The 121,896-nt window shown below is 37.5% G+C and overlaps 10 protein-coding genes across 25 annotated transcripts in view; 8 read left to right on the top strand and 2 right to left on the bottom strand.

Annotated features, from left to right (window-relative positions):
- Nucleotides 1-5,507: 5,507 nt before the first annotated feature.
- LOC108272331 (transmembrane serine protease 6) lies at nucleotides 5,508-18,653 on the bottom strand. Of its 2 annotated transcripts, XR_006983411.2 has the most exons (19): nucleotides 18,418-18,653; nucleotides 15,922-16,051; nucleotides 15,578-15,720; nucleotides 14,613-14,680; nucleotides 14,338-14,525; nucleotides 14,166-14,207; nucleotides 13,563-13,767; nucleotides 12,204-12,340; nucleotides 11,922-12,034; nucleotides 11,344-11,453; nucleotides 10,317-10,459; nucleotides 10,107-10,205; nucleotides 9,349-9,462; nucleotides 9,096-9,212; nucleotides 8,623-8,791; nucleotides 8,197-8,468; nucleotides 7,154-7,290; nucleotides 6,642-6,893; nucleotides 5,508-6,048 (listed from the first exon to the last, which is right to left on the bottom strand). XR_006983411.2 is itself a non-coding variant. In XM_017480676.3 (18 exons), exons 1-18 carry the CDS (start codon nucleotides 18,514-18,516, stop codon nucleotides 6,732-6,734), a joined length of 2,448 nt encoding a protein of 815 aa, XP_017336165.1. In that variant the 5' UTR covers nucleotides 18,517-18,653; the 3' UTR covers nucleotides 5,508-6,731. The 2 variants fall into 2 exon arrangements, 1 of the variants encoding a protein (XP_017336165.1); XM_017480676.3 differs by having other exon boundaries at nucleotides 5,508-6,893.
- Nucleotides 18,654-20,276: 1,623 nt separating this feature from the next.
- On the top strand, nucleotides 20,277-46,948 carry LOC108273212 (interleukin-2 receptor subunit beta). 4 transcript variants are annotated; one of them, XM_017482326.3, is made up of 11 exons: nucleotides 20,277-20,359; nucleotides 20,835-20,920; nucleotides 37,945-38,042; nucleotides 38,969-39,089; nucleotides 39,889-39,982; nucleotides 40,604-40,703; nucleotides 41,328-41,461; nucleotides 41,603-41,780; nucleotides 42,657-42,765; nucleotides 42,993-43,071; nucleotides 44,754-46,948. In XM_017482326.3, the coding sequence occupies exons 3-11, from the start codon at nucleotides 37,964-37,966 to the stop codon at nucleotides 45,477-45,479; spliced, it is 1,620 nt and encodes a 539-aa protein (XP_017337815.2). In that variant the 5' UTR covers nucleotides 20,277-20,359; nucleotides 20,835-20,920; nucleotides 37,945-37,963; the 3' UTR covers nucleotides 45,480-46,948. The 4 variants fall into 4 exon arrangements, with proteins under 4 accessions (XP_017337815.2, XP_017337814.2, XP_017337817.2 ...); XM_017482325.3 differs by lacking the exons at nucleotides 20,277-20,359; nucleotides 20,835-20,920 and adding an exon at nucleotides 24,012-24,320; XM_017482328.3 differs by lacking the exons at nucleotides 20,277-20,359; nucleotides 20,835-20,920 and adding an exon at nucleotides 27,854-27,962.
- Nucleotides 46,949-53,037: 6,089 nt separating this feature from the next.
- Nucleotides 53,038-58,516, top strand: rps19bp1 (ribosomal protein S19 binding protein 1). The gene is made up of 4 exons (XM_017480731.2): nucleotides 53,038-53,217; nucleotides 55,449-55,616; nucleotides 55,730-55,827; nucleotides 58,202-58,516. The coding sequence occupies exons 1-4, from the start codon at nucleotides 53,163-53,165 to the stop codon at nucleotides 58,331-58,333; spliced, it is 453 nt and encodes a 150-aa protein (XP_017336220.1). The 5' UTR covers nucleotides 53,038-53,162; the 3' UTR covers nucleotides 58,334-58,516.
- Nucleotides 58,517-59,611: 1,095 nt separating this feature from the next.
- Nucleotides 59,612-69,201, top strand: LOC108273338 (uncharacterized). The gene is made up of 12 exons (XM_017482506.3): nucleotides 59,612-59,860; nucleotides 60,019-60,204; nucleotides 60,279-60,353; nucleotides 60,434-60,562; nucleotides 62,354-62,539; nucleotides 62,614-62,688; nucleotides 62,769-62,897; nucleotides 64,397-64,549; nucleotides 64,698-64,808; nucleotides 65,483-65,522; nucleotides 67,217-67,265; nucleotides 67,358-69,201. Exons 1-12 carry the CDS (start codon nucleotides 59,852-59,854, stop codon nucleotides 68,079-68,081), a joined length of 1,866 nt encoding a protein of 621 aa, XP_017337995.1. The 5' UTR covers nucleotides 59,612-59,851; the 3' UTR covers nucleotides 68,082-69,201.
- Nucleotides 69,202-70,657: 1,456 nt separating this feature from the next.
- Nucleotides 70,658-76,252, top strand: LOC108273339 (uncharacterized). The gene is made up of 5 exons (XM_017482507.2): nucleotides 70,658-70,814; nucleotides 72,116-72,265; nucleotides 73,173-73,215; nucleotides 73,603-73,648; nucleotides 75,285-76,252. The coding sequence occupies exons 1-5, from the start codon at nucleotides 70,806-70,808 to the stop codon at nucleotides 75,979-75,981; spliced, it is 945 nt and encodes a 314-aa protein (XP_017337996.1). The 5' UTR covers nucleotides 70,658-70,805; the 3' UTR covers nucleotides 75,982-76,252.
- Nucleotides 76,253-79,618: 3,366 nt separating this feature from the next.
- LOC108273331 (apolipoprotein L1) lies at nucleotides 79,619-91,158 on the top strand. Of its 2 annotated transcripts, XM_017482499.3 has the most exons (10): nucleotides 79,620-79,728; nucleotides 80,284-80,346; nucleotides 81,020-81,055; nucleotides 81,142-81,201; nucleotides 82,165-82,302; nucleotides 84,621-84,731; nucleotides 88,101-88,223; nucleotides 88,477-88,516; nucleotides 89,864-89,909; nucleotides 90,144-91,158. In XM_017482499.3, the coding sequence occupies exons 1-10, from the start codon at nucleotides 79,720-79,722 to the stop codon at nucleotides 90,874-90,876; spliced, it is 1,359 nt and encodes a 452-aa protein (XP_017337988.1). In that variant the 5' UTR covers nucleotides 79,620-79,719; the 3' UTR covers nucleotides 90,877-91,158. The 2 variants fall into 2 exon arrangements, with proteins under 2 accessions (XP_017337989.1, XP_017337988.1); XM_017482500.3 differs by lacking the exon at nucleotides 81,020-81,055 and having other exon boundaries at nucleotides 79,619-79,728.
- A 5,209-nt stretch (nucleotides 91,159-96,367) lies between these two features.
- Nucleotides 96,368-99,529, top strand: atf4a (activating transcription factor 4a). The gene is made up of 3 exons (XM_017482287.3): nucleotides 96,368-96,530; nucleotides 97,543-97,950; nucleotides 98,152-99,529. Exons 2-3 carry the CDS (start codon nucleotides 97,653-97,655, stop codon nucleotides 99,117-99,119), a joined length of 1,266 nt encoding a protein of 421 aa, XP_017337776.1. The 5' UTR covers nucleotides 96,368-96,530; nucleotides 97,543-97,652; the 3' UTR covers nucleotides 99,120-99,529.
- A 6,049-nt stretch (nucleotides 99,530-105,578) lies between these two features.
- On the top strand, nucleotides 105,579-108,050 carry LOC108272936 (uncharacterized). Of its 3 annotated transcripts, none has more exons than XM_017481816.3 (2): nucleotides 105,579-105,833; nucleotides 106,313-108,050. In XM_017481816.3, exon 2 carries the CDS (start codon nucleotides 106,351-106,353, stop codon nucleotides 107,278-107,280), a length of 930 nt encoding a protein of 309 aa, XP_017337305.1. In that variant the 5' UTR covers nucleotides 105,579-105,833; nucleotides 106,313-106,350; the 3' UTR covers nucleotides 107,281-108,050. The 3 variants fall into 3 exon arrangements, with proteins under 3 accessions (XP_017337305.1, XP_017337302.1, XP_017337303.1); XM_017481813.3 differs by having other exon boundaries at nucleotides 105,605-105,833; nucleotides 106,335-108,050; XM_017481814.3 differs by having other exon boundaries at nucleotides 105,607-105,833; nucleotides 106,338-108,050.
- A 3,592-nt stretch (nucleotides 108,051-111,642) lies between these two features.
- Nucleotides 111,643-112,578, bottom strand: LOC108272444 (hydroxycarboxylic acid receptor 2-like). The gene has a single exon (XM_017480862.3). The coding sequence runs from the start codon at nucleotides 112,531-112,533 to the stop codon at nucleotides 111,643-111,645; it is 891 nt and encodes a 296-aa protein (XP_017336351.3). The 5' UTR covers nucleotides 112,534-112,578.
- A 4,976-nt stretch (nucleotides 112,579-117,554) lies between these two features.
- Nucleotides 117,555-121,896, top strand: part of rbfox2 (RNA binding fox-1 homolog 2) — a 72,872-nt gene continuing 68,530 nt past the window's right edge. For 4 of the 9 annotated variants that reach the window (XR_006983409.2, XR_006983410.2, XM_017481811.3 and 1 more), the window contains exon 1: nucleotides 117,556-118,736. Coding sequence is in view for 6 of the 9 variants with exons in the window: in XM_017481811.3 (XP_017337300.1) it covers nucleotides 118,476-118,736 (261 nt within the window). In the remaining 3 variants the exon portion in view is untranslated. Of the gene's footprint in view, nucleotides 118,737-121,896 lie in introns of all 9 variants that reach the window. The other 5 variants (XR_001814196.2, XM_017481804.3, XM_017481807.3 and 2 more) reach the window with 5 other exon arrangements.

The raw sequence follows: 121,896 nt of genomic DNA, 5'->3' as shown, positions 1-121,896 counted from the left end.
TTCAGAACTCTATAAATAAAATGATAACAATTCTGAAAATTCATAACCTTATAATACAAACACGGATGTCTTGCACAGTTTAAATTATGTGGAAAACTTTTATGAAAAGTCATATTTTATTTTTTTGCCAAAGCATTCCTTTTTGATTAAATGAGGTTAAAAGTCATAGCTTATCTCCAGACTTTTTCTTTTGTATTAAATCTAATTTGCTATATGGTTGAGAAAGAATTGGACATGAAATGCCCTATTCCACTGCTGCTTTCTGGCTGGTCTTTAGAGAAAGGTTGATTTGCGAGAAGATTCGAGGCCAGATAGAGTGCGGTTACTTCTGAGTGCTGTTTCGGCGCATAAAAAATAAAGTACATGTAAACAAAAGACAGCGTATAATTCTACAACTGCTGAAGTGAAGGGTGCAAACTCCTCTGCCCCTGTTTCTCAGCTCATAACTCTTTTCTGTTATAAAGTCCAATCCATCCAAGTGTAGCCGTTTCCCCGGAATCACACTCTACCTCTTTCTGTGCAGATCTGTACTTGTCCTGATCTAATCCAAACCAAAAGAACACATGGAGGACAGATAAAGGTTATGGGTGTACTATAACTCTGCTGTGGTTTATATCAAACTCAAATCCCAAAGTCAGAAGTGTTTTATAAGATAAACACTGGCAGCAAGTCAGATCACGAAGCATTATAATGCAGAGAGAGACATGGAGAATTCTAGGGCATGGAACATGAGGACACTGCTCCAAAGCTCATAGATAATGGTATCATCCTACAATGCAAAGAAAGACATTAAATACACATGAGCATGTTTAAGAGCATGGAGTCAGGACCATTTTAAATACACTGCATGTATGTTCCAATCTCCAGTTTTGAAAAGCGCCAAACTAAGCCAGCTGTAATCAATAATCAATAATCAAGCAACTGGCAGATGTTTGATTTTCATTTGCGCAAACATTGTTCATGTCTTCTTGTAATTAAAGTGTTGCTCAAAGTATTACTGATAGAAGGTGTCAAGAAGCTAGCACTCTGAAACATCCAAAGAACCCTTCCTTTTTTCTCCCTAAATGTGTAGCACATAACTTACAAGAAGTGGGAGTATGCAGTTTGCATGTCACTCAAGTAGACAGTGCATTAAAATGTATGAATGGGATTCTTTTGACATGCATGTATTGCATGTGTGTTCAGAAGGCTAGTTTCTAAAAGCTCTATATTAAAGCAGCTGTAAACAATGTTAGCAGCTGTTGTACATTCCATTTTAATTTCAAACATATGCCAAGACATTGTTCATGCCTTCATGTAATTAAAGTTTTGGACTTTAAGTATTACCCATAGAAAGTGGCTAGAACTCTGAACCATCCAACGATTTTGATGAAGTTTCACACAGATAAATTTCACACAGTTCTCCTGTATTTTAGCACTTTTGCCACAGAATGGCGGTAGGGAGCTGGATTTGTAGAATAACAGACCCCTATATGTGGCTCTATTTCAGTTCCTGTTTCAGAAAAAAACTAAACTCACTTACATTTCTTCTCACCACTTTCACCGTGTGTATGTAGAGATTGTTCACTGTAGAGACTTTCACTGTGTGTATGTAGAAACTCTTTAAATCTTTTTGTATGCTCCCATACAGGAAGTGAGTGGTATTTAGCTGTAAAAGTGTCAGTATGATCCAAAGCAAATAATTAAACCCCAAGTATAGTGGACTTTAAAGGTGGAATGCTCACCTTAAAATGGAAGCCATGTTGAAGTAGGAATCATTTTAACAGTCATTAGTGAGGTCACTATACAATGACCTTGCACAGCATTAAATGTAGATGCATACAAATGATTAAAAATATATATATATATATATGTCATTGTTTAATACATAAAAATTACTGGTGTTGGGAAATTGCTGTGGTATAAGAAGAATAAAACACTGGTTCTACTTTTAAAAAAATCATCTTGAAGTACAATGATCACTTCAAACTAAGCAAATTGCTTAAATGAATATCTGTCTCTGTCTGATATCTCTGAACGCACACACTAAAAAGAATAGACTAGATAAAGTAGGTAAGCATGTTTTTTTGCGTGTGTGTGTGTGGGTTTGTTTGTCCACCAGCGACAGTCAGTCGGGCTGCTGTGCTATTGATCTGCTCTCAGCGGTGTCACACACTCACACACACACACACACACACACATACACATATAACCCTCTCCTAGAAATCTGCTCCAGAACATATAGCGCAAAAAAAAAATTCTAGTCTTAATGCAATAAATTAGTGTTCTTCAGCTCTTATTCCCACCTAATATATTCCTGTAAATATAAACTGCTGCCTAACAAGTGGCTTCATTTTTTTTCAAGATAAAAAAAAGTTGCTCAGGGTTTCCAGTTTGTATTTTGTCATTAAATGCAACACTTCCTTTTCTGTCTAACCATAGCCATAAATTACCATAAATATCTGCCTGTCTTTCAGGATTACACATGGACAAGGAATGTATGCAGACCACGTAAAGTTTCCAAATTAATGCAGAAATGGAAGAAAATCCCAAACAATGCCAGTCTACCTTATTACTGACATTCAGGGCTGTAAGCAGGATGAAAAAGTTTAATGGTTAAGATATACCACAGTGACGAATGTGTACTACACCAGTTCCTGTATTCTAGTTTCTTTTTATCATAAACTGCTCTGGCTCACGTTAGGTTTAATAGACGTACAGTATACATGGACGTCACTTTCCTGGCAGAACACGCCCCCTCAGCCAGACTGATTGGCAAAACATCCAGCAAAATGGCTGGTTTTAATAGGGAAAGCTGCTCAAACGCTAGTATAACTAACGATTATCGGCTTAAATTAAAGGCAGTTGGACTCAGCATAGACTCTTACAACTTGCCCAAGAACCTGTGGTCCATGGACATTGGCATGTGGCCAGAAATCGGTTTTCCCGACATTTTTATGCACCTGATTTCGAAGCTGGAGAAATACACTAAGCAAAGCCTGAAGGCCTACAAAAGCCTTGATGCTTGGTCCTACTTCAAGGCGGGATTTGTTGGAGAAATAAAGTGACAAGAACACCAATAAACATTCTGGTTGTATGTGGACAAGTATATACACAAATATTTTTATTTTATTAAATAAATTGATCTGGTAAAACGTAAGCTAGCTAGTCCTAGTTAGTTTGTAGCCAACACTGCTTCCACTTACTAAGGTTATATATTTGTGAAGGTAAAACACAGTCAGAGAAGGAATGAGCCCCCGTTATTCATCAGTGGAAATAGACAGCGTTTTAAAAAGAAATATGTAGCGATTTATTCATCATTGTAAAACATGAATACCACATGCCAAAAGAGCTTACACTGCTCGACTTAGTGAAAAAGGACTGAATGGTAGTCTGTAAAAAGATAGCTCAGAATTCTTGTTGAATCTGTTAGAACAGTCGATTGATCTCGCAACATATTTTTCCCCATTTTATTAGTTTTTTCTGTTTTCGTGGAATTCACTCTGTACACTAATGCCGCCGCTCAGTCTTTTTGCCACTGAGTGAGCGTGACCGTGGCGAGTTCCGGTTACCATGATGTCACATGCATACCCTCCATTGTATTGAGTTAAATATTTTGGTTTATGTTTATCACTCTTTCTTTATATTTGTGCATGTGCTTGTCATTACTGAAAAAGCATGCATTAAAAAATGCAGCTGTGTTGTATCTAATAATAAAATGATTGGCTAACATTACTGCAAACTAATTTGTCTAGCAAAGTTACAAGTAGTTTGAATTTTATAAAGTGTCTATTTCCCTCATAAACATACGGTATATGTACATTATAGGGTCAAAATGTTTATGGAGACCTGACCATAACACCCATGCAGTATGTGCTTGTTGAACATCTCATGCCAGATTTATTCCCCCTTTGCTGTTATAATAACCCACTCTTCTGGGAAGGATTTCCATTAGATTTTGGAGCATGGCTGTTGGGATTTGCCCATTCAACCACAAGAAGATTAGTGATGTCAGGCACTAGCTGTTTGGTGAGAAGGTCTGGGGGGATGTTGACATTCCAGTTCATCCATAAGGTGTTCCATGGGGTTGAGGTCAGGTCACTCGAGTTTTTCAACTGTCATGCTGGAACAGGTTTAGGCCTTTTAGTTCCAGTGGAGGGAAATTGCAATGCTACAGCATACCAAGACATTCTATACAACTGTGCACTTCAATTTTGTGGCAACAGTTTGGGGAAAGAACCACATATGGTCAGGTGTCCACATACTTTTGCCCATATAGTGTATGTATTTCTTAAGTTCATTAATTATATGGGACCAACTATCACTGCTGACTTGGTCTTGGAATACATGTATTTCTGTATAGTAGGCTACAGGCACATCACTATTTCTATATTTGTGTGGGAGGTATTAAAAAAAAAACCCTGAAAGAACTGTCCAGAGCTAGTTATAGCCAAGCTGACATGTACTGTATGGACAGGCACTGTGGCTCCACAAAGAATTTCTTCTAGCATGCTGGTAGACAAGATGTGAAGAAATGTGAAGGAAAAACACTGAAAAACAATGTATGACTTTATTAGGAAAACAATGCAAATAAAAAAAAAAACCTGTTGGAATATCCTACAGAATCTGAATGGATAATAAATAAAAGGTGAGATCTGCATTATTCCAGGCATCTCACAGCACATAGTTAAGTAAATACACAGATATAAAATGCAACAAGAAGAAAATATGATTTCAGTAATTTTACAGACTTTAGTGGCTGATGATTATGGGAACAAAACAATGCTTCACTCAGGCCAGACTTCAAATGTTCCATTCAGTGAGTCATAAAAGCGATTAAAACGCCTCTCAGCAACGCACAGTGAGAGGTGATGCAGAACTGAATTAAAAGATAAGCTATGAAAAGTAAATAAAGGTGAAATCATATCTACAAAAACAACACCAAAATGTCATTGCAACTTTAGACGTCCTTTTTGTCGAGCACATTTGCACATATAAAAGTCAAATGGATTTAACCGCCAATCACATGACAAATATTAACTTAGCTTTTCCAAAAGCATTTTTAGCTCCATCTGTTTCTTAAAAGCCTCGAAATTGGTAATTTCAAATCAAAGGTGGAAAGATGGGATATAACAGTTATCCATCTAATATTTCTAAAAAGTCTGAGTGGTGGCTCAGTGGTTAAATGCTCTGGGTTACTGATCAGAAGGTGAGGAGTTCATGCCCCAGCACTCCCAAGCTACCGCTCTTGGGCAAATCCCTTAACCCTCAATTGCTCAGTTGTATAAATGAGATAAATGTAAGTTGCTCTGGATAAAGGTATCTGCCAAAAATGCCGTAAATGTAACTATTCTGAAAAAAACTTTATTTTCTGATTTGTTCTTCGTGTTAGACCTGACATGCATCTTTTTTATTCTGCAAACTGAGAACAAGCTTGTTTTTGCTGTTTGTTGTTTGTTTAAATTGTTTATATATATATATATATATATATATATATATATATATATATATATATATATATATATATATATATATATAGTGTTTTACAGGTCTACAAATTGTTAACCTATGATGAATGATACTCATGCCAAATGCCCATGCCAAAATACCCCGATTAGCCATAACAGTACAACCACTGACAAGTGAAGTGAATTGATTATCTCGTTGCAGTGGAACCTGTCATGAGGTGGGATATATTAGGCAGCAAGTGAACACAGAGTTCTTGAAGTTGATGTGCTGGAAACAGGAAAAATGGGCAAGTGTGGAGGCAGTGTGATGCTCTGGGCAAACTATGGGTCCTGGCATTCATGTGGATGTTACTTTGACAAGTACCACCTACTTAAACATTGTTGCGGACCATGTACACCCCTTCATGGCAGCTGTATTCCCTGATGGCAGTGGCCTCTTTCAGCAGGATAATGCATCCCGCCACACTGCAAAAAATAGTTCAGGAATGATTTGACGAACATGACAAAGAGTTCAAGGTGTTGACTTGGCCTCCAAATGCACACCTTCTTGTGGAGTCCATGCCTCGTCGGGTTAGAGCTGTTTTGGCGGCACAAGTGGGACCTACACAATATTAGGCAGGTGGTTTTAATGTTATGGCTGATTGTTGTATATCATTAATATACACTTATCAGCAAACATGATGGACAGTCACTTAAAAAATGAAAGTTCTGTGCAACAGTTAGACATTTTCTTTCTGACTATGTATGTGGTTTTGTTACATTGTGAACAAAACCAAAACCAAAACCATTATAAAAGTTCCTCTTAACCAGAATTGCCAGCCTTCCACATTTCCACCAGTGAGTCCAATGACAATGAGTTGTCCAACGCTCAAAATACTCCTCTATTGTTCCCATTTTATAGTGTTTCTTTCTTTTTTTTATTACAATCTATGACACACACTTTAGATCTGATCTACACTGCCAAAAACATCATAGCAAGGGAAAATATCTTGAATATGAGCAAATGTATCTAATATTTATCTAATTTATCTAAAATCATTATTATTGCCAGATGTTTTTGCTTCTTTCTAGAAATATTCAGGATATTTTCACTTTTTTCAGTGTGGTAATATAAAAAATAATGAAGCCTAATATTAAAATTAGATTTCATTATCCATAGCAGTCCATCAACTCTTCTAGAGTTCATGCGAATACCTTATTTGAACTTAAACCTATGTTTAAATAGGTTTAAAGAATAGCTGACAGCAGCTCCTGGCTGAGAATAGGATCAGTGTGTCCTGCTTGTCAGGATGTGATGAGTTGTTTGATCCAGGGAGAGAGTTTGGTGATACGCGTATAAACGCCATAATAATCAGGTCGGCCACAGCCACGGCCCCAACTCACGACTCCGGCCAAAAACCAGCGACCTGACTGCTCCTGACAAACCAGCGGCCCCCCAGAGTCCCCCTGAGGAGAGAGATGGACAGAGAAGGGGCAAATATAAACATAAAGCTCATCATACATGTGTATTATTTCCCCCTAAATAACTATCAATATTACTTGGAATTCTTGGATTTGGAAATGTTTAACAGTCAATAAACTGAAAACTAATGCAAGTGGAGGATAAACTTGAATGAGTGACAGTAAAAGGAGACGATAGTGGATGAGAGATAAAGAGAAACTGCTCGTTAGTGATAACTCTACATGAGTCTCAGCAGGCGTCCTACCTGACATGCGTCTTTTCCCCCACGCCGATAACCAGCACACAGCATTCTGGGAGTGATAATGTATCCGTAGGAACGGACGCAAGCCTCCTCGCTGACCAACCGGACATCAACCTTCTGCAGGGTGTTGCTTACAGCACCTGGCGTAATATATATTAATAACTCATTAATGAATAATAAGTATAAAATAAATTACATAATTTTTTTAAAGTGTAAATGATATAAAATTTAAAAAAATATAAAGAACCTATAAAGGAAAAAAATCTCACAAAATTCTCAATTAGTATAAAAGTCCACAGTAATATTTAACATTAATAATATTGAATGGTTATAAAAGTAGAAGACATCATGATAAAATAAAAACAAATTAATCTTTTTCATACTGTAGTTTTTCTTTTCTTTTCTTCCTCTTTTTTGATGAAAAAAAAAAAGATGAAATGAATCTTAGGTCAAATGAATCTCAGATGAAATGAATCTCAGATGAAATGAATCTCAGATGAAATGAATCTCAGGTCAAATGAATCTCAGGTCAAATGAATCTCAGATGAAATGAATCCCAGGTCAAATGAATCTCAGGTCAAATGAATCTCAGGTCAAATGAATCTCAGATTGAAATGAAATCTCAGGTCAAATGAATCTCACATGAAATGACTCTCACATTCAAATGAAACTCATATCAAATGAATCTCAGATTAAATGAATCTCAGGTCAAATGAATCTCAGGTTAAATGAATCTCAGGTCAAATGAATCTCAGATGAAATGAATTTCAGATTGAAATGAATCTCAGGTCAAATGAATCTTACATGAAACGACTCTCACATTCAAATGAAACTCATATCAAATGAATCTCAGATGAAATGAATCTCAGATGAAATGTATCTCAGATTCAAATGAATCTTGGAGTTCCTTTTACACTATAAAAATGGAGGTTACCAAAATAAATTAACTTTCCTTAACTCTATATCTGTTGTCAGAGTGCTAAACTTAATGATTAATTTGTTCCACCAGTTTCTCTTCATGTCAGTGTGTGTATGCGTGTCATCACCTCCTTCTCTGAGTGCCCCCCAGCCTGTGACCCAGCATAGCAGACCAGGCTCCAGCTGGTGTGTGGGCTTGGGCAGGCAGGCGGGCAGTGCCAGTGTGCTTGCTGAGACGGGTCTCTCAAGCCTAAGCAGTGCCAGATCATAGTCGTGGATCTCGTCGTCATAGTACTGGTGCAGGTGGATGTGGGTCACACGCAGAGCTTCCTCAGACTGAGCAGAGGTCCGCAGATGCAGCTTACCTAGATACACTGTCCATATGGAAGGCAAGTACAGTCTGAGAAAGAAATTAAAAGAAAGAGAGACAGAAGGAGGAAGAAGGCAACAGTACATTTTAATGTGTTGATCCTAGTTGATTCTGTTTTCTCTTTCACGATTATTTATGCCAATATTTTAGCATTAGTGTTTATTACACACCGTGTTTTACTCACCGATCATCGTTGAAGCAGTGTGCTGCAGACACCACCCACTGGGCGGAGATTAATGCTCCACCACAGATATGCTGTCCACTGATCTGCAGGCTGGCCTGCCATGGCCACTCCCCCTCCATCGCATTGACTCCGCCCACCACTCGCGTACTGAACTGGCGCAGGCCACAATCTGTAGGAATGTTGTAGATTATAGTAACTGAAGCGAAGTGACTCGATTGAAATGGGTCAAGTTTATGTTTACAGTCTACAGTCTGGTGAAAACTATTTGGAAAAGCCGGAAGACGTGGAAGCATTTATAAATGATACATTTGTGCATATTCATATTCATTTGGCATTCTTCAGTGGAATGAATGGAAAGGTGTAGACATAGGTGTAGTTTATTGGGCACTACAAACATTTTAAGCAATTGATTACTGTATACAGACTATTATTTATTTATTTGTTTATTTATTTTAATTAAAAAGGAGTCACACCGCAATTTTTCTCATCCGAAGCATCAGGACAGTCGGTGATAAAATCACAAGCAGGGTTCTGCTTCTTCAAACAAGTGCCATCATTGCACATGTAGGTCCTGTCAGTACAAGGAACTCCTACGCATACACACGAGCACATAGCAAGGTCAAATATTCATCAGCAAGGTTTCTTCTTTATGTATTGCAAATTATGTTTTTCTTTTAAATATTCATTTCACTTGATGTAGCCATAATGTGTATTTGTTCATCGTACCTACTGTGCAGTTCTGTTCATCACTCCCATCAGTGCAGTCCTGATGCTGGTCACAAAGCTTGTAGTAGTCTATACACTGACTGTCCCTGAGACAGCGGTATTGGGCAATACACACTGTGACCCAAAGGTATACATCATATTACTTCATGAAAATGAGCAACAATATTTTGAACTTAAAATGGATCAAGATATAGTTCTCCTGTTCTTTCTGCAAAATTGTTTTATTATTATTATTATTATTATTATTATTATTATTATTATTATTATTATTAGCACTTGTACAACTGATTTATTTGGAAGTATTGAAAAATGGGGGATTTTCCATGTATAAAAACCCATTTTTTTTCATCAAAATGTTGATGCTGTTTATGGCAAAACATTTATTTCGGTCTCATCTAACAATTTTAACTTCAGGCATTGCATTTTGAGATATTCTCTCAGGAAGAAAATATCTCAAATTGGTGCTTGGTAGCCCCAGAATTTGAAACTATTTATTATGACCCTGATTGTGCTTTTGTGCTGTTTTTTAAATATCCTTAAAAAAAAAACTGTGGCCGAAATTTAGTCGTTAGCTATTCTGCGTGTTTGTTTGGATTTTTTTTTCAAAATATTTTGAAAAACCTCATTCTAATTTAAAAAGTTTCCCTAAGTGTGACTTCATTAGACACATCACCACGGCTAAAGTACACACACAAACTGATTCCTTGCCATAGGGAACTTTGTAATAAAACCAGTTACCGCAGTCATTGATCTCTTACCACAGTTTCTCTCATCCAGACCATTAGGACAGTCTGAGATCCCGTCACATGCTGACACACACAGGCCATTGACACTGCACAGGAACTGACCAGGACAGGCTGAACACACACACACACACCAACAGCACCATCACACACATATATATCCACAACACCACATCTCTATTTCTAGGGTCCAAATATGTGTGTATGATTGCAAAGAGAACTAACGATCTGATTGGTTGAAGATGCTGTAGCGGACTTGGAGACCGGGCCCTGTGAGTGACACCTCTGACGTCATGGAAACGGTGGTGGTGGAGGAATGAAGATAGAGCCGCTCAGAATATGGCTGCAGAGCCCTCGTACCACACATTCTGTACACACCAGTAATTTATGACCATGACCAAATTTCAGTATATTTCTAAATCAGAAAAGATTTAGTACAGTAGGCAAAAGTGAAAAACAGGAATAAAGAGCATTAGAATTCAGACACACAGCAAGAGCAAAAGATGAACTGAGATAAACAGACAAGCAAGGCAAGGGAAACAAGCAACCGATGACACGAAATAACGATTAGAAAAATGTCCACCTTGATTCTGCTGCATTATACTCTATACACATAACCATTTTACTGTTCACATTTCAGCTTAAATTTCTAGTGTTGTAATTTTCTAGTGTTTGCCACAGATTGACTTTCCTGAAAGTGCATAATTCTTTCACTCATTCAGAGCTAATACCCAGCTAACAATTTAACATTAGGATTTTTCTGAATGTTATGGTTCTCGGGATATTTTTTTTAGTTTGGTTTGGTTTTTAGAATGTTCAAACTGTTAAGTTTCCTAAGAAATCTGATGGCATTTTTGCGTAATGTTTATAAATGACTCTACAACGTTGCTGCACCCTTTGTAGTTATAAGAATGGTACTCACATTTACATAGTATTTTTTCTAACTGGGAACACTGGCCCTTATTTATCTAAATTATGGCAGCAAAGAAATTATGGCAGATTTTAATGGAAGAAATGATGTATATTTATTGGTATAATTGCTATAATTTATTGGTATAATTATTCAAGAATTGAATAAGTGATTATTTAAAAGCACCTTTCAGGTTCTTGAAATTAACAATCACATTGACCAGTTGTGAGTTAGAACATACAAAATGAGATATACCAATAATGAATTTGATGTACTGCAGGAAGTGTATTTTTTGTACTTCTTTTTTTGCACATTCCTGAAATATTAAAGCTTAAAGCTCACCTGCGGTTCTGAATGAGCCACTGGCCTTGTGTGCAGTTCTGGGTATAACTGGCTCGACCCAGCTCGTAGCCCTCAAACTCCAGGGTCAGTCCATACTCTGATGACGGCAACTACACCCCAGCAAAAAAGAATCCATTAAAATTAAAAATGACAGCTTGATATTAAAGGAACTAATCCATCTATCTGTTTTATTAATCAATCACCAGTGATGGCTGGCTATGATATTAGATATTAGCAACAATGAAATTAAGCAATGTATTATATCACGAGATCTCAGTAATAAGAATGATGTGGGGCAAAGTATTACACACACACAAGGAAAGGCAAATAGACTTGAGATTTCTAATTTCTTTAAGTACTCCAAGTCCACAATACATAATGGGATCATGCTGTGTTTATTTTAAAAGCATTTTGTGGCTGAAAAAAGACTGATAGTATAAAATAATCCAAACTGTTCGCATTCATCACACCTGTGACTGTATTTCACATTAATTTCCAGTTTCCAATGTCCATTCAGTCATTCATCTATCCATCCAAGGGTCCTGACAACTAGGCTAATACATCTCTATGTGACTCACAGTGAACTGCCAGGTACAGTTGGTATTAGGTGGATAGTAGCTGGGGTAGAACGGGGTCCGTAAGCTCCCCTGAACACCTTCCTTTCTCTCCAAGTTGATGCTGTAGGAGCAGTCTACAAGAGGAAGACATCATCACTACCACAGAAACTGTTGTTCAGTGCATTTCAGTCAGTAATCTTAAGTATAAAATTGTATACAGGTCCATCCAAAGATGGTCTGTTCAGTATCTGAACAATGAAATGAGGTTTTCTCAGTTTACATGAAAGTATGTAAATGACGTACTCTTGTTGGGCCAGGCCTGCGCAGAGAGAGAGAACGGGTCTTTATAGTTGTACTGGCCCTGTTTCCACACCACCGTCATCCAGTCAGCAGAGGATAAAACCTGCACCACCTGCTCATGCCTGCTACAGCCATACAGACTGAGAGAGAGGAGGTGGAGAGAGGAGAATCGTGGGAGAATTGAAGGAAGGAAAAGGAAAAGAATGGGAAAGGAAGAATAGAATGAAGGATAATTTTTTTTCAAATAAGAAAATAATTGTTTTGTCTGTAGTATTAACACAATGTTAACTTAATCACAAATGAATAGATCAGTCTATGTATTAGATTAGATAGATTAGTCGAATAGATTAGTCTATATTAGTTTATGTCTCTAATTACTGTGCCTCAAACCACACTGAGCCATTAAATAAACTCTAACAGACTTGCTAATTTGGTTTCTGACACTATAAGGGGGATTGCACAATTGATGAGCCATTCGTGTCCTGCTGATGGACTATATGAAGGTTTCATCTTATCATTTTTGCATTAATGTGTGAATCCATTAAACATCTCATGCTTGAAACGTCCTGATCATTCCTGTTGAGTCGTCCATTACAGGTTGTAAAACGTGGACATTTTATTCCAACAACATTAGCTCAACCCTGAACATTCCACAAGTCACATATTTAACAGGAAGTTGCATCATCCAAAATGTCTGTAGAACATGAGAAGAAGAGGTTCTTCATTCTTTTTCCTTTATTTTCAATGATATTGTGATATTGACTGATGAGTTTACTTAGATTGCTCAGATTGAAAGTAAATTATTAATTAAAAAACAATATTTTAGGTGTGTATATGTCCTATCCATTAGCATAGACACCAGTTAAGTACATTTTGTCTATAAGCTAATTCTATGCTACTAATAACTACTGCAATGCTACTATAATAACTATTCAACCCTGCTACCCATTTAACAGCAAAACCTGCAGCAAAACCATATAAAACGTAGATGTTGATGTTTTTTGAATGGTTATATGAATGTTTTCATAGATTCCATGTTGAAAAATGAATTAAAAAAATAGTTACAAGGGCTAAATGGCACAACAATTGTGGAATCACCAATATGACACACTGTTAGCTATAGCACTGGATAAAAGAGCAGAGTTAAAATGAGCAGTAATGACCATCTTGAAGCTATAATAATTTAATTGCTTATTTTGATATCACTCCACTCAAGCACCAAGAAGTATGGCTCAAAATTGTAAAGCATATCTATACCTTAGAAGTGATTCGGATGATTATATAGTTCCCATTTAATTTGTATATTTGTGTTGTTGGGTTTTTTTAAATACAGAACCTTTCAGAAATGGATGAAAGACTCACGAGGTGATGAGTGTGGAGTCAGCAGGGGCGAGCGAGTCATAGATGGCCAGCCGGTCTCGGCACTCAGGTAGAAGCCACTCCACCCTCAGCTCCAACTGGGAGTCCTCAGGGGATTTCAGGTGCCATAGACATGATGAGCGCTGGGTGTTTGGCCCCTTTAGAACTACAGGAATGCTGTAGGACACCGACTGGTACCGATAACAATCTGAGACACAGAGGAGACAGACTGTAAAATGTCCAAGTATATCTTTTATCCATTCCATACCATTGTATCTTGCTGAACTGAACTGAATGAGATTGAGTCAAATCAATTTGAATTGAATTTGAACAGACAGCTGGACTGGTTAATAATTACAGACGCTAAGAGGAGTGGAGACATACAGAACAAGGATGGAAGCTGGAGAGGATATAGACAGATGAAAGAATTGCTCATGGAAACTAACACTGTAGCAGCATTACAGGCAGGTACACATAAACCCCCATGCAGGCTTAAGTAGGAAAAAAAACACAGATTGTATAGATGTTGAGGCACTGCTCTTTGTTCATATTAGATCAGACATGCGTGAAACAGAATGGCAGAAAACAGAACTGAAAATGTCGTACCAAATGAGGCTTGCAAAAAATCTATAACTTTGGGCTGGGTTTCTGCAAAAAGCAAAACAAATGAAAATGAACAAAATACAACTTAAAAAAAGACAGGCTTTGACCTATGAGTTGCAGTAAAAGTCTAACTTTAGGTTACTGCGACGGAGCTACAGCATTTTTATGCTGTTACCTGATATGGAGAATGAGGACAGGAGAAGCAGGTATCCCTCCAAGCTAACCGTATCTTTCACACCTGCCTCTCTAAAGCTCTGCAAGGTTCCCAGTAAGCTCTCGTTGACCTTCTGCATGGTGACCTTGCCAGCATGACTCTCAGGGAGGGATAAGATGAGCCAGAAGTGCGCCACTACACTTCCCTCGCTGTGGAAACAGCATTCGCCAATGATGAAGATGTGTTCACCAACGATCATGTGTTGAAAATGTAGGAAATGTGTAAGCCATTCTTACCTAAAACCAAACACGGTGGTGGATTTGAAATAGCGAGACACATCAGAGGACTTCACAAGCTTCCCTAGCTGAAAGAATGAATGATATACAACACCATGCCATTTATACCAGTGACATATTGGACTACTGCGTGGGAATAACAAGGTAAATCACAGGTTTATATGAATGCACACATTCTAATATGTTTATTGTTTCTATAGTAACAGCTCATTTATAGGGATTTGTTTGATGGACTTGTTTTGGTTTATTTAACATTGTTGGAAGGCATTGCCAGTCTCTAGAGGAACTAGCTTATTGGTTCCACAACATTAAATGTAACTATAAATGGATAAAACAAGTGATGTTTTGCTTGTTATTAATACATTTCAATCACCAAATTGCTGTGGTGTAAGGGAAATAAACCACTTCAAGACATTTTATTGGGAAAATAATCAACGTCAACCCACATCACACCACCTCATATTAGATTATTTTCATATAAGAGCATGACCTGCTATGTTTTATCCCTTACTTAATTGGGAAGGTCCCTGGATTTCCAATTTCAAACCAATCCTAGCCTTAGACACTCCAACAATGGGATATGGAGCATCCGATAACTTTTGTACATTTTCTGGCCACAGTCTTCAGAATGTTGGATGTTGCAATCTGTTGCAATCTAGTGGAGAGTAAATGAACTACGTCAGATACCTGGTAACCCTAAACTTCCGTTTAGAAACACATCCATATACTTGCAGACCCAAAGGCAATTGATCAAAAAATGTTTGATCAGGTCTAGGACTGAATTGGAATTGTTGCTACGAAAGCTGTCACCAACCCTGTTTCTGGAGATCTATCTTGTTTTTAGTATACAGGGTCATCTTGATCAGTTCTCATGGAAAAGGGTTGGAACTGAATCCTGTAGTAATGTAGATTTCCAGGAACAGGTTTGATTCTGCTACAGTATGAAAGTAGAAATAGGTTCTGACCATGGCCTCCGTAGTGCGAGCCTCCTCCCGGAACACTCGACTGGTGTGTGAAGAAAGTGCGCTGGAGAAGTTCCTGTTCAGGATAGAGATCTGGCCTATATACTGCTGCTCCACCCGTTCCTCTAACGTCCACACTCTGTACTCTAAACAGAGACAGCGAGGAGAGGAAAGGAGAGGAGAGGAGTGAACGTCTATAAAGCTAAATTAATGAATTTAATTAAACTCACTGTTAAAAATATGTTAGTGTGTAAAACCTGCTGGATTCCTTTTATTAGTTCATTGATATAATAACTTAATTTAATGCTATTTTCCATCCATTCCATTCTCATTATTCTTTTTTTTACCTAGAAAGTACCAGGCCAGGGTTGAACCTCCAGCCAGGATTAGAAGGATGAAGATGACGATCAGGGCAATTGTCCTCTGTGAAACCACCTTATATGTGAACGTTGGCATCAGGATATTATCAGAACCTACCTGTAAATAGATGAGTATCATATTACAATACAGATCTGGGCAGAGATTTTCATAAAGTGATATAAACCAAAAGAAAAGATTATCAGCCTTTTGCGTAGCTTCAAGTCAACAGCTATGTCTGACACCACATAGATGCAACACAATTTTTTTTCTTTGAGACTCCTGCTTTGGACATTTGCCTCCATCCACTTGGCTCTGTCCATTAACATGTTACAATACTAAAAAAAATCAGTCAAAAGTTGTATTTGTACACTTTGGCAACAAAATTTGTTTTACAGTATTTATAAATACAGGGTGTCCCAAAAGTCTCAATACATAGGAGAAATAAAAATTTTTAGCAAAATGTCTTATATACTATATATACTCTACTATATATTATGCTTATTTTAAATATAACTTCTTTTGTCAAAGGCATTCTTAAAAGCTATTTGAAAATTTATATATATATAAATATATACTTTTGTGAGATACTGTATCTACTGTATTCTACTGTAAAGTAGAAGGGTGTGTATCAAACGACTAACATGCTCCTTAACAAGTCTGAAACATATCTCTAGTGCAAAATTTTCTCCCCGAGCTGCCACAATTCTTTTTTTTTAGATCCTCAGAGAGTTCTTTGCCATGAGGTGCCATGTTGAACTTCCAGTGAGCAGTATGAGGGAGTGTGAGAGCGATGACACCAAATTTAATGCACCTGCTCCCCATTCACACCTGAGACCTTGTAACACTAACAAGTCACATGACACTGGGGAGGGAAAATGGCTAATTGGGCCCAATTTCGACATTTTCACTTAGGGGTGTACTCACTTTTGTTGCCAGCGGTTTAGACATTAATGGCTGTGTGTTATTTTGAGGGGAGAGCAAATTTACACTGTTACTCAAGCTGTACACTCACTACTTTACATTGTAGCAACGTGTCATTTCTTCAGTGTCGTCACATGAAAAGATATAATCTAATATTTACAAAAATGTGAGGGGTGTACTCACTTTTTGAGATACCATGTATATATATATATATAAATTCAAATAGCCTTTAAGAATGCCTTTGTCAAAAGAAGAATGTATTGAAAGGCTGGATCACGAAACTGCCACAAGGTTGCAATTGTTTTGGCCTACTGAAACATTTACACACAACATTACTAAAAGATAAATGAGGCCCTTTGAAAAGATGTGAAGAGAAGTGGGGAGAACCAATCAGAATGCAATTTTCAACATTCGGAAGATGCAGGTCAGAATAGTGTACAAAAGACATCAGATACTCTGTGGACAGTGTATCTATCTATCAGTTCATAAACAATTTAATAACAACATGAGTAATAAGAGATTTGTTCTTGTGAAACTTACACTGTATTACCATTATTTTACTAGTTTCAACCCTTTGACATTTTGACTCAGTTTTGACATTTTCACCAAAATGATTAGTGTTAGCTGCATAACATGAATATCATGATTCATCATATGGATCACATGGAAACAAATGGATCATCTCAGACTGATCTGCACAACCACAGGACACATGAGTTTTTGAGATTTTTTGATTATTCATGTGAATTAATTATCTGAAACACTTTATTTCAAGGGTACCTACATATGGGTTTCATACATTAATCATTTATAAAACATTGTTAGATTGTGACATTATATTTACGAATATGTTATTATTACATATTGCATAAAACCTATAATGCCACCTGGTAATTTTTGACATAAGCCTTTCATAAAACATCTAACATTGTTTTATGAAAGCTTACTGTAATGGTTATGAATGTGTTATGAAGCCCATATGTTGGTACCCTTCAAATAAAGTATTACAGCAATATCAAAAATGAACATATTGCACAGTGTAATTTTTGCAACTAATCAATCAGGTGTCTGTGCTAAACATTGACTGTACATATTAACCCATAGTCAATGGTGGAATGTAACTAAGTACATTTACTCAAGTACTGTACTTAAATTCAAATTTGAGATACTTGTACTTTACTTGAGTATTTCCATCTTATGCAACTTTATAGTTCTATTTCACTATATCACAGAAACAAATAATGTACTTTTTACTCCACTGACAGCTTTAGTTACTAGTTACTTTGCAGATTACAATTTTTTCATACACTTCCTGTCCAGTGAAAACTGCGTATCTCCAAATGTGTTGATTTTGAAAGTTTGTGATAAACTGAAAGGTTACGTTTTTCTTATAATACTTAGATACTTTTACTTAAGTAAGTTTTTGAATGCAGGACTTTTACTTGTAGTGGAGTATTTTCATAGTGTGGTATTAGTACTTTTACATAAGTAAAGGATCTGAAAACTTCTTCTACCATTACCCGTAGTATGCATATAGCTTAAGGTTGGTATAAAGCACTTACTTGCGAGACGGGACTTGCAACCTTTCCATTTCCATTCTCCACACAGTACACCGAGCTCTTTGTATTCTTGTGCTCCATAATGCTACAGGACTGATGCATCTAACTGACACATTTCCAAAAAATAAAAATAAAAAGTAGTCACTCAATCCTCTCCTGTTGCTGTGAAAAATAAAAAGATATCACTCAAAATAATTCCCCATGCCTCAGTGCCACCTGCGTCCAAACACGTAAGCAGGCCTAATGACCTCCGAGCGCCAGAAGAGCAGCTCCTGTTTCCCTTTTATTTACAAATCCAAAGTTTGCCATGAATCAATATCATCTTGTCGCTCTTAAACTGTGTCCTGACTGGCGATTTGGCCCTGTCCCTGTTTTGTGTTTGATTTTAATACTGGAAAAAAACACACTAACAGCTTGACTGTAGCTAATGCAAAGAGTGGTACTACGTAGCCAAGAAACAGGTAGACTTGGAAGCCTATAGGGATCTTCATTTATTCTCTAGGCCTCTAGTGTCTACGCAGTCATAGTGATATGGCATGTCTCTTGGTTGTAAACAGGGAATAAGCAGGTCATGTGGCTTAAAATGAGAAAACACCTCAAGAGTCACACAATTAGTTAACATTTAGCTTATACAGATTCATAAATTGTGGTTGTTATCCTGCACTTTAGCTTCCTGTTTGCTAGCATGGTTGTTAGTCTGTCTTTTTTTCTTCTTCTTCTTCTCTCTTTCTTTCTTATTGGAAATTGTGATTGCTTTTAACAAGAATGTCTTATCAGTAGTCTCCACGTTCCAGTTTTTTCATTCCTTCTAGTTAGAAAAACATATTTTTAATCATGGATAGAAAAGGCATATCACTGCAAGTGTATTTCACTGACATTTAAACAAATTTCAAATAATACATATAGTATGTTAACTTACTTTGTTATTTCTGTTAACATTGTATGAAATTCATGGTTATCTGTTACATATCTTGTTTTCTTTTTCATATCTTTTGTTTGTATATGAATAATATTTCATTAGTACACTACTTTTAGGAATTTTAGGCATATAACAGATTTTAGGCAATTTTTGTCCTGTGGATAATGAATCTTTAGTAAAATGGCTTGCATCTTTAGATACATCTGGCTAATTTGTTATATGTGCATGTATATAATTTGTTAAATGTACATGTATAGAAATTGTTGTATGTACACATATATAATTTGTTGTATGCACATTTATATAATTTGTTGTATGTACTGTATGAACATGTATATAATTTGTTGTATGTACTGTATGTACATGTATATAATTTGTTGTATGTACTGTATGAACATGTATATCATTTGTTGTATGTACTGTATGTACATGTATATAATTTGTTATATGTACATGTATATAATTTGTTGTATGTACTGTATGAACATGTATATAATTTGTTGTATGTACTGTATGAACATGTATATCATTTGTTGTATGTACTGTATGTACATGTATATAATTTGTTATATGTACATGTATATAATTTGTTGTATGTACTGTATGAACATGTATATAATTTGTTGTATGTACTGTATGTACATGTATATAATTTGTTGTATGTATTGTATGTACATGTATATAATTTGTTATATGTACATGTATATAATTTGTTATATGCACATTTATATAATCTGTTATATGTACATGTATATAATTTGTCTCAAAATGTAAATGTGCCCCTCTCTGGTAATAGTAAATTATTATTATTATTATTATTATTATTATTATTATTATTATTATTATTATTATTATAAATAACAGTACGCTTCTATATTATTGCCACTAACAATAACAATAAAAATAAATATTCTCTAAAGACTGTTTTGGCGGAAGTATTATGCGGAGTTGGGCGGAAGGCGGAGTTTCCTGTGCAGCTACGCAGCAGTTCCTCAGCCACAAATCTTCAAAATACACGGGTAGCAGGTAATACTGAACATGTCCACTTATCCCACCATGCTACTGTAAACATAGCGAATGCGGCAGCATGCGAGTTCTGCTTAATTATAACAAAAGTATAACTCGATTTCAGCCGCATTTCTGACATTGACATTCAAGTTGTTTTTATCCAAGGCCATATAACGCCATTAGCACAGTCTAGCACGTCCTCATGTCAATAGCTGGGGAAAAAACATCTAATGAAATGAAATCTAAGTCCACGTCCAACTCTCTAAATTGTACGGAATTTTACATCTTTGATTTCATGATAGCTAACACTTTCATCCACAAGCTATAATACAAACATAAAGTTTACACCATCAACAAACCTGGTCATGAATAACTCATAGTTCCCTTCTTGATTCTAACTGTTTATATTTAGTAATATGATCATCATGTCCTTATTTTCGTTTGATGTGCATTGTATTGTGTTTGTCTCATCGTCTTTTCGTGGAATATCAAGGAAAGCAACGATGAAAAGAAGACCAAGAAACATAAGGAGCACTCTCTGATGCTGCCAAAGGCTGAAAAGAGAGAATAAAGATGCAGGTACTGTTTCACTACTTTTTGTTTAAACTAATAAGCTATTAAACTTTTATATTACAGTCCTAAAAATAGTTAACACTTAAGGACAATGGCAAGTGTTTATTAAAGGAATAATTCGCCCACATTGATAATTTACTCACCCATATGCATTTCCAAACCTGTATGACTTTCTTTTGTGGAATATATTTAAGAATGGTTTTTATCCGTATATTAAAAGCCAGAGGGGAACAAAATGGAGTCCCCTTTTCTGTTCATTATTATGAAAAAAATTAGTATTATATAATCTTAATTCCACAGAAGAAACAATCTTCACTTTCAAACTATCCCTTTAATATATATATATATATATATATATATATATATATATATATATATATATGTGTGTGTGTGTGTGTGTGTGTGTATATATATATATATATATATATATATATATATATATATATATATATATATATAATGTAATGACATTAGTTTTTCATAGAGAGTTGCAGTTCAGGTAAGGAGAGTGTTGAAGAGATTCAAAGGAAAGCAGTTGAGACAAGAGGGAAGGATGAAGGAGAGGTTAGAGCCAATGAGGAAGAAAGTGAGATGAGTGAGGAAATACAAGGAGACATTAGGCCCAGTGAGGAAGAGATGAAAACGGAGGTACAAGGAGAGATGATGCAAGAAAAGGATAGAGAGACAACAGAGGAAGGAGCTGCAGAAGCGTATACTGAATACCAGGTTCAGGGTCCAAATGCATCAGACGTCGACCCATACTTAATGGCCTTACAGTTTCCAACAGACCCTGCTCATGTTGATCAGCATAAAATAAAGGTCAATAGCAGCTGTATACAGTTCTGCTGCTGACAGATGACTACTGCTTTAAATACAGGTGATTTATTTAATAAATAATTACATTTAAAATCTGTATATATAAAAAAAAATCTGGTTATGTTAACTGAAGTAATATATATATATATATATATATATATATATATATATATATATATATATATATATATATATATATATATATATGTGTGTGTGAAATACATTTGAAATAACCTAAGCCTGCTTTTCTGTGAGAAACCTGTCCTACAGGTGTCTCTGATGGTTATCATGAACTCAGTGGTTTAACGCTGATTCAATACACCCAAGAGGGGTTTGTTTTGTGTGAAAAGCACTGATATATAGCATTCAAGGTTATCTATAGATATACAAATGCTCCATTAAGTAAAAACAAAATGTCTTTAATAATACTCAAAATACATCCTGAAAGCATGGACTATTGAAAACAAAACCCTTAAACACATGGTATATAGTGTATACCAGGGGTTCCCAAACTTTTCCAGGGCAAGGCCCGCCAAATGGCATTAACAATTGACTGAGGCCCCCCTTTTGCAAGATGTCTTTAAAACAATACAGACTTCTGAATATATCCCCCTTTTTTATTAATAATTACATCTTACATCTTTACATTACATTAGGAATTGATTGTGTGTGTTTGTGGTTGTCTGAGAGTGAGGAAGAGAAAACATACTGGTGGGAGGGATGGGCACATCAAATTGTTGAGGCCATCTGGCGGCCCCCTCTTTGAAAACCACTGGTGTATACTACACACTATTCTTTGTAGTATGCAGTTAGTTAGTTCCATTTATATAGCACAATACACAGTATGGGTGGGGGAATCTCCTCAAACACCACTAGTGTGTAGCATCCACCTGGAGGATGCGACGGCAGCCATAGGTATAGAGAGGAGAGATTGAAGTACCCAATTCAGGCATGGAGGTTATTAGGGGGCATTTAACCTGGATACTGGGGTTATACTCCTGCTCTTTATGAGAAGTGTCCTCGGTTAACATCTCATCCAAAAGACTTTGCTGTTTTTACAGTATAGTGTCCCCGTCACTATACTGGGGCATTAGGCCCCACACAGACCACAGGGTGAGCACCCCCTCCTGGCCTCACTAATACCACTTCCAGCAGCAAAATTTTCCCTGGAGGTCTCCCGTCCAGGTAGTGACCTAGCTCAATCCTGCTTAGCTTCAGTGCAAAACCAGGCTAGAACTGCAGGGAGATATGGCTCTGGTGTAATATGCAGTATGTGAAAAGTATCGTTTGGTAGACCACATTGTCATGTGACTCCCAGGCTGCTAAATTCACTTGTTGATTTCTCTGAATTAGGGCAACCACAAACTGTTTCATTTTTGTGCTGTTGCATTAAGGGAGACCATTTTGGCTGTTAATATCCATGCTGTTCTATACTGCTCTTGGAAAGGGTTTAGTAGGAATAGTATAGCTACATAGCATGCCCAATTTCAATACAGCCATTGTTGTTTGTCCCCATGATCAAATGATGAATAACTTTTGATCCAGTCCATATGATCTGACAGAAGATTAAAATGATTTGCTTTGTATGATTTATGCCAGAAGCTTATAGAGGGTTAACATAACGTTTCATGTGTGCCATCTTGTGGTTTGTGAAAATAATGACATGTCTTTAAGGAGTCTCTTTATGCCTCTGCCTTATAGTTTTTTTTTTGTTTGTGTTTTTTCCATTTCAATTCAACTCAGCATCAATAAATATTAAGCCAGTTGTGATCGATCTGTAGAGTTTGTGATAAATGTGAAAGCCTAGTAAGGAATTTATGTGCTTGATTTACATTGTTAATGCAGTGTGTGTGTGTGTGTGTGTGTGTGTGTGTGTGTGTGTGTGTGTGAGAGAGAGAGAGAGAGAGAGAGAGAGAGAATGGCATACCTTAGTTCCAGCACTTCTTGTGTTTTTCAAAATGTGTAATGTTTTGAAATATTTCTATTCTAAAATTCAGGGAAAAAATGGTTTCTCAGGGGTTCTTTGCATGGTAGAGGGTTGTAGCTTTTTCAGTTGGGTTCTGCTTAGAACATTTTTTGAAAATGAAACCATCTGTTCTACACAGAACACATGATGGTTTTCTTTAGATGTATGTGTTTTTAGGAAGTGTACACATCCTCTTTCTGTCAGTCTTTCAGTTGCTTTCCTTTCCACCCTATATTTACTTTCCCTCCCTCTCTCTCTCTCTCTCTCTCTCTCTCTCTCTCTCTCTCTCTCTCTGTGTGTGTCCACAGTTTAAATATCATGACCATTTCTCATATTTCAGTTCACCCTCTTCCCTTTTCAAAATTATTCCAATGTAAAAAGCCACAAACACAAGAGTCACAAGCAAGTCACTATATGTAGATTTGTGGCTTGTGGAAATTCAACATATTTTCTAAATGGCTTTTCCATGTTCCCCATGGCAGAATGCCCAGGATTTAGTTATTTCATACAGTTCTCAGTAGAATGGACTTTACCACTATAAGAGTTACTTGAACACTGGCTCTGTTAATGTATCAGTGTGGACTTGGCTGTGCCAGATGGATTGAGGACAGTTCAAAACTACAGGTAAGTAAGTTAGTGAGATTTAAACTAATCTAAAAATTGTTTTTCATTGTCTACAATACTTTTTTGATGACATTTTGATTTTGTTTCAAATGAAACAGTTTCCCTAAAAACGTAGGTTTCATTTAGAAAGTATGAGGGAAAAACAAAAAGCCTCATGGGTTCTTAGGGCTTCCTCATGAATACCACGTTATTTCATAGTGTTAATATCTTTATTGTGAATCTAAATATTCGTTCAGTAATAGTAGAAATTATGAAACCTTTCTAGAAACATGTGGCCATGTATGTATACCGTGGTCAAATAGAGTCAAATGAGCTTTAATGCTTTACAGTTGAATGTGTCTGGATTGTGGAACAATCGTAGAACAAACATCTTGTCTTCTCTTTCTCTTTATATATATATATATATATATATATATATATATATATATATATATATGTATATGTATATATGTATATGTGTGTGTGTTTCTTTTTGACAATGATAGAAATGACTGATAAAGTTTTGGCTAGTGGATAATACAATGTCACTGTGTAAGAAGAAAAATGTATTTGATTGCAGTGCCAACAACTGAGTTATTTAAAAAATGAGCAAGAAATTAAATCATTGATCAGGCTTGGGGAGTAACGGTGTTATGTGACCAGGATACAAAAAACTGTAATCTGCTACAGTTATGTCAAAAAACAAAGTAATCAGATTACATGTACCTTTTGTAAAAAAAAAAAAAAATGGGAGAAAAAAATTGTTTTTTCATTAAAAAAAAAAATAGGGCTAAAAGGACACTAAACTACACTACCCATCAGCCCCAGCACGCCACATGGCACTAATCACTCACTTCTGTTTCCCGTTTCACCCTGATTTGCACCACTATTTATGTTCTGGTTTCTGTGCACCTCATTGCTTCTGTTGACCTCATGTCTATTTGTCGCATTGCTTGCTCACAATCTTGCTCATAGTCTTGCCCATAGTCTTGCCCATAGTCTTGCCCATAGTCTTGCCCATAGTCTTGCCCATTGTCTTGCTCATAGTCTTGCTCATGGTCTTGATCTTTTACTATTTTATGTATACTCACCATTTTATTTGTTATTTTTGCACCCTGCACAATAAAAATTTGCACTTGCATCCGTCTCCTCAGAGAATTTGTGACACTCTTTGACAGTGATAGAAATAACTGATAAAGCTTTGGCTTGTGCATATTTGCTTTAGAAATATAATGTCAGTATTTAAGAAGAAAACTGTATTTGATTGCAACACCAACAAGTGAGTTCTTTAAAAATGAGCAAGTAATGAAATCATTGTAGCTTTCATGGAGCTGTGGTCCCAAACATTATTGGTGCTTGTGTCGAGAGGAAGTCAGGGGCAGGGAGGTGTGAAAAAGGGAAGGGGGGTACTGTGTTATTACCAAGAAAAACAGGTATAGATTCAGATAGAGATGAAGATGATAACAACACATCTAAATGTAGAGCTGCGGTTTCTAAGATCCTCCATCAGTCTCATGTTACTTCCAATAGCTAAAAACATTTCCAATATCTTAAGTGTAGTTCCTGAAAGCAAGTGTCTAATTGCTGATCTTTATCCAAGAACTCCGTTTTATTCTGCAAAACACCAAGTCCAGTTTTTGTACAGACTTCAGTGCATTCAGAAAATATTTCTTCCTTGTTTTGTTAGGTTAAACTCTTTATATATAAAGCCTCTTACCTTGCAATGGATGTCCAAGCAAAAAACTAACCTTGAGTCAAAGGTATTGTTTATAGACTTCTGAGACAGGATTGTGTTGAGACACATATATGAGGAAGAGGACTGAAATATTTCTGCAGCTTTAAGATGGCATCCCTCAGTTCTAAATGGAAGAGCCAGCCACCCTTCCAAACTGAAGGCAAATAATGTCAAGGCAACTCTAATGGAACTTAAGGTTCTTTATGGAGAAGGTAGAACCTACCAGAAGGCCAAGAATCTCTGCAGAACTCCATCAAACAGGCCTGGACAAATCTCTGCAAAACTCATCACCTGGACATTTCTGTCCCCATGGGGATGTTTTTCAGCGGCAGGGACTGGGGGGCTTTTGTAGATAGAAGCAAAGATGAACAGATCAATGTACAGAGGAAAACCTGGTCAAGTTCTCCAAGCAAAGGTTCACTGTGAACATCTCTGGTACAACCTGATGATACTGACACAGTGATGTTTTCCGTCCAACCTGATGGAGCATGAGGTTTTGACAATATACCTTTGAGCAGCATTTTAGTGGGAAACATTCCATCTATATATCTATATATATTCTGTGGCATGTAAGTGTCATCTCAGCCCCTGGGTCTCCTCCCACCTCTCTGGGTTTTCTCCCACCTCCCAGTAACTCTGGTAGCTGGATTGGCTCAGATTATGTATTTATTTATTTATTCCAAAACCAGTGTATAATTATAGACTCTACTTCCGCATTACAAATCCTGGATCTAGTGCCAGTGCGGTATTAAGTTATTTGGTCAGGAAAACTAATGAACGCATTTTTTTTTTTACAAAGATTTAAGAGTTTCACTTTTAACTTTTACTAGTTTATTGAATAAAAAAATGTGTAAGAAAAAAATGCTATTTTCTCTATTTAGCCTTTGAGTACCAAGTGACTATGATTTAAAAAGCATGCATTATATTTCAAGGGCCGTTCTGAAGCAGATACAGAGTGCTTCGGGAACTGTCGAGGATTCATGACCTGAAAGACTAGGGACTGGTTTGTGCAAGTGCTAGAGTGCTTTAATCATTGTCTAAAAAGCACAATATAAACACAAGATCCTGAGTAAGTACAAAAATAATATTTTGCAGTGAATTCAAGTACAAAGCCGTATTATCTCCGATGATACATGAAGAGGTAGGTCTTTAGCTCTTTCATGAAAGGTTGGAGATATATGGTTGCTCTGAGAAATAGGAAACTGTTACCACCACTACTGAGAAGCCGGGGCATGCTTTATATGAATGCTTAGATCTCAGAGAGGGATATGCCAATCTTAATGAGGTTAAATACCTGATCTAATGTGTGGGTATGAGGTTCTGGATTAAGATGGGTAGATAATGTTCTGATGCGTTTCCAATTGCCATTTATGTGACCTGAGTCACATTACAGACTTTTAGAGAAGTTATAAACCAGGTGAGCAGTAGTATTCTGAATGCTTCATAGAAGATATATCATCTCCTAAGGTTCTGTACTCAGGAAAGGTCATCATGTTAGTTGACATGACAAATATGATTATAAATCATATTACCTATTGACCTTTATAATCAGAAGTCACTCATGAATTGCAATTTTTTAAAAAAGCTATTATATCCATTTCACGTCCCTTAATATTTTAAAATAATCTTCCTATTATAAATATGGAAACCGCAATCCTATTTTTGAAATATGGAAAAGGACAGTTTTGTAATGGAAAATCAAATTGCTTATGTGGGGATTTTGTCTGCCTTCATCATTGAATCGGGAAGTGACTCCAGCAGGTAGGTCAACCAACAGTCATCCGGTTTCCACAGAACAAGAAGTGAAGCATGGTTTCAAGAACAAAAAAAAAAAAAACCCTTGTTCAAAGAAACCAGAGCTTTTTTATCTCATGAAGTAAGCGACAGGCGTTTGTTGTGGTTCTTCATTCTTGGTTTAGTCCCGTCAGGTAAGAGATAAGAGAAAATGTCACCTAATTGATTAACCTGGAATATTTCATTAAAACTGTTTTTGAAATGATTTTATAGTTAGTTGTAGACTTCTTATTAGCTGATATCTTGGGTGCTATCTACAGCACAGGTTTGTAGATAGCTGACTTCTTTATCAGAAGTGTAGCGGAAAAGGCAATGCAGTAAGGCGAAAGCTCCGTGTGTGTGCGCGCGCGTTTGTGTGTGTGTGTTTGTGGTTTGTGTAGTTTGGTCTTAATAGATGTGTAGTCCTGCAGAACTGGGGCATTTTGTATTTAGTGGTGTGCATGAGTGTCAGGCACAGACAGGGTTTGGATGCAAGTGCAAGATTTTATAAACCAAGCAGACAAGGCCAGATATGTAATATTGGATCATTTTCCTCAATAAATAAATGACCATGTATAATATTTTTGTCTTATTTATTTAATTGGGTTTTTTTTATCTTTATCTACTTTTAGGACTTGTGTGAAAATCTGATGATGCTTTAGGTCATATTTATGCAGAAATCTAGAAAATTCTAAAGGGTTTCTAAAAACTTTCAAGCATCGCTTTATATAAAATCATAAAATCCTCTGTCCTGAAGACTTTCCTATGGAGGAAAACTTTATAGATTTATCCAACTGTACTACAAAGTGCTAACACAGAAGACTCCTTCCTTAAATGTTAACAAACATCTAGGTCTCTCATATATGTATGTTTTTATTTGTTAACTAACAACTTATATTTAATATTTTAAACCTCTGGTTTAAATTAGAGTCAGAACTACCGTTGGAGCTTATGACCATTTTTAAGAATTCAATAATGCAGTGGCATACTGTAAGCAACAGTAATTCGGTGGCAGGTCATGTGTTTAATTTCCTCCTTCCAAAGAGTGTTTAAAACTGGCTAAATACTTTTAAATCAAGTTTTGAAACTGTCTAAACTGGTGCTTTCCACAAGATTGTTTCACTTCCCAGTTTAGAAAAAAAAAATGGTCATGCTTTTGTCATCATGATCTACGTTTGAAAACTGAAAAACAAACATGCATGACAATGTTCATGTACTTTCTGGAAATTTCTTTTAAGTATTTTGATCTCTCATTGATTTCTATTTCCCATCTGGTCTGAGCAATATGTATTGTTAATATTTTTTTAAATTGTTGTTGTTGTTGTTGTTGTTGTTATTATTATTATTAGTATTATTAGTATTATTATTAGTATTATTAACAATGGATGTACTGTAAATCCTTCTTTTTTATCCTATTCACTTAAACTGAGAACAAATACCTTTTGTTTTGAGGCAACATTAGATCATTTAATCATTCAAGAGAACAATAAGTTTAATTTCATTGAGATTTGTTAAAAGCCCAAACAAAAAAAGTGGAGACATGCTATTAAAAAAACCCTCTCAGTTCAGGATTTAACATTATTGAAATATTTAAGAATTTTATATATATCTGCATAAATATGACCTAAACCAACATCAGATTTTTACACAAGTCCTAAAAGAAAACCCAGTTAAACAAATGATACAAAAATATTATATTTGGTCATTTATTTATTAGGGAAAATGATCCAATAATCTGTGAGTGGGAAAAGTATGTGAACCTCTAGGATTAGCAGTTAATTTGAAGGTGAAATTAGTGTCAGGAGTTTTCAATCAATGGGGTGACAATCAGGTGTGAGTGAGAGCCCTGTTTTATTTAAAGAACAGGGATCTATAAAAGTCTGATCTTTACAAAACATGTGGAAATGTATCATTGCATGAACAAAGGAGATTTCTGAGGACCTCAGAAAAAGAGTTGTTGATGCTCATCAGGCTAGAAAAGGTTACAAAACCATCTCTAAAGAGTTAGGACTCGACCAATCCACAATCAGACATACTGTGTTCAAATGGAAGAAATTCAAGACTATTGTTACCTTTCCCATGAGTGGTTGACCAACTAAGATCACTGCAAGAGCATGATGTGCAATAGTCTGTGAAGTCACAAAGGATCCCTGGGTAACTTCTAAGCAACTAAAGGCCACTCTCACATTTGCTAATGTTTATGAGTCCACCATCAGGAGAACACTGCACAACAATAGTGTGCATGGCAGGGTTGCAAGGAGAAAGCCACTGCTCTCCAAAAAGAACATTGATGCCCCTCTGCAATTTGCTAAAGATCACATGGACAAGCAGGAAGGGTAATGGAAAAATGTTTTGTGGATGGATGAGACCAAAATAGAACTTTTTGGTTTAAATTAAAAGTGTTGAGTTTGGAGAAAGGAAAACATGGCATTCCAGCATAAGAACCTTATCCCACGTGTGAAACATGGTGGTGGTAGTATCATGGTTTGGGTCTGTTTTTCTACATCTGGGCTAGGATGGCTTGCCATCATGGATGGAACAATGAATTCTGAATTATACCGGCGAATTCTAAAGGAAAATGTCAGGACATCTGTCAGCAAGGCAACGACCCTAATGGTTAAAGAAGAATAAAGTTAATGTTTTGAAATGGCCAAGTCAAAGTCCTGACCTTAATTCAGTTGAAACATTGTGGACGGTCCTGACACAAGCAGTTCATGTGAGGAAACCCATCAATATCCCAGAGTTGAAGCTGTTCTGTACTGAGGAATGGGCTAAAATTCCTCCAAGTCGATGTGCAGGACTGATCAACAGTTAACGGACATGTTTAGTTGCAGTTATTGCTGCACAAGGGGGTCACACCAGATAGTGAATGCAAAAGTTCACATACTTTTGCCACTCACAGATATGTAATATTGGATCATTTTCCTCAATATATAAATGACCAAGTATAACATTCTTGTCTCATGTGTTTAATTGGGTTCTCTTCTAGGACTTGTGTGAAAATCTGATGTTGTTTTTGGTCATATAAATATATAGACATATAGACAACTCCTAAATGGTTCACAAACTTTCAAGCATATGAAAGCAATCAATACAGAAAAATAATAACATCTAATCACTATTTTATCACATTTTATTATATTTTATTAAGAAGTAGATCTATAAAAGCACTGACACCTGATGATACCAAATCTGACAAAATCTACAGTTTAGATAAAGAATTTGTGATTTTTGAAAAGAAAAAAAAAAAAAACTTCCCCACAGAAAAGCCAATTCACTGAAGTGGAAAGAATGTGGGATGTGGAAAAAATGCACATTTGTGATAACAGATAGCAGCAGTTATTTTCAGTTTCTGGTAACTTTTTCAAGATGAACTATAAAAATTTTGTGGCCCAATCCTCTCTGCCTGAGTGGATTTTTGTGTTTGTAATGTTGGCACCTCTGTAATAGTCACAAACACAATATTCAGAAAAGTGTATCATAATATGAATATATTAACATTGTCAATATTGTATCAGTGTAATAATGATATCATATCATTACATCACTCAGCTCTAGTTATACACTTAAACATCCGCTTACCAATTCCTCAACAGACATACGAGTGACCTCATGTACTTGGAAAGACATTGCATCTGTTCACTACTATATGTGTAATGAGGTAGAATGGAAATTATGTTGCAATATTATAGAATATTTCTAAGAAATAAGCACCAAAAATTCGATGTAGGTCTTAAGGTTTTGTAATAGGATATGACATCATGCAGAGTGCTGCAGTAACATTTATGGTAAATGCTACTGTGGTTCAGGTTCAGTTTTTATTATTATTATTATTATTATTATTATTATTATTATTATTATCTTAGATATCTGAAGTTAACTGAGTTCCTGAATGTGCAAGAACTTCCAAGAAAACTTGGAACTGAGTTAATGGACAGTATGTCTTTAAAGGATTATGAAACAATGTTGTGCATTCAGTATGCATCGGGAGATTCAACCAGAATCTGCAATACTGGATCTGGATTAGTGTTCACTACAGAGGAAAGTCAGTTAAAAGGTAGTCATTCTTCTAATCTGCTAACTCATATTTCTCCTCACTCTAAGATAATAATCAGCCTTTTAAACGTTATCTCTGAAAGATGTGAGATGAGTTCTGAGAGCTGAGTTTAAGGTGTAAAAGTTGTAAAGATTCCTGGAAACATGAAAAGTTGTGCTGTATTGAGGAGATAACAGCCTTACATGTTGGAAAGCACCAACATAGAGCTTTAAATGTGCTTTTATCCCATTCAAAGTGCCCTAAAATATAACAAATAACAAATTGCAGCCCAACTTTGATTAAAAAGTTGAAAGGAATTTATCTTTATTAATTGCTTTATCCTGTTCAGGCGTTGTGGTGAATCTGGGGCCTATCCCAGGAAAACTGGGCACAAGACATATTCCACACAACCACAGGGCATCATAATCATTCACACCTCTGGGTATTTGAGAGTAGCCAATCCACCTTCTACTATGGTCTTTGGAGGTGAATGAAACCAGATCTATTTGCTCTCTACCACCATGGTTCATCTGAAACCAGCCTTTTGAACTGCTTACACTGCTTACCTGGTCACAACACACTATGAGAACAGAGCAATCTGCCATCACCTGACAATAGGGTGAACATTTTCCTATTGTCCCCTCCAAATTCATTTGTTCATCCTGGTCAAAGTCATTGTGGATAGGGAGTCTATCCTGGGAACACCTGTCACGAGGCAAGAATACACCCTGGATTGAATGCCAGTCCATTGCCAGACACCATGAACACACTTAGCAGGAAATCCACCTGGCATGTTGTTGAGAGGTGGGAGGAAACTGGAGAGCCTGGAGGAACCCAATAAACACTTGTAGAAAATATAAAACTCCAGACAGTAACCCAAGTTCAGGGTCAAACTGGGAACCCTGGAGCTGTGAAGGGCAATGCTACCTGCTGGACCACTATGGCACCCATGAGTCTTTTACTGTGTTCATAAATTGCAGAAGTTTGAAAGTAAGGGCACTCTCTACTCCCAACAGATGCTAATTTGGATAGTTAAATGTTCTAGTTTTCTATAGCACATCTATTGGAGCCTTTTCCTAATGGAAAGCCCATTGTGGTAGGATTGTACATAGAAACTTCAGTGGTCTACCCGATCTGTAGAACAATTTATGGTGTGATATGGAACCTTGCGTTTTGTAATTGAATAATTGATTCGATTAATGAGGGGGGCAAGTAATGAGACTCACAACTCTGGTCTTGGGGATTTGAATCCCACCTCTGCCCTGTATGTGCGGACTTTGCATGTTCTCTCCGTGTTTTGGGGGTTTCCTCTGGGTACTCCAGTTTCCTCCCCCAGTCCAAAGAAAGCTGATCTGCATGTACAAATTGTCTGTAGTGTGTGAATGTGTATGTGAGTGTGCCCTGCGATGGATTGGCACCCCGTCCAGGGTGTCCCCCACCTTGTGCCCCAAGTCTCCTGGAATAGGTTCCAGGCTCCCTGGATAATTGATGGATGGATGAATTTGATTAATGAATACATTGTAGAAAATGATTATTGTTGGATCTAACAGGTCAATCCTGTGTTTTGTCAGACTCCGGTGTACTAAGTAGTAAGAGTATACTAAAGTAATATGCTTGTGCACAAGTACAGAAAGCTGTTTAGTATATGGCTGAAAGGTGCAGATTGATACTGTTTTTCAGTTAGGCTAACAGTCATTTCAGTCTGATGATTCATTAACACTCATTCATAACATCAAATTACACAAGGAGCAGTTTGCTTGGTAGCTAGTGACTGTACTAATGTACATACTACTTGCTATAGTATTTGTTTTGACATTACAGATATAAAAAGAAACACCTTAAGTGGTGTTTAGGTGAAGTAATGTAGTTTTTATTATTTGTATTATTTTCATTTTTCATGTAGATGGCATCCCTCTGGATCTCCGTCAAATCCAACCTTGCTTTCCGTGACTTTATAGGTGATGTTCAGTCTCTGAGCTGTGAATCTATGCACATTACTTTAAGAGTTAATGTGAAGGCATTGCATAGAACCAAATTTTCAACAAAAAAAACAAAGAACAAAACCAAAATGTTTTACTAATAATTCAGAAGTTGTAACGATGCACAAGATTGACATGAAACACCCAAAGTGCATAGTTACACAACCTCTCAAGCCAAATTTTTATTTAACAAAACTACATGTTGAAATCTTCCGAAAAAGATATTGGTTTCGTCGCTGAGTTTGATATGTCAATAGTCCCTGTTCAAGTTTTGTTTTTGTGAAAGAGCACATAGTTCCACCATCGCACCTGAAACCACAAGAGGCCGATTTCCCCCGCTGTGGCTTGCTGACCTTTTTAGCAGCAGAAAAACAGGTGGGACCAGTGTGAAAAACAGCGCCCAAACACATCCCTTATCAGCTGCGTATTTAGTTTTGCGCTGGAGCAACAGGGCTAATGTAGCTAGCGTACGATGGAGACTTTTGACCACAAATTAACATCATGCAAACTGCATGCTGAGACGAGTCAAAGTAATCATCTTAACCTAATTTCATACATTTTCTGCATTACTATTATCTAAAAAAGGATACATATAGCTTATGCACATTGATTTTTCCTACTATTTTACCTAATTATATTACCTATACCTATATTACCTATACATATAGCTATATTACCTAAGTTTGCATTATAGCCAGTCCATAGTTTAGTAGTAAATGGAAAATTCTGTGCAAATTTTAAACTTCAGCAATTTCCCCAAAACTTATAAGACTTAACTTACTAAGATTAAATGTATGCATGCATAGTAAATTCCCAGAGAATTTTGAACATTTAACTTTCTAAACTCCATGGAAATGTAATTATTTTGCAGTGTTTTTTATATAATTAATATATATCTCATTATCAAGCTGCTTAACTTTTCAAGATTTCTATTCCAGTTTAGGTCACGAAGGCATGCTTACCAAACAGCTTGTGCTGATGATTACAGGTTCTTGCCATCAGACTCGGAGCTCTATCTGCAAATTTCTGTAGCAATACGTTCTCCTAGCCATGCTTTTGCTGTGACTTTAGTTGTATAAAATATTTAGCTGAGAACCTGGAGACTCAGTAGTATACAGAGTTTGAACCTAGCTGCAAAGCCCTCAATCCATCTTACTAGCTAATTAGCAAGACAAATAATAATTGGTCAATTAGATCAGGTGTGTTGGGAGTTAGGATAATGTAAAACTATAAAGGTATGTAATGAGACCCCAGGAAATGATTTTAGAGCCCTGTTCTAAATAGCACACAGGATGTGACGGAGGATAGGGATTGGGTCGCAGGCTTGTGCTTGTGTAGTGCCAAAAAACTCTGATTTGTTTCAGAATTGATTCATCTGATTCACTTAGATCTGGAGCCACAATGGAATAACAGTATCTCTCAATGAGTCATCCATAAATTCAATCATGCAAGACAGAGAAAACACTAAAGTGTTGGTGGTTCTCCAGAAATGGAGCTTAAAAAGCAAACTGAAAGCGTCTTGAGAAACAGGTTTGTGCTTAGAAGATGAACTGGTGTAGTTTAAATTGTTGGGCGAGTCACATTTGGTTCATCAGATTCACTTAGCTGTAGAGCCTCACTGGAAATTACAGTGTCTATGAATGAGCCATTCATAATGAATTAATTGTTTATAATTCACACATCACTAGAAACTACAGACAGAGAGAACATTAAACTGTTGATGGTTCTTCAGAAGTGGATTGCTGGGAGCACCCAAACATCAAGACAGAAAAGTCACAACAAACTTTGTCAAATTAAACCTTGTTTGTGAAGCAATTCCAACTGACTTATTAGTGAACAAATCATTAGTGCTAACTGTGTCTTGAATGCACTCTGTGACCTTCTGTATCAGGAGCTTATTCTTGGAATAAGCTACTTAGAAAGCTTAACCACTTCATATGCCTTTTAGCACATATTAGGTTCTAAGTATGGCGTTTTGCTGTCCTTTTTTATGTATGTGTGAAAGAGAGAAAAAGAGTGAGAAGCAGATCAGTACAGTAAAAATTAGGATGTGGTAATGTTAAAATTTTAACACTAACCTGACTGAAACATGACACTAATGCTCAAAAATGCGTACAAGCAACACCTCAGCTACACACCACAAAGAGAAACATATCTAGATAACCATGTTGGAGAGATATCTAGTAAGGAAATGAGAGAAGAGATATATAGAGATAAAGAGAATGAAAAATTTACTAAGAGAAGAGAGAGATAGAGAGTGAGAGAAATGTCTAGATTGCAGTAAAGAGAGATGAACTAAGAGATGTTAGTGAAATGTATTGGAAGACGTTGAATCTGGGGATAGAGAGATTAAAAGCAAAAAATTAAGGATGAAAGAAAGTCATGACAAATGAGATAGGAGTAAGGAAGCCCCCTGTCATTTCCTCTCCAGGTAGGTTCACTTTCTGTAAGCTACACTTACTGAAAATGGTGTTTGTGGTTAACTGGGACACCACCGTGTCTGCGTGTGCGTGCGCGTGTGTAAAACAGAGAGAGCGGTTGCTTCAACGTGACACCATGTGCGATGAAGCCATCAGTATAAAAACTTTTAATGCATAAAAAATCGGAAAATCATCCATTAAAATAATCACAGAGATATGAGTATAAACAAAACATTCAACTATTCCTGAAAGGTGAGTTGCGATATTTATTCAAATACTGTTTATGTCAGTGTGTCAGTATGTATATAATTAGGGACCCACTGATCGTTCTCTTAGCATTGGACTTGGACTGGTCTGAAATGTTGGGTTGGTACCAGAACTGGACTCAATTTGTCATGTGTGAGGTATTTTAGACACATTTTTTAGTCATGTTTTCTTTCTTTAAAAATGTCTTCACGTTATCTTGCCTCAAGTATGAAAGCATGTCAGTATCAGATCAAGATTTGGCATCAGGTGATATTCAGAGCTTCAATATCAGTACAGAATCCAGAATGTTGAATTGAATGAGCGCATCAGTAATGTACAGCCATTTGTGTTCTTTATTTATTCATTATTGATCTATTTATTCATTCCTCCGTTTATTTATTTATTTATTTATTTATTTATTTATTTATACGATGATTATTGCAAAATCCCATAAAATGCAGTATCCTCATCACAACCCATTTTAAACCGTTTTTACTTGGTGTACATGGGGTCAGTGCGGTCTTAACGTAATCTGTGTCTCAAGTTCCAATAGTTTAAAGTTAAACATGGATATTTGAATGTTATGATACAGAAACTGGTTATAAAAACTTGTAAAACATGTTCAGGCTACCATTGTGTGGAAACACAAACTTAATCAAAAGCAAAGTGTACTTGGCTGTGAGAAAGTGACACAGACAGAGAAAGATATGGCATGACATTTAAACCTCACTCCTACTTAGTTGGTGGGCGGATAAATTATTTTTTTTTTTTTGCTCTTTGTGGTTTATTTTTGCTCCTTGTGGTTCAGACACTTTTCCACTCAAATAATAATAATACAAGCGTTGCTAATAGAAGCAAAAACTAATTGTTTGACATGGAAGGCATCCGTATTACAAGGATGGCACAAAATGTAAAAAGGCAGCGTTACAGACAATAAGTGTGTATGTAAGTAATTACTAACTTATTAAGTAATAATATGTGAAAAGTGATTGGACAAAAGACTGTCAATAAAGCATTGGTCTAAATAATATTGGTTGTCCATTATCGTAAAAGCTTATAGACATTATAGAATGTACCATCATGAAGGGGCTGGTTTAAACTCCATGACAGACTCCATGATAAACAACAGTTTATCCAGCATCACCTCCTGAACCACCAGTCCCAGAGAGTCCAGATTTGTCCCAATTTTCTTAAAACCCATCTCAATTTCTTTTGTCTTGGTCACACTGAGCTGTAATTTGTTCCTTCTGTACCAATTACCAAAGCTGTTGATCACAACTCGATACCTCAGGTATATACTTATACCTGAACAAGGTAAGGACTATATGCCAGGTAGTCAGTAATCTAGGAGATTAAGCATCCAACTGTATTTTCCTAAACTTCTGTCTAATACATATTCATGACATAAAAAAAGCATAAAATGCTCATTCTGGCTCCTTTCTCTTTTCTGGCTTAGGTGACTTCCTGAATACAGAATGAAGACAAAGATGTTGATTGGCCAGATTCTGATACTGTTGATAATGTCACTCGTCTCTTCAAGCGAGGACAATAACAGTAAGAAGTGCTGAATTAATCATCACAGCAGTCATTATTATCATTATTATTATTTGAGGGACATTTTGGCAAAAAGTTGTGACAGTACAGTGTGTTTCTCAGCCTGTGCTCTTGTGTTGTGATGTGTTTTTGCTTCGTTTCCTGGTCCTCCATCCACCCCCATTCTGTCATTTCCCTATGGTGTTCGTCTGTTCTCTGTTTAGATATTGATGTACACGTTTCATGTTTTCATTTTTATATTATGGATTTCTGATATCATTTGCATGTATATTGAGCCCAGTATCAAACCATGCTGAGGAGTTTTGGAAAGCCCTCAACAAACAACACGCTGAGCTTATGCTCCTGTATCATACCTGAACTTAAAGCACATTACCACAGATAAGAAAAAGGGCTTTTGGCCCTTATTGACACCCCAGCATTAAGAAACATTTAAGCATGTGAAAATGCTTCTATTTTCTTTATAATCTTGCATTTGGTAAAAACAATCAGGCTGTTTAAAGATGTCTAAAACCGTGCTAGCTCACACAGTGAATATCACAACGAATGAATTCCTCACACAATGTGTGTCATTGTTAAAGTTCCTGGATAGCCACAGTGAACTGGACAGTTCACTAATCAGTTCATTTTGTAATCAGATGTCGGTTTGTAAGATGTCTATGATACTCCTGTACCTGTACAAAATCTGAATGGATTTTTTAAACACAGTTGTATCCCTTTTCATACATGCAAAAGATGAACATATTTCAGTTCAGGAAAATCTGTAGTTTGTAGAACTATATACAGTGTAATAGAATATTTCTTAAAATTTCTGTATATGAATGGTTTTTTCCATGTCACATCACATACTAGTTTATCTATCAGGAGCAGTATTGTATGATATCACAATAAGGCATATTGTGTGTTTTTCTCTCTGTGTGTGTGTGTAGATCTGGAGTGCTACACTGACTACATAGATGTCATTATGTGTGTTTGGAACACTTCGTCAGTGGAAGACAGATTTCACATAACACCAACCACCAACTGCATACTTAAAGGCGAATACAATGAGTAATGTATTAATTTCATCACTCTATGACGGGACTCATAACTATGGTTTTATGTCACTGGTCTTTAGAACCAGTCTTTACTTTAGCAGGATGTCTTTTGAATCGGAAATGATTCATGTCCATGCATAAATGACAGATTTTCAACTGCAATCAACTCTCTTGAGTTTTTCAGCTACAAAGTTAATCTAACACCTATTTCTACTCAAGGCTTAGGTTAGATTGATCACTTGAATTAGATTCAGGCTGGAAATCTTAATGCTAAAAATCTTTTCCTAAGATACCTTGTAAGAACAAACAAAGACGTGAGAACGTAAAATGCTTCTGTAAGAGACTGAGATGTGCTACCTACTAGCAATAAGAACTTCCTGCTGTACTTCGATTTCTTTGGTCTGCGGCAGTAATAGTGATTAAGTATACACCAGGCAAATGTTTTTGGACACCCTATATTTTAGCCTTTTGTTGAAATGAGAAATAGTTCTTAAATGTTTAGTGAATTGAAAAAGGTTAGAAATTAAATAAAGCCAAAAATCTGTGTCACTCTAATGATGCACACCACGTATTTATGTTTTACAGTTAATACTGGTTAATACTCACTAGCCTGTGAGTCTTTTATCTATAAGATTTACAGCTTTACCATTCAATAATAAATGACAGGGGAGTGTGATGCAGCCAAGCATGAAATGTTTTCAATTATCTTCCAAGAACAATGCATCGTAACATGTTTTACTCCTTTAACACCACAGTAATTTGGCAGAGCATACTATTGTAATTTATTAATTAAACCTTTGTATGCGTTTCAGGGGCGACATTATTCAAAATCCCCAAAGTAACCTGGAGCCTCTTGGCAGCTCACAGACAAAATTACGTAATGGAACTCTTCAATTTTCACATGAGGTAAGAAATTAATTTGGTGTTTGTATGAGAATCATTTGCTTTAGGCACAAGAAATATACTCATTTATTTATGTAGTTGATCATTTTTTAAAATGGTGTAATACATTGCTTGGAGATTTGTGAGTTTGAATCCCGATGAGGCCACAGACATCCAGAGAGCAAAAAATTGCCCATGCTGTCTGGGTGGGAGGGATGGCATACACTCTGTGCCCCGTCAATCACAGTGACATTAGCCAATCATGGGCATCTGTGAGCTCATGTATGCAGAAGAAGGCAAAAAGCGTTTTCCTCAAAGTGTTGCAGTTAACCTTGCTTTATAGAAAATGACTCAACAATTTCGTAGATCAGAATTGAGCATTCAACAGGGCTTTCAATCTGTTTATATACATATATATATATATATATATATATATATATATATATATATATATATATATATATATATATATATATATATATATATGTGAGACGATGATGAAGAAATAAACAGTCCTTGCTAGTAGTGCTCTCTGACTTTTTGGAGTGTACACTGCATATCTGAAATTCAGGAAATTACATGTATCATTGTATTATTGAGTTCTACACTAATTATTTTCTAATCTGTCCCAACTGTTGATTGCAGTCTTTGAGTCTGGGTGACCTATACGCCCTGCTGTATGTGTCGTGTGAAAACATAGCTGAACCAGTGGAAACTATTTCTGAATTTGATATAACAGATCATGGTAAATCTTTTTTTTTTCATTGTGATTTAAATAGACTTGAATGTGTGCCTCTTGATATGGAATTGAGAAAATAAATAAAAAAGTGATTTAAAAATAAATGTAAAAAAAATTATTTAATAATCAGAACATCTGATTGAGGCTAAAACTTTCTTAGAATCATTCAATACATGTTTTAGGTTTTATGTTACATTATTTAATATAATTATAAGTAATCATATTTGAGTAATAACATTATTTATTTATTTATTTACCCCAAATTGCAGTTTGTGTAATGTGCATGAAACAAGTTAGTTGTCTCTTACATTTTAATAGCCATAAGCGGTCATGTAGAGCTTTTTTTTTCTTTCTTTTTTTTTAAACATCATGAAATATCGAACTGAAATCATATCAGTTCATATCGTGTGGAAGCATGAGGTTTACACACTTACTGGAAATAATAAATAGGCTTCGTACAAACTAATCAATGTAGTAACCCTTCCTAGTCTGTATGTGATGATCTCTGTGTGTTTCTCTGGGAAGGAGTAATTAAACTGAGCTCTCTGTGTGTGTGTGTGTGTGTGTGTGTGTGTGTGTGTGTGTGTGTGTGTGTGTGTGTGTGTGTGTGTGTGTGTGTGTGTGTTATAGTTAAGTTGTGGCCTCCTGAGAGGCCACTTGTGGAAGGATTGAATGTCACCTGGAAGTGTTGCTCTCCTCAATCTATGTATGTTCAAAGAATGAAGCATGAGGTGCAGTGGCGTTTGCTCGAGGACAGCTGGAAGGTGAGACTATGTCCACATCAGTGTCTCTCTTTTTCTGTCTGTATACATCTGTATTGTCTCTGACCTGTATTTTAAATGTATGACAGGTGCTATTTACATGAAGCTGCATTTATCAAACCATATTTTTCTCTGCCTGTGCAGAATAACCAGGTGGCGTCTGCAGAAAAAGAGCACTATGAGTTGCTAGAAGAAGATCTGATCTTGGGGAGGCAGTATGTGGTCAGGGTTCGGTCCAGTGCTGTTCGTCAACGAGAAATATGGAGCGAGTGGAGTCCAGTCACTCAATGGACATCCACTGTGGGCTTACAACCTCCGTCTGGTAAGAACTGAATGTTGGAGACCTCACTGCTTACGTGCTTTTCATTATCATTTATTTGAGTATGCTTTGTATTAACTCGGACAACAGAGAATATCAAGAGAGTACCATAAATAATGAATAAAACACAACTGAGCATGCTGTTCTAAGCAAATAATCCAAAATGGGGTGGGGTCAGGCCATTATCATCTCAGCGTTGGTTGTTTTCCAAAAACAGGATGTCCCAAATTGTTTTATTCCTCCAATACCACTACACTGTTGCCATCAATTACTATTAAAGAATTAAACTTTCTACTTTTATCCAATTACGATGAAATTTAATAATGTAAAATGTCTACAAAACAAGTTAGTTCTTGTTAGAAGCTTTAAACAGTTGTTCCTTCACCAGCCTCTTTCTTTCTCTCTATGGAAAGAAATCATCAGCTTTTCATGTTACTGAGAATCCACAAAGCATAACGTCCTCGGTCCTGAGGAATTTCCCGTACCGCAAAACATAGATACAGCTTTACTGCAAAATTGTTACATAAACATCTCTAAGCTTCACCATATCAATGATTGATGATATATTTTAATTGGTTTATTATTAGGTTTCGATTATGTGGAGCGTCTGAAACTCAAGTCCCTCAAACTTAGCTGTTACCATAGAAACATTCATTTTTTTATTTAAAACTTTGAATGTGCTGTTATAGAAAATTAATTAATACCTTCAAGAATTCAACAGGACTATAGTATAACATGTCATAATAACGGTGTGTAATATAATACATTGTCAAAAAATGTACACTGTAAATGCACCCTCAAAAGTAATACAGTAGTCTTTATTGTCCAGCTGCGTACTGTACAGTAATGATGTCTTCTCTTCTCTCCTCTCTTTTACAGAAGATCCCAATTATATTATACTGGGTATATTCAATAATTTAACCAGCTTTATACTTGCAACAGTTGCAGTCATTTTATTGGCTTTCTTCGGCATCCTACGATACAGGAGGTAAGTGGCGGCCTCCATATTCACAATCATTCCAGTATAACAATATCAACATAAACTGCAGCACTTAATTAAAGGGAAAAGACTAATTATCCATACAGAAAGAAATGTATATGTTATGGTCATTCTTCTGTAATGCATTTATGTGTTTTGAGATGCCTGATTGCATTGCATACACAAGCTTTCTGCTAAAGACAACTGAGTAATACAAACAGTTGGTAATTTTTCAGGATTTTGAAGTGCCCATATGTACCCACACCTGGGAAATATTTTGGCGATCTTTTCTCTGACCATGGCGGTGACTTTAAGGTAAAGTCCAGCTATAAAAAAAAACACTCTTATAATCATTCTTACTAACTAAGATCATAAGGCACATGTAAAAAAAATAAATATCCAATGCATTTTATCTTCACCACCATTATTAGTGATATGTACAGACGTGATTATTTTTAAATAGTAGGAGTAGATTTTTTTTTTTTTAATGAGCACCTTGCAACTGCAATAAAACCATTGATAAGCCTTCCCCTTTTCCTCCATCTTAACTGAAATGATGAATGCCTTTTGAGATGCCTGAGCAGCTCTGTTCTGGCTGGGGGTAGAGATTTCAGGACCAGAAATCTCTAAAGAGATACCTTAAATAATGAAAATAGCAAGTCCATTGTGTGGCACTATTTACAGTTTTCCAATTTTTCTAAGGTGTCCGAATCACTAAGGTTATTATACACTATATAGACAAAGGTTTGTGTAGACCTGATGATTACCCCCATATGTGCTTTTTAGCATCCCATTTCAGATTTAGTCCCTCTTTGCTGTTATAATAACCTCCACTCTTCTGGGAAGGCTTTCCACTAGATTTTGGAGTGTGGCTGTCGGGATTTCTTCATTCAGCCCCAGGAGCATTAGTGAGTTCAGGCACGGATGTTGAGTGAGAAGGTCTGGGGTGCAGTTGCAGTTCTAGTTCATCCCAAAGGTGTTCAGTTGGGCTGAGGTCAAGGTTCAGTGCAGGCCACTGGAGTTCTTCCACTCCAACCATGGAAACCATGTCTTCATGGAGGTTGCATTGTGCACAGGGGGATTGTCATGCTGGAACATGTTTGGGCCATTTAGTTCAAGTAAAGGGACATCGTAATGCTACCGCATACAAAGACATCCTATACAATTGTGTGCTTCCAAATATGTGGCAACAATTTGGAGAAGAGCCATATATGGGTGTGATGGTCAGGTGTCGACATACTTTTAGCCATATAATGTATGTCTAGGAACACCTTTTTCTTTTTTTTAATTATTAAAAGCATCTTTAAGAAATGACTTTTCATCATCCAAGAAAGTGAGCCAAGCACTTGGAAAAAGCATTACTTTGTCAAACCATTGTTTAATATATCGTAGAATAAATAGACTTTTAATTTTCTACCTGACCTGTTAAAGGAAACCTCCAACTGAAACACATTAAATATGTTTCTATTGAAATATTTCAATAATTCTGGTGATAATTTGCTGGTTGGTGTCACATTTCTGCGTTTTTTGTTCAGTTGTGTAACACGCTGATGTCACAAAAGGACATTGCTAGTGCAGATATAACACAATTGCTAGCACAGTTTCAAGGTCAATATTAATAAGAATTCTGATGTAGTAGTAGAGTGGAGTGAAGTAGTGGAGATAGCAAATGATGGACTCAAAGTTCCAGAATGCAATATAGTAGTTGTTATGGCAGGAACTCAACTTTCCTAGTTAGCTATCTAGGGCTAAATCCCACTGTCACCACTATCAGCAGGTAGTCAAATGGCATTGTGGGTAATCTAGGAAACTGTTAACAAAGATGAAAATAGACCATGTTGATGAACGGTGTATAAAGTTAAACTTTAATGCCTAGATCATGTTAATTATATAGATCAGTAACCAAATAGGTCAGGATGGATTTTTCCTTTAAGTAGTGTGAAGGAAGACTCGCCAAACTCCAGAGTTAATCTTTTTTTCTTCTTCTTCTTTCTCAGTCATGGCTGGGTCCTATTGTGAATTCTGAGATGTATATCAAGGCTGATTCAGAGTGCATCTCACGTGTGACAATCTATAACGCCTGCAAGTCTGATATGTTCTCCAATAAGATGGAAAAAGATTTCAACATAAGGGATGGCAGCACCTCCAGTTTCTCCAACTCCACTTATTTCCTGTCCCAGAGCTCCAAATGTGCCTTAGGAGATCAGCTGGAACCTTGTTCAGCGGACGGTCCCTACGGACCAGCAGGAGGAGGTAGTGAGCAAGAGAAAATACTGCCAGCCACTCACGATAATGGCCATGACAATGAACTGAGCGAAGTCACCATGAGCACCCCTTTGGAAACATCCTCCTCCTACAAGCAGCTGCAGAAACTGCGGCTGGACATCCAGAGCCCTGACTCAGGGTTCGCCGGGAGCTGCGAGGAACAAGAAAGCCAGGAGGAGTCCGGAAGCGAAGGACTTCCCAGCCCGCCTGTAGTGCACAACACTCTGCCCATCAGCTGCATCCTACCATGCCCAGCACCCCAGCTGATAGGATTCCCTCATCTCATAGGAATCCCACCTGGCCTGACATGGAGCCCATGGAATAACCAAAACTCCACAAACCTGCCTCCTGACATCTCCAGAAACATTTTGCCGGGAAATTCTGGCATCATGGCTTGCTCTGGGATGCTAGAGCCATCTAGTGATGACTATATGCCTGTTAAGAAGGTTCAAGGATGATCATGTGGTGCAAGTAATCATAAATCCAACAAAGATGACAGGAACAAAGGGAAGTGTGATGAAGGAACGTTTATTATAATGTGTTATATGTGTTAATTATAGCGAGTTCTCAGATTTCTGTAATGCTGCAGGAAACTTAAGCGGCCTACAGAGATCTACAAAAAAAGTTGGGTTTTTTTGAATTATCAATTTTCCCAAATATAGTTTTTGGATGGCTTTTTAATATCGGTGTGGTGAACTGGGAAAACTCGTTGAAATCTCTACTTTAAGAATTTATAAATATATATTTACCAAAGCAACATGGAGATGTTTTTGTTTTTGTTTAGTCTAGTTCTAACCTTGTTTTGGCCTGGAAAAATAGTCTGGGGGTAAGGAGCCAGTTTAACCAATGCTGTGGTAAATGCAATCAGTCTGCATAAAAATGTCTAAAGCCTCGCTAGCCAAGTGTGTTTTTCTCATGCAATGAGTGTCATGATTTTATCAAGTTGATGGATAGCTATGCGCTGTAACAAAATGGACAAAAGGCTCAGGAGAATTTGTGACCAGATAACGACTATCAAAATGCCTGCTATGATCCTGCACCATCACATCATCGTTCATGGGCTTTGAAGGAAACAACATATTGTAGAAAGTGTAAAAATTTGACCATGTGAATGGTTTAAAAAAAAAAGATTACAGTAAGTCAAACTGTGCCCTAAAACACATTGGTAAGTTTTTACTGACATTACTGAACATTACTGAACAACTAGTTTGACACGTTTATATCGGGTGAGAAAGACATCCATTATGTGTTAGCTATATTAGCTTGGTCACTCGTGTAAAACTAAAGCTGCAAATACTAGACTGTCTTGATTTGTTGCCTCTCGTTTAAGTTCTTATTTATTGACAATATTACAATTTATTAATTTTTTAAACTACTTACAGTGGTAGAAATCACCACCCACCATTTCTGGTGCTGTTATTTAATATAATAAATGATAGATATTCTCCTGTTTGAGAGCAAATTAGAATTTAGCAGTATTTCACAGTATTTTATTTTTGTTATCTATGTAAAATGATATTACTGCTATAGCTGATTGTTTTTGCTTATGTAAATCTTACAAGTGCAAAATCTGTTTAATATCATGTAATTGTGGGAAGCTAAACACCGACAGTCTTAATGTTTAATGGAAAGTCAGTCACACTTTCCATCACCTAAGCATCATTGCCTCTGCAAAGTATTTCGTTCAGTCTGTGTGTCCTTTAAATGAGTGTGAGTATGAAGGGACTTTAAAGACAATAATTCAACATATATGTGGCACGGACATTTGTGATATGGTGTGATGTGTGTGTATTTGTATTTGTGCTGTGCTGCTATGAAAAATATCAAAACAATACAACCATGGCAGCATGACAGTTGAGTTGTTTATGAAGATTATTAATTTGAATTCCTCTTCAGGGAAAGACAAAATAAAGACGTTTATATCGGATATTTTTTTACAAATTGGGTGTTTTTGTTGGTTTTTGGCATATTTTATGTATTCATCAATCCATGCATCCCCATCCATGCATCAGTTAAGGAGCAATACCTACCATCTATACATCCATCCAACCATACATTCATCAGTTTGGGACCAATATAATCTACCATCAATCCATACATACATACATACATGCATAGAAAAATATGTATGTACGAATGGCAATCTCCATTCAATCATGAATTGGGGGACAATACCTACATACCATCCATGCATCCAACCTTCCATCCATTCATGCAAGAATTTCTAATTTACTTTGGTGAGAAACTTCAATGCAGTTCCTCAGTTTTATGCAATCATCCATTCATCCATCCATCTGTCCATGCATCCATCTAAGCATCAATCCATCCATGGATCCATCCGTCCATGCATGCAATATTTCTCATTTCCTGTGGCAAAGAGCTTTAACGTCAATGAACACACTAATGCCCCCACCACATTGTTTCTCATTTTCACGTAATATTAATGGACATCCTGACTAAAGACATCACTGTTAGCATTTAAGGTTGTTATTTTGACATCAATGGCGTCTTATCTAAGATCTAATCGTAGATCTTATCTACACCCACAGAGCCCACGGTTTAACCCACTTTCTATAGACAGCTGATAAAAAGTTCTCTTTCCTCAGAAACCTTGTCTACTTCTCTGTATAGTGTGAGCTCAAGATGACTATTCAGTAGTCGGAAATTACAGTAGAAGGTTTGGTTTCTCTCCACTCAGTCTTCACACCACTCTGGGTTTTCCTGAATGAAGCAATATTGTGAGAAATGCTTTCGTTGAAGTGCAGAGTTGTTTGTTTCACTATGAAAAAAACATGTTATTCTGAGACTTGTAAAGAAGGAAAAAAAAGATCTTGTTAGTAGAAAAATTTCTAGATAGAGCTAGTGTGTTTGTTAACATAGTAAAGGTTAGCAAAGGTTACTCTTGTAATCTAGACTAAACTCTTACTGCAGCGTGTGTCGGAACTACATCCTGTGATATAGACGCTCTACTAATACTGCGTCACTCTCACCACAGGTTGCTGATTTCTTGTGACGGCTTGGAAAAACTCCCCTCAGCTCATTTAGTCTTGCTATTTTCAGCTACATATCAAGTGGAAGAAGATGAAAAAGTTACAGTTTCATAAATGTACAATCAAGAATCCTAGGTTTCATTAGCTCAGGGTACCAGCACCTTACAAATTCACATTTTCAACATACAGCCATGTAATACTACAGGGGCAGTGCAAGGGTTTAATTGTTAGAATTTATGAACATGGACTACTTAAACAGATTGTTCTTATTATGCAATAATTATTGTTTTGTCTTAAGTGGTTAAGCCTCTGAGGTGACATGGTGGTTATTTTTTTAATAGAGGCGTGGCCAAAGTTTAATATAGTAAGGCCAGAAGTTAATATTTCGAGGCCACAAATTATGATGTGACATTATTATTATTATGTATTTATTTATTTATTTATTTATTTAATCATAGACCAGTTATTATGTTGTGGCTAGGGGATGCCATGTCATGGTCATGGCCATGAATTGTGTACATTGACATAATATGTTGTGGAACATGTCTATTTCCTTTGAGAATTCACTTAAAGGTGACGTGAGCTGAGGTGACTCCAATGTGTTATTCCAGGACTGAAGTAAAGTGTAATATTATCAATCATTTTTATGCTTAGGTTCCTGTTGCCAAATTGGTCTAATTCAATTAACTTCTTTGTGTCTTGTTGCCACAAGTTAAGTATTTCTTGGGCACAAGTGTCATATCACAGCAAACCAGTGTCTCCATTTCTCTGTCACGTAAGGAGGTTGAGGACGGATGCAAATGCAGATAAGAGTTTTACTATAGGAGATATAGGCAGACAAATCCAAATCATGAAACAATAGTGAGGTCAAAACAGGCAAATGGTCAGGCGATCAGCAAACAGGATAAACTAGACTAAGACAAGACTCAAATAACGAGAATGAGAACCAGATCAAAATCATGAAATTTTAAGCTAGGAATAAAGGCTTGGTATACGACACAGACAATGGCAACTGAGCGTAATACTTTGCAAAGTCATTGTATTGAAACTGTGTCATGTGCTGTATTACAGGGTGACTACAGAACCTGCACGCTAAGCTTCCTAGCTAGCTCACTTAGCTAGTGGTTAGCAAAATAATTCAGATTTACGATTATGTTATGTTATATTTGGACAGGTTTTGCCACTGTTATATAAATGGCTGAGAATATGACAAGGCAAACTGACTCTCTAATACTGAAACCCCGCTTGTGTCATCCTGTGAAAAAATGAAAGCTATGAAATGAAATGAAATCATTAGGGTGTTTCCAGTTTGCATATTTATAGATCTTTTAAGCCATTTTAGTAGGTTTTTAGGCTTAATATAGTCCCCTCTAAAACTACTGGAACGGTAAGGCTCATTAATTTGTTGTTTGTGCTATACACCACAGACATTTGGGTTTGAGATTAAAAGATGGATATGAGACAAGAGTTTAGGAGAGTTTTAATTTCCTGGTATTTACATCTAAACAACATAAAGCACAGAAACTTTTGTATCAGACCACACAATCTTTAGGCAAGCAAAAGTATAGGAACTGAGTCTTAAGTAAATTAAAGTAAATAACACTAAATATGTGGTTACATATCCCTTTGCTTGCAATAACTGCATCAAGCCTGTGAATCAATGACATCACACAATTGTTGGTTTCTTCTTTTGTGATGCCTTTTCAGGCTTTTACCGCAGTCTCTTTAAGTTGTTTTGGGGTGTTTCTCCCTTCAGTCTCTTCTTTATGAGGTGACATTCTGCTCAAATGGTTAAGGTCTGATGATTGACTTGGCCAATCTAAAACCTTCTACTTTTTCCCCCTGATGAAGTCATTTGTTGAGTTGGCAGTATGTTTTGGATCATTGTCTGTCTGCTATAATGAAGTTCCTCCCAATTAATTTGGATGTATTTCTCTGTAAATTGGCAGACAAAATGTTCCTGTAAACTTCTGAATTCATTCTGCTGCTACCATCATGAGTTACATCATCAATAAAGATTGATGTGTCTGTTCCCGAAGCAGCCATAAAAGCCCAAACCATGACACTACTGGCACCACGTTTCACAAATGAACTTGTATGTTTTGGATCATGAGCAGATCCTTTCTTTCTCCACACTTTGGCTTTTCCATCACTTTGGTAGAGGTTAATCTTAAGGTTCCAGAACTTGAACAGTGGATTGTGATACCTTCACCCCTGCCCTATGGAGGATGTTGGTGATGTTTCTGACTGTAGTTTTGGGGTTTTTCTTCACAGCTCTAACAATGACTTTCTCATCAGCTGTTGTTTTTCTTGGCTGACCTATTCGGTGTCTGTTGTTCAGCACGTCAATGTTTCTTTCTTTTCAGGACATTTCAAATTGTTGTATTGGCTGTGCTCAATGTTTGTGTAATGCCTCTGATTTTATATATATATATATATATATATATATATATATATATATATATATATAGTTGCTTGCTATTTTCTCACCTTGTTTTTCTCCCATAGACAGCCCTCTAGTCTTCATGTTGGTTTATTTCAACAATAAATACATGTCTACATGTCGACAAATTGAGTTGTCTGATACATAATGTGCTTTGTTCTATGTTATTTAAAACATCTACATATAAATACCAGAATTTAAAAGCTGAAATTCTAAATCATCTTCTCATATTCATCTTTTGATCTCAAACCCTAACATCTTCAGTCTACAGAAAAAAAAGAAAAAAAAAAATTGGCCTTATCGTTCCAATAGTTTCAGAGGGGACTGTATATGAAACAATGTTAAAATGCTACCCCTTAGTGGAGCAGTTGGTTACTGCATCTTTGGTGGAGAGGCCAGTCATATCCATTAGGATTGTACAATCTATTGTTTGTCAATCATTAACACACTATGATTGAATTGTGTAATACGATGCAGAAGATTACAACATGTAAATGATCTATTTAATCACTAAATCATTAAGTATGGTATTGTGAGCTGTGCGCATCTTGAACCAACATTGCAAACCAATACTTAATTATGTAATTGGGGATTTAAATGTTTTAATTTTCATTTTTTAAATTATTTATTTACAGTAATTGCAATGTAATAAATATTTAAGGTATACTGCAGTCCTATTTTTTTAGTATATAAGGTTCATATTGAGCAACACTCATTAGGGTCCTTGGTTCATTGATAAGACCTTTGACACTATTAAAATGAACTACTATTAAGTATTACCAGTTTTTAATATTGCTGGTGCGTTGTTGCAAACCTCCTGTTTTAGTTTGAATCACATTGTGGATTTGTGGGATTTAGCTTGTATTTGCCAGGGGTATAACTAGCAACATTATACTTTTGCTTAATAAAACCAGAATTATACTGGGTGTTTGAGATTTTACATGAACAAATTAAGGCATTTTCTTTGAAAGAGATAAGATATTTTTTAAATATAGATTTAATGGTTTAATAACACAAAAAGAAACATGCAATATTTAAAGGTATGTGAACAATTTCATTGTGTATGTATACGAGGTTGAACCCATTTCTGTAGCTAGTATCTCTTAAAGCCAGTCAGTGAAAGTTTAATGGTTCAGAGCTCTAAGAAATACGTTTACAGAGAGTTATTTAACCTCTCATAATGTTAATGAGTTGTAAAGGTTTAATGAGTCTCAGTGGCTCCATAAAATATTTAATATTTATTCGTTGTGTTAACCATTTGTTGTTTTGTTTTAAATTAAATTCTAAGTAAGCTACTATGAGTTATAACAAAGCCAGTATGTTGCACTGCAGTAGTTTCTATGTGGAATCTTCTGCCACGGTTGTGGTTTCTAGACGACTTCTTAAAGTGCAACACAAATGAGCCACATGCTGCATGCTCAGAGTTTTATAGGACTAACTTTAATACCTTTGGATGGTTAGGAAATGTAAAGGCACAAAATGCAGGTCTCAGTCAGCTACAAGTAAGCCCCATTGTGGCGATACCAACTGTACCACCCTGGAGATTCATAAAACCATCTGTAGCTACAAGATTACAACAAATATTAAAAGGGAATTCGAAAATAGCACCACAAGGGATAATAATTCAAAACTATTTGGACCAATATCAGGATAAATTACTCATATATACAGATGGGTCAAAACAGCCTGAGACTGGCCGCACTGGTGCAGCTTTTTTCATTCTTCGGTATGAAGTAGCAGTCAAAAAAAGAGCGACCGATTATTTATCAGTGTACACTGTAGAATTATTAGGGGTCCTATTGGCACTGCAGTGGTTGGAAAAAAATCATCAGAGCCAAGATGTCGCTATAGCTTCTGACAGTCTATCAGCACTATCAAGCATACAGTCTGGGAAAACATCATGCAGACAAGACATTGTCTACCAGATACTTTATCTGCTTCTCATACTTCATGCTAAGGGGCTGAGTATTTCCTTCTTCTGGGTTCCTGCACATGTAGGGATAGAAGGGAATGAAATTGTGGATGTACTGGCAAAAAGATCTATAAAACATGAAACAGTTGATATACAAGTACCATTAAGCAGAGCAGAGATCAAAACCATTATAAAGGGACACACGCATAAAATATGGCAGGAATACTGGGACACAGCTGACACCGGACGACACCTATATACCATACAAAAACAAGTAGGCATGACCATGAGGCAGGGCAGAAACCCAAAGGAAGAGATGATAATTACGCCTTGCTGGGGAAAACATCTGGGGAAATGCACCGCCCCCTAATAAACTATTTTAAAAGTACCGGTATAAGTGAGAGAATTTAGTAATCTATAGTACGAATAACTAGTATATAGCTATTTATCTCTTTATTTTCTTTTATGTATGCAGTATTTTTCGGTATTATTATTATTAGTGGGTTTTTTCTATTTAATTTTAGTATTATTATTATTATTATTACAATTATTATTATTTTATTTATTTATTTTATTATTATTATTACTATTATTTTCCCTGCCAATCTACTGCCCGCACTCCAGTCCAGTAGGTGGCGGTAATGTACCTTTAGTGGTTTGCCAACCGCCATTAAAAACAAAACGAAGAAGACGACGATGACGACGTAGCCACATGCTGCGGAAGTATAGTGTTAACTACAAGGTTTTTTCTGAATTTACATTTCATAGCGTTTAATAGCCATTTAAAGATTGCACCATGTCGATTTCACTGTTAAGAAGGGGACTCGAACTGCTTAATGAAGATCTGAAAGGTAAACAGTGCATATTTTTAGTCAGGAACTTTAGTCGCTAGCTTACTGATTATAGCCTATAGAAGGTCCGAACACAGTCACAGCAGCGTTTATGTAATATGCCGTCAGTAATTGCAGAATAAGATAGTGAAAATGTTCCCCTTTATTTTTATGGTTTGCTAACAGCAGAAATAAAAGCTCTGGGTTTGATCCACAGTGGTGTAGATAGACAAACAAGGTTGTAAAGCAAAAAACAAGGTTGTAAAGAAAAACAAGGTTGTAGGTACCGATAACATGTGTTTGATGTAACCATGCTTCTATTGTTTATTTAGTAATTTCTTGAATTGTATCTGAACGTTTCATTCCTCCTGCACAAATGGTTGGAACATATATCACCTCACATCTAGATTAAAAGATCTCAATTTTTTTTCATGTTACCATGTATTTCTTTTAGCAAGCCAATTGTGAGTTCTACTTTCTCATCAGAAGGCATTTTAAAACAATCGATTAGACATATTTAATTCAGCTTTAATTCACTATATCAGAATTTCTCAACGTGTGTCAACCATTTACATACACCAAGTCGACTGTCTCTTTAAACAGTATGGAAAATTCCAGAAATTGATGAAATTGCTTTTAGAAGCTTCTGATTGGCCACTTGCCGTAATTAGGAGTTAACTGGGAGTGCACCTCTGGCTGCAAATGGGCCTGCCTTTAGACACGTGCTGCTTCCCAGTTCACCTAGTATCGGAGGTTAGAATTGGTGTGTTCCAAATCGTAGTATGTTGAAATGAGTATCCTAATGGTACCTTGCGTGAGGGAGGAGGCGATTTGTGACGGTTTGCTTTGCCGAATTCAACCTGCAAACATGGCGGACGAGTGTAACGCATTTAGAGAGGTGGAAAAATAAAACAAGGGATTTGTAAATTTATATATATACATACATACATACATACATACATACATACAATGTGCGTAACTAGGCGACAACGTTCTCCTCGGTTGAGGAAGAAGTCTAAGAACTCTTAAGACCAGCATTAAAGCCAGCCTGAAGGTTGCAGGTGATAACCAGCCTTTTGGTGGAGTGCTCTCAGGTCAGATGAAACAAAAATTTAACTTTGTCCACAATGATCAGTGCTATGTATAGTAGGGGGGGGGGCATATAAACTGTGAAGCATGGGGGTGGCAGTATCATGCTGTAGAAATGTTTTGCTGGAAAAGGTACTTGTGCACCTCAGAAAATAGATACATGAGGAAGTTGAATTATCTAGAAATACTGGAGCAAAACATTAAGACATCAGCCAGGACAGTCATTCTAAGCATACCTCCAAAATGGCTTAAAAACAACAAAGTGAAAGTATTTTGCAGTGGCAATCATAAAGCCACAGCCTGAATCGCATAGAAAATTTTATGAACTGAACAAGTGAGTCTGAACATTGAGGCTCACAGACTCAACAGGCTCCTGTTGTCAGGAGGAACAGGCAAAAATTCCTGCAAAGTATTGTGAGAATACTTTACCCCAAGTGTATGAGTCAAGTTCAAGCAGTTAAAAGGCAGTGCACCTAAATGATAGTGTACATTTGTGAACATTTGACCCACTGACAATCAGATTTATTTATATATACATATATTTATATCTGTGAAAGGGTTTTGCTTTTTATTTATTTAATATATTATTTCCATTTATTGTGCATTGCCTATAAAGCCTGCATATAAGCATTCTGCCAAGCCTCCAGGAAATTTACTGACGAGTTTTGCATTAATGAAAGTGTAATTAGGCTATTAATCCAGTGCGGTTGCAAATTTAGCATGTTTCCTCCTCAGCTGAATCAGTCTAGCTGCATTTACTTATTTTAAAAAGAAAACACAGATGAGGAAGCAACTCTTGCTGAAGGTGTGACCAGATTAATTTTTAAATTATTATTATTTTCAAAGTTGGCTTTGTTGTCAGATTGTTCTCATGTTGCTTCCAATCATTGCATCCTTCTGAACTTTGGTCATGTTCTACTTGTTTTTTTGAGGGTCTCGTAATATAATAATAATAAATTGAGGTTTATTTGAGAATGTACCAGTCAATTAGAGATCATTATGGGTTATCACGTTAATGCTTTTAGCAGGTAAGTTATTTTAAGACGAGCCTCTATTCACGACAGTGGTGAAAGCAGTTGAAGTAAACACAAAGCTGCGTGCAGTCATTGTGAACATTTTCAAAATGTAACTATTAACCTCATGCTCTTTCTCGCACTTTGAAGGTGTGGCCAAGGGTCCGAAGAAAAAGTGCACCAAGAAAGCATCAGTGATGGATCAGATTAGCACCAATAAGCAGGGTGTTAGGAAGCAGCTCCGCCGACTGCAGCCCCACAACACAACCCGAAAAAACAAAGCCACAGTCAAAGACAAGCAGATCAGAAATGCCTTAGGTGAGAAATTTAATTCATTTAACCGTTAACTATGGACAGAAATACATGTATATAGCCATAGAGAGGCACATGCTTTGGGCTGAAACTGCTGTATGTCTGTTGTTTCATTGTAGAGGAATACAGAAAGAAACAGAAGAAAAGTCAGCTCAATTCCAACCTGCAGTATTTCCTGGGAAACAGCTATAAAATGCAGACAAGCTGCACACAGAAGGTACTTAAACATAATATAGAGTGTGTTGGATTTTATACATTTTATATCTAATTGGAGGTATTGTAGTATATATAAACTGGATATACTGTCTATCTGCCATGAACATGTTTAAAGCAGCCATTTTTTTACTGTTTAACAAATATATATATATATATATATATATATATATATATATATATATATATATATATATATATATATATATATATATATATATACATACATACATACATATACATAGTATATATATACAAGTATTTGCCTGATTTCTTTTGTTTTTGTGTATATCATACTAAATAGTTTTAGATTTTCAAACAAAATACAATGTAAAACAATGGCAACCTGAATAAACACGCTACAGTTTTTATTCACTTCTTTTTTTTCTTTCTTTTTTTTAATTGAAGCAAAAAAAAAAGTTATCCAACACCTATCACCCATGTGAAAAACTAATTGCCCCCTTAAACGTAAAATCTGGTTTTCCCTCCTTTATAAATCCATAACTGCAACCAAACACTTCCGATAACTGGAGATCAGTCTTTCACTTACTACTAGGACTTACTCCTATGATTTGGATCATTGTCTTGCTGCATAATCCATTTGCGCTTGAGTTTCAACTTACAGAATGAAGACCAGACGTCCCCCTTTAGGATTTTCTGGTAGAGAGCAGAATTCATGTTTCCCTCAATTATTACTAAGTTGCCCAGACCCTGAAGCAACAAAGCATCCCCACACCATTACACTTCCACCACCATAATTGACCATAGGTATGATGTTTTTGTGGAATTCGGTGTTTGGTTTATGCCAGATTTAACAGGACCCCTGTCTTCCAAACAAATCACAGAACATTCTTCCAAAATATTTGAGGATCATCAAGATGTGTTTTGGCTAAATTCATACGAGCCTTAATGTTCTTCTGGGTTAGCAGCAGTTTTCACCTCGCCACGCTTCCATGGATGTGGACTCATGAACAGTGACCTTTATTGATGCAGGGGAGGTCTATAGGTCCTTTGATGTTGTCCTTTTGACTTCCTGGATGAGTAGTTGCTGTGCTCTTGGAGGAATTCTGGAAGGGCGGTCACTTCAGGGAAGGGTCACTACCATGCCGAGTTTTTTTCCATTTGGAGATAATTGTTCTCACTCTGGTTCTTTGGAGTTCCAGAGCCTTTGAATTAACTTTGTAACCCTTCCCAGACTGATGTATTTCAATCACCTTCTTCCTCATCATTTCTGGAATTTCTTTCAATTTTGGCATTGTGTGTTACTGGGTAAGACCTTTTAACAACTTCATGCTGCTGAAAAAGTTCTATTTGTGTGTTGATTTGATCGAACAGGCTTTGCAGTAATCAGACCTGGTTGCGTCTAGTCCAGCTGAACCACATTATGAATGCAGTTTCATAGATTTGGGGAACTATGGGGGCAAATACATTTTCACACAGGCCCAGTTGGTATTGGATAGTTTTTTTGCTTCATTAAATAACTACAATTTAAAAACTGTATTTTGTGTTTACTCTAGCTGCCTTTGTTTTGTCTTGGATTTTGTTTTAATTTTTGAAACAATTTACTATGAGATGTACAAAAAAGACACCAGAAGAAATCAGGCAAATACTTTTTCATAGCACTGTATCTTTTTTAAGGGAGCACTGCACTATGCCAAAGTCTTGGGAAACCATTGTTTGCTTGTTTTTTGGGGATTTCATTGTGGTTTTGTTTGTTTGGTTGTTTTGTTTTGTTTTTTTTGCCTGCTGCATTATTATATAAGTAGAAACGTAAATTAATAATGATAATTAATTAATAAATAACAGTTTTTATTTGTTTGAAATATTTAATGTTCTAGAAAAGTATCATGTTTTATTGTCTGATTTGACAATATTAAGAGTGTTTGAGTTGAAAATCAACATTTCAGCTGCAGAGACAGAAAAGCAGGTTCCTCAAGATGCCTGGAATACCCTGCTTGCTGGTTTCCTTATAAAACTGCACAACAGTGTACCGAAGGGAATTTATGCAGCTTTAAACACAAACTCAAATCACGTTTTGATGATTTTTTCAGTATTCTTCTGCTTAATATGAGCATTATTTTGATACCTCGAAACTTTCCAATTCATTATATTTGCAGGCATTTCTGTTGTACATAATTACCAAGTTCTTAAGACATTTTGCATGGTATGTACTGTATGTAGCCACACAGTTTCACGGATTGCTATTTTGTTTTCATTTTTAGGCTTCGTGAAACTACTTGTTAACTTAGAATTTAGGACAGAGTGCAAGCATTATGCTTTAAAGCCAGACTTGATGTTTTTACAGTATACAAATCATCAAACAGAATGAATGCATTTGTTGTTATTGAAGCTCATGGTTTGCTCTCTGTGTGTTTTAGATCGTGCATCAGAACGTAGGCCGTCAATCCCGGCACCAGCCAGAGAAACCCGTCAAGAAACAAGAAAAACAATCCATATTCACCGAGGCGGAATTCCAAAAGTTCCAGGAGGAATACTTTTCTAATCGTTGATATCAATATTGACTACTGTGGACACTTGTATGATTATGTGGGAGAGGAATCCTGCATTCCAGGAACATGTTTGGAGAAATCACATGAACAGACATACAGAAATCCAATTTCCATTTTTGACAAACATGAATAGTTTTCAAGTTGTGTTTTTCAAATAAATATTTGTTTGATGGTTTGCCAAAAGCTGTGTTTCATGTTGTATCATCTATGTCAGGGCATCGATGTCAGGGCATCTTTCTATATCAGCAGCTCTGACAGTACTCACAGCTGCCGGTAAAATCGCAGGTTTATAATAATGATCTAGCTCTAATACATCGTGGTTTCTACAGTAACTGCTGATTTTAGAGGTACTTGTATGGTGGATGTGCAGCATAATCTAAGACATAAATATACAGATTATGAATGTTATTTAACAAAGAAAAGTGTAATTGTTGATAGGGTGATGTTTTTTTGTTAGCAGATGTTTATTTAAAACCCATGGGAGGTGTCTCCAAAAGAAAGGATTCAGAAGAGAGGATGCAGTTTCTCTAACAAGCTGCATTAAAAGAAAATCTTGTATAAGAAAAACATTATGTTACTGTAAATAGATAAAAGGTACAAACTTGCTTTGAGCTTATAAAATACTATGGGTATTTGTGATTTCAGGAAAGTAATTAACAACTATTAATTATGATTATTTGATTAGAATAATGCACTCTTCTGGGAAGGCTTTCCACAAAATTTTGGAATGTGGTTTTGTGGATTTGCCCATTCAGCCACAAGAACAGCCTGAGGCGCAGTTGGTGTTCCAGTTCATCCCAAAGGTGTTCAGTGGGGTTGTGGTCAAGGCTCTGTGCGGGACACTCGAGTTCATAGACCTCACTTTGTGAAATGCTTGATTGGCCTCATCCCTTTTTCATGGAACCTAGTTCCAGTTAGTGTTCTCAATATGAAGGGCTCAGTGAAGAATCCTACGTAAAGCTGGTTTTATTGTGCCCTTGTTGATTTCCTGTCACTTTTCATTATTTAAAAGGGTAACTGCATCAGAGAGTAATAATCTCTGGTTAAGTTCTGCTTCTGCAGCAGAATCTGTCATCTTGACTTGCTCCTTTAAGCTTACAAGGGGTCATCAAGGTTCACTTGAGCTATTAAAGTACCGAAAGAACCCTTATGATGACAATAGTGGTAAATCCCCCCAAGGAGAAATAACAACAGGAAGTTATTAATTTGAAAGAAAAGTAGGAAAGTCAAAAGGGTGTGTATAAAGCAGTATGTGAATACATCTGGTTTGCATGGTTACATGTTTTGTCAGCCTAAGCATGATTATCATTCACAATGTGTGTTATGCAGGCTGACCAACAGGTTATACAACATCACGTGTAAAGCTATGTATGCGTTTATGGGGAAGCCTGGCAGTGAGCAATAGACTTAGATAAAGAGAGGTGTGAAATCCAAAACTGCACTTTTCTCTCTGATATATGATAACGTAACATTAAGAAAGGTATTAGTGGGGGGTGAAGTGACATTCGGAGGGAAGGAATGTCGCAAGTGAGTATTTTTATTTTCATTATTGTGTCTGTGTATTGAGTAAATGACTCACATTTACATTGTTTACATTGTATAATTTGCATTTCAGGAACTATTTGTTGTACCACAGCTATATAGAATATTATATAATAATAATCTGCTTAAATGTGTATTTTTAGGTAGCAAATCCCAAGCCTAAATGTCCAACTCGGCCACCAGCTCCTGACCCCTCAAGGCTACGAAGATTACGGCTTGCCAGGCTCGCCCACGCAGAAGCAGTACCAGCTGAAACATGTAATCAATCACTGGAGACTCAAAACATCCCTACATACATAGACGTGATATCTGACAAGTCCCCTGTTAAGGTACTGAGTTTCACAGTGTGGTACAATTTTCAATTTTGTACAAAGTTGTTATAACTTGAATGCACTTTTGTCAGGAGGATGTAGCTCCTGCCAGGCAGCCACCTCCAGTACCGAAAAGATCTTTCCTCTCTCAGACCACAGAGACACAGGTGGGTGTCTCCCTAACAGTGTTCCCATGTGCGTCCTTTATGCCATATTTTACATTTACTAATCTTTTATCCTTTTGTAGGATTTAAATGGTCATGCTGAGACGTTAGACATCAGAAATACAGATACCTCTTGGCATAACGGGAACGATGAGGAAACAGCGGACGGTCAAACATCCATCGATGTTCTTCCCAATGAGAGACGTCTCACGGTAAGTTTGAGATGATGGTTGATGATTAGATGAGGGCTAACTGTGCGGTGTCTTGTCCAACAACTTCCTTGAGGAATCGTATCAAGGTACATGAATCGTAATCCAACTTGCCATACTTAGTGTGTATATATCTATTTACACCGATCAGTCATAACATTAAAAGCACCTGCCCAATACTATGCAGGTCCTCCTTGTGCCGCCAAAACAGCTCTGAGCCGTCGAGGCATGGACTCTGCAAGACCTCTGAAGGTGTGCTGTGGTATCTGGCACCAAGACGTTAGCAGCAGATCCTTTAAGTCCTGTAAGTTGTGAGGTGGGACCTCCATGGAACGGACTTCTTCGTCCAGCACATCCCACAGATGCTCGATCGTATTGAGATCTGGGGAATTTGGAGGCCGAGTCAACACCTTGAACTCTTTGTCATGTTTCTCAAACCATTCCTGAACAATTTTTTTATCCTGCTGAAAGAGAACACTGCCATTAGGGAATACAGTTGCCATGAAGGGGTGTACTTGGTCTGCAGCAATGTTTAGGTAGGTGGTACGTGTCAAAGTAACATTCGCATGAATGCCTGGGCGCAAGGTTTCCCAGCAGAACATTGCCCAGAGCATCACACTTCCTCTGTCAGCTTGCCTTCTTCCCATAGAGCATTGTGGTGCCATCTCTTCCCCAGGTAAGTGACACGCACCCGGACATCCACATGATGTAAAAGAAAACATGATTCATCAGACCAGGCCACCTTCTTCCATTGCTCCATGGTCCAGTTCTGATTCTCACGTGCCCGCTGTAGACGCTTTCAGCAGTGTATAGGAGTCAGCATGAGCACTCAGACCGTTCTGCAGCTGCACAGCTCCATACACAGCAAACTGTGATGCACTGTGTTTTCTGACACCTTTCTATCATAGCCAGCGTGAACTTTTTCAGTAATCTGTGCTACCGTAGCTCTTTTGTGGGATCGGACCAGACGGGCTAGCCTTCTCTCCCCATGCGCATCAGTGAGCCTTGGGCACATATGACCCTGTCGCTGGTTGTCCTTCCTTGGACCACTTTGCAAGGTACTAACCACTGCATACCAGGAACATCCCACAAGACCTGCTGTTTTGGAGATGTTCTGATCCAGTCGTTTAAGTATCACAATTTCACCCTTGTCAAAGTCGCTCAGATCCTTACGCTTGCCCATTTTTCCTGCTTCTAACACATCAACTTTGAGAACTGACTGTTCATTTGGTGCCTAATATATCCCACCCCTTGACAGGTCCCACTGTAACGAGATAATCAATGTTATTCACTTCACCTGTCAGTGGGTTATTTTATGGTGTAATGAAAATAGTTGATGGGTGGCGCAGTGAGTAGCATTGTTTGTATTGTGACCTTGTTGATTTCCAGCCACGACTTCAATCGTCTGCCATTTTTCATTATTTTGAAAGGGTAACCGCATCAGATAGTAATAATCTCTGGGTAAGTTCTGCTTCTGAAGCAGAATATGTCTTGTTGACTTGCTCCTTTAGGCTTACAAGGGGGTCACCATTGTTCACTGCAATAGACTTCAGTGAGCAATAGACTTAGATAAGGAGAGGTGTGGAATCCAAAACCTGGAGGGGGTAAAATGACATTCGGAAGGAAGGAAAGTATTTTCGTTTGTTTTCATTATTGTGTCTGAGTATTGAGTAAATGACTCACAGCTCAATGTTTACATTGTATAATTTGCACTTCAGGAACTATTTGTTATACCACAGCTATATAGAATATTATATAATAATAATAATAATCTGCTTAAATGTGTATTTTTAGGTAGCAAATCCCAAACCTAAATGTCCAACTCGGCCACCAGCTCCTGACCCCTCAAGGCTACGAAGATTACGGCTTGCCAGGCTCGCCCACGCAGAAGCAGTACCAGCTGAAACATGTAATCAATCACTGGAGACTCAAAACATCCCTACATACATAGACGTGATATCTGACAAGTCCCCTGTTAAGGTACTGAGTTTCACAGTGTGGTACAATTTTCAATTTTGTACAAAGTTGTTATAACTTGAATGCACTTTTGTCAGGAGGATGTAGCTCCTGCCAGGCAGCCACCTCCAGTACCGAAAAGATCTTTCCTCTCTCAGACCACAGAGACACAGGTGGGTGTCTCCCTAACAGTGTTCCCATGTGTGTCCTTTATGCCATATTTTACATTTACTAATCTTTTATCCTTTTGTAGGATTTAAATGGTCATGCTGAGACGTTAGACATCAGGAATACAGATACCTCTTGGCATAACGGGAACGATGAGGAAACAGTGGACGGTGAAACATCCATCGATGTTCTTCCCAAAGAGAGACGTCTCACGGTAAGCTGGAGATGATGGTTGATGATTTGATGAGGGCTAACTGTGCTGTGTAATGTCTAACTGTTTGATTCCCATGAGGAATGGTGTCTCATTATCTACCTTGTGTTTTGGTGTAATGTAAATAGTTGATGGGTGGTGCTATGGGTAGCATAGCTCAGATTACTGTCTGCATGGAATTTCTCAAGGTAGATAGATGGATTGTTGACTCATTTGCCGCTAGGTGTGAAAGAGTATGTGCACGGTTCCCTGCGATGGAATGGTGTCCCGTCCAGGCTGCGTTCCCACCTTGTGCTTAGTGTTTCTGAGATTTGGATCTACCGTGACCCTGACCAAGATAAAGCCGTTACTATATGAATATGAATTAATGAAAAAATAGTTCCACAAGATGGTAAGGAAGTAGCAACGATAAATGCTTTACTGTTTTAATTTTTAATACCGCCACGCTTTTGAATTCTCAATACTGATTGTTCAGGAGGTGTTGATTTATTTTCTGTAATTGTTGATTGTTCAGGAGGTGTTGATATATTTTCTCTAAGAGTAGTTCCAGCTGCAAGGCAAATCACAGGTTTATATTGATGTGCTCATTCTACTACATTATTATGTCTACTTACACAGAGACTTGTACAGAGGAACTCCACATAAAAGGATTTTTATATTTAAAAAAAAAAAACGTGTTTAGTTGTTGATACGGTGAAGTTTTCTGTGCGGAGATGATTATTTAACATTTTTGGGAGGAGTTTCTAGTGTTAGCACTAGACCAATGACCAATCAAACCTATTCCAGATTTAGTTCCCCCTTTACTGTTAGAATAATAACCTCCACTCTTCTGGGAAGGCTTTCCTCTAGATTTTGGAGCGTAGTTGTGAGGATTTGTGCTGATTCAGCCTCAAGAGCATCAGTAAAGTCGTAATAAGCGTCCCAGTTTATCCCAAAGGTGTTCAGTGGGGTTGAGGTCAGGTCAGGACCACTCAGGATCTTCCATTCCAACCTTGGCAAAACTTGTCTTCCATTTCCCTGTGCACAGGGGCATTGTCATGCTGGAACTAGTTAGTTCCTGTGAAGGGAAATCTTAATTCCACAGCATACAAAGATATTCTATAGAATGTGCTTCCAACGTGGTGGCTTTATGAGGAAGACCAAGTATGGCTGTGTCCACATACAGTATTTTTGACTATATAGTGTCGCTTCTGTAACATGCGATAATCAGGACTAATTTGATTTGAGGACATTCCACAACATTACATGTATATAACAATATACTGTAATAATAATAAATAATACATTTATTTATTTACATTTCCACTGTTGGCCAATCACTGTAGCATAAGAGAAATAAAACACTTAAGAATAGCATCAAACTATAACACCATGCCCTTGTGTGTTTTCTTCAATACAGTCTGTATTAGTCATTTACGATATTTACTATTTGTATTAGAGGTTAGGTGTAGTGTAAACATATTGTTAACCATTATATTTTGTCTGCTCTTACCCATTCCTAGAATCATGCCACACCTGTAAATGCCGCTCCTCCTCGTCCTGTTGTTCCACCTCGCCTTTCACTGATACGATCAAGAAAACCCTTGCTCTGCCAGTCCCGCTCCTCTGAGCCTTTTCAACATGTGTACGAAAGCATTGATGAAGTTCTGTCACAGGTAATTCAAATGAATCACAGAACAAACAAAAAAAGGAATGCAGAGCTACTTGATTTGTATGTCTCTGAATCTTTCAAATCAGCACTGAAATTATTTACATGCTAAGTTCAGAATTCTGTATGGAATGAGATTTGCATTAAACCCACAGGATGACGACAGCGTGAGAGGTTTACCCGCAGGCCTAGCAAGAAAAGGGTGTTTTACTACTTACCGCACATGGAGTGAACGGTCTAGTGTGTATGGAGACAGCAATGCAAGGGTAAAACAGATCATCATCTAGACTTGATCTCAGACAATACAAAAAGATGTTCTAAAGATGCATTTGGTATTTCAAGAACGAGCCACATGCAGTGCATTCCACTAATGTACAGACACTAAAGATAACGAAGATATTTTTTTTTTATAAACCTGTGTTGTGTTTGCAAGTGTATGATATCCATGAGAGCAGAGTATTTTTGTGAATTTTTTAAACAAAAGTTCAAAAGCTTAAACAATAAAGGCAATTTTTCACAGCCTTCTTTGCTCATATTTACCAAGGGTGCCAATACCAGTGGAGGGCACTGTAATCGCTACATGATATTCCTATGAAAGGTACAGATAAGCAGCTGACATGGCTGAATGGCAACAACAGTTTTAAGTGAATAATTTGTGGCTATACATAAGACATGAATTCCGAGTGGCTATGTTTTGTTTCACACTGGTGCTTCATTTACAACTTTGGACCAGCACCATGGGAAATAATAGATAGGATTTGAGCTTGAATTGCCTTTAAAAATGTAAATATCTATGAAAATTTATTCCTTGTATCCTCATATTTGACCTTTTCAGTTTTGTTTTGTATCGTGTTTGCTGCAGGAAGAATTAAACTAGTTGAAATCTGATCAAGTCTTGATTTTTATAAATGGAATAAAGCATCATCTTTCTTTTCTTCAGGAGCTGGACATCTTGTTAGAGTGGTGGAGAAGCATAGGAGGTGAGTGAGTCATTTGACACTAACAGCTCATTCTTAGCAATAATAACTGCATTTAATATTGCTTTATTTTTTATTTATACTCTGGTTAAGCAGCTGAACAGTGCATTATATGCAAATCCGCTCATAAGATTTAAAAAGTGGTAACATTATGTTGTGATGATGGTTTGTTGGAAAAGGGACTAATGCACTTCAGAAAGTGTCCAAGCAAGGAGGCCCACAAACCTAACTGATTTACACCAAGTCTATCAAGAGTAATGGGCAAAAATTCCACCAGAACTTGTAGAAGACTACAACAAGAGTTTTTTCAGAATAGTGCAATAATAAAAAAACATCCAGTGAGTGTTAGTTTTGTGGACAGAAACGCCTTGTTGGAGGTCAGTGGAGAAGGGGCAGACTGATTTGAGATTTCAGAAAGGCTACAGCAACTCAGATAACAACTCTGTACAATTGTGGTGAGCAGAAAAGCATTTCAGAATGCACAACATGTTGAATCTTGAGCAGAAGACCACGTTGAGATCCACTTCTGTCAGCCAAGAACAGAAATCTGAGGCTGCTGTGGGCACAGGCTCACCAAAATTGGACAGTTGAAGACTGGAAAAACGCAGCCTGGTCTGATGAATCTCAATTTGTGCTGAGGCACACAGATGGTAGGGTCAGAATTTGGTGCCAACAGCATGTATCCATGGACCTTTGTGTCAACAGTCCAGGCTGGTGGAGGTGGTGTAATGGAGTGGGGAATGTTCTCTTGACACACTTTGGCCCCGTTAATACCAAACAATCACCACAGCTTATTCATTAAACAATCACCACAGCTTATTTGAGTATAGTTACTGACTATGTGCATCCCTACATGGCCACAAATTGCACATTTTTTAATGGCTACTTCCAGCATGATAATGCACCATGTCACAAAGCAAAAGTCATCTCAAACTAGTTTCATGAACATGGCAATGAGTTCAGTGTTTTCAGTGGTCTTTCAAGTCACCGGATATGAATCCAATAGAACACCTTTGGTGTTCACCTTTAGTGTTCAGTGAGTGTATGTTAACATGAAATGAGTTATGAAAAATTGAGTTTGAATGTCTTTAGCTTAGATTATGTAAAAGTTTGGCCTCAACCATAGCCAGCCTGCCAAAGTAAGAGCTTAATCATTGTAACATTGGGAATGAATATTCTTACCTCAATAATATTATACAATATCAATATATAATATAAATATTAACACCTAAAAAGCACTGGATATTTGCCTGTTATTATTGGTCCAAGCACCAAAAGTGATTGATGATGATGATGATGATGATTAGAAATGCCATGGGACTCTATAGCAGCCCATAGAACCAGTTGCATGCTGTTCTGGTTGTGCAGTCCAGACTCACAAACAAACCCATCCATCCCAATAAACACCATTCCAAATTCCTCCAACAAATGTGGTCAAATTATCAAATTATCCTAATATAAAGGGATAGAAGGAAGCAAGACTCAGCAAGGGTGGTCTTAGTACTAACTCATTCCACCACGAGGTGGTGCTATAATTAAAGGATAAACAAAAATTAGATTCTATCAACAAAAAGGGTCAAGTCATGCATTCCACATCCCTTGCATAGTGGTTGGACCCTTTAATGGCTGCTTGCCTTTGATTTTGAATAGCGCAGGTGTAAATGGTGAAAAAGTCAGTCCAGTTTGTTCTCTTTTAGGGTTGAAGAATCTATCAATGGACTATGACGAAGAGGAAACAATAACAAAGTATGTATGATTTGTTTAATTTAAAAAATTTAGTCCATTATAGAAGAGTATAGAATAGTAACGTGATGCTGTTCGTCTTCTCTCCCCTACAGACCACTGATCTCAGTGGCACAAAGGGTAAAAACGGCAATGCGTCTGTATGAGCTGCTTTTAGTTCAGCGTTGCACAGCCCTGCTGAACCATATCACTGAGCTCCACTGCACCGCAGACAATCTTGTCAAATCGGATAAAAAGGCTCGTCTTGCCAAGCTCACAGGAGGCACGACGGGTGCGGTTGGTGGTGTTACTATTGCAGCAGGCATTGCTCTCGCCCCACTGACCTTAGGAGCCTCGTTGGTGGCAACTGGTGTCGGCATCGGAATTGTTGCTGCTGGAGGGGTGGCAGGAGCATCAGCGACCTTTGGCAAAAAAGTGAAAGGGTCTCAGTTAAAGGACAAGGTGGAGAAAATCATAAACAAGTACAAAGTCCAGATCGAAGATATTCTAGCATGCCTGAGGTTTATCGATATAGGGATGAAGCACCTCAGAAAGCAGCATGACTCAAAGTTGAAGGAAATGGGTGCTCATTTGGAGAAAATAGCCAGACTTGCTCAGGAAATGGAAAACATAAACTCCATAGATGCCATTAATGAGCATTTTCACATCCTGCAGGATTTAGATTCCTATTTCAGTGAGGAGGACAATCCAAGAACTAAGAAGGACTCTACTAGCCAGCTTATACAGAAAGTCCATGAGGTGGCTGACAAATTCAAAGAGTGCGTGGATCAACTGATACGGATTAAAAACCTGTTTCTCTCAATAGATGATAATGCATGAGTAAAGAGATCAGTTTTGTAAGTTTCTACAATATATATATATATATATATATATATATATATATATATATATTTAAATAATCTATTAAATAATAGACCCTTTCATGTGAACTTTCCTCACATACCCAGAATAATGACACTGATGTTAAGTGATGACACATCACATTTTATACGACAAGACTATTGAATGCCTGATTCAGATTGGTTGGAAGATGTTAAACAGGGATGTGTTATCTTATGTGTCAGACGTGCCACGTAAATGTACAGTGCTGTGAAAAAGTATTTGCCTGATTTCTTCTTTTTTTGTGTACATCTCATACTAAATTGTCAGAAATTAAAACAAAATCTAAGTTAAAACAAAGGCAACCAGAGTAAACACAAAATACAGTTTTTAAATTGTAGTTATTTATTGAAGCAAAAAAAAGTGGCAAGGTGAAAACCACTGCTAATGCAGAAGAACTGATGAGTCAAAAGTGGAACTTCTTGGAAAACAGGGGTCCTGTTACATCTGGCATAAACCAAGCACAGAATTCCACAAAAAGAACATCATATCTATGGTCAAGCATGGTGGTGGAGGTGTGATAGTGTGGGGATGCTTTGCTGTTTAAGGGGCCTGGACAACTTGCAAGTTGAAACTCAAGCACAACTTGATTATGCAGCAAGGCAATGATCCAAAGCATAGGAGTCCTAGAAGTAAGTGATCCTAGTCCTAGAAGTAAGTGAAAGACTGATCTCCAGTTATCGGAAGTGTTTGGTTGCAGTTATTGCTGCTAAAGGTGGCACAACCAGATTTTAAGTTTAAGGGGCAATTAGTTTTTCACATGGGTGATAGGTGTTGGATAACTTTTTTTGCTTCATTAAAAATAAATAAATAAATAAATAAATAAATAAATACTGTATTGTGTGTTTACTCAGGTTGCCTTTGTTTGATATTTTATTTTGTCTGAAGATCTGAAACTATTTAGTATGAGATGTACACAAAAGCAAAAGAAATCAGGACGTGCGCAAATACTTTACACAGTATTAAAGAGCGTCCCATGTCAGTACTTTGTAACAATCATGTCTGTAAAGCTATATTATTATCTAAAATAATTCTAATAAAAATGTTATTTATTTATTTATTTCATTAACTGTTTATAGTTTATATAATGGACTTTGATGTCATGGGTGGACAGTCTGATTATTTGTCTCCATTGGAGTTGTGGATTCAATCTATGCAACAGATCTATGCAAAACTTATATCTGTGAATGGCTCATTGAAGACATGCAGCACTTCCCAGGTTTGTTCACGTTTCTTAATCCATTCACCTACTTAAAGCACTTCAGAGGGTTCTCCATACAATGGAAATAGGGGAGGGTGGTAATCTAATACACACTGGAAGGGTTTGAGTCTGGTTGATAAGTGTGTTAGTGAATTTTGTGCATAGTCAGCCCAGGGAAAGTACTGGCTCCAATCATGATGATTTCTTGAACAATAGGATCTGAGGAATCTCCCAGCCTCTGCAGAAGCCTCTCTACTATTTTGCAATGGGGCGTTTCACTAGGGATATAAAAAAGCATGTTTTAGAAAACCTGTCCATGATCATCATAACTGTGGCATTCCCTTTTGAAGCAGGCAGACTTGTAATGAAGTTGAGGGTGATTTAAGACTAAGGACAGTGTGGAAGTGGTTCCAGGAGACCACTGAGCAGTTAACATGGGCTTATAAACTGGATGCAGACTTGACAAACTTGAATAAAGTATGTAACATCGTTATTAAATGAAGGCCATGAAAATCTTTTCTTGACAAGACTAATGATTCTCAGGATGACCAGAATTGAGGGAAATGTGTACCCACTGCATAAGCTGTTCTCTCATAGTTTGTGGAAAACATATGCTGGGAACTCTGGTCGTGAAAGCTCTTCTTGTTTGGCTCATGAGAACTCAATAAATTCCCATCGAATAGGGGCCACAATGCAGCTGGAAGGCGCAAAGGCTTGAATGGGAGGGGGTTCCACTTCACCCTAATAGAGTCTGGAGACTGCATTGGCTTTGACTTTCTTGGTTCCTGGTCTATAGGTGAGGGTAAACTTGTGGCAGCTGAAGAATAAGGTCATCTTGCTTCGCAAGAGTTAAGCTTCTTGCCTGACTTGACAAATTCAAAATTTCAGTGATCATCGAGGACTAGGAAAGGGTGTCCTCTACCATCCAAACATTGTCTCTAGTAGGCTAATCAAGGAATCGACCCAGAAGTGATAGGCAACAGGGTGGTACTAGAATTCAGGGTAGTGTGACCTCTGCTGGTGGGGAGGAGAAACGTCATGAATCCCAATTGCACCTACATATAAATGGTAAAAATGTACAATATGATGTTCTTTTAGAAAAAAAAAAGTTAGTATTGGCAAATTTCTGTGGTTTAAGAGGAATAGAAACACACATCACCATGCCATTAATTATTTTCCATAAAATAAAACTCTTGTCGTGTTTTAGTCCTTACTAATCGGATCCACCTAAAATAGGTTAACTTGTTTGATGAATGCATACTTTCATTTTACTAATGACTAACCATTAAAAAGAGAGCTGACAAGCAATTCCACATTCCATCAGGTGTAAAGAACTGTTTCCATTTTGAGGCTAGCAATATATGGCTCTTTATAATTTATCACAACACTCTCAGTTTGTTCCTGGCATTCAGATTTGATGACGTCTAGCGTTGGTCATTCGATCCAGCAACAACATTATTAAAATGTCAAAGGTAAGAACTAAAATCGTGCTTAATAATACACACATTCAAGTTTTTGTCTGAAGTACTAACAACATAAGCAATGTTTATACTGAATGGCAGACCTGTTTTAACTTCTTTCTTTTTTTTTCATTTTGTTTTTATTTATAGTCTAGTTTATCCTCTAATTTTACTGACCATTTTTGTAGTGTCAGGTCAGTATTGGTTGTGATTTGATATGCAGGGTAGAGTTTGACGATAAAATTGTTTAGTTGCATATAAAACTAAAACTGCATAGAGAGGTAAACCAGCAAGGAAGTCAAATCGGTTGAGCAATTTATGGTGAAATTTTACTACAAATAAACATGTACATATATGCAGTATGTACTAACACTTTGAGAATGATGAGTTAAAACAATCAGATATTATCAGTGGAAATACTGAAATGAAACAACGTGTCTCTTTTTAACTTCTGTGTGTTCCCTCCTTGGTTGTGAAGCATTGTGTATAGTTTGGATTGTTGCTGTTATGTTATGTTGTGTTTGTACTCGTTTGTAGTCGTTTTTGTTTTGTAGTTCTAGGTTCTTTCCCAGTCTGTTGGGGTTTTTTTGTTGTTGTTGTTTTTAATTATTAAAATCACTTCTGCACTTGCATCCAACTCCAAGGATTTCATGACAGAAGAATACACATTAATAGTCAAAATAGTCAAATGAAAATAATTAACATCTTGTTACCTCATTCTTTACAATTGGGATTGTTGGGAAACAAAACTGGGTCTCAAATTGCCTGAAGTAACATTAGAGCCTATAATTTGGGCTAATCTACATTGTTCCAAACACACTGTTCATTGTGTAAATAATCTTTTTAACTAATTTGTGCTAGTCACCCTCTACCCGTCACTGGTGTAAAACTTTCTTGGCCACAGCCCTGCTCTTGGCTGGAAATTTTTGGTTCGTGGACTATTTCTGAACCCTGCCATGTTTTAAAAAGCTCAGTAAAACTTCTGCACCTGATATAGTTGTACCAAGGCTACACACACTACTATGCCAGTGCTCACTCAAGTCATAGCTACACCCAGATAAGTGGAGTTCACTGTGTAGGTACTGGTTACATTGGCTTGCATGATTTTCTTGCATATGTATGCACATAAATGTATTAATCTGACACACTTTCAGTACGTTTCTACCAAGGAATAAGTACAGAAACAAGTGCTAAATATAATAACAAAAAAAGAATTTGAACTACAAGTTAAAGGTAGTTAAATGACAACAGTATTTACTCTGTGTTCCCTACAACTGTGTGCCATGCCCTTTCTATGCTCATCACTGTGATAGCCCATGGATCTTAATAATGAGCGACCAGCAGACAAATCCATAATCAACAGGATTATCAAATCAGGTGGTCGACTCCTACCTGGCATGGTGCCATTCAACTCTGTTCCTGATTCTGACCAACAGAGTGGAGGAGAAGAGCTCACTGTGCAGGTAAGATATATATACAGATATATACATTTGCATTTATTAATTTGACACACATTCTCACCAAAGTAATTTATAGGTGAAGTCATTTCTCTCTTGAAGACTCTTGGACAACTGGAGCTTGTCATGTTACTGCAAGAAGCCAAAAAATCATATGTAATTAAGTCTTTCCTATGTCTGACACTGGAGACTCCTTCCAAAAATGCACAAAAAAAAAGTAGCATTTCTTCACTTTTCTGTCTCCGCACAAAAAACTTCACTATATCAGTAATCACACACGTATCAGGAACTTCCGAGTCCCTGTGTTAGATCTAACTACAGAAACAATAACATATTAAAACAATTGTATTTATACAAATCTATTTATATAATTTACCTTGCAGCTTGACCGGAGCTGCTGTTTTAGAACCAAACAGAAGTGAGAGTTCAACAGTGCTCTGGTTTAGTTATTAAAAATAACATAAGCAGCTACAACAATACACAAAATTCATAAGCAGTATCTCCAATTAACATGCTTAAGATCCTCCCATGTCCTCTGTGCAGGAAAAAAAAATTTTCATGGACCTTAAGTTGATAATATTACAAGTTAATTAATATATAACAATTAGTATCACAGGTATAGGACACAGGGATTTGGAAATATCATAAGAGTCACAATAAGATGTACTGACTCTGTAAAGACAAATCTCTAAACTTTTAAGCTGTCTCTAATAATTATTATATGTAGTATATGGTCATATTACTCAACTTACTTGGCTAAGATCAATGAAGTCTCTTTTTTTTTTAATTGTCAATACCGTATGCCTCCATGATAATGCACAAATTTTCCATAGGAAATGCACAATTCATGTACATAAATGTCAACTGTAACACATCTACAGTGTTTAAGGATTGTTTTTCTTCCTTCTATTAGGATGATTATGTAGACGACATGGAATGGTGGATCTCAGAGGAACGTAAGTTTAAGAACATTATAACAATATACCACATATAATATACCATATTACATCTTTATTATTTACTCATTTTATTTATTCAAAGCTTATTAAAAGTGAAGCAGTATTTAGTCCAATTTAAGCTGCATATAATAACTGCATATCACAGTTGAGGCCTTATTCAAAGGCACAACAATAGGCACAATAGGACATCCTAAGATTTAAATTTACAAGCACAGAACATTCATCACTGGCCAACATTTCCTTGATGTTAGATCGGGCATTTTGAATCATGTTATTCCCACATCTACATAAAATACTCCAAAGCTGCTGTTATGTATTTGTAACACTATATTATGTCACTGAAACATCTGTTTGACACTGGATATGAACCCTCTTCAATTTCAGCCTGGAAGGAACTTGAACGTCCTAATGCAGAGAAAAATGATGCAAAGTAAGTGTCAAAAAGTGAATTTTGTGTATCTGAGTGAAGACATTTAGGGCTCTATTTTCATGCAAGCTCAACCTGGGTATAACTAAGGCAATAGAGAATTTAGATTTTGGTTGAATGCTATTAACCACAAAAAAAAATCCATATTCCTAATTGCCGTGGAATTAAAGTTTGTGTAGCAATCAAAACAAAGATGTCCAAAGAAATAGCATACTGATTTTCAACAAATGGCAAAATCTTCAGTGTTGAATTAACACCTAGAGTGTGGATTAAACTCTTTCAGAGTTCATTTGTCTAATTGGACATGCTGCACATGTATAAACACTGTAGGCATCAATTGAACACTGGGGATTTTGCTATGTAGGCACTTTGTCTGCTTACTACTTCAACTTGACTTTTCATCCGTCTTAAGCACAATGTACGATTTTTAATAATCCTTTGGGACTGTTGCTTGTCAGACTGTATGTCACTGTATATCAAACTAGCGATCAAGGACTACAGATTTTGGCCTAGGGTTATAGGAATCTTCTAGGATTCTGAAAATTTGTCTCAGATGACCAAATCGTGGCCAAAATCGTACAGTGTGAACCCGGCCTTAGAATGTGCTCACACCAGTGACATTAAAAGAATACTAACAGCCAGTCTTTCATGTTCTTTCATATAAAACCTGCATAAACAAGGCATTTTTCTTGTTTTTCTTAGTGTTCGCCTAGTAAAGAACTTTACATTTCTGCAAGCATTTCTGATTTTTTGCAATACACCTTTTTATCATTGCTTGGTCTGATTATTATCTGATCCATAATTCCCTTTCCCCATATCTGAAAACAGAAATAGTTGTGTACATTGTAGCTGTGTTACACTGTCTGCAAATACACTTTCCATTCACTTGTCATAGCCTACTGTATGTTTGTGCAAATTACTAGAACTCATTCTGATTATCTGCTTTAAAACAAGATCTTCGTGGCTGCAGACCATTAAAATTAGCCTAAAAACCACCATGCTCAGACTTGCTTTTATCCAAAACTAGCAGAATTTGGCATTTTAAAAAAATGCAACTCTGAATACATAACCAAATCATTTTGAGGAGGGGAGAGGGGGGTGAAAGGGAGAAGGGGTAATTTAAATAATTATTTCATAATTTGTAGTTATGAAGTTTTAATATCTTATCTAGAGCCAGAATGGCTGGTCATAATATTGAATGGGAGAACTAAAATTTTTGCTACCCAGCCGAAACTCAAAGGAGTTCCAGATAGCTGCTATTCTGTGTATTTTAACTTACAGCCACTGGTGCTGTTGTTCTTAGTTCCACAATAGTAAAATTATCTAATTTGTAAGAAGCAAATAAAGCAATGTGGACACCAAAAATTTAACCTAATTTTTAATGTTTTTTTTTTTTCTATTAAAGACAGTGAGGGCTTAGTCCTGTTAGCCAATCTATTCCAGCACATGTTGTCTATAGCGTACACAATTAATTCATAAATCTTCCTGGGATTTGTGGGCTCCTCACCAGCTGTAGGTACATCCTTATGGTGCAGAGAATGCAATGATTTGAAATAGATATGTATCACTGCAATAAATCTGACCATACATCTTGATAATGTTGGTTATCTTGGTAATGTTTTTCTCTCGGTCTCTCCAGAACCTTCACACAGAAAGCTGAAAATCTAAAAAGAGCTCTTTATGTGTTTGATCGCCTAATGTATGAGCGAGGAGCAAATCTGCAGGATCACATTGTAGAACTACAGGAAGTGGCTAATAATATTGACAAGGAGGTGAAGGCAGCAGGTGTTACCTGGGCAAATGTAGGGGCACTAGGACTGGCAGCTTCTGTCGGAAGTGTCCTATTTGCCTCACTGACCAGCAGGGCTTCTTTAGCAGTGGCTGCAGTTGGGGTTGGAGTTGTAGCAGTTGGAGTCTCAATTACCATTATCAACAAAATCCACACCAATGTGGACAGGAAGAAGGTGGAAACAATCCTCAAAGAACACTCTACTTATCTAGAGGAATTTGAGAGATGTTTGAAGTTTATAGGTAAAAATGTAGAGTGCCTGAAGAAATACGACTTGTCCACATTAAAGGGGGAGAGGATGACTAGAGTGGTACAGAGGGCTGGAGAAAATGTAGGAGCAATCGGCCCACTCAGTAAATCCTCCGCTCTGATCCAAGGCTTCGTGCTGGGCTTGGACATCTACTACTGCAAAGGCGACTCTGAGCAGCTGAAGAACGGAACAGAAACCAAATTTGCCAAACAAATTCGTGTGCTGGCGAAACAGATGCAGGCCAGCCTTGAAGAACTAATGAAGTTCAAAACAGTGGTGGGATCTGTGGACATGTAGAGCATGATTTGTGTATATACTGAAGATTTTGCTATTATGTAGTGTATATTTTAGAGAAGTTTAACCCATTAATGCTATAATCCCTATAATAAACATTTTATGTTATCCAATGATATATTCATTTACAGACGCATATACTGGCAAGTGGTCACAGAAACCCTGTAATACATATCATGAAGTAAATTTTCAATGCTTTGTGTTTCTTTATATGATAGAGAAAGGATACTAACAGAATAACCAATCAAATTAAAAAATGCTACTTAAATTTTCAGATGTCAGTGTGGTGTAGTCTCGGTGTTATTATAAGAACATCATTTCTACCAGAGTACAGTAGCTAGTCTGATATGAAAGTGCCTTTCGTAGTTAGTTATTCTACAAAGTCATATCTGTTAGCATCATGATAGGCATTGCTGTAATTAGCCACGTCACTGCACCTTAAATGATCAGTAATGGTTCTGAGGTCCAAGACACATTTGTAGGAGGTTTCAATTACACTTCTGTAAAAGTTAGATTGATGCTCCTGAGTGGCACAACAGAAAAGTCTGTCTTTGGGAGATTGCATGCAGTGACGTCACAGTCATCCAGGGCCGGGAGCCAAAAAAGGTAAACTTGGTTGCAAATCACAATGACACTAGCGAATCGTTAGCATCTGCGAGTTCATTAATGCGAAACAGGGCAGAGAGCACTTTCCTGCAAGTGTGTTACACTATCCTGTGACACAGCAGTTTGAAAATACGCGAAGTTTCACGTCTCGTGACGTAAGGAAGATAGGACGGATGCAAATGCAGTAGAACAGTTTTATTGAGAGACACAGGCAGGTTAATCCAAAACGTAATCCACAAACATGCGAAAGGTCAGGCGATCGGCAAACAGGCATAAATGGGGCACGGCTGGAAACTATGTCGTGGTAACGGAAAACAGGGTCGATATACAAAACATGAAACATAAGCTATGACTATGAACTGGGAGCGGAGAAACCAGCGTGAACTAAACAAACGCGCCATGGAAAGGACTCTAAACTAATCTACTCTAATATATTTTATCTAATATTCCGCGCCGTGTGCTGGGAGGCGCGCGGTATAAATACTTTCATAATCAGCCTCGTAATGGCTGACGGCTGAGGGCAATTCAGACACACGTGACACTATAACCCATGACGGAACAGGGAGGAGACATAAAACATAACAGATGCACATGTCGAAATGTCACGATTGTCAACAAGGGAAAATCGGGTGCTCGCGCACTTGCACGTGCGCTCACATGCTCCACAGCGCGCTGCTTAAAGGGGAACTCGTGACACAAAGATAAGATAATCCTTTATGGCTCCGGTAAAACAGTTACAGTTACAGTGGTAAAAGCATTTATATGTTGACAATAACAACAACAACAACAACAAGCCATGATTGGATGACAAGCTATTAAATCATTATAGTCTATTGATACACTCACTGTTTGGAGATGAGTCAGGAAACAGAAGACAGATGATTTAGCTCGTTCTATAATCCTGACAGTCTGATCTGTCCCGTCACAGTCCTCCGGCTTGAAGTGCTCACTGCACAGCATGGAGGACTCACTTGCGGAAGCACCTTCCCTTCTTACAGCTACTTCCCTCTGCCTCAAAAGTTTATCTTTGGGAGTGTGAGAAAAGTTAGCTAGCCAACTAACTACAGTAAGATTCACAATATGTCAGTTGTTCAGCCAAAATTAAGAGCTTGTCATAAAATTTGGTGTGGAGAAACCAGCAGTATAGATGAAAATCTCGATTATGGCCAATTTAGTTTATACTATACACTATAATATCAGCTGAGACTTATAACTGTTGCCCAGATCAATATGGCAGCGAAGGTGACGTAGGATCCAGTGGCTAACGTGGTGTCTATTTATATGTCTGTGGGTGTCATCATCAGGCTCAAGTTCAGATAACATTTGATGAAATTATACAACTAGTTGTAAGAAAATAAAGTTTCCATGACACAGTTAACCTAGCTTCCTAGCTCTGAAGGCACATGCACTCCACAGGATTTGTACTGCCACTGACGCTCCCTCGCCATACTCGCCCTGGATGACACAATCCATGTGATAAAAATAAAATCTTGGTAGAATCTACTGGTAGAATGAATGCACATTTTCCCCCTTCCAACTAAATGTGATGTTGCCAGCTTGGAAAAGTAGCACTGCTGGGTAATACTTGTATGAGAAGTAGGGTTGCAGTGACCATTCTTTTTACTGTCACTGATTGAGGTCTATTCCAAAAAAACACAACTGTTTATAAGTGTGATTTCTGACACTTAAATTTCATGTAGGTATTGCATAATTGCAAAAATGGTTGATATGCAGGAGGTGGAAAGTAACAAACAGTCATTACAGGTTATACAACTATACTTTTGGGTATACTTAAGTATAATTAAATTGTAATTACTTTTGCCACTCACAGATATAAATAAATGACCACGTATAATATTTTTGTCTCATTTGTTTAATTGGGTTCTCTTTACCTACTTTTAGGACTTAGGTGTGAAAATCTGATGATGTTTTAGGTCATATTTACGCAGATATATAGGAAATTCTAAAGGGTTCACAAACTTTCAAGCACCACTGTGTGTGTGTGTATATATGTGCATGTAAATGGTGCACTTACCAAAAAAATCCAGAGATTTACTGTTTATATGGTAATACGAGTTCTTCCTCATTAGTATTAGGTTGTATACAAAGTTTATTCCTTATAACTACAATAAAGCAACTATTTTTGCATAAAGCAAATATTTTGCAGTAGATTTATTAAATGTAATTAAAAACTAGCAAAAGTTCATCAAGATCCGAAAAATACTTATCAGCTTATGTAGATGTTACTTTGAAGGGGGGGGGGGGGGGGGGAAACATCCAAACAAAATTACTAAAAAAAAATTAACAAGTCAGCTGATTAAACACTTGTCATGAGGTGTTACTCCTGTTGGTTTGGAATGAAAATCTGCACACATTGGATTGTGGACACACACACACCTTTGCACTTACTTTTAAAAAATAATCAAATAATGCAAAAGACATGATGAAATAATATTAATTTTGTTGTTTACAAAGCAATTAATTTTATTGTGGGCGGCAAAAAATGAAGGGTCAGTCATCAGCTTTCAACTGTAATATATTATATAACTAATGAATCTCTTTTTGGACAAATTATAAGTAGGTATTTGTTCATGAAAAGCACATCAATTTAAACAAAAAGGCCGTATATATTAAAGGTAACCGTTGGTATTTCTCAGTTACTTTTGAAGGTAGATAAATCATTACAGTAAAAATAACCAGATTGGTTTATATTAGCGGGGCACGGTGACTTTGTGGTTAACACTGTTGCCTCGTATCTCTGCCTGTTCGTGCAGAGTTCGCATGTTCTCCCATAATTCAGGGGTTTCCTCCAGGTACCACAGTTTCCTCCCTCAAAGACATACACTGTAGGCTGATTAGCATTTCAAATTTATCTGTAAAAAATAAATTGTCTAGGGTGACAAATTGAAACTAGTGATGTTTTTAATGCTTTAATGCCTGTAGCAGTGCAGTGCCATGTTTAATGCAGACCCAAAAAAAAAAAAGTGAGCTGACCAGTGGTTCCACATTCCATCAGGTACGTTTCATTTTGAAACAGACATTTTTTTTTACCTTAGCATAAGCACCTCAGTTCATTGCAGGTATTCAGACTAGACGGCATCTAGTGTAGTCAGTGGATCTGACAACATTATTAAAATGGCAACGGTAAGCATGAAATTTTTACATAACTCGATTTTTACATTTGAATGTAAAATTAATATTTTATTTAAAAATTTCAAATTCAATTAAAAATTCAAGCATCTCTCTGAAGTACTAAATGACCTGTTACGCATCTTGTAAGCAAATAATGTTAATACTAAATTACATAATTGTTTTAATTCTGCGGATTTTATTTAAAACCCTTTTTTATCGGTGGTGTCTAGTTTAAGCACTGCTTTAAAAAAAAAAAAATTTAATTGCACTTATTAACAAGAAAGAAAGTGAAAGAAAAAGTGTACATACACTTCAGAAACAACAGGTCACTAATGTTTGTGATTTGTGAAGTTTAGGGTGAAATTTTTCATAGAACAAATATGCATTATAATTAAAACAGACAATATTAATTGTGGAAAATCTGAAATTACCATGTACTTTTCTCTCCTCTAAAACATACCCAGTTTAAAGTTTTATAAACCAGAATCAAATACAGCCATTTTATCATCATGTGACTCACTGTCTCTGGATTGATTGATTTTGTTTTATTTCTGAACCTCTCCATAGCGCCCTGCTCCCGCACCCAGGGCTGGCCTCACAAAACAGAAGGCAATATGGTTTGAGAATATGGTATGATTGCATATATTACACAATCTGCTCAATTTATTTATTTTTTAAACACACCTGCCTTACTTACAGTTAGGCCTTATAGCTCATCCTTTTGTGGATAAGTTTTGAGCCATTCTTTTGTGCATATTTATGAGCATTACTGTTGGCTGGATATTTTTGGTTTCTCAATGCAGCAGTGACACTACAGTGTAAATCAGTGTAATAGTGTAAATCAGTAATTATGCTACTGCACATAGTACCATCATACCAAGACCGCACACACAAACACAATAAATTTCACAATAAATTAGACACGGAAGCGAGGGCTGATCAAGGCTGTCAGTCCATACCTCAAGCATGGGCAAAAAATGTAGTCTTTCAGATGACTTAACTCCCTTTCCTCTATTGCCTGCATGGCACAGCATACATAAGTATTTTTTCCCATGCCAACAGGTTTTGTACTTTGTAGATATCATGCCACCAAAAAAACGTCAAGACATCAGGAGCTTTTTCCCCACCCAAAGCACAAGTAATAGGTTGTAAACTAACTGTCCAGTAGCCACATTTAAAAGGAAAACCTGTTAGCAATCAAACGTCACCAGCCTTGCACTGCAGAAAGTAATGTCAACTGATGTTAGGTAACTGTGTTCGCTAGCGTTAACTAGCTGCTAACCCTGGCTTCTGTCATCTGCAGGCTAGCAGTCAGGTTTCTAGCTGGAACATAAAACAGGTGCATATATGAAATTATGTTGAGTTGAATTTTAGTCTAGAAATCCCATGAAAATGTCATCATTTAATGAATGAGTTTGTATGCAGGAAACGCAGCAGCAGGCTGAAGTAGAGCAGGATGGAACAGCTGCGCCTTCACGGCTTCAGGTGAGGTCTTAATTATGAATTATATTTTGGAATTGCAGGGAGGCATCAGCATTAAAGTTAGTCTTTAGGATGTTCAGAAAATATACAGTATAAGTGTTTGAAAGTCAACATATTGGTCATGAGTTTGTTTTGATCATCAGAAGATCAGAAGATCCTATTCACTCAATATTAACATTTCCCTCAAAAATAAATGGGATCCAAAGTTAACAAGCAATTTCATAGTTTACTTTCTTTTAGTCTTTGATCTGTTGCTTTGTATAATTTGTATTTAAATGTAAATACAGATCTTAGTGTAAATATAGATGTTATATTTTAATAAAACATTTGGTTGTCAACATTAAACAGCGGTGGGTGGGTGTTCCTACCAATATTGAGATCAAACCTACACCCTTGCTTAATGGTATATGGTTATATACACCGATGCCTCCATTATTGAAACTGGGGATGTATTCCTGTATCAGTGCCATGTCTATATTATTAATATACACATAAAATAAATTCAAAAAAAGACAGCCGACAAGTGATTTCACATTTTTAAGGCCGATAACTTTCGAATCCAAATCTTTAAGTTACTTTCACTCAAAGCTGTTGCCTATTGTGTAAATAAATTGATTATTTTAACTGAATAAGGCTATTTTCCATTTTATCATGTAAGTTGCTTTAACTGATTTCGGATCCTAGCCATTGCTATAAGTTATTTATAATATTTTATCCCCTGGGAATGAACTTGTTTTGGAAAAATTATATACTTACAAAGTGCACATTTATGGTAGACTGGAATTAGATCATGTAATACTTTTGATTATTAATATTTCTTTGGATGCAAAATGCGAACTACCAAAATTATATAATGGTTTATATATTTCTGATAAATTTAAAGGTATTTCAAAAGCAATTATTCATCTTATTGCCCTTGTGATTAAGAGTCTAAAACTGTGCGTCATTGGCATTTCTATTAATCAGGATAAGAAGCCACCATCAGTCCTACCTAAAACCTACAAGAAAATCAAATTAGTTGGGCAACCCCTACCTGGCATGGCGCATTCCAACTCTCTGCCCGAGTCTTTTGGACAGAATGGAAAAGAAGCAGTCACTGTGCAGGTAATGGGATTACATGATTTTCTTGCATAGATATACTGTACTTTTACATTTACACATTCATACAGAAAGTGCCACAAACATTGGTGCAAGTAGTACAAGCACCAATGATAGAACATTACAATTATGGCATTTCCAAACGGAAGGGAACGTTAATCAAAATTTAGTAAATCCAACTACACCACCCTGGGGGAGAAGCAGGGAAATACTCCCAAATAAAAAGGCACACAGAAGAAGTTTGACTAATCGAAGGCAAAGAACATGAGAGTGGGACATGAGTATCAATACAAGTTACATTTTATTATAACACTTAAGCATCATTAAAACTTAGCATATAAATATAAGGTCACTCTCCCATGAAGCCCAATAAGAACGCTAAAACTAGCACTTCTCCAGGCCCAGGCTTGGCAGGAACAAGACAGGCCAGCTGCAGCTCGGGAGGTCATCCAAACCCACCTTAATTCACACCAAATTATTAAACACTACCTACACCATAAGCAAGTTGTAGTGTAGGCACACTGAGCACGCTGTAAAGCTCACCACCCAATGAAGTCAGCTAGCCTCCCCTGTCCCACAACAACAAGACTCACTGTCTCCTGGAGAGGAAGAAAACGCATGTTAACCCAGAATTACACAAACACTAAACAATAAGCAAAGAAAGAAAAAGAAAAGAAAAAGAAAAAGAAAAAAACCCAAGGATTACAGACAACGTGGTGTGGTGGCTATAACACTCACTCCCACTGACACCACTACATGCAATAGAGGCAGTTAAACAGCACCTAAGCAGAACCTGAATTACAGTTAACAATAAAGAAACAAAGTATAAAGTGTTAAAAAAAAAAAAAAAAAGAAGTAGAACTACTATAGTATGGAGACAATAGGACATAGCAACAACATACACCCAATCAATAGTAAGGTGATAATGTAGGAAAATGAACCTGAAAGAACAGGTTCAAGGCCCAAATGATATAAACCAAAAATACAGCCAAAAACAAAAATAGCAACAAACAAATTGACAGTGTAGCAATGAAAAACAGAATAAAAGAAGAGAAGACAGAGCAAAGTGCAAACAAGGAAAAACAAGAACTTACACAAGCAACAAAGTAATGCTGATATGCAACATAGGAGGCAAGGCACGTAAACAAACAGCCCAAGCATGCAGTCATGCAACACATCAAAAGCAAAGCCCGTATGCGAACCAGCCCAAAAGAATGCCCATAAGCAAACCTGCCCAGAAAAATATCCCTAAGCAAAGTAGCCAAGAAAAACAGCAGCGGCGTCACATGTAGCGTAGTCAGCTAGGGATTGGTCATACAGAAGATTTAGACGCTCAACTCCCCAAACTTACCTTAACACAAAGACCAGAGTGTCAAACTAAATCTCCCAAGACCCAATGTGAAAAAGAGAGAGACGTACTTACCATTAGGTTAAACAAACACCAGATGCGAAGTTGTAAGATTACTCACAGGTACCGCGGCTCAGTATACTACCTTCATTCAACCACCGGCTAATGTCGTCATCACTGAACGCAACTCATGCGCCACCAGCTCTGCTCTAAAACTATATATAAACATATTACCCTTGAGATGTTCACCTCATTACACCGTGAGCAAAGCCTCAGCATACCTGAATGGAACCGGAACTCACCAAGACACATATGCGCCTGCCAGAATAAGGATCCTTAAATAATTTGGTAGCTCCCACCTGCCGAGGACATACCCCGAACAGGGCCAATAGAAAAGTTAAATCACTTATCCTACCATATAAGTAAGGAATAGGCTAAAACATAATGGGGGCATGCTGTTATTGGAAAATAATTAATGACAAGGTGGTGTGAAATTGACAATTTTCAAATAACTGCATGTCACAAGCTGCCAACACTAATCATTTTAAACAACAACAAAGAAATGCAGCTTATTATATTGCCAAGAAACCACAAATCAGTCATTGTTGAAGACTTTGCCATGTTGGAAAAAGTTACAGGTTTACCTCAGACTGTTAAAAAGCGCTGATAATGGAGACTCATTCAAAAAAAAAATTCACCATTTCAATAATTACACTTTATTTGTGAAGAGTCTGCCATACAGATCCCTCTGTTAGTTGTTAACCATGGAAATATTCAGTAGAACTAGTGGACTGATATAAACCTTGCAGCCTAGTACTACTGTTCGAGCTGATGTTAAATATTAATCTACACCTTCTAACTAATCAGATATGAGCATTTAACAGCACTGTGGTATAATTACAATTAATGTGCACAAAGAAATAAACTAAGCAGATAAACCAATATCATGACCTGTGTTTTATATGTGATACCCAAGAGGAATAGAGGCATAGAGGATGACATCCAGTCCTTGACGGTGCAGTGTACAAATCAAAATTTGGTGGAATCCAAATTTGGTGCTCAGGAGAAACCACATACTACAAGTCAAGTGAGTAGAATGACTTATCTAATGGATGTTTCTGGGGTTTCTTCAATTCTACATGGTCTAATACAGTGGTTCCCAAGTACTACAGTCCTGAAGTACAGTCTTAAAAATATACCAATGAGTCAAAACATTATGACCAATTGCCTAATATGCTGATGGTCCTCTTTGTGCCACCAAAACAGCTCAGAAGTGCCGAGGCATGGACTCTACAAAACCTCTGAAGGTGCCTTGTGGTATCTGTCACCAAGACGTTAGCAGCAGATCCTTTAAATCCTGTAATTTGTGAAGCTGATAGACCATGGATTGGATTTGTTTGTTTTTTTACAGCACATTCCATAGATGTTTGATTGGATTGATATCTGAGGAATTTGGAGACCAGGGCAACACCTTAAACTTTTCATCTTGTTCCTTAAACTATTTCTGAAAAATGTGTACAGTATGTTAGGGCACATTATCCTTTATCAGTGAATAGAATTGCCATGAAGGGGTGTGCAACGATGTTTATGTAGGTGGGGACCTAAAATTGCCCAGAGCATTACACTCCAACCACTGGCTTGTCTTCTTCCCATAGTGAATTGTGGTGCCATCCACCTATGTAAAAGGAAATGGGACTCATTGGACCAGGCAATTGCTCCAAGGTCTTGTTCCAAAGCTTGCATGCCCATTGTAAGTGCTTGTGATGATTGACAGGGGTTAGCATAGATACTCTGACTGGTCTGAACCTACACAGACCTATATGCAGCAGGGTGTGATGCACTGTGTGTTGTGACACATTCCTCGCATAACCATCCTTCACATTTTCTGTGACTTGTGCCACAGTAGCCCTTCTGTTGGTTTGGACCAGATGGGAAAATCTTTGTTGCCTTTACACATTGATGAGTGTTAGGTGACCAACACCCTGTTGGTGGTTTATGGTTTCTTCCTCTTCGGACCACCATTGGTAGGTACTCACCACTGCTGACCAGGAGCATTCACAAGCCTTTCAGAAATGTACCGCCCAGATGTCTAGCTGTAACGTTTTGGCCATTGTTGCACCGATCTACATGCCTGCCAATTTCTTTCATAACCATCACACTGACTGTGAGAACAGACTGTTCGCTTACTGTCTAATATATTCCAGACGTTGACATGCGCAATTGTTATCAGATAATCATCATTATTCGCTTCATGTGAGTGGTCATAATGTATTGGCTCATTGTTGTAAAAGTTAAATCCAAAGCTACCTGAACGGTACACTTCTTTAGTGTATCCATCTGGATAAACCCCATGAAAGAGGGTTTTTGAATTAGAGACAATTAAGAACCATTTTTCGTATAGTGTACTTGTACATTATTTCTTGTAGTGCATTGTACATTTTAATCATTTTCTTTGCTGTAATGAGGAAGTGCCTGTTTAATGGCTAGTTAATTGCATTATGTGTATAAAGGTAAAATTTGTAGTGGATGAATTTTTATTTCAATTCAATTGTATTTAAATTAAACGGTACATCATTGTAATTATATAGAGTAATGTGAAAACATAAGTACACCAAATGGGAATTGTTGGCTTTTTTGACATTTCTGGACAAGCAAACATTTGATTCTCTTTGAAACAGTGCCTATTAATAAAGTTGATACACTCTATCAAATGACACCTAAAATTGACATTTGGTAGTAATTTATCACATTTTCAAATCCATAAAATTAGAATCAGGTGTTTAAGATTGGGTGCCAGTGATTAGAACCTGCTTAGGGAGTGCAGGTGAAACCTGTCTCATTTATACCCCTCTCACATCTAGTATCTGGTGTTCCCTTTGCTACTGAGGTGTGTGGTGTCATCATGCCAAGATCTAAAGAGTTCTGTAAGGCTTTCAGAAAAAGGTTGTGGGTGCCTATGAGTCTGGAAAGGGATTTAAAAAGATCTCCAAATCATTTGAAATGCATAATTCCATTGTCAGAAAATCATCCACAAGTGGTACAGATTTCAAACAACTGCTAATATGTCCAGGACTGGCTGTAAAGCAAATGCAGCCCAAGATCAGACTGTCTGAAGTCAGACTGTCTGACTTCAAATGTCCAAAATGTCATTGCAGTATCTGCTAGTAAGGCTTGCAACAGTTGATGTCAAACCACATGCTTCTATAATCATAAAAGATTGCACACATTTGATCTGCATGGGAAAAGTACCAGGAAAAAGCCTTTGCAAGACCTTTTGGAATAATGTGCTCTGGACAGACAAATCTAAGATAGAGTTGTTTGGCCACAGTAACAGCAGACATGTTTGCTTCTCCTGAAAAGACAACTTTTCAGGAGAAGCACCTCAGACCAACTGTGAAGCACTGTGGTGGAAATGTTATGGTTTAGGGTTGCTTCGCTGCCTCAGGGACTGGACAGTTTGCATTCATTGATTCACCTATGAATTTTGCATCATATCAAAGAGTGCTTGAACATAATGTGAGGCCATCTGTCTGAAAGTTAAAGTTGAACGAAAAGTGGACCTTTCAACAAGATAATGATCCTAAGCCCATTAGCAAATCCATCAAGGAACGGCTCCAAAATAAGAAATGGAGGGTTATGGAATGGACTAGTCAAAGCCTGGATTTGAATCCCATTGAAATGTTGTGGGGAGATTTAAAACAAGCAGTGCATGCAAGAAAACTTTCAAACATCTTGCAACTGAAAAAATATTGCATGGAAGATGGTCAAACATTCCAGCAAGCCTAGTGGACAATTATGCAAAACGCCTACAAGAAGTTATTTCTGCTAAAGGGAGCAATACTAGCTTCCGAGGGTGTACTTACTTTTTCCACAGAAGAATAACATGCCCATTGATATTTCTGTTGAATAAATGATTGAAAAAGTTAATTTTCCTTGTGGTTTTGTTCAAGTAAGAGGCACTGTTTCAAAGATGATCAAACATTTGCTTGTTCAAATATGTGAAAAAAGCCAACATTTTCCATGGGGTGTACTTATTTTTTTCACACAACTGTATTTTGTGGTAAATTAAGGTGTGGCGTGCTGTGCCACGTCTGTACATATCTGATGAGTGCATGAATGCTTTCAGTCCACATTCTGGCATATTTGCTGTAGAATGTGTTTTTGAGGCCAGCCCTACTTGCCATTCAAAAGCATTTTATTATGCTATTTCAGGTATGTGGAGCCAGAGAATGTACTACTGAAAGATTTCATTATTAAATCCACACAGCATATGCTTTACTGTGAATACAGCCCTTAGGATTTTATATATAGCCCTACATTTTATAAACAATACATAGAATTCAATGTTTTTAGGCAATGCAATAAAGAATTTTAAACAATATTATAGACAACATACAATACACTGTAAGAGAAACTTCAGAGCATGTTTCCATGTTTTTTACCCATATGTTTCTAGGTGCTGTTGACTCAGCAGTCTTTGCCTGGAAATCTTCAACAGTTTAGGAGGTCTAAAGCATTTAGTGAAAGCAGTTTTTCAACTCTGAAACAGACCTTCAGTCAGGATCACCAGGACTCACAGGTTGGCAAATGACTCTGTAAAGTCAATTCTAAAAAATGTAAATCTGTATAATAATGACAAAACCTAGTCTAATAGCATTTTCCTAACTGACTTGGTGAAGATCATCACAATTTCCTTCTTGGAAAAGGTCTCAAAATGCCTCCAATACAATACAGATTTTATTTCACATAAGAAATAAACAAAATGCAAGTATATGAATTACAGCTGTAGCACATCTACTGGGATAACCGACTGTTTCTCTTCCCTATTTTAGGGCAATGTAGACTTCATGGAATGGTGGGAATCAGCCAAAAGTAAGTTTAATAACATTATATTAATATACCATATTATACATTTACGTTTACCAGCAGTGGCTCCTGGCAATCCTTAGATATAAATTTTCTGGTTGCGAGTACAGAAATTTCACCACTGAGCTACCATTGCCATATGTTATATGACATGTAATTCCCAGTCTACAAGATCCATATACAATAAAAAAAGAAAATATTTTTCTGCATCATGGGCTATATTTAGATTTGAGTTAATCACACAAAATGAGTATTTAATAAGGAAAATGCACGCATCTGTATTCAGACGTCAGACGGAACGACAGACTTAAGTGCTATTCAGTGAGTTGCACACACAGGGTGAAGTTTCCCTAAAACAAAAACATATCTTAGTTATGCATTATTGTGACCTTGGGCTTCAGCACATTATTGTTGCTATTGTTGCCATCAGTACTTTTTTTTTATCCTAGATTTTTTTGGATAAAGGAAGGCATTTGTGTTTGAAGGCGGTGATCTAGATGCTAATTAAAAACCCTGTCTCACACACCTTTACTCAAGAAATATCTGGCGACCTCAAAGGCATGGATTATATGCAGATACTTTGCATTATCTGTATGATGCTCCCAGAAAATTGACTTCAGCCTAGAACACACTACAGGATTTCAGCCGTGATAATCCAGTTGACGACTCATTTTGGCCCCCTAGCTTGGCAACTATTCACTCTGCACACCCACTGCAACCAGTCTTGTAGTGTGCATGATCCAGTGACGCTATTTACTGAAATTTTCCAGCATATTTGACTTCGTCGGTGATCATTTGTGTAGTGTGAAACCCTCTACTATTTGCAAGTACAGCAATGAGAAACAGCTGGTAAGAATTCCAGAGGAAATAGAATTCATCTGTTTATTTTCCATGCCATACTCAAATGATTGTTAGGAGCAGCAAAAAATAAAAAAACAAACAAACATGTGATTCTTATCTGTGCACAGCATTCTAATAGCTAACCAATTCATTTATTTATTTCTCTTCTTGTTACAAAAAATTGACACAAAGTCACATGACAGCTGTCACATTTATTTTTGATAGAAAGCAGGATTTGGGGTCAGGCGTGTTTCAGCTGGGGTCTTTCCAGGTGACAGATCGTGTAGAGTATGTTCCTCATCTGAAAACACCAAACAAGTGATTGCGAGCGATTTTGAAAGTCATGTAGTATGCATGCAGCTTTAAGCAGCTACATAACTCCATCTCTGAACACATAACTTTCCCAGCATAAATATTCACATACCTTTTAGACTTAAGTCGATGCCTCTGAAAACAGCACTAAGTCACTGAATTATGTGTCTGACATTGCATATGGACCTTCCTTATTTTCAGCCTGGAAGGGTTTTGAATCATCTGGCCCGGAGAAATTTGATGCAAAGTAAGTGTCAAAAAGGAAATACATGAATGAACTATGACTGATGATTTAAAGGTACATAACAATGGGGTATTATTTTCAATCATTTTGCCTTTATTTATTACTTTTTTAACTGTGATCTTGTGCCGTTTTTTTGTGTGGCTATTATGAGGGTCCTTGAAATCTGTGAAAATTCCAATCATTTATCCAGATCACTATTTTACCATTATGTCTGTCTATCTCTATTTCTCTCTCCAGAGCATTCACACAAAAAGCTGAAAATCTAAAAAGAGCTCTTTGGGTGTTTGATTACCTCCTGGCTGAGCGAGGAGCAAATCTGCAGGGTCACATTATAGAACTACAAGAGGTGGCCGATGGCATTGACAAGGTCCATAAGGGGGTGAAGATAGCAGGCATTACTGGGGGAGCTGCAGGGGCATTAGGAGTTGCAGCTGCTGTTGGAGGTGTCATTCTTGCCCCAGTGACCATGGGTGCTTCATTAGCAGTGACTGTAGTTGGAGTTGGAGTTGCAGCAGCCGGAGGGGTCACTGGAGCTTCAGCTGCCATCACCAACAAAGTCCACACCAATATGGACAGGAAGAAGGTGGAGACAATCCTGAAAGAACACTCTATACAGATAGAAGAAATTGAGAGATGTGTAAAATTTATCGGCACACATATAGTGAGTCTGAAGAAATACGACCTTTCCACACTGAAGGGGGTGGATTGGAATTCACTGAAGATGGCTAGAATGGCACATAATTTTGGAGACAGTGTTGGAGCCATTGGAGAAGTCAGCAAGTCCTCAGGTATGATCGAAGGCCTTACGCTGGGCTTGGACATGTACTTCAGCAAAGAAGACTCCAAGGAACTGAAGAAGGGCTCAGAAACCAAATTTGCCAAGCAAATCCGCAAGGTGGCAAAGCAGATGCAGGCAAGCCTTGATGAGCTGATGAAGTTCAAAACCATGGTGGCATCTGAAGACATGTAGAATGAATGTATATAATGGAGATTTGGGTTATTTGTGTATTTATTATTCTTAAAGTGTATATTCTTCTATTGAAAGCTGGAGAGCAATGTAACTTGAATCTAGTTTGTAGCATCATGGTTTACATGGGGTTTTGTGAGTTATTTTTGTTATGCTGGTGGAAATATATTGGCACCATTATCAAAGCTATTATGCCTATAAATATGGTCAAGTGGAATATAATGACAATTTTAATAACAATTGATTCTATGGGTTGAGAAATTGAAATAAAAACTCTCTGGGACATATAGTGGTGTAAGACCAGTCCGAATTGCATTGCAGTTATGTTATTGAAAGTCTGTAGAGCTTGAATAATCATAGCTCTTTAAAGGTGTGGCAGATCTCTAACATTTTAAATGGGTGTACACTTTGAATAGTTGCAAAAATGTTTGACATTCATGAGTCACAGGAGTGGAAAGTCACAAACTACAATCTACTTTCATTATAGTACTTGAGTGTATGGTTCACTGTATCCATAAATTTTTGTATAATTTAATCATAGTACTTGGACTTATATATCAAATATTCCATTTTGATACAATTATTTTTGATCATTATGATCATTTTGATCATACTGAAGTGCACCAAATTCACTCGGCAACACTTCAGATAAAAGTCAGCAGTTTAGTCAGTGTCTGAGACAGTGGAGACAGATGAGCATCCTTGGTCCAATTGATCAAATATCATCAGATTTAAATGCCTCACCAGAAACAGCATGACAAATGATTTGCAAAATATGTGAGCCACATCCTGCTGAAATATTGACATCTTACAGCTCAACATCAACCCACAGGTATCCATTGAGTGAGCTAGTTTAGTTGGCAGATCTTTTGATATTTTCTAGTATGAAATCTCTGTATTAAACTTAAGATGTCACTTTCAAACATCATTTTTCTGTTAAATATAGCCATGTAAATGCAGCTACAAGCTATAGGTAATGCTCATTGATTACACAGGTAGATGTTGACCTGCTATGGCATTACTGGCTGTTGCAGCAAATCCAGTGCCCATAGGATTATCGCTTTTCCTTCAGCCTTGCCATCATGCCTAACACAACCAAACTATACAGGCCTCTCCAGTGAATAAGGCTGTAGCAAGCCCCACTGGAACCGTTAATGCATGCTCAGTGCTATAGTTTCTGTATGGTTTCCTCCTGTTGCACCTAATACACTCAGGCATGCTTGCCTAACACAATCAGAGCCATGCATACATTCTCAGTGATTAAAGCTGTGACAAGCCCCATTAATGCATGCTCAGTACCACTGATTCCATTTGGCATAGGTCAGCTGCAGGTGGGTCAGCCAGATACCACCACGCAACAAAGTTTTGTTCCTTTAACCCCAGAACATCTCCTGAAACTAGTCCTTGGGTTAAATGTTATTACCCCAACACTTTTCCTTTATCCAGCCAAAAGCTGCATTTCTCAGGATCTTCGACCAGGTCTTTCAGGGCCTTTCCTCTGGTTTGCTCCAGTTACTCCCATGTCCATCAGGAGGCGAACAGTTGGTGTTCGCCTTTTAAAAAATATTTAAAAGATTATATATATATATATATATATATATATATATATATATATATATATATATATATATATATATATATAATCTTTTAAATATTTTTATATATATATCAACTGCCATCACCAACAAAGTCCACACCAATATGGACACACCAATATGGACTTTCAAACACAATACTTGCCTACACACCTTTGGTGATTGGCCCCTAAATATACACAGTATATAATCTACAAATGACCGAACAATAATAATCTAGAAACAATATATATATATATATATATATATATATATAATTTGTTGGTGATGGCAGTTGATATATATATAAAAATATTTAAAAGATTATATATATATATATATATATATATATATATATATATATATATATATATATATATATATATATAATCTTTTAAATATTTTTATATATATATCAACTGCCATCACCAACAAAGTCCACACCAATATGGACAGGAAGAAGGTGGAGACAATCCTGAAAGATCACTCTATACAGATAGAAGAAATTGAGAGATGTGTAAAATTTATCAGCACATAGAGAGTTTGAGGAAATATGATCTTTCCAAATTATTGGATTGGAAAGCAGTGAAGATGGCTAGAGTAACACATAATTTTGGAGACAGCGTAGGAGCGATTGGAGCAGTCAGCAAATCCTCAGGTCTGATCTAAGGCTTCGCACTGAGCTTGGACATGTACTTCAGCAAAGAAGACTCCAAACCAGTGGTTTTCAAACTGGGGGCCGCCAGATGGTGCCAGGGGGCAGTATAGAAATTCTAGAACTTTTTTAAAATTGATTTTACCTTTATTTAAGTCAGGATTGTCAACCTTTGAACTATGATGTACATAAAAATTTGAAATATTAATAAATTAATAAATTATACACAGCACACTAAGACACACACCAAACAGAGACATCCGTTGATATACTAGTGTACTATTAGCCACATGGTGATAAAACCTAAGACTAGATAAAATGGATATTTTTTAGATAGGGTCTCTTAGCTAAGAAAGTTAATACAGAAGCGTGAAGAAAAAAAAAAACAAAATTGTGAAAATTTGACGACTCTAGGGGACCACAAAGGGATACACCCTACACAAGGAGGGCCTCACACTGAAAAAGTTTGACAACCACAGCTCCAAACAACTGAAGAAGGGCTCAGAAACCAAATTTATCAAGCAAATCCACAGATGCAGACCAGCCTTGATGATCTGTTGATATTTAAAACAGTGGTGGGATCTGAAGACATGTAGAACACGATTTATGAATATACAGTGTTGGATATTTGGGTTGTTTCTAGATTATTATTGTTCGGTCATTTGTAGATTATATACTGTGTATATTTAGGGGCCAATCACCAAAGGTGTGTAGGCAAGTATTGTGTTTGTAAGTTTTCTACTTATTCTTAGTCTCTTATATATAATTATTATTATGAATGCAAACTTCCCACTATTTAAATGACTAGGTATAATAATAATAATAATAATAATAATAATAATAATAATAATAATAACAATAATCATAATAATCATAATAATTATTATGATTGTTGTTGTTATTATTATTATTATACCTAGTCATTTACCTATACTAGGTATAATAATAATAATAATAATAATAATAATAATAACAATAATCATAATAATTATTATGATTATTGTTGTTGTTGTTGTTATTATTATTATTATTAGAGATGCACCGATGTATTGGCCGATAATCAGTATTGACCGATAAAGTAAATTTTTCACGCCGTCGGCCGATAGTTTAAAAACATCCGATAATCAGGGCCAATTATGTCGTATCAATCAAAAGAGGGCAGGAAAACACATCTATTTCATGCTGTGTGTAAAGATGATGTCTCTTGTGTGGAATGACGACAAAACTGCAGTTTGTAAACTCTTTAAGCTCTGCACAGCTAAAATTTTACACTGGATGCTGCAGCAGTGAAGGGGGAGTTTCGGCGTCGAGTCAAAATTGTTTTTTTTTGCTGCGCTGCTCGTACTACTCGCGCTGAATTAAAGCACCAGTACACCGTTGAAACATTTAAATGAAGATGAGGCAAGAAAAAAAAAAAATTATATATATATATATATATATATATATATATATATATATATATATATATATATATATATATATATATATATATATTGCACAGAAAAATATATTTGTAGAGTAGTATATTTCATATCCAGTTAATGTTGTAAGTAATGTCAGTGAAGAAGTAGACTAACAGGAGGATTTTTAGAATTCAGTCAATGTTAATATGGATTAATAACATTCAATAAGTTCAGAAATCTTACTTTAATCTTCAGAATTTAGTTCATGTGTTAATGTTAATTAGAGTAATGTGTTTTCTGTTGATGAGACCAGTTACTGTGAAACAGCTTGTTGAAATTTAGAGAATAAAGTTTTCATTTGCATTTCCTTCAGAATTGTGGAATTAATTATTATTCATTTAAAAGGAGGCATAAAAGGCAGAACTATCGGTATCGGCCGATATCACTCTGAATAATCGGTTATCGGTGCATCTCTAATTATTATTATTTGAAGGTCTAAATAAAATATAAGGGGTGAAAAGTATTTTGGGGTACTTACAGTAAGATTACATGTATTCAATTCCAATAACACTCAAGTAAACTATAAATACCCTAACATAATAATTATATAGGTACAAAGTACAAGTACTCAAGTATTTTCCATTTTACAAGTATTTCCACACATATTTGATGTGTAGGGTGGAGCACAATTAGTAAATCCCTGAAAAAGTCACAACACATACAGTATAATATATAATTTATATAAGTATTTATAACCCCCTATTAAATCACACATATATTAAAAACCTGTGGTGATACTGCAGGCAGAGACATCTATGGAATACTATGAATGCCATGAAATAGTCACTAAAATAATTACTACTCCATTTTGCTCCCCTGTAATGGGTTCGTGACCTGGGTGAATTTCGGCCTCATGTGCAGTGTTCCTGGGATAGACTCCAGATCCACTGCGACCGTTATCAGGATAATGCAGTTACTGAATGAAGTAGTTCTGCCAAAAAAAATTGGTGCAATATTGGTGCAAAATCAGGTTTAGGCTTTTAGCTGTACTGAGTGATATTATTCATATAGGCTAGGACCTGTTGTTGGAAGAGTTCATTCTCTAATCAGAACAAAAATCAGCATCAGCAATAATAATAATAATAATAATAATAATAATAATAATAATAATAAATACTTAGCTAGACTAATACATTTTGTGGAGATTTTGGACGGTTATGGACAATAATGTTGCTGTTATGTTACTGAAAGTATCTAGAGGGCAGCATTGTACTGTTTACTGTATAACTCTATATTGCTCCATGTTGTTGAGGCCAAGAAGGTGAATGGATTGAAAAAACTGTCTTAAAGTGTTAAAATGGTTAAAAACAAATATTTTACACACACACACACAAATAAATATATATATATATATATATATATATATATATATATATATATATATATATATATATATATATATGTGTGTGTGTGTGTGTATGCCCTTTGTGTTCAGTGTCCTCACATTAAATCACATTAAATTAAGTGTCTTATCTTAAATATTTCAGTGATACACGAAAAACTCTAATCAAATAATTGATTATCACAAACCAGTCACATATAAATAGCGTTTAAGCGCTACGTCTTCGTGTCCTATTTCCATCATGACCTTAAAATGCCGGATTTCGTTCACGTGACCTGCTGTAGCACTTTCCTTGTGGAGACTGTTTGTGGAACTACTTTTTTGCACAACAGACCACACCCTGATGACTCACAGAAGCCAATCGAATGAGAGCGAATGCGCGCGGAGTGATACGGATATGTCGCGACAGGATAAGGTTATCGCCGGGGTGTTGAACGTCAGTATATAATGTTATGTGACGCCGTCGCGCTGTTTCTTTCACTCACGTCACAGAAGTGTTATACCGTTTTGGGCACACGACTACCTGCTCAAAATGGCATTGTAGCGGCTTGCAGCGGAAAACTCGCAGCGGCAACACCTACAGTGCAACGGCGTTTTGCACTGGCTCTATTTACCAAAATGGCGTAAGTATAATTTCGTGAATTGTGTAAAGAGAATGGTTTTTATATAAGATAACTAGCGCATCAATATGGCGGAAGTTTAACCACATGTTATCACGCGGCTATGTTAAATATATTTAACTAGCTGTCTATCGTTTTTTTGTTGAAAAAAATTTCACTTTCTCAAAACAAAAACACTAATTTGAAAGTCAATATCCTATTTTAAAAAAAAAAAAAAGATGCAAATAAATAGAGCCCGGGCTAGTCAGCGAGGACGCTAAAGTTAGCCATGTTCGCCACCCCGTTTCCGGATTAATTATTAATCGATTATATTTGGTTGACTAACCAGTTTAGCAAATTATCAATGAAGTTTGATATAGTCACCGAAATACTATTATAAAACATGCTGTTGAATAAACAGCCATGTTAAGTTTTCCATTGTTTTCGTCGACGAGGCAACGTGGCACATTCAAAATGGCGCACGCTTTACAACTAATGACAGCGGGTGCTTTTGTTATGAAAATGGCGCTAGCGCCAAGGACACCCCTACCGCCAAGCGGAAGTGAAGGCGGGGCCACCGGCTGTTCGTGACCATATTAAGAAATTGCAATACTCCAAGGGCGGGGATTTCCTGCCATGGCAGGCAGTTTTCTAAGTATTTGCCTCTATGATTTAGGGTTAAGAACCGCCTTGATTAATGTTACTGAATAGTAAACAACGTGCTTTGTCCTACAGGAACCTAAATGTTACACTTTCAACTTTTAGAAGTGACATTCAATTTCAGTCACGTACCCCAGACATTATTGAACTGATTAAACATATTTAATTAATGCCAGTCCACCATTTTGTGTAGTTTACATGTGGGGAAACTTCAGTCCCTAGTTCCACTTCCTACTTCAACATAGTTCTCATTTTGCCTACACAAGAAATACATTTGTTTTTTTATATACAGGATGTATTTTTTTTATTTGTCTTGGGTTCTTTATTTGGATAAAACTTACCCTTTTATGATTTTTTTTTTTATTTATCTTCTCAGGTCCCTCGAGGCAACCAACCTCAGCACTGCTGCATTTGACAGCATATCAACCCTTCTTGACTCGTCATCAGAACCCCTGTTGTTTTTGAGTCTGTCTCTGACCAGGCACCATGACTCTGAGCTCGAAGATGTGCGTGGAAGACATGGGGACCCTGTTGTTGGGGTCCTCGATTCTGATGGCTGACACCTTTGGGCCCCTTCTGGACGAAGATGAAGAGAGAGCTCTATCCGAGGGGTCTTCATCGCCCCTCTCCTTCTCTTCATATTCTGATTCTTACTCTTCCTCCCCGTTTTCTTCCCCCTCAGCCCCCGATCCTCTAGGATGTAAAGGCGGGTGTGATGTGCCGCTCCCCTGGCTGTCTGCCACTGAGCAGATCAATGCTCACACTGGGGCAGACCAGAGAGAAGGTGAAAACATTCAAACTAAAGTGCACTAATAGTTAACTAACTAACTATTTATTTATTTATCTATTTATTTATTTATTAAATATATAAAATATAAATGAAATTGAGAGACAATTTAAGATGAACAGTAAGGCCACTTGGCATTACATCACAACACTGTCTGTTGAAATGGAAGGGTAGTGACCTTATCTTTTACTGTTACAGGGGATGCATTTTCAGGCATGGACTGGATGACTGAGAAGATCGACCTCAGTGATTTTGACCTGGACTCACTCATCGGGTCCTGCGATTTGGATGAGGCTCCCAGCTCTCCAGAGGAGCTGCTGGCATCCTTGGAGTCCCAAATGGATCTGGACCTGGCTCCACTCCCGTTCCCATCAGCACCCACACCTGTTCTGGAAGTGCTTAACCTGCCTTCTTTCCCTCTAGATCTACCAATCGAGTCAGAGCTCCACCCTGAGCTTGTTTCTGTTGAGATCAAATCTGAGCCTGTCTCTCCATCTCCTGCTCCTCCATCTCCTGCTCCTCCATCTCCTGCTCCTCCATCTCCTGCTCCTCCATCTCCTGCTCCTCCATCTTCTGCATTCACATTAGAGTTGGGCAGTGAAGTGGACATCTCCATTTCAGAGCTGGAGAAAACAGTACCCAAGGCCAGTGCTGACAGCCAGACCCCCAGTATCGTGCTCTCCCTCTCTCCTGCCCACATAGTGGTAGTTCTCACTACCAAAGAAGAGCCCAGCATTTCCAGCTATTCCTCAGACCAATCAGACAGTGGTGTTGAATCTGTATCTAGTTCTCCTCCTCACATAGAGAGTCCTGTTCCATCTCCCAAACCTGCTGGTACCTGCAGAACCAAACCTTACTCTAAACCTGACCCTGATGCAGTTATAGATGTTACTGGTAAGGTAAAGACTGTATCGGGAAAGACCAAACCGGTAGACAAGAAATTGAAGAAAATGGAGCAGAATAAGACGGCAGCTACCCGGTACAGGCAGAAGAAACGGGTGGAGCAGGAGACCTTGAATGCAGAGTGTATGGAGCTGGAGAAGAGAAACAATGCGCTCGCAGAGAAGGCAGACTCGATCAGCCGGGAGATCCAGTACCTAAAGGATCTTCTTGAGGAAGTCCGGTCAGCAAAGAACCGAAAAAAATCCAAGACCAATTCTTCATGAGAAGGAGCGGTCTGTGTGATTGTCACAATTTTATAAGAAAGGCACAGGAAGATTCAGTAGGAGTAGCTGTGCTAGTTTCCCCACGCACTCACAATTCATGTATGTTCACAGGATATCATTGAGTAGTTAAAACATGTAATACTTGAAAGTAGTTAAAAGTAGATCGTGCACTCTACGCACCTAAAGCCCAGTCACTTCCTATCTTTAACCTTCTTGTCTCTTAACGTCATTGTCCAGAAAGGGGCCTCATATCACAGTGGATATTTTTGTTACACTGAATATTGCGCTCGTTGCATGTATATAGCTTCAGCATCACTACTCGGCTTTATTTAAAACTGGTGTTTGGTGTGTCTATGGTGTAGTATGCTATTGTACTATTTCTTGTTTTCTAATAAAGCTTCAAACCTTGATTGTGGTTTGTACTTATTTTCCAGAGATGTAATCTTCCACCGAAGTGAGTGGGAGTTTTAAGTCTAGGGCATGAAACCCGGATGCTAGTTTGCATGACTTGTTCCAGCTGGTGAATTGCCAGCTTAAGATGTTGCATGCAAATGCCATATAGGGGAACAGAATGAGGAACTTGAATACCAGTTGCTGTCTATTGCTCAAACCACACAAGGGTGTGTTTTGAAGAAATGGGGATTCCATAATCTAGTTTGAAAGCAGAGAGGGTTTGTGTCTAATGGTTGAAAATCCAGCTGGGTGAACTGTGGAAGAGTGTCTACATGTAGCAAATACTTTTTTTGGTGTGTACTAATTACTATAGTCCTATTCCACATTGTGCTGGTTAAATATAAACCTTAGAACAAGTTTTATATTTGGTTACACAGTTGGGACAAGAATGTCCCCTATGCTCAACAATTTCTTTTATATGCATGCATGGGTGTGAGTGCAGTGCACTGGGATCTGTTTTGATGAACATGCACAACCCCATGAGGTGTACATTTAGCGGTAGTCAACAAATCTTACTAGGAATCCAACACCAAAAAAAAGTAATGTCTATTTTTAATATTCTCAATGTGCTCTTGTAATTTGTATATTATCTGTTTTCCATTAACTATTCCTTTCACATTTTTGAGTCAAAGTCTCATGTTTTAATTTGATATAAAATTATTTATACTGTGACAGCACAAAACCTTTTTGCTGCAACAAGCTGAATAATTAGTGGTTTCAGTATGAATGTGGATCGTGAACTTACTAGTTTTACTGGATTTGTTTGAGATACAAGTACTTGTCCAACTTGACTCACAAGTGGTTAATGCTTTCTTTAACGTGGAGCACAGATTGGATCCAACATGTCTGCCTCGACATGGTAAATTCAGTTTATGGAGTTCATGGCATCCATTTGGTTCACAAGTGCTCAAGATGTTTAGACTTAGCATAATAATGTTGCATATTCCCCACTTCCACACCAGGCCCTGCTTACATAGGTTAGATCATTTGGCTCTTTCATGGCATTGCCTATGTTTACGACAGAATTAGAAAAAGAATTAAACAGCACACCAGTAGGCAAGAGAATGCTTGTTATAGCTAGTGGTGAAGAGAAAAGAGGTCTTTGACGACTGTAGGAGGAGGATTATATTTAGCCCTTAAAACAGCTTTGACTGCACGGACTCGTAATTACCTCTGTGGAACCAGGAACATTGCACACTAAACAAAGATGTGCCTCTTTGAAATTTGACCCCCAAAAGCATCAAGAGGAAGCAGAGGGACAGCTGGGAATGATAAAAGTCCCTGTCATTCTTCAGGGACATTTTAATCAGCAAATCTGTTACAAAACCAAAGGCTTGTAAGATACATTTCAGAGCACAGAAACTGAAGGCTAAAACCAATAGTAGATGTTCAGAGGTATTTATTGTTTAAACAATAACTCTAAAGGAAACGCCTGTCAGTCACATGTCCCAATATTTTTGCTTGCCTACAAATTGGGCAGGTTCATAGAAAATGTAATTTAACACCTCCAGTGGTGGTGAAAAATTTGTGAACCCTTTAGAATTTTCTATATATCTGCATAAATATGACCTAAAACAACATCAGATTTTAAAGTCTTAAAAGTAGATAAAGAGAACCCAGTTAAACAAATGAGACAAAAATATTATACTTGATCACTTATTTATTGATGATATTGATTTATTGAAGATATTTATTGATGGTTCATGTACTTTTGCCACTCACTGATATGTGATATTGGATAATTTTCCTTAATAAATAAAGGATGCAAATAAATACTTACTCCTTTATATATATATATATATATATATATATATATATATATATATATATATATATATATATATATATACACACACACACACACACACACACACACACACAGTATCTCACAAAAGTGAGTACACCCCTCACATTTCTGTCCCCTCAAAATAACTCAACACACAGCCATTAATGTCTAAACCGCTGGCAACAAAAGTGAATACACCCCTAAGTGAAAATGTCCAAATTGGGCCAAAGTGTCAATATCTTGTGTGGCCACCATTATTTTCCAGCACTGCCTTAACCCTCTTTGGCATGGAGTTCACCAGAGCTTCACAGGTCACCACTGGAGTCCTCTTCCACTCCTCCATGACCACATCACGGAGCTGGTGGATGTTAGAGACCTTTTGCTCCTCCACCTCCCATTTGAGGATGCCCCACAGATGCTCAGTAGGGTTTAGTCCATCTCCTTCACCCTCAGCTTCTTTAGTAAGGCAATGGTCATCTTGGAGATGTTTTTGGGGTCGTTATCATGCTGGAATACTGCCCTGTGGCCCAGTCTCCGAAGGGAGGGGATCATGCTCTGCTTCAGTGTGTCACAGTACATGTTGGCATTCATGGTTCCCTCAATCTTTGTACTCCTCACCTGGTTGCTGCCACACATGCTTGACACCATCTGAACCAAATAAGTTTATCTTGGTCTCATCAGACCACAGGACATGGTTCCAGTAATCCATGTCCTTCGTCTGCTTGTCTTCAGCAAACTGTTTGCGGGCTTTCTTGTGCATCATCTATAGAAGAGGCTTCCTTCTGGGACGACAGCCATGCAGACCAATTTGATGCAGTGTGCGGCGTATGGTCTGAGCACTGACAGGCTGACCCCCCACCCCTTCAACCTCTGCAGCAATGCTGGCAGCACTCATACGTCTATTTCCCAAAGACAACCTCTGGATATGACGCTGAGCACATGCACTCAACTTCTTTGGTGGACCATGGCGAGGCCTGTTCTGAGTGGAACCTGTCCTGTTAAACCGCTGTATGGTCTTGGCCACCGTGCTGCAGCTCAATGTCAGGGTCTTGGCAATCTTCTTATAGCCTAGGCCATCTTTATGTAGAGCAACAATTATTTTTTTTCAGATCCTCAGAGAGTTCTTTGCCATGAGGTGCCATGTTGAACTTCCAGTGACCAGTATGAGGGAGTGAGAGCGATGACACCAAATTTAACACGCCTGCTCCCCATTCACACCTCAGACCTTGTAACACTAACAAGTCACATGACACTGGGGAGGGAAAATGGCTAATTGGGCCCAATTTGGACATTTTCCCTTAGGGGTGTACTCACTTTTGTTGCCAGCGGTTTAGACATTAATGGCTGTGTGTTGAGTTATTTTGAGGGGACAGCAAATTTACACTGTTACACGAGCTGTACACTCACTACTTTACATTGTAGCAAAGTGTCATTTCTTCAGCGTTGTCACATGAAAGGGTATAATCAAATATTTACAAAAATGGGAAAGGTGTACTCAGTTTTGTGAGATACCGTATATATAAGTATTTCTTTATTATTTATTTATACAGTCTCTGAAAATATTGGAACAGCAAGGTCAATTCATTTGTTTTTGCTGTAGACTGAAGACATTTGGATTTGAGATCAAAAGATGAATATGAATTTCAACTTTTATTTCCTGGTATTTATATCTACAGTGGTGCTTGAAAGTTTGTGAACCCTTTAGAATTTTCTATATATCTGTATAATATGATCTAAACATCATCAGGTTTTCACACAAATCCTAAAAATAGACAAAGAAAACCCAGTTAAACAAATGAAACAAAACTATTATACTTGGTCATTTATTTATTTATTGTTTTACTGTTTACTCTAATTGCATCTACTGGCTTGCTCATGTCTCGTATGCCCAAAAGTTTTGGGACACATTATCATAACACCCATATGTGCTTTTTGAACATCCTGTTCCAGATTTAGTTTCTATTTGCTCTTACAATAACCTCCACTCTTCTGTGGAGCATGCCCCTTCAGCCACAAGAGCATTAGTGAGGCCAGGCCTGGGGTACAGTCCAGTTCATCCCAAAGGTGTTCAACAGGGATGAGATCAGAGCTCTGTGCAGGCCAAATAAGTTCTTCCACTCCAACAATACCACACCATGTCTTCATGGAGCTTGCTTTGTGCACAGGGGTACTGTCATGCTGGAACAGGTTCCAGTGAGGGGAAATTGTAATGCTACAGCATGCAAAGACATCCTATACAATTGTGTGCTTCCAACTTCGTGGCAACAGTTTGAGGAAGAACCACATATGGGTATGACGGTCATGTGTCCGCAAACATTTGGCCATTTGGTGTATCTTGCAAAACAGGGTTGAGAAACTCAGAAAGCCAACCAAAAATTATCCAACCAACATGAACACTATAGTCAGAATCTGAAGTCTGTTGAAGAGCGAGAGAACTGATAGGACAAATTGTTCACCGAAAAAGAGACATGTCCCATTGTCCACCAAGAAGATGTGTCTCATACATCACCAAGAAAACCACATTTAGTTTTTCTTCCCCCACACCACATACCAGCACCACATACCAGCACCGCTCCCAGTGAATAGTAGCCTACACCTACAAAGTGCATGGGTGTACCCAATAAACCGTCAATGACTGTGTAATTATGTGTATAACTTAATGTTATTCTGAGTTTTGTGGACACAACTGTAGGAGGGAAAAGACCAACATAATTAGAAGGCACAAGACTATCTATTTCTCTTCTAACTCTGTAGAGAGGTTTAATGTTCAGCAGATCCGTTGCTCCTGAGGGATTATTATACTGGGTGTGAGACACAGATACTGCATGCGCGGACCGGCTCAAACCGGATTACACCGGTTTTATCAACCAGGAAACTCCAAACTAATACAACTGACGTCAGTGACACCCACGAGTTACAAGGAACTTCACAAATGAGCTAATATTGCGAGAATGATCGATATTTACTACCTGTAAACAGCTAGGTCGATTTACTTAATGGAAAACTCCGATTTAACGTTAACAGATACAACATCACGTTATATCCCCAGCGTTAAACTTGTTAAACTCGCCGGGTTTCATTTCCTTCTTCCATGACGTTTCAGGTTCCAGTCAGTCCGTCCTATTTTCTCTCGCGTACTAGCTGCTCACTGATTGGACAGTTCAGATGTCATTCATCTCACCGTAGCAACCATAGAACACAAGCTATCTTCCGGAGTAATTCAGACGAATTTGGTGCGTTTATTAGAGACGTCTGGCGCCCTCTAGCGCATAACACATAAACAGCGTCATTTTAGAGGACTAGTACTTCATCTGATGATAAGAAATTTGTATTCTTACTCAGTTACATTTCCAACTTTATTCTATTTTATTTCTCTAAACGTTAGTTATTAACTACAGTCATAGGTTCAAATAAACAAATCCATTCTTAATCATGTTCATATAAAGACTGCATATCAGTCGCACTTGCTCTTCATAAATTACAATAACTTAAAAAATTAAATAAATAAAATAAAGAACCTGATAAAAAAAAAGGGGACACAAATTTAAACAAGGGTTAGATATGGTGTGATGTCGTAAACGCTAAGCTTAAACCTTAATCCTAACATCTTTTAAAATTGTAATACATTTTAAGTCTTGCTGATAGTTACCATCTGCAAGTGTGAGATCATTTAAATAATAAATGAATAAATAAAACAAAGACATAAACAAACAAACAAATAAAACCATGGAAACGCAAACAAGCAACTGAACAAATAAGTAAATAAAGCAAGGACACGTAAACAAATAAGCAAGCAAATAAATAAATAGATAAATAAAACCAAAGAAACGTACAAACAAACAAAAAATGAATGAATAAATAAATAAATATATATATAAATAAAGTAAATACACATTAAAAAAATAAGCAAACGCGCAAATAAACAAAACCATAGAAACACAGAAACAAACATATAAATAAACACGTCCTGACCATGACAGGTTAAATAATTCAACTTTTCTTTTAAAATATTCGAGTACGTATAAGTACGGACACTACTTAATCTTCACTCAAGTATACTTTTGCCAAACCACGCCCACTTTAACTGAATAATATTTAAAGTGTAATTTCTCTACTTTTTTCTGCCACGTGCAGATTTTTTTATCCTCCAAAACAACTGAGGGCGCTGTTGGTTTCTCTTTGGCAAACATCCGGGTAAAAAGACTCATCAAAGAAGAGGAAAGGCTGTGTTTCCATCGCCTGATTAGTTGCTACACATACATACTATATATGTTATTGATTGGAATGTCATTATGCACTCTAACCTAGTGCTCTAGATAATGAAGAGGGAGTTGTATGGGATTGAACACAAGCTGCAGCGGAGTAAAGTTGCATCATTGGAACCGGATTCACTTTTCAATGAAGACTTTCGTCTTAAGAAGTCCGATTAAAAGTTCAGCGATTTGGTGTATCATACTTAGCAGTGTTTTACGGAGGTAGGCTATGTTATTAAAAAACAAAAAACAAACATCATGTCAAAAATGACTCAAATAAGAGATAACTGGATATATTTCTGTTTCTTTCTGTTATACTATTTATGGATTTAACAGGTTGTTATTTTCATTGTTATTTCAGTATTTCATGCTACTTCACAGAATCCATATTTATAAACAGATATGTTTAGTATTAGCTCAGTATTTTTTGTAGTAGTTTTCCATTAATTAAGTGATTTTTTTTTAAAAAGTGTGCATTTATATGTTACAACTGTGGTCCAAGAGTGACACCATTGTAAACAAACAAACAAAAAACAAACAAATAAATACCTCCTTACTTCCACAATTACAATAATTTACTTTTGCTTAAAGCCTGCTCCTTTCTAAATTAAGTAAATAAATGAATACATTTTTATAAATACATAATAATTCTATGATGTATTTATTTATTTATTTATTTGTTTGTTTGTTTGTTTATTTAGTTTGTTATTTATTTTCCGAAAGCAGAACATCATCCAGCATGTCCTGCGCAGAGAATCATGTGATTTGGAAATCTGGACCAGTAGAAGCGTACCTGCATCCTTCTCCATGGACACCAGGGGCTACTATTGTGACCCACAATGCACCTAAAACCCCAAGCAGTCTTTTCCGCTTACCGCAGTCCTCGTTCCTGAGCCTTCTCCTGGGAGCACGGGCAGTCGGAGATCTCCTCTGCAAGCGCCTCGGCGTCCAGCGCTGCGCTGTTGTCCACAGACCCGATTGTGACGACGGTACACCTGCAAACCTGCTGCTTCTTCCTCTTCATGGCTTGGAGGACACGTGGAGGCCACATCTCGCTCCTGAGGAAGACTTTCAGCCTCACGATCCCGGCTACATAACTTCCAAAAGCGGTCCACGGTGGACTGATCTTAACCTGGAAGCCATTCAGGAGAGGATTCGGGCAAAGCTAACTTCTCCGGATTCCCCTTTTAATTACACGTTTCTCGGAGAACCGTCACACCCAGGGTTATTTTCTCGTATCGTTCGAGGAGAGGAGAAGCAGTGGAGGGTCTGGGAGGACGAAGGCCATGTTGCCTTTCTCACACCATTCCCCAACACTCCAGGGCTCACGGTGGTGATTCCACGCAAACCGCTCACCAGTGACATCCTCCGCCTAGAGGACGGGGATTATACAGACCTGTTGCTGGCAACCCGGAAGGTGGCGAGGCTCTTGGAAGACGCGCTGGGAGCATGGGGAGTGGGGGTCATATTTGAGGGATTTGAGATTGACTATGCTCACGCTAAACTGGTTCCTCTGGTTCAATCTCCAGGCAACGTGACGCCGAGTGCTGTGTGTGCAGTACCAGAGTTTTATAATGTGTATCCCGGGTTCGTGAGCTCAGCTAATGGACCGCCAGCCAGTTCTGAACATTTAAGACAGATCCATGACAAAATCACTAAAACGTCATAGGATTGATGTTTAATTTCATGTCTTTTTTTTTTTTAAACCTGTTTTCCAGATCTAGATAAGTTTCCTATTTGTGTAATTAGTTATTTCTGATTCCTGGGCTTTCAAACAAGGCCAAGATCATGCAAAAGCTCAGGTCATTGCTTTGACTGGACTCAGTTTTATAACCTCAGACTTTTAGATCAGTAATTATCCATGTTTGAATACCAAAATATTTCAACTTTGCACTGATTTAAAATTGTATATTTAATTGCTCAACTAATTAATGTTAATGCAATTCAAATGTAATAGTGACTTAAGTTCAGCCCATACAGGAGTTTTTTTTTATTATGTTTGTGGCCAAAAATGCTTGATTTTGCTGACTTTCTTTTCTCCAAATTCGCGAGGCAACTTGCAGTGTTTTAGTGCTTTTTTTTTTTTTTGGCAGAAAACTAATTGAATTGGCGTAATTGCAGTTGCACGGTCTTTCGCAGTGATGTTTGTTGGTAAATGAGACCTTTCAGCTGTACTCATGTTCGACGCACGTGAATCGAAGACGGCTTTGACCGAATGCGCGTTGTAATGACGTCACATGACCCGTTCATCTGAAGTCATTTTGAAAAATTGCAAGCGCTTCCAAATATTGTAGAGTTTGCTTGATTTTGCGTTCATTTCTGCGATTATATAATCACAAAATCTTGAGGGACTGAATAATGTCAATGCAATTCATATGTAATATTGACCTACATTTAACACTTCACTATATTAAAGTGAATATCTCTCTCTTCCCTGAATCCATGCTGTGCATTCATTTCAGTTGTACCATGTTGTATTTGAATGCTGGAATCTGATTGGTCAGAAAGTGGCAAATCACAAGTATGTATTAATGTGCTTGTTCTACTATGTTTAATGTTTAACAGAGTGCACAGCGGCTTGTATGGGAGATACTCCATATTAATGAAATTGTTGTAATTGTTGATCTGCTGAAGCTTTCTATGAGGAGATGTTTATTTAACATTTTGGAACTCTGGAGTCTCCAGTGTCAGTTTTTCAACACAGGAAAGTCTTCAGGCTGGAGGGCTTTGAGCTTTCTTGTTTTCATGGCAAACTGTTTTTTTGTTTGTTTGTTTTAATGAACTTCAAGAGAGAGAAAGAATTCAGTTTGGTGAGGGGATGCCAGTTTCTAGCTGCTTTAACATAAGTGATAGCAGGAAGTACTATTTGTTTGTTTGGCAGTAGTAGTTGTTTCTAAGTGGTTAGAAAGTATTATGTGTCATTGTTTAATAAATAAATCATTGTCATCATCAGCAAAGTGTTGTGATCCATCCATTTTTTGTACTGCTTATCCTACACAGGGTGGCAGGGAGCCTGGAGCCTATCCTAGGGGACTCTGGGTACGAGGCAGGGGACACCCTGGACGTGGTGCCAGTCCATCACAGGGTATAATCATCCACGCACACACACTCACACACCCATTCAGAAATGCCAGTCAACCTACAACGCATGTCTATGGTCTGGGGGAGGAAACTGGAGTACCTGGAGGAAACCCCCGAAGCACAGGGAGAACATGCAAACTCCACGCACACAGGGTGGAGGCAGGAATCGAACCCCCAGCCCTAGAGGTGTAAGGCAAACATGTTAATCACTAAGCCACCATGATATTCAGGGTTGACTTCTGCTTTGCGTCGGTCACATGGGTTCTAGTACAGGGAGGAATGCTATTGAGTTATGAGCCAACATCAACAGGAGCTGAAGCTGGAGCTATGGATATACAGGTGCCACCTGAAAGCTATGCATTTCTGCTTTTTCAGCGAAAGCAGCACTTGGACGAGACTTGAGTAAAATTCGGCCGGTAGAAAAAGTCCATTCAGGTTGCAGGAAGTGAATAGAAGTATATTTGCTTCCAGTAGTAGTTACTTCACTATGTGTCAGCTTCATCTTAGTGAACATTGACCTGTGAGTCATGAACCTTGTTCTTGTGACCACAATAGAAATCAAGTGAGCGGGTCTTTCTTCTTCTAGGTTGCTAAACAAATAGATAAGCTGCTGATTAATTAGTAGTCACACCAGACGTTCTTCCTCGTATTGTCTCCCCAATTTGGTCCCACCCACTATCTTCCGAAACACATGAAAGCCAGCCAGCTGCATCTTTCCCAACTTCTGCTCATGCTGCATTACAGGAAAGCGCTATCTACCCTCTTCCACATGCATGAGCTCACAGACACCCACGATTGGCTAATGTCGCTGTGATTGACATGAGATGAAGATGAGACGACGCTGGACATCTTCCTCTCTGATTTTTAAAATCTTTTACTAGGGTTTTCGTGGTAAACTTCTGTTTTCACTGTCTACTAGGATTTTCTTGTTCGCAATGCTGGCACCTTTGCATGGGAACATAAGAAATTGTATTTTGTAATGTAGTTGTTTAGGATTAAATAAATTCAATGGCATAAATAACTTTAAACTCGGGACACTTGGATGCGTTTTCTATCAGATATGGACAGACGGTAGATGCTTCCAACGTCCAACAAAGAGAAGAAAATATATTTAATTGTATTTATTTAAATTGGTCTTTTCAAACACACAGTTGTCCTGTTTTTAAGGCAAAACAGTTTGACTTGTATCAATATATGTTTTAATATAATTCATGATCCAATATGATCCAATAGGCCTGCTATTTTTTTCTTGCTTGCATTTAGATGTCATTTAAAAACACCTAAACCACTTGTGTTGTCCACGTTTAACTAATAGTAATGCAAGAATTAGTGTCAGCTGGCTGCGTTTGGGACCAAATATAATGCAACTTTTACCGCTGTCCCCAGGGGACATGATTACTTTACACACATCTAATGACGGGGAGAAATTCTGATGTTACAGAGATGAATGTAAATCAAAATTCATTCAATATCTTTCCTTTTTGTTTAGATTATAACTGTGTGTCATGTGGCAACTGCACAATTTAAGCATACGCAATCTGTTTTGATGTTTTGAAAGGTTATTTGTACTCCAGGTATAGGCTACACAAGTTATATTTCAAGAACAATTAGACACAGTAATTATTTATGAAATTTGTTATTGCGTTACTGTTCATAACATAAATTAAATTGTACACTGCAAAAGAAAAGTGTCTTTTTTTATTTTTTGAAAAACATTCTACATTCTTCTGTGTTCTCCATGACATTAAGTAAAAAAAATTATATACATATATATATAAGGTGCAAAATACCAACATTCAGAAAAGACAAATTATAAATAATTCTCCACTTGCTGTAATTTTGCCTGTTGATATTGCCAAGACACGACTAATTATTTTTCAGCTGTAATTAAGCAGGTAGCACCACATATTTACACAATCACCAGCTTTCTCCACCTGTGTTGCCACCTCCTAATTAATCCCCAGATGTTTTCATTAACAGCCTAATTAGAGCTGGTTTTATGTTAACGAATATATGGCATCATCGTGGAGAAACGGGGAAAATGTCAGTGTGGAGAATGGAAACGTAACGAAAGGATGTCAGTAAATCTCAGAATTAAAACCAAGGTATGTTCTTATATATATGTTTTATCTTGTATACAAATCGGTTTGTAGATGTAGTTCATGTATATGATTGCTTTAAGTGTTCAGAGTGAGTACGGATCTTCATGTCTGTCTTCTAGTCATGTTCTCGTTTATACATAATGTACAGTATTATCAATATATCATCATGCATAAAATATGGGCTCTTCTAGCAATATCTGAAGATGAGAAGTTGTTTCCTGAGTAAAAATGTTTTAGTGGAACGCATTAAACTGAATTACATAATGTTGCTCAGGAATAATGCAGTAACATAAATTCTGCAAAATGATTTATCCTAACGGTAGAATAAAGACGTTACTGAGTTCCTGGACGCCTTCTGTGCTAAATGTCAAATAGATCCTGGAGCCATATGTTTAAAATACGAGGTCTCGTCTATGATTCCATAATCGCACACTTAACTAGAACTTTGTGGTATATAGAGTAAGGGCAAGCAAAGTGAAAACAGTTATAATGTTCTGACTACATTCCGCCATAGTAGTCCCTAGATCATTCCTTCTGTGATTTACTTTGTCTAAAAATATGCTGTAAGATGTTTAAAACAGGCTTTCTATCTTTTTAAGAGATAAAAATAAGAGAACGTATATATTTCTATATTGTTTTGATGATTGTCTTGAGCATCAAATTTACGCAAAATCTTTTTTTCTGATGTAAATGTCAGACATCGAATCATAAACTGATTCTCAATCTGAATCACCAACTGTGGAACTCCAGGATTAATTCTTTAGGCAGGTAGATTAGAATAATAACTCTAAAATATCAATCTAATCTCTTGATTGTAAATTCTAGAGAGTTGACATTAACAGTTTTTTTTACGCACTGATGTCGACTGGTTTCTTTGCGGGTACCTTCAGACAGGAGTAGTTGTTCAGCCTGTCCATCTTGGAGATGTAAAGTATCAGCTCAATGGTGCTGCTCAAGTCCATGATGGAGAAGACAGAGACACTGATTTGGCAGTTCAGCTGGACGAACGTGTAAGTGGAGGCAAATGGCATGAGCGCCACGGGCGGCAAATAGTTGACCACGATGATAGCCAGCAGGATGACCACCATTTTAAAGGCTTTCTTCTTCACAGGGTGCATGACCTCTTTGCCGGCAACACTCCTGCGCAACACCCAGATGATAGACAGGTTGCAGAAGACCATGATGAAGAAGGCAGAAACGATGAGACCGCTGAACACCTCGGTCACACTCAGTACTCCCAGAATGCTCTTAGTGAGCGCATAGACCAAGAGCAGCGCCCATACGAATGCTGAGATGCCCGTCCGCATGCGGTTATCGTGGCTGTTTATGAACACGATGGGGTGCACAACGGCGATGTACCTGTCCAAGCAGATGCAGGTAAGGAACAGCGGTGCCATATCTTTCATGCCATAGGCAAACCGCTGTAAATACCAGACACCCCAATGGTTCAGGTACAGCCGGTTCAGCAGTTCCACAGGCGTCATCAGGCAGAAGAAGCCGTCCAGTGCGGCAAGGTTGAAAATAAAGACGTCGGATGTGGAGCCTTCACTTTTGCGCGTTGTGATGTGCCACATCACCAGTATGTTGGTGGGGAAGCCCAAGGCCAGGTTGAAAACTTTGACAGTGTAGTAAAAGACGAAGGCATATGGAGCCACGGCACATTTGTCGTACTGGTACCACAGCGGTTGATGCCAGCCAAGAGGTGTTATGTTTGGGGGTAGTTCAGAGGTGTTATCCATCTCACTGTTAATGAGACCTAAAAAGGAAAGACAGATTTTGGGTTGGATTTTGAACCTTTTATCAATGCAATCCATTTTACGCCATAATTAACCATATCATCAAGTGTTACATAAAATCGACTAAAAAGGGTTTGCAACAAAGGTACTTTGGATCACTCACCACCCTCAAACACCAAACTGCTCTTGCCACAGAAGCTTGAATCGTCCTATTGTATTCTTTCCACACCACACCTTGACCTTTCCTCTATTAACACCTTCTCATCTGGGGCACCCAAGTACAAGCACATCCTAGCGGGAGACCAAGTCACGGCATTTTGGTCAGGACCAATCAGTGAAGCAAGATGGTGGCCAACGATGCTACGCCAGCCTGATTGGTCAGAGTCGTAAGAGGACGTGTTAATTTGGACGGTCTTTAGGTAAAGATGCCCCATAATGGGAGGGAACGTTCGGTACCAGTGATGCAACTGTGAGGAGACAGCAGAACTTTGAGTAAACAAATGATGCAAGGCTGAAATGAGTAAATCTAATGTAACATATTACAAACGCATGTTTCTGGCAGTCAGCAGATTCCGAGCTGGAGTTGTGCTGCTGAATGAGGCAGTGAATGGACAGAAGGAAGGCATTAGACTATTGAGTTTTTCACTAATTTCCCTAAACAAAAAAAATGACATGTCAAACAGTGAGTTTCATAACTTTCACTCGATTTTAGATAAAAACTAATGTGGTGAAATCCTATGAATATTAATATGAAGTGATAAATATGGATGCATACAACAGGGTGCCAAAGTACACTACAAAGGTTTTTGAAAACCAAATATAAAGGTTTACTCATTTGATACCACCCATAAGGAGGTCCATCCATCCATCCATTTTCTCTACCGCTTATGGAAACCTGGAACCTATCCCAAGGCCATAAGGAGGTTGTTATGATTGTAATACTATACCGTGAAATAACAACACATACACATGTAACTCATGTCTGATCTAGATGTGATCTTGTTTGAGAAATATATTGACACAAAATTAGATTAACTTACAAAATAAAATCAGTTCTTAGTGGTGAAAAATAGACTTTTGGACCCCAGGGCATTTTAACAAGAAGAGTCACTGACAGGGTTTGAACATGAGGCCACGTTTTATACTGACTCATCTAATGTCTCCTTTGGTTACACTAAATTCAATCTAGAACACTTATATGTTCTTTGGTTTTCCGCTTAGGATGCTCAGAACCAATAACTATACAAAATCCACTTGAAGAATCCTTTTTATAATAGTGTAGATTGTCTCAGCCCTGTACGTTGTACACTATATGCGTGTTTTCTTAGCTTAACAGACTACATGTTTAACAATAAACTAAACTAATATAGAATTCTAAATGGAACAGCATTTTTACTTTGAAAATTACGTTACAATGCTTGCAATTGATTAGGGAAGATAGTATGGCAGTCCATCCAACCCATCTATCAGTTATGCTCTCCATGCGTGGACGTGGTCATTAGCGGTTAAGCTCACAATGTTCTCCCAAACTGAAGGCAAAACCTGACATACTTGCACCACTCGAGGCCCATTTACAGCATTTTATGTGAAATTCTGTGTGTTTTTGTGCCCTAGGGTGTTGATCTCATCTCAACTGCCATTTCTGCAGTTTTCAGGCCTGCTTCTTCCCAGCAGTGCTTATGCCTGCACAGCTACGTGTGAGTCCTTGACTTCATCATTTTCCCCCCATATTAAATTTCACCAAGCACTGTGTGTGGCCATCTGGGGAGCAATGTTCAGCCTCTGCTTGATTAAAAACTTTAAGAGCTACGATTCCACATGGATAAAATGTATTGCAGTTTGTCAGGCCACCCGCATAGCCATCATGTCTTTCTGGACTATCCATGTTTTCAAGGCTTGGGGCTTATAAACACATACTGACCTTTGCACAAGTATTCAACCTGGAATTGAAATGGATTTAATAGGGATTTTATGTCATGATTGGTGGTTTTTCAACTAATTAGGTGAGTTCTAATGGCGACTGGTAAATACTTATACAAACACAACTTTGAAGTATTTATATTTGTACATATTTTTGCAGTGAGTTTTTTCCCCCTCATTTTTCCCCCCGGTATTTATTTAGATTCATGATATAAAATCCCAATATAAGACTAGCACTACAAAATCTGGAAAGGCGATGTAAGCCACTGTAGATGATGGTATTGGTACCTCGCCTGAAAAAGATGTCTTTGTGTTTTTTGATTGGTGAAACGATTCGCAATCTTTCCATCCAGGCTTTCATGATGGACTTGCACTTGACCGGCCTGATTTTCTGTCTCTTTGGGGTTTGAGAAATGTCCTGCTAAACAAGCCGATGACTCGGTTCAGGATCAGTTCAGTTAAAAAAAACAAACAAACAAAAACCACAATATTAAGAAATACAGTTATATTGTAACTAAAAATGCAGCTCAGACTACTTTAATTCTAAGTGTTTTTTTTTTTTTAATTTATTTATTAGTAGTAGGTCTGTACTTACTAACTACTAGATAAGACAGAGGTACTTATCATAGGAAATGATGCACAGAGAACGTTAATTATGCCATATCTAGACTCCTTGTCCCTCAAGGCAATTGACTGCGTTAAGAATTTAGGGATTGTGTTTGACAGTGATCTCAGTTTTAAAAATCATATTAGAAATGTTTGTAAAACAGCATATTATCACCTTCGTAATGTCTCTGAAATATGTGATATTCTCTCCCCCCACAGATAGTGAGAAACTAATAGATGCATTTGTTACATCTAGACTCGACTACTGCAACAGTGTTTTGGTTGGCTTAACAAAGAGCTCCATTACGAAGAGTTCAGAATGCAGCTGCAAGAATGCTGACACGTACTAGACTGAAGAATCATATCACTCCGGCACTTAAATCATTTCACTGGCTACCTGTGTCTTACAGAATTGATTTTAAAATCCTGTTGTTCATTTTCAAATGTCTTCATGGTGGTGTTCCTACATACCTTTGTAATATGCTCACTAAAATATACTCCTGCTAGATCACTTAGGTCATCCAACTGCAGCCTGCTGGTTGTACTCAAAACACGGCTGAAAAGCAGGGAGTCTGACTTTAGTCACTATGGGCCTATGCTGTGGAAGTGTCTCCCTGGCAACCTACATGCAGTTGATTCAATTAGCACTTTTAAAAAGTATCTTAAAGTGCATTTGTTCACTGGGGCCTTTCCGCAAACCAGTTCATTTTCCATACTTGATTTTATTTGTATTATTTGATTTATTCTATTTCATTTGCTTAGGCTTTTATTTCTTATATTTATTTTTTAAAAAAATTCTTACTACTGATTTTATTTTCTTGTAACTACTGTATGTCTTCTGTAAAGCACTTTGTAAATATTGCTTTAAGAAGTGCTATATAAATAAAGCTTTACTTACTTACTGTACATAAATGACTTCATGTACACTACACTGCTCTCAAAAGGAAAATTTAATGACCCACTGCTTTTCCCCAAAGTGGACACAGAAACAGGAAGTGAGACGGCTCTCGTTTTTTTTTAAATGAAAAAAAAAAAGAAAAAAAAAAGCTTTGAACTGTTAAACAGGCCTAAAGTAAAATACATGACGTCCATTGTGTGGTTTTCTAAGGTATGGACAGTTACATGAAATGACCGCCTGGGGGCGAGCGAAACCTACACCAGAAACAGTTTTCCAACCACTGCAGTCTTTCACTGATTCACACACACACACACACACACACACACACACACACAAACAGAATATGCAGCCTAAACACTGTAGCCTATTATTATGCACAAAAATGTAACTGGAAACAGAGCAAACAGTATTTATCTTCTTATTTCCTGGGGCAAGGCTACACAGCAACATGTCATGTGCTGAAAATGTATGAGGTCAGGTTTCATATCTAGGCCTAATGAACTGGCATGACAGTCGTGTGCCTTGGTCCTTGTTGTGAAACATATCAGTCTTGGACTTGCGTGGCAAGCCTGCATTTGTTTATATACAGGTAAACGTATACATCTATAGCTAGGAAATATAGATAGAAAAACATTTCCTGGTGAATATTTCTATAAAAATGACATAGAATGAAATTAATTTAATGTAGAATAGACTGACTGTGATCTATCTATCTATCTATCTATCTATCTATCTATCTATCTATCTATCTATCTATCTAGCAACATGACACCACAAATAAACTTCCTGATATCAACAATGATAAATATATAAATGTGTTTATTATTTATCATTATTTATCTTTCATAAATGAATGCTGTTGTGTCATAGGCTATAGGTTGCCAGCAGAAACTAAATAAAAGTAGAATAAATATATATATTCTGAAATACCATACCTTCCTATCTATCTATCTATCTATCTATCTATCTATCTATCTATCTATCTATCTATTATTCTGTATCTTTTCTGAATGAACGTCAATGTGTCCTGTAGTTTTACCTGCACAAATCAAACGTAAAATAAATAAATATATATCATAATATAACATATCTATCTATCTATTTATCTATCTATCCATTATTTAGTATTCTGTATCTTTTCTAGATGAATGCCGTTGTGTTGTATAGGTTTCCCTGCACAAATTAAATGTAAAAAATAAATAAATAAGTAAAATTAAAAAATAAAATAAAAATGAAGACAGTAGACTAATATAGCCCGCCCCCACACACACACACACACACACACACACACACACACAAACACACGTGTGTATATGTACATTTGAAGGTTGCTCGTCCCACTGATTTGTTCCAGGGTAAAAATCTGACGCAGTCCAGAGGAGAAGCACTGCAGAGAGCAGAGCAGCGGCGGCACTGTGGTGTAGCTGGGGGCAGCGCGCGCAGAGAGGGAGAGACGGGAGGGGGGTTTCCACTGTAACGAGAGCGCGCGCGCGCGCGGGGGGAGAGAGAGAGAGCGCGAGCGAGAGAGAGAGAGAGCGAGCGAGAGAGAGAGAGAGAGAGAGAGAGAGAGAGAGAGAGCGAGCGCGAGGGAGGGGGGAGGAGGAGGAGGAGGAGGAGGACGCGGTTTCCTCTCCGCACGCGCCGCAGGAACACAGCGAACCGACTGGGAGGGAAAGCGCAAGCGGACGGAGAGAAAGGAAACCGAGCAGCGCGAGCAGCACTCCGACTCCTTTTGTTTGATTGAAAAGCGGTGGATCGGAGGAGCCCAAAACGATGAACCAGCGAGCTCGGACGCGTCCTCGTGATCTTTAAGAGCAGGGTTTTTGTGTTTCTGTCTCTCTCTCTGTGTGTGTGTGTGTGTGTGTGTGTGTGTGTGTGCTCGCAGGCTAATTTTTTTTTGTAGGATTAGGAGGAGGACGTTGAGGGGGGAAAAAAAAATTCGCCCTTCCTTTGAGGTAGGATATGGAGCATAGCATTTAGCCTCCATACTCCTCACTCCACGAGCCAATTTCCAGCCGAAAACACGCGTCTTTTCCTTCGCGTTTGTTTTACCACCATTGTTTGTTTGTTTATGATATTTTCTCGGCACTTTGCTCCTTTTTATCCGCAGAGGGGGTGTTTTTCCCCCCTCTTCCCGTGGCGCATGCTACAGTATATTTTGCAATCAGTCTCTTGCACTCTAGTGCGTTTTAGGCCTTGTGTAGCAGATTGGACTCCAATGTAACATTAAATCCGCAGCCGCGCTCATGTACGCGTTCATTATCGCACCGTAGATCCAATCCGACTGGAAATACGCTCTTCACCGACCGGGTTTAAAGCACAAGCGTCGGATACAATCGGATTGATAATAATAATAATAATAATAATAATTGTTACAAAAAAACAACAGTTATTTAGTAGCGCGCTGATAGGGGTTTAAAGGCGCGTGAGCGTGATTGTGTGAATAACATAATAATAATAATAATAATAATAAGTGGAAGAAGAAGCGAGCACAAGGGGAAAGGACGTCGACGCGTTTTCAATGTTAATGTCGACCGACGTTGCGTCCATCATGCTGCCCGTTAGTCGGGGACTGATGGAGCGGGACAGCAGGGACTTGGAGGCGAACGCCAACCAGAACCCGCAGGCGCAGAACCAGAGCGCGAGCCCAAACCCGGTGCGGGGGATGAAGCGTGGAGACCCGGAGCCTGACGGGCACGGAGCGGCTGCAGCTCCGCTCGGGGACTCGGTAGGGGCCGAGTGTAAGAGACCCCGCATGGAGGGCGGAGGGGACATGAGCCAGGTAAGAACACAAAGACTTCTTCACACACTCCCCAATGATCCAGATCATACGTTCTAGTGTAAATTATTATTTTTAAAAACCAACCAAAAAAAAAAAAAAAAACCCTTGCATGCCTTTTAATACTATGTAGCTTTCACCTGGAAGTCTGTACCATAGACATGTATAAAAGATTTAAGATGTAAGGTACATAATTAACCTTTAACCCTGCAAAAGGGTACTCCTTGTTGTTCGAATGGTTCCCTTAAGTGTACACCTTTTAATTATGTGTGATATCTTTTCCATAAAAAGGTGCATCTAGTATAGTATTCCTTTAAAAAAAATTAAAGTAAGAATAATACCTTGCAAAGAAAAGCTTTGCACCTTTCTGGGTTAATAAAAACAAAGCGACTTTTCTCCAAGAGTGTGTGGTTATGTGTGACGTATTTATGAAGGAAAAAAAAAAAATTGTACAGATTGCAGTGCGTTGTGTTTTCTTACTGTATAGGTTGGGATCTGTAGCTGCATTCACATGCTGCATGTAATGTAAATGAAGACGGGCCAATATGTAACCGTGGCACATTCGAGGTTCGCAAACGCACACCGAGCGAGCGAGCGAGGGAGGGAGGGAGGGAGGGGAAAAAGGGTACTGTAGGCTACACCATTCACGGTACCGTTGCTTGTCGCTGGAGGGGGGTACCATCAAGCGTAGATCTTTTTTAGTACCTTCCCCGTATATGTTTTACCTAGAAAGGATGCATATCATGTACACTGTTAACACATTTCCAGGTTTAGGATACATATTAAAGGTACAAATGATAGCGGTACCAGCTTGTGTAGAGCCCTGCAACGCAGGGTTTGTTATTAGAGAAGGTTCCAATTTGAACGCCTGTAGAAAACTAGAACCGTTATCCGTCCCTTTGAGGAACCTGTCGTCTAAGAATGTATGGATAGACGATATGGAAAAAGTGTCATGATGTGATGCAGTACAATATGTATCATGATATCTAGGCTTGTTTGATTCAATAATAAAATAAGAAAAGAATAGTAGTTTATGGTTCAAGGTACTTTATACTGCAGTGCTGTTGAATTCTGATTGGTCAGAAGGTGGAATTTTTTTGTGTGTAATTTTTCACTTTATTTAAATATTTTTATTTTTATTATTATTTTTTTTTGAGAGGCTGGTAAGGAACCTGAGGACATTTAATCTTTTCAGTATTAGCGATATTTTATTGCAGCGCTCCCCCACCTCTATATATAATATTGTATTATGTCATTGTTTTGCTCTGACATAATTCATCACCATATCAATACCGTATTGTCCTTCTGTCCGTCCCCTTTTGTTCCATATGGACTTACTCATGCTAAATAAACAGTGTCTGGAAAACCAAACAGTACGTAGCATGTGTGCTCATCTTAAATAAGCAACCCGAATTCTGCACCAGCACTCCTGAGGATTAAAACCGCTCGTATATTATCATTCCTCCTGGTTGTCTTTGTCTCCTCAGCATTCTGCCACGTGTGTGATCGGATTTATTTATTTATTTATTAATTTTTAAACAGCACATCCTATTCATACATGCCTAGAGAGGTTTTCTCTATGCCGCTTGTAGTTGTATAAGAACATGCAGTGAACATGGAAGAACCTTCAAATCTGTTACACATCTGTATGTGTTTGTGTGTGAGCAGAGGAGTAGGGGGAGGGGATCGGGAAAGAATGACGGGAGGAACGAGGAAGGGGATGGGGCGGGGGGGTGTTGTGGGGGTGGTTTGGGAGACCCGAGGCCGGATGTTGAGCACCGTTTCCAGACGTTCCATCTAGTGTCATCACGTTGTCTGCTCTTAAACTTCAAACTCAAGCAGACAGTGACAATTAGTCATTCTGGCTACCTTAGATAGCCTCGGCCTGTGGTGTTTTTCCTTCAGCCTTTATGTCTTAACGTCTTCCATCTGCATGAGTATTAGAGGACGTCTCGCGCCAAAGTGCTCCTCTGCCGATGCATTATTTAGTTTCCCTTCCCCTCATCTGTCTGACTTCAAACGCTTCTCCCGTCCCCTCCTCCTTCAGGCCAGGGCCTTTGGGTAATTGAGCCTGAGTGTGTGTGTGTGTGTGTGTGTGTGTGTGTGTGTGTGAGTGAGAGAGCATGAGCTGTGCTATCTAATGTCTGTCTATGTCCTGGCTTAATGCCGTTAAGCCAGGATATAGGTCCTCCAAACTGAAGTGAGAACCGTAAAGGTTCTCCAAACTGTAGTGAGACACACTGCTGGTAATACACTCAATGCAGGGCAGATGGACAGGGGTGAGATGTATGTGTGATTGCGTGTTGAGGTGGAAAGGGAACATGGGGGAGGGGGTTGCCGCGGCTCTGCAGCCCAAAAATGGTATTGATCTGCACTCAGATGGCCGTCTGGAAACCTGCCTGCAGAGGAGAGAGAGAGAGAGAGAGAGAGAGAGAGAGAGAGAGGGTGAATTACTGCTAGATAGAAAAAAAACCTGGGAGTTTGAGAATGAGTCATTTTACGCATTAGAAGGAGAGACAGGGAGCGAGAGAGAGATCGAGGGAGGGCTGGTGAAGTGGAGAATGAAACCTCTTACTCCACACAGATGTCAGGCCCTTTTGCACTGACATCACTAACATCCAGTAAATCCTCCTGAGTGAAATATGCTGAACAAAAGTGCTGAAAAATACCGCTTGCACCACAATATCACTTTTTTTTTCCTGTCTGGATTCCTTTTCACAGAAGTAGAAAAAAAAAAACTTGAATCATTAACCGTCCAGAGAACCCTCGAGGAACCTATTGTCTAAATTTGTATGTAAATGTGTTATATGGCAGAAGTATCGCATCATTTGACACTTTTATTATGTACAACACTGAGGTTTGCTAATAAAACCAATAGTGTGACATTTTAAAAATTGAATTCCAATGAGGTTTTTTTTTTTTTTTTTTTCTTCTTAAAAACAATTTTACTATCTAATCAAGTGCTTCTTTCTGTCGGTAATAAACAACAACAACAACAAATCATATTTCATTGTAAACATGGGAACAAAAGATATAGAAAAAAAAAATAGTTTTTTGTGGGGGAGGGGCGGCAACTCCATTTTGTTTCATTTGGACATCCGTTAAATAAACAGTATCGTGAAGCAAACGGTACACAGCATATGTGCGCATCTTAAACAATTCA

Source organism: Ictalurus punctatus, chromosome 12 (genome assembly GCF_001660625.3).
Source record: "Ictalurus punctatus breed USDA103 chromosome 12, Coco_2.0, whole genome shotgun sequence".
Lineage (NCBI taxonomy): Eukaryota > Metazoa > Chordata > Actinopteri > Siluriformes > Ictaluridae > Ictalurus > Ictalurus punctatus.
The sequence above is the reverse complement of the archived record's forward strand: the minus strand, read 5'-3'. Positions and strand labels throughout refer to the sequence as shown.

Coding starts and splice junctions, on each gene's coding strand:
- LOC108272331 (XM_017480676.3), bottom strand. CDS start 18,516: ATGCATCAGTCCTGTAGCATTATGGAGCACAAGAATACAAAGAGCTCG. Junction 15,721..15,921: donor CCTGGCCTGGTACTTTCTAG/GTAAAAAAAAGA, acceptor GTCTCTGTTTAG/AGTACAGAGTGTGGACGTTA. Junction 6,894..7,153: donor GGGGAAAAGACGCATGTCAG/GTAGGACGCCTG, acceptor CTCTCTCCTCAG/GGGGACTCTGGGGGGCCGCT.
- atf4a (XM_017482287.3), top strand. CDS start 97,653: ATGACTCTGAGCTCGAAGATGTGCGTGGAAGACATGGGGACCCTGTTG. Junction 97,951..98,151: donor TGGGGCAGACCAGAGAGAAG/GTGAAAACATTC, acceptor TTACTGTTACAG/GGGATGCATTTTCAGGCATG.
- rps19bp1 (XM_017480731.2), top strand. CDS start 53,163: ATGTCGATTTCACTGTTAAGAAGGGGACTCGAACTGCTTAATGAAGAT. Junction 53,218..55,448: donor GCTTAATGAAGATCTGAAAG/GTAAACAGTGCA, acceptor CGCACTTTGAAG/GTGTGGCCAAGGGTCCGAAG. Junction 55,828..58,201: donor AGACAAGCTGCACACAGAAG/GTACTTAAACAT, acceptor TGTGTGTTTTAG/ATCGTGCATCAGAACGTAGG.
- LOC108272936 (XM_017481813.3), top strand. CDS start 105,694: ATGGGATTGAACACAAGCTGCAGCGGAGTAAAGTTGCATCATTGGAAC. Junction 105,834..106,334: donor CTTAGCAGTGTTTTACGGAG/GTAGGCTATGTT, acceptor ATTTTCCGAAAG/CAGAACATCATCCAGCATGT.
- LOC108273339 (XM_017482507.2), top strand. Junction 72,266..73,172: donor GAGAAGAGCTCACTGTGCAG/GTAAGATATATA, acceptor TCCTTCTATTAG/GATGATTATGTAGACGACAT. Junction 73,216..73,602: donor ATGGTGGATCTCAGAGGAAC/GTAAGTTTAAGA, acceptor CTTCAATTTCAG/CCTGGAAGGAACTTGAACGT.
- LOC108272444 (XM_017480862.3), bottom strand. CDS start 112,533: ATGGATAACACCTCTGAACTACCCCCAAACATAACACCTCTTGGCTGG.
- LOC108273212 (XM_017482326.3), top strand. CDS start 37,964: ATGAAGACAAAGATGTTGATTGGCCAGATTCTGATACTGTTGATAATG. Junction 40,704..41,327: donor ATTTGATATAACAGATCATG/GTAAATCTTTTT, acceptor TGTGTGTTATAG/TTAAGTTGTGGCCTCCTGAG. Junction 43,072..44,753: donor ACCATGGCGGTGACTTTAAG/GTAAAGTCCAGC, acceptor CTTCTTTCTCAG/TCATGGCTGGGTCCTATTGT.
- LOC108273331 (XM_017482499.3), top strand. Junction 81,056..81,141: donor CTAGCTGGAACATAAAACAG/GTGCATATATGA, acceptor GTTTGTATGCAG/GAAACGCAGCAGCAGGCTGA. Junction 88,224..88,476: donor AGGATCACCAGGACTCACAG/GTTGGCAAATGA, acceptor TCCCTATTTTAG/GGCAATGTAGACTTCATGGA.
- LOC108273338 (XM_017482506.3), top strand. Junction 60,563..62,353: donor CCAATGAGAGACGTCTCACG/GTAAGTTTGAGA, acceptor GTGTATTTTTAG/GTAGCAAATCCCAAACCTAA. Junction 67,266..67,357: donor GAAGAGGAAACAATAACAAA/GTATGTATGATT, acceptor TCTCCCCTACAG/ACCACTGATCTCAGTGGCAC.